This window comes from Heloderma suspectum, chromosome Z (assembly GCF_057233095.1).
Source record: "Heloderma suspectum isolate Gila_16-S chromosome Z, 16-S_ref, whole genome shotgun sequence".
Taxonomy (NCBI): domain Eukaryota; kingdom Metazoa; phylum Chordata; class Lepidosauria; order Squamata; family Helodermatidae; genus Heloderma; species Heloderma suspectum.
In genome coordinates, this window is record NC_139476.1 from 13,646,415 (window position 1) to 13,789,199 (window position 142,785).

General features: G+C 47.1%; 4 protein-coding genes across 14 annotated transcripts in view; 2 read left to right on the plus strand and 2 right to left on the minus strand.

Moving 5' to 3' along the window:
- Window positions 1-16,683: 16,683 nt before the first annotated feature.
- On the plus strand, window positions 16,684-42,261 carry TMEM161A (transmembrane protein 161A). The gene is made up of 12 exons (XM_084825967.1): window positions 16,684-16,771; window positions 23,416-23,519; window positions 24,678-24,758; window positions 26,791-26,888; window positions 27,868-28,024; window positions 30,189-30,340; window positions 30,443-30,503; window positions 31,002-31,145; window positions 33,643-33,756; window positions 34,799-34,973; window positions 38,134-38,230; window positions 40,383-42,261. Exons 1-12 carry the CDS (start codon window positions 16,769-16,771, stop codon window positions 40,658-40,660), a joined length of 1,464 nt encoding a protein of 487 aa, XP_084682093.1. The 5' UTR covers window positions 16,684-16,768; the 3' UTR covers window positions 40,661-42,261.
- Window positions 42,262-48,208: 5,947 nt separating this feature from the next.
- Window positions 48,209-90,734, minus strand: SLC25A42 (solute carrier family 25 member 42). The gene is made up of 8 exons (XM_084825968.1): window positions 90,670-90,734; window positions 70,688-70,813; window positions 68,320-68,431; window positions 62,222-62,247; window positions 60,866-61,032; window positions 59,247-59,363; window positions 54,370-54,521; window positions 48,209-49,547 (listed from the first exon to the last, which is right to left on the minus strand). Exons 2-8 carry the CDS (start codon window positions 70,772-70,774, stop codon window positions 49,222-49,224), a joined length of 987 nt encoding a protein of 328 aa, XP_084682094.1. The 5' UTR covers window positions 70,775-70,813; window positions 90,670-90,734; the 3' UTR covers window positions 48,209-49,221.
- A 10,538-nt stretch (window positions 90,735-101,272) lies between these two features.
- On the minus strand, window positions 101,273-133,616 carry ARMC6 (armadillo repeat containing 6). Of its 4 annotated transcripts, XR_014786489.1 has the most exons (9): window positions 133,482-133,616; window positions 126,680-126,830; window positions 124,437-124,519; window positions 120,750-121,320; window positions 116,783-116,928; window positions 115,016-115,147; window positions 113,397-113,534; window positions 105,072-111,334; window positions 101,273-105,006 (listed from the first exon to the last, which is right to left on the minus strand). XR_014786489.1 is itself a non-coding variant. In XM_084825915.1 (8 exons), exons 2-8 carry the CDS (start codon window positions 126,798-126,800, stop codon window positions 111,122-111,124), a joined length of 1,404 nt encoding a protein of 467 aa, XP_084682041.1. In that variant the 5' UTR covers window positions 126,801-126,830; window positions 133,482-133,616; the 3' UTR covers window positions 101,273-111,121. The 4 variants fall into 4 exon arrangements, 3 of the variants coding, with proteins under 3 accessions (XP_084682041.1, XP_084682042.1, XP_084682043.1); XM_084825915.1 differs by having other exon boundaries at window positions 101,273-111,334; XM_084825916.1 differs by having other exon boundaries at window positions 101,273-111,334; window positions 133,359-133,616.
- Window positions 133,617-134,390: 774 nt separating this feature from the next.
- The window catches only part of SUGP2 (SURP and G-patch domain containing 2), a 34,906-nt gene continuing 26,511 nt past the window's right edge, over window positions 134,391-142,785 (plus strand). For 4 of the 8 annotated variants that reach the window (XM_084825908.1, XM_084825907.1, XM_084825906.1 and 1 more), the window contains exons 1-2: window positions 134,391-134,466; window positions 141,526-141,647. In XM_084825908.1, coding sequence (XP_084682034.1) covers window positions 141,533-141,647 — 115 coding nt within the window. In that variant the 5' untranslated portion in view covers window positions 134,391-134,466; window positions 141,526-141,532. Of the gene's footprint in view, window positions 134,467-134,676; window positions 134,758-135,391; window positions 136,998-141,525; window positions 141,648-142,785 lie in introns of all 8 variants that reach the window. The other 4 variants (XM_084825913.1, XM_084825914.1, XM_084825912.1 and 1 more) reach the window with 4 other exon arrangements.

Sequence of the window (142,785 nt, forward strand, 5' to 3'; positions counted from 1 at the left end):
TTACAGCGGGTCGGAAGTGCTGTCAAATCACCTCCACTACTCTTGAAATGTGGATCAGGGAAATCTTACCAGTTTCTTCAGCAAATCTCCAGGAGGTATTGGAGCAGGGTCTCCTCTGAAATGGCTCCAATCTTAAGGAATTCTCGCCCAAAGGAGGCCCACCAGTAAGGGTGGATGAATCTGCCTATATCCAGTCGGAGTCAAATTCACATAGGTTTGTTCATAACATATGAACAAACCATTCCATTCCATTTCCTCAGCAATCTGTGAACCTTTTTTAAACGTTAAAGGTTCAGTTCTGCATCAATTCTTTCCCCCATTTATTATGCATTTTTGTACGTATTTTATCCTAAAATATGCAGTTTTTCCATGCGTTTTATCCTAAAAAATGTGCATTTTAATATGCGGTTGGGACTTCCTTTTTTGAGGAAAGAACTGAATCACAAAATTCATTACACCTCTATGGATGTTCAGTTGGAAGGTTGCATACAGATTTTTATTTTAAACAATGAAACTTTCCAAATAGTGTTGGTTTGTTGTTTTTTCTTAATTATTCCAGTATAAGTATTTATAAACCGCTTACATCTAAAGATTTCAAAGTGGTGTGCACAAATCATAAAAACATAAAAATAGATATGTGTGTGTGTGTGGGGGGGGTTAAATGCTTTGGCTGTATTAAAGAAGTGCCATTTAAATAGAATATATAAGTTGGCTTTAATAAATAAATACAAATAAACAAACAAATGAGGTTTGGGATGCTTTTGAGTCTACCTCTCTGAGTACCAGATACTGAGATGAAACAACAGAAGACATCTGTCCCCTGCTGGAAACAGGAGGCTGGGTTAGATGGACTTCTGGGTTGATCCTGCCAGGTAATCTTTATGTTTGGCCCCAAATTTTGCAGTCTTCCTCTGAAACGTGTGAGATCACCTTTGCAATAGTGCACGTTCTCTCACTGCGGGGGGGTCCCTTAAGAAGAAACAAGGTAGTGGGAGGGTTGCAGCACATGGAGGGGTGGACTTCAATTATTTCCCAGAGAAAAGTTGTAAGGGTGAGAGGGAGGGAGCAAGGAGACGTTACAGCTTCTTCTCTTTTGGCTGGTTGGTTAACTACAAAGCCCAGCCATTCCTGGAGTTAATCCATCTTTAACTTTATCCGCAGACCACCCAGAGAAGGAGCAGCCATCCATGCGATATCCCTAATATCCTATAAAATGCAAGGAGATCTTACAAGAGGCTTAAAGATTTAGCCGGACTTCGGTGGAGTGGCGCAAAACGTCTTCCCTGACTCGCTCAGCCCTGTATGCCGCCACTGTTGAGATTAGCACTTGATTCTAGTTTGCTCAAGTTGGGCCCACTGATCGACTTTCTGCAGAGTTTGCGCCTGATTGTGTTTAAACACACTCACATACACGGGGCTGAATGGTTCAGGTACACCAGGATTGGCACACCTGGAAATTTGGTAGTCCAAGACAGCCTGAAGTATCTAACAAGGTCTGAAAACGTAATCCCTTTATACCTAGGGATGCATGGATTTCCTCTCCCCCACCACACACCAAATTTCCATCACTTTATTGTTCTACAAGTTTGGTCTACGTTGTGTTCTCCTCCTCCGAATATCCACTTTAACTAGAATTCCTAAAACAAATTCCACTGTTGGAGCATCTTCGGTTCACTATAGCTTTTTGTTCATCACCAGCACCTTTCTCCCCCTGCACTCTGTTTGTGCTATTGATGTGCATTTGCACAATGATTTTTTAAAAAAGAATCAAGGCAAAAAAAGTAATCTTGATGGGCACAAGAGGTTTTTTTGCACAGTGTTTTATTGGTTCGCATCTGCACTCCTGCGCTTTAGTAATGCACCACCCAAAACCAACCACAAAACCACCATCGTGCGGAATCACAGTGAGATGGCTTTCTTCTTCTCTTTTTGCAGTGTTGTATTTGTGCACAGCTGTGCATGGGTAATGGAGAGGAGGGAGAAAAACTGCAAAGGAACTGGAAGATGTGTCAAAACTGTGTGTTCCTGTAATGTTCTGTACAAAATTTGGCCTTTTTTTAAAATGGAGGATTGCAAATGCACTGGTTCCACCCCGGAAACAAAACCAAGGAATTTGGCACACCAAAGATCCAAGGTGGAATGGGATTCTGGGAGCATTCCTGTTTGCATCTTATGGTCAAAGTTTGTGATAGAGTATGCCATGCCACGATACCTTGGATGGGATGGTGGGGCTGTAAAAAATTCCCATTTTCCCATCCCACAACTGCATCAGCATCAGTCTGGGAGCATGGAGTTTCAGTATGGAGAGGATGAGGGCATGGCCCAGATTCAGAGGGAGAGGCACCAAAAAGTCATGCATTATAAAAGGTCCTGAGCTCTCATATTATATTACTAAAGAGCCAGTGTGGCATAGCAGTTAGAGTGTTGAATTGGGACTTGGGAGACCTGGGTTCAAGTCCCCGTCATTCTTGAAGCTTACTGACTGACTGTGGGCCAGTCTCTGACTTTCAGCCTAACCTAACTCACAGGGTTGTTGTGAGGATAAAAGGGAACGCAGGAGGACCACATAAGACACCCTAGGATCTTTGCAAAAGAAAAAAAGGCAGGATATAAATGTAATAATGAATGAATGAAAGAAATCTATGTCTATGTCTACTACAGAGACTAGCCTGCCCTTAGTTGGTATCCTCCAGATGAGTTGGAATGCAACTCCTATCATTCTCAGCCAGCATGATAGGTTTTGTAGTTGAACACATCCGGAGGGCCCCAGGTTGAGACAGCCTGCCCTTGGACATGTGTTTTAGGGTTCCAGTCAAAATAACACAAGCTCGTTGATGCCAATGTGTGGAAGGCCTCGCTTTTAATATCCCATTGCGACCTCTTTCTCATGCGTCATCCCCACCCAGATGTGGGTTGGAGGGAGGGAACAGAAAGTCTTTGAACTTGGAATTTGTAGTGGAGTCTGGCACTTTTAAACCAAGTGTCAGTCCAATAGATGGGATCTGAAGTCAAGGACAGAAGTGGAACCCTGCTAGAACAGGCTAGAAAGGTTTGTTTAGGCCAGTGTCTTGTCTCCAACAGGGGCTGGCCAGATGACTCTGGGAAGTCCGCAAGCAGGACATGTCTGCAACAAGTCTGCTCTGTGGTTTGTCCCCACAAACCGGTAGACTGCCTTGAACTGTGGAGGCTTTGTTGAGCACTAACAGCTAACAACTGCTGATAAACCCATCCTGGCATGTGAGAGGCCTTTGAGGTTTGGAGGGGCAGGAATGTGCTGCCTTGATAAAAGGAATCAATAAATGGAATAGATTAAAAGAAAGATTATGAAAGAGAGAGAGAGAGCAAGAGAGAGCATGTACCTGGAGGGAAAGGAAGGAAAGACACCAGGAGCAGGAGGTAAACTCAGACAGACAGACAGAAAGCAAGCAAGTACCAGGAGGTAAACTGAGGCAGAAGGAAGGAAAGAAAGTGTGTGGGGGGAGAAGGCATGTACCTGGAGGGAAAGGAAGGAAAGACACCTGGAGCAGGAGGTAAACTGAGGCAGGCAGGCAGAAAGCAAGCAAGTACCAGGAGGTAAACTGAGGCAGAAAGAAGGAAAGAAAGGAGGGGAGGGGGAGAAAGAGAGAAGGCATGTACCTGGAGGGAAAGGAAGGAAAGACACCAGGAGGTAAACTGAGACAGACAGACAGACAGACAGAAAGCAAGCAAGCAAGCAAGCAAGCAAGTACCAGGAGGTAAACTGAGGCAGAAAGAAGGAAAGAAAGGAGAGGGGGGAGGGAAGGGGAGAGAGAGGGGGGGGCATGTACCAGCATGTACCAGCATGTACCCAGAGGGAAAGGAAGGAAGGGCACCAGGAAGGGGAAAGAATGAAAGATGGGGCTTCCGTTTGTTTTGTTTTCTAATTTGTCTTTCTTTCGCTAATGTTTTTCAAACAATCCTCTTGATCACTCCCCCATCCCTCCCACACACACACACGTGCTGTGTCCCATCTCTCAGAGGGCCTTGTCTGGGAGCTTTCCAAAAATAAATTTTAAAAAGAAAGAAAAGACACACCCACCCAGCCTCACAATTGACAGGCCTGACCAACCGACTGATCCAGAATTATATGTGGAATGAAACCTCGCAAGGGTTGGGAGGAGGAGACCGAGGTGGGAGTGCGGGGAGACATGTTTCAGTTTGTTATGCTAAACCCAAAGAAGTTTCCATTCACGGGGCTCCGGCTCCGCAGAGAGGTCTGGAGAGCAAGGAGTTCACAGGCCCTCTGCCTTTGTCATGCTAAGCACCTCCCGTGTGGTGCACACAGCCACACATCATGCACACCCCAGCAGTGCAGCCCTGGGTATGGCTATGTGGCCAGCTGTTCATCCGAGCGTGAAACGCTCTCCACTTCTCCAGGCTGGGCCGATCTCCCTTCCCCAGCTTCCCCTGAAAGAATGCCAGAAGGCCACAGACAATGACGGGGCATGGCTCTCGGAGGCCTGAGCAGAGGCAAGCTCCATTCGGGGTGAATGGGTCTCGTGCACTGGCCGCCAGGTGCAGCGGGAAATATATCGCCATCGGACAGAGAAGGCCACGGTGGGGTGAGGGCATGTTGGAGGCCTGAGACCAGCCCAGGCGTCGAAACACAGAGGGAAAGGGTCAACGGCGGGTTTATTAGAGGGTGGTGTGTGTGTGTGTTTTTGGACACCCAATTCCAAGGATGATGACAGGCCCAAGACTGGCCGAGCTCTTGCTGAGAGATGACTGTACCACGACATACTGCTCCCAGGACTGAATGTTCCTCTGTACCAGCCCTCCATCATCCTGGTGCCTTCCGGATGTGTCAGACTACAACTCCCATCCTTCTCAACCAGCCAAATAGAGATTGTAGAGCTTCTACACAAAAATCCACTCCTGTTTCAAACACACAAATCCAGCTTTCTTCACCATTATAATTTAAGCTGGGGGAGAGACGTTTTGTTCCTACTGCTGTAGAACAATCAGGAGTCAGAAATCCTTGGGGATCATAGAATCATAGAAGAGTAGGGTTGGAAGGGGTCTACAAGGCCATCGAGTCCAACCCCCTGCTCAGTGCAGGAATCCATGTCAGAGCATCCCCGACAGATGGCTGTCCAGCCTCGTCTTGAACGCCTCCAGTGTGGGAGAGCCCACTGCCTCCCTAGGGAATTGGTTCCATTGTCGTATTGCTCCAACAGTCAGGACGTTTCTCCTGATGTTCAGCCGGAATCTGGCTTCCTGTAACTTGAGCCCATTATTCTGTGTCCTGCACTCTGGGATGATCAAGAAGAGATCCTGACCCTCCTCTCTGTGACAACCTTTCAAGTCTTTGAAGAGCGCTATCATCTCTCCCCTCAGTCTTCCCTTCTCAAGGCTAAACATGCCAATTCTTCCAGTCTCTCTTCATAGGGCTTTGTTTCCAGCTCCCTGATCATCTTTGTTGCCCTCCTCTGAACCCTCTCCAGCTTGTCTGCATCCTTCTTAAAGTGTGGCGCCCAGAACAGGACACAGTACTCCAGATGAGGCCTAACCAGTGCTGAGTGGAGGGGAACTAGTACTTCCTGGGATTTGGAATGCTTCTATTTATGCAGCCCAAAAGAGCATTTGCCTTTTTTGCAGCCGCATCACATTGTTGGCTCATATTCAGCTTGAGATCGACAACAATTCCAAGATCCTTCTCGCTTGTAGTATGGTTGAGCCACGCACCATCTTGTAACTGTGCATTTGGTTTCTTTTTCCTAGGTGCAGAACTTGGCATTTATCCCTATTAAATGTCATTCTGTTGTTTTCTGCCCAGCGCTCCAGTCTATCCAGATCACTTTGAATTTTGTTTCTGTCTTTCAAAGTATTAGCTATCCCGCCCAATTTTGTGTCATCTGCAAATTTTATCAGCATTCCCTGCACCTCCTCCTCCAAGTCATTCATAAAAATGTTGAAGAGCACTGGGCCCAGGACTGAGCCCTGCGGTACCCCGCTCATTCCCTCTCCCCAGTTTGAGAAGATCCCATTGATAAGCACTCTTTGATCTACTGCAAATCACCCAGAGATCTACCCAATAGATCCCAGTCTTCCTTCTGTGCTCTTCACTGTCCAAACAGCACCACCAGATTAATTCCAGGACCTCCTTTCACTTGGGAACAGGTGAGAATGTGTTCTTCTAAATCAGATTTCAGAGGGAATGGAGGCTCAAGTGAGCCCAACCACACCCTAACAGGGAAGCCCCTGCTCTAAACCTTTCCAGTCTCTAGTCCTGAGGAAGATATGTGAAGGATTTTTCAGCATTGCAGCAGACACAACACATACTGCAAGTCCATTCATCCAAGGTTGTTGTTGTTGCTATTATTATTATTATTATTATTATTATTATTATTATTATTATTATTATTAATTACCTTTCTATACTGCCCAATAGCCAAAGCTATTAATTGTTGTTATTTATTCGGTCTGTCGCTTCCGACTCTTTGTGATTTCATGGACCAGCCCACGCCAGAGCTTCCTGTCGGCCGTCACCACCCCCAGCTCCCCTAAGGTCGGGTCCATCACCTCCAGAATATCATCCATCCATCTTACCCTTGGTCGGCCCCTCTTCCTTTGGCCTTCCACTTTCCCTAGCATCAGCATCTTCTCCAGGGTGTCCTGTCTTCTCATTATGTGGCCAAAGTACTTCAGTTTGGCCGTTAATATCATTCCCTCAAGCCAGCAGTCTGGCTTTATTTCCTGGACTATGGACTGGTTTGATCTTCTTGCAGTCCAAGGCACTCTCAGAATTTTCCTCCAGCACCACAGTTCAAAAGCATCCATCTTCCTTCGCTCAGCCTTCCTTATGGTCCAGCTCTCACAGCCATAGGTTACTGCGGGGAATACCATTGCTTTAACCATGCGGACCTTTGTTGTCAGTGTGATGTCTCTGCTCTTCACTATTTTATCAAGATTTGTCATTGCTCTCCTCCCAAGAAGTAAACGTCTTCTGATTTCCTGGCTGCAGTCAGTGTCTGCAGTAATCTTTGCACCTCAAAATACAAAGTCTGTCACTGCCTCCACGTTTTCTCCCTCTATTTGCCAGTTCAATCAAGCTGGTTGCCATAATCTTGGTTTTTTTGAGGTTTAACTGCAACCCAGCTTTTGCACTTTCTTTTTTCACCTTCATAATGAGGTTCCTCAGCTCCTCCTCGCTTTCAGCCATCAAAGTGGTATCATCTGCATATCGGAGATTGTTAATGTTTCTTCCAGCGATTTTAACTCCAGTCTTGGCTTCATCAAGCCCAGCACGTCGCATGATGTGTTCTGCATACAGGTTGAATAGGTAGGGTGAGAGTATACAACCCTGCCGTACTCCTTTCTCACCCTTAAACCAGTCTGTTGATCCATGGTCTGTTCTTACCGTTGCTACTTGGTCGTTATACAGATTCCTCAGGAGGCAGACAAGATGACTTGGTATCCCCATACCACCAAGAACTTGCCACAATTTGTGATGATCCACACAGTCAAAGGCTTTAGAATAGTCAATAAAACAGAAATAGATGTTTTTCTGAAACTCCCTGGCTTTCTCCATTATCCAGCGGATATTGGCAATTTGGTCTCCAGTTCCTCTGCCTTTTCTAAACCCAGCTTGTACATCTGGCAATTCTCATTCCATGAATTGCTGGAGTCTACCTTGCAAGATCTTGAGCATTACCTTACTGGCATGTGGAATAAGTGCCACTGTTCAATAGTTTGAACATTCTTTGGTGCTTCCCTTTTTTGGTATGGGGATAGAAGTTGATTTTTTTCCAATCTGTTGGCCATTCTTGTGTTTTCCAAATTTGCTGGCATATGGCATGCATCACCTTGACAGCATCATCTTGCAAGATTTTAAACAGTTCAGCTGGGATACCATCATCTCCTGCTGCCTTGTTATTAGCAATGCTTTTTAAGGCCCATTCAACCTCACTCTTCAGGATGTCTGGCTCTAGCTCACTGACCACACCGTCAAATCTATCCCCGATATTATTATCCTTCCTATACAGATCTTCCATATATTCTTGCCAAGCTATTAATTAATTATTATTAATTACCTTTCTATAATGCCCAATAGCCAAAGCTTTCTGGGCAGTTTACAAAGTTTTAAAAACATTAAAAATACAGTATACAGAGATTAAAAACCATTGACGTAAAAACACATGAACAGACAATATACACAAAAGAAACATATATCTAAAACAACTTCAAACAAACGATCTCAAAAGCAAACAACCATAACCATAAATATGCCAAGGGCTCATAAGGACAGCATCCCATAATGTTACTTAGCATCAAGATGTAACCCAGGGATGTGTAAAGTGAGAGAGAAATCAGCGTGCTCAGAGTAGCAAATTCCTCAAGGAAGCGTAGTTTGTAGATAGGGGCAGGGTTTATTAGATTACAGCTGGGTAAAGGACCATTGCAAAACACACATTTTCCATACAGAACATTGCATTTTGCTAACCAGAGCAAAAAATCCAAGACTAGATTAACTTGATCTAAGACAGCTTTATATTGGCCTGTCTCTGAGTGAGTTCCTGAACTGGGCTTGGCCTGTTCCGAGCAGGAGGAACAGCCACTTCCATCCTTTCCGTGTCACAAGAGAATGGCTGGATAATTAACAGCTCTTATAAGTTCCAAAGCTTCAGACCTCAGAGGAGGGTGCCCATTGCATCCCTCTGTGAGTCACGACTTGCCACCTGCCAATCAGCCCTGTGCAAGGAGCAGGTGATTCAATGGGCTGTCTGCATCAGTGGCTGGACTGGCATCAAGGGTAGGCATTGTTGGGCACGTGGTGAGGGCCCACACCTCACCCGGGGCCCACTGGCAACAGCCCCCTGGAATCGCTCCTCCTCTTCACCCGTGCAACCTGCTTGTTCCCCTGCCTCTTGCTCTGGCCCAGACAATGGTGGTGGTGAGAAGGAGGAGAAGGAGAGGCCAATGTTTACTTGCTCCCGGCTCTCTGCCTGCCAAGCAAGGAAGTGGTAGCAAGGAGGAGAAAGAGGAGGAGGAAATGACAATAAGAAGGTACACTCAATGAGGGAGGGGGCCCACTGTGGGTGGCTTCCCCAAGGGCCCTCCAGATCCTCGAGCCAGCACTGGCTGTTACTACCAGTTTAGTTTAAAGAAAGAAAGAAAGACACTGGGATCCTGCCACAGGTAACGGGCACCCCTGACCCTGATAAATTGTTGGAGAATTTGTCCTCCCGCTGGAGAAATCCCGCAAAATGGTGCCCCCACCTGAATTTCTCTGCCCATAAACACAGTGGGGAATTCTGAGAGGCCATTTGCGTGCAGTTCTAATTTCTTTGGATGTAAGAGTGTAATCTGCATTGTAATGTTTTATTCGGTGGGAAGCTGGGGCCAGGGGATTTGCCAAGTAACAGATGTTTGGGACGTGCCAGGATAGAGCAATGCGATGGGAGCAGAGAGACCTGGGTTTGAATCCTCGCTCCTCCACAAACATCTTCCCCCAGTTCACTGTCTCTCTCAGCCTTAGTCTGGTTTCCTCCACAAGATGAGGTTCTTTTGCTGGCAACTGGAGCTGGGACCAAAACATGATTTCCACAAAGGAAGAAATCTGTGTGTGGGGGGGGGGTGATTAAGCCCACCCCCATCTCACTCTGCTGAAGGAGAAGCCCTGAGCCCAGCCTGAGAAGGGGACAGTGGAGGGGCGGAGGTTGCATGAGCAAATTTGAAAAAGGGGAACTTTTCTTGCTGTGTCCAGAGGAGGCAGAGTGGAGGGAGACATGAATGACAGAGGAAAGGGGAGGGGCGACCCATCCATCTTCTGCTTTTTGTCCAGTATGAAATGAAAATTTGACACCGTCTAGGAGCAAGTGAGTTTCTCAAACCTCCCTGATTTGTTCCAGGGACACTGATTTTCATTTGAACAGCCCACGGGGACTCAAATGGGTTGTTTGCATTACTAGGGCAGGATGGGAGAAGGCAGCTCTGTCTGTGAAGAAAATGTCTCTCTCTCACACACATATGCACACACCATTTCGCCAATGGAAACAGGGTCTTTGTGATGGCCTCTCCTTCCTTGTGTCCAATGTCTGGTCCTCAGATAGACTGCCTCTGAATGTAAAGGTTCAGTTTAGCAATCAGGGCTAATAGCCCCTGATAGACCATGATTTTGCTTGATCCATTTTTTTTAAAGGAGACATCTAAGCTAATGGCCATCAACACATCTTCTGCAAGCCTGTTCCTTCAACGAGGGGTGAGGAGCACATGGCCCACCGACCACATGCAAACTCCATGGGCATTTTTACAGAGAAGATTATAGATCTAGATGTATAGCTGTATCCCGCCGCAACTTCTCCCCACACAGAATTGTAACCTACATTTCTTGCAGATTTTTGGAACCAGCACAAGCTCTTTTACAAATCTTGGTATCTGTCCTTGCAGTGTTAAGCGGTTAAGTATTTTTAAGAAAACAATTATATTAAAATTGTTAACCATTTTATTTTCAAATGCATTTTTAATAAAGCAGTTCCTTTTGCACATCTGAGAGCTTCCTGTTGAATTCTCACCATGTAGCGGTGATCGCGTGGGATATTTAGTCACCATGTTTCTCTCTTACACACACACACACACTTTTTGTAAAAAGTTATTCATAGAGCTCTAAACTTCACAGCAAAAGGATTAAAGCTCCTCCTGGTGGAGAAGCACAGCAAGGACCTCTCATCACCCTGAGGCGTACCCATGGCAACCCTGCATCTCTACCACCCAGTCAGAACCAAGGGTACCCAAACAGGATGTTGAGGCTGGCAGGCACACAACCGTGATTGTGATCTGTGTGATCACTGGAGCTGAGTCACTTTAAAGCTGAGAAATCTTACAAAACTTGATTTCTAAAGCAACTCCTTGTTTATAGACTTTATTTGCTTATAGTCATTGGTCATTGCAATTCACGCAATGTCACGTTAATAAGAATAAAACAAAATACCCATAAAAACAAAAGCCAAGAGAGAGCAGTGCCTCTTCTGATCAGAACCTAACCAGACACTACGATAAACATCTGAAGCCTTCCTTTGAGTGTCACCTCCAATGGAGGTTCAGAAGTGCCAACAAGGGAGAGGGCCTTCTCAGTGGTGGCCCTGCCGATTACGGAATGACTGAGGCCCACCTGGCACCAATACTATCATCTTTTCGCTGCCAGGTGTCCTCCACTCCCAGACATTTAAGGGTATATGATGGGGCATCTATGCCAGCTACCTTAATGGATCTAGTATTTTAGTGAAATTGTTCTTTGTTGTTGTTCAGTCGTTCAGTCGTGTCCAACTCTTCGTGACCCCATGAACCACAGCACACCAGGCCCTCCTGTCCTCCGCTCTCTCCCGGAGCATGCTGAAGTCCATATTCATTGCATCAGTGATGCTATCTAGCCATCTCGTCCTCTGCCGTCCCCTTCTCCTTTTGCCTTCAATCTTTCCCAGCATCAGGGTCTTTTCCAGGGAGTTTTCTCTTCGCATTAGGTGGCCAAAATATTTGAGCTTCAGCTTCAGTATCTGTCCTTCCAATGAGCGCTCAGGGTTGATTTGCTTTAAGATTGACTGATTTGACCTCCTTCCAGTCCAGGGGACTCATAAGAGTCTTCTCCAGCACCACAGTTCGAAAGCATCAATTCTTCGGCGCTCGGCCTTCTATATAGTCCAGCTCTCACAGCCATACGTTGCTACGTATGGAAAACCATAGCTTTGATTATACGAATCTTTGTCAGCAAGGTGATGTCTCTGCTTCTTACTATGCTGTCTAGGTTTGCCATAGCTTTCCTCCCAAGGAGCAAGCGTCTTTTAATTTCATGGCTACAGTCACCGTCTGCGGTGATCTTGGAGCCCAAGAAAGTAAAATCTGTCACTGCTTCCATTTCTTCCCCTTCTATATACCAGGAAGTGATGGGGCCACACGCCATGATCTTCGTTTTTTTAATGTTGAGTTTCAAACCAGCTTTTGCACTCTTCACTTTCACCCTCAACAAGAGGCTCTTTAGATCCTCTTCGCTTTATCTGAGGTTGTTGATAATTCTCCCGGCAATCTTAATTCCGACTTGTGATTCATCCAACCTGGTGTTTCTCATGATGTACTAAGTTAAATAAGCAGGGTGACAATATGCAGCCTTGTCGTACTCCTTTCCCAATTTTGAACCAATTGGTTGTTCCATGTCTGGTTCTTACTGTTGCTTCTTGGCCCTCGTACAGGTTTCTCAGGAGACAGGTAAGGTGGTCTGGTACTCCCATCTCTTCAAGAATTTGCCACGGTTTGTTGTGATCCACACAATCAAAGGCTTTAGCGTAGTCAATGAAGCAGAAATAGACGTTTTCCTGGAATTCTCTTGCTTTCTCCATGATCCAGCGAATGTTGGTGATTTGATCTCTAGTTCCTCTGCCTCTTCGAAACCCAGCTTGTACTTCCGGTAGTTCTCGGTTCGCATACTGCTGAAGCCTAGCTTGTAGGATTTGGAGCATCACCTTGCTGGCATGTGAAATGAGCGCAATTGTGCGGTAGTTTGAACACTCTTTGGCGTTGCCCTTCTTTGGAATTGGAATGTAAACTGACCTTTTCCAGTCTTGTGGCCACTGTTGAGTGTTCCAAATTTGTTGGCATATTGAGTGCAGCACTTTAACAGCATCTTCTGCATATTGAAATTTTATGCTGTATTTTATTATCTTGTGAATTATTGTGAACCACCCTTCAGCTATTCTGCAGTATAGAAATGAAATTAAGAGGAAGAGGAGGAGTCTTTTGCTCAGATTTAAAAACAACCAAGCTGAATTCACCAAATCTGAACATCTTTCCTGATTTTTTTTTTTAATCCTAAACAAAACAGGCAAGTAATCCTTACTTACTGCAAGGAAGTGGAATTATTTCTTAGGAATCTCCCTGAATTCCAATGGAACTTCCAAATAAACACGATTAGCACTAGAGACTGTAAACTTGGTCTGCTCATGTACCCAGCAGTGACCTCTACTCAGCACTGGTTAGGCCTCATCTGGAGTCCTGTGTCCAGTTCTGGGCAGCACACTTTAAGAAGGATGCTGACAAACTGGAGAGGGTTCAGAGGAGGGCAACAAAGATGATCAGGGGACTGGAAACAAAGCCCTACAGGGAGAGACTGAGAGATCTGGGCATGTTTAGCCTTGAGAAGAGGAGACTGAGGGGAGATAGGATAGCGCTCTTGAAGTCCTTGAAAGGTTGTCACAGAGAAGAAGGCCAGGATCTCTTCTCCATCATCCCAGAGTGCAGGACACGGAATAATGGGCTCCAGTAACAGGAACCCAGATTCCTGCTGAACATCAAGAAAAACTTCCTGACTGTTAGAGCAATACAACAATGGAACCGATTCACTAGGGAGGCGGTGGGCTCTCCCACACTGGAGGCGTTCAAGACGAGGCTGGACAGCCACCTGTCAGGGATGCTCTGACTTGGATCCCTGCATTGAGCAGGCGGTTGGACTCGATAGTCTTGTAGGCCCCTTCCAACCCTACTATTCTATGATTCAATGATTCTATGACCTGGTTTGCACAATCTTTTTCAGTCACAGTGAATTAAATAAGCCACCGTGGTTTGCAGCATGTGCTGGACATCCGTGGGTGCCTGTTCTCTAATGCAACCCCAGCTAGTAGGTTGTTGTGTCGGCCGTTAACAAACCCTCCACAACTCTAAAACAGCCCATGGTTTCTGGGTCGGTTGTTAACCACAGCAACAACCCACCCTCACTGGGCTCGGACAAGACAACGACCTATGAGCAGAGGTTGGGTGACAGAACTGGCACCCACGAGCACCCAGCATATGCCACAAACCACGATGGCTTATTTAAGCCACCATTACTGAAAATGATCATGCAAACCCACCCAGTGTGTTTTACTCACCAGCTTGTATTCTGCCTGGAAGGATTGTTCTCAATTATTCTTCATTCATAGACTGAAAGGTGCTTTATGGCAAAAGTAACTACAACAAACATAGTTCTCTATCAACATGGAGGGGTTGGATCCTAGTCATACTTAGAATACACACCTTGAAATCATTGGGACTTAAGTGCATCATGACTAAACTCCCATTGATTTCAGCAGGTCTAGCCTAAGTATGACTAAGTCTGGATTGAACCCAATGTAGAGTTGGATCTGGATTAATTGCACTTAGAGTAAACCCATTAAAATCAGTGGGGTTTCTGTTTCTGACTAACATTTCCCACTGATTTCAAGCAGTCTACTCTAAGTATGACTAAATCTGGTTCTAACTGATGAAATTGGATCATATTAAAGGAACAAGGGATGTGAAGGGGCAAGAAGAAACATGGGATACAATGCTGGCTGCAGGTGTTTTAGGGCCCTAGGGCAAGAACCCTCTGTGAGCCCCCTCCCTCAGTGAATCTACCTTCCCACCACCATTGCCAATAGCTGATCTTGCTCTTCATCCTGTTTCTCATCATTGCTACATCATTTCCTTGCTTGACAAGCAGACAGCCAGTGAGCAAGTAGGCCATGGCATCTCCTGCTCCTCCTTCTCACCACATCTGGGCCAGAGCAGGTTGCAATGGGGAAAGGAGGAGCAAGTCCAGGGGGCTCTTGCCAGTGGAGCCCTGCTGGGATGTGGGCCCTTGCCAGGTGCCTGACCAGGCCTACTCCAGATGTCAGCTCTGAAGGGATAGATGTGAGCATAGAAATTGACATGGTGTTATTATTCAATCAGCAGTGGTGCCATCGGGGCAGGACTTTGGAGCAGACATCTAAGGCCTCATCCAGGAGAATAAGCAGGAAGGCTTCCAAATGCAGCAGAGCTGGCTTATCTCTTTTTGATGTAAGTGAAGTAATATTCAATGATCCCAAAAACATGTCAGTTTAAGACCAGAGTTAAGGCTGTCTCAAGCTCCAGATAGCGAGGAAATTGGAAGCGTAGGCAGATGCATTAACACGCGAGCCCTGCAATCAGTAATGATATTGTGCAGTGTCACAAGCTGCACTTGCTGGGAATTGTAGGGCTTTCTCTGTCTAAACATGCATAGAGTTGCACCCTAAACGTGTCAGTTTTCAGCACTTTTTAACTCGCTGTACTTCTTGCAATGTTAAGCAGATTGGCTTGAAATTTGGCACATTCGTAGAATGTGTTTTCAAAGGGCTGGATGCGCCCGATCCCGTCTGATCTTGGCAGCTAAGCAGCGTCAGCCCTGGTTAGAACTTGGATGGGAGACCGCCTGGGAATGGGGCTTCCTGCATAGAACAGGGGGTTGGACTCGATGGTCTTGTAGGTCCCTTCCAACCCTATGATTCTGTGATTCACTCATTTCATTTATTACATTTCTATACCACCTAATAACCAAAGCTCTCTGGGCAGTTTACAAAGATTAAAAACCATTAATAATACATTATACATAGTATTTAAAAAGACATTTACATACAAACCTATAAACAGACAGCAAATAGACAGACACAATGTAATAAAACAATTTTAAACAATCAACAATAAGAAAAATCCGGGACCTGATTAAAATGTCAACATATGTTGCCAAATGCCTGAGAGAAGAGGAAGGTCTTAATCTGGCACTGAAAAGATAACAAGATGTTGGTGCCAGGCGGGCCACTCCAATTCCATAATTGGGGGGCCACCACCGAGAAGGCCCTCTCCTTCATTGCTGCCTTCTAAGCTTCCCTCCAAGGAGGCACCCAGAGGAGGCCCTTAGATGCTGAATGTAGTATACAGGTAGGCTCATGCCATAGTGGCGCTCTGTCAGGAATTGTGGTCCCAAGCCGTGTAAGGCTTTATAGGTCAAAACCAGCACCTTGAATCAGGCCCGGAAACAGGCAGGCAGCCAGTGCAAGTGAGCTAGAATCGGTGTTATATGCTCAGACCTTCTTGTCCCTGATATGAATCTGGCCACATTTTGCATGAGCGGCAGCAACCGAACTGTCTTCAAGGGCAGCCCCACGTAGAACACATTATGGTAATCTAACTTGGAGGTTACTGGAGCATAGACGACCGAAGCCAGGTTATCCCTGTCCAGATAGGGACATAGCTGAGCCACCAACCGAAGTTGATAGAAGGCACCTGAGCCTCGAGGCTCAGGGAGGACTCCCAAGCTACAAACCTGCTCCTTCAGGGGGAGTGAAGCCCCACCCAGAACAGATCCCCCTCCATCCGGTCAGAAAAACCACCTACTAACAGCAGGGTGGATGCCAATAAATTATAAAATCATTATTAAGAAACGCATGTTGTTGTTCAGTGGTTCAGTCGTGTCCGACTCTTCGTGACCCCGTGGACCATAGCACTCCAGGCCTTCCTGTCCTCCGCTCTCTCCCGGATCGTGCTCAAGTTCATATTCATTGCATCGGTGATGCATACGTTATACTTATTTTCCTCTGTACCAGTGTGTGTCTGCTTTGCAACGATGGAGAGAGGGAGACAGAGAAATAATTGCTTTGTGAACATTATCCCCTTTTTCTGCAGCTTGTCTGGTTCTCATCTTAAATGAGCCATTAGGGGGAGGCAAACTACAAGCCCCAAGATGCAACGCGCCCGGCAGGCGGCTGAAAAGCGGAAACAGGTGGACCTTGCATGTCAAAGAAAAAATGAAAAATGGGAGGAGGGTAGGCGCTTCGCCATTGGCTGCCCGGGCCATTGAGTCGCGAGGCCTGCTTGTGATTGGCTGGGAGGTTTCACACACCCCTTTTTTGCTACAAGATCAGTAGTGCAGGAAAAGCTCTTTTCCTCTTTCTCCCTTGCCCTGGTTTTGCAGCACTTTCCTTTTTTCTGCTAGGGATCCTCCAAGAAGATGGTGAGTTTTTGTTTGCTTTTAAGTTGCATGTGCGAAAGGCCTTCCCCTTCCTCAACCACAAGTTGGAGAGTGCCTTTTTAATTACTTTTTAAAATGCTTTTTAAAAAGAACTCTTGTTTAGACAGGCTGCGTTTGGACGTGCAGCTAGGACGGATTTATCTCCCTTAAGAAACTGACCAGCTTCTCTCTTGTCAGTTTCTTAAGGGGGATAAATCTGTCCTAGAGGCACGTCTAAACTAGCCTTCTTCAAACTGGGGCCCTCCAGATGTCTTGGAATGGGGTTTGTAAAACGTCTGAAGGTGCCCTGCTTTGAGAATGGCCATGCTTGCTGGGAATGATGGGGTTTGTAGTCTGACACGTCTGGGGGGGTGGGGGACAGCTTGGAAAAGACTGGTCAAGAGTTCTGTGGCAATTAAACCATGGCATGCTAGACAGAGCTTCCCTGTTCAGAAGCAGTTTACCTCTGATTGCCGGGGTGAGTGATAAACAGCAAAGAAGGAAGGTGTATAATCCTGGGACAGACTGTTTCCTCATCTTGCTCGGGATTGTCTCCTATCACCAGCAAACACTCTTCAGGATCTTGGGCAGAGAAGGGTCTTCTTTCCATCCCCTGCTACCTGATTCTTTTTCTTTCTTTTTTTAATGGGAGATGCTGGGAATTGAACTGGAACCTCCTGCATGTATGAAAGGTGCCCTGCTGCTGAATTAAGACCCTTCCCCAGATGGTGGCCTAGCTTGGCTAGCTCAGTATTTATACCAAGGGTGGGCGATATTTTTGACCCCAGGACCTATACTGTGGTGCTGGTGGAAGGGGCCCTCCCCCCTTCTCCCTCCCCCCTTCTCCCTCCCCCCTTCGTCACCTCCCTTCCCTCCTCTCTCTTTTCTTTCCCACTCAGTCACACACAGACACACAAACTGGCAAAACACAGGCTTTCTCCCCCCTGAGTCTCTTTCTCTCACACACTCTCACACGGGACCTTTGAATAGTGTCTCCCTCTGCTTCACGCCCAGTTCGTGGGCTCCCTGGAGACATCTCTGGAAGTTTAAGGCGCTAGGATATTTGAGGTGCTGGGATTCACTTTTAAAGCCCTAAAAGATTTGGGCCAGGTTACCTGAAGGACTGCCTTGACTTGTGTCCATCAGTCCACCGGTGTGAGATACTAGGTTGGTGAGTACCAGAGACAGAGCCTTCTCTGTGGTGGCCCCCCATTTTTGGAATACTCTCCCCAGGCAAATGCATATCACTCTCTCTCTTTTTTTAACCTTCAGGAGAGCCCTAAAGACTTTTTTTTAATCCAGTCAGCATTTGGAAGATTTTGTGGTGCTGTCTTTAGTAACGCTCTTTTATCTGCTGCTGCTGTTTTAACGTTGTGATCTTCCTGGCTATCGTATGATTTTTAATCATGGTTGTACTCTTATTATGTTGTTGTTCATACTGCTTACATCTCAAACTACCTTGGGAGAGTAGATACTCTGAATGGCCCGTTAACCATCCATTAAATAAAATAAGAATTGGTTGTGGAGAGGAGGCTGATAGATCGTGAGTGTCATAGATGGCACTACATGCTATCGACTACGATAGCTAACAATGGAACTTCAGTGTTCAGCCTCTCCATAACAGACTGGTATGATCTCCCAGTACGAATCTACCCATACCCTACAATCAACATCTGAGACTGTCCTCGGAGTGCCTCCTCCGAGGAAGGTTTGGAGAACAGTGAAAAGAGAGAGATCCTTCTTGGTGTTGGCCTCTCCATTGTGGTACACTCTCCCAGTGTTGTCCACCTGGTGCTAACCTTGTCATCTTTTCAGCGCCAGGTTCAGACTTTCCTCTGCTCCCAGGCATTTGGCAGCATATGGGGGAGGCTTTTAACGTTACTGTTGTCGGGTCCTGGTGGTTTTGTTGTGAATTGTTCTCTCCCAAAAATCAAACCGCCAGCAATAGCACATCCAGTTTATTAAAAAATATATAAACAGATCTTAAAATGTGAAATGTTTCGGCATAAAACGCCAGCTTCAGTCGCAAATAAGAGTATGCTACAATACTGCTAATAAGCTGAGCCAGAATCAATCAGGAACGGGCCAAACTGCAGTGAGGAAAATGAAGATTAACAATCAGCAGCTGTATTCAACAGCCAATCAAGCTGCAATCAGGTGTCAGCTGATCAATAAACATGGCCTCTTTCATCTTTCTCCTCTGGAGGCTCCGTTCAAATGCTAGCACAGACCTTCACTGAAGTTGCTGTGCTAGCATGTTGCTCCCTCACAGGAAGGGACCAAGATCTAGTGCTGTTATGCACATCGCATCGCCTGCGTATCAGTTTGTGAACTGCCTCTAGCTGTTGCAAACTGTTTTAAAATTTTTGTATGGTTAGGATTTTATATTTTTATCCCACTGTGAGCTGCCCAGAGAACTTTGGCTATTGGGTGGTTTAGAAATTGAATGAATTATAATGAAACTGAGCTTCCATGTTCAGAGGCAGTGTACCACTGAATATCTGATGCCCTGCTTTCTGGAGGCGTGAGCTGGTTGGCCACAGTGGGAAACAGAATGGGCTAGACTAGATGGGCCTTCTGCCTGATCCAGCACAGCCGTTCTTGCATTCTTAGATGCAAGCAAAGAATAGAGCTTCCATGTTTAGAGGCAGTCTATCTCTGATTGCTAAGTGCTGCGGAAAAGCCATGGGGGAATGCTGTTGGCCTCAGCTCCTGTCTATGTGCTTCCTGGAGGCCTTTGGTTGTCCACTGGAGAAGAATAAACTGGGCAAGCTAAATTAAAAGGTTAAATCCTTATTCTGCTGGGGAAAGTAGAAGCAAGCTTTTGAGTTACACAGAACTCTTCATCCAGCAGGACGGAATATAGGCAGCACCCTTACACCAGCTCAGACTATTTGTCCTTGCCTTCTCTGACTGAGAGCAGATCGCTTCCCCAACCTGGTGTCCTCCAGATGTTTTTGACTCTGACTCCCATAAGCCCCAGCCAGCATAGTCTGTGGTCAGGAATGCTGGGAGTTGTAGTCCAAAACATTTGGAGGGTACCAGGTTGGGAAAGATTGCTGTAGAGTGCAAGGCAGAGAGAGACTTTCCCCATCACCGGCTACCTGATAATTTTAAAATTGGAGATACCAGGGATCGAACCTGACACCTGCATGCAAAGCAGGCATTCTGCTATCATCTCTCTTGGGACAAGTTGCTATGTCTTGGGTAGGAGAGGAAGCCAAGTTGTCCAGAAATGGGGGCAGTGGTGGTGAAGGATGTCAGATAGTGCTGTGCTTGGCATGTGTTCGAATAATGGAGAACAGCCTCTTCCCTCCATATCCCTGTTTCCTTTTGTGATATACCTTTTTGATGGTAAGCCTGCAGGCAGGGACTGGTGTGTTAGGTACTGATCTTACGTAAGCCACTTGGCTCAGGAGCATGGTATAAATGCTTTAAATTAATTAATGGTGATGATGATAATAATAATAATAATACAGTCTAAGTTTAGATGTCATAACCCAAGTAGAGATGGGGAATTCGAAAGGTGGTTAGATCAGAGGAGAATGTAGATGAAATCGAGGAACAGGGTTTAAATTAAGAGCGATAGTTAAGCCATCATAATATTTATTATACTACCATATTTATTATACTATACTTGAGCACACTCCGGGAGAGAGCGGAGGACAGGAAGGCCTGGCGTGCTATGGTCAATGGGGTCACGAAGAGTTGGACACGACTGAACAACAATACGTAGTACTTTACAGCGTAGCCAAAAAACAGTTCCCTGCCCCACGAAGTTCACAACCAAAATTTTGATAGTTGGGCAAGGAGTCAGTGGGAAATGCAGAGAGTGAAGAAATCTCTTTCTACTCCAGCGACAGAGAATCGTGTTAGGTTGTGAGAGAAGATAAGGAGAGCTTGATGCATGCTAGGTTTTCCGACCTCAAATAAAGTGTTTTTTGCTCCCCTGTTTGTGCAAAGTAACATACGTGGATGCACGCACAAACGTACATGTGCGTACACAGTCTTGATCTGACCAAAAAGAGCTCCCCCAAATATCCACTCTGTATTTGAATAAGCAAAATGTTGTGCTTTCTCACGAGTCACAAGGATATAACTTCTCCAAGGACCTAGTTAGCAAACCTGCAAGTGTGTGTGTGTGTGTGTGTGTGTCTGTCTCTCTCTCTCTCTCTCTCTCTCTCTCTCTCTCACACACACACACACACACACACACACACACAAGAAATCATGTTAAGAATGCCACTTTCCACAGACTTTGCTGGCAGACCGTTAAAAATTAAAAACCCTTTCTCCCTGCTCTACTTGCCAATGAGAGTTAGGACCTTGCTGCTCATTTCTTGAAAAGGGACGTTTTCCATCCTGAATTTCTTCCATTTCCTTTTTCCATCAACTACATGTGGCTTTGCCTGCTTTTCAAGCAATCCTGCAACATGGAGGGCGGTGTGGTGGGGTTTGGGGGCCTTTTGCTGTCCATTATGAGAGGAGAGAGGTTTATTCTAGAATCTACTACCTCTGCAAAAAAATAAATAAAACCCTATTGCTCTGTGAATGGCTGAGGCAGCTGTCTGCAATTTGTTCCTCTTTCCCTCTCATCTAATACATAGTACTGTTAGCTCCCAGCCCACCCCCCCTTTTTTTTTTCAGACGTGCTAACCCTTCTGTAGCAACTTCGGAGTACATCAGATCACCTTTCTGTTCTTAAAAATAGAACAGAACTAAGTGCCACAATGTTCTGTGTCCCTATATGGTGTCTGCATTTTAGCTACAGCTCTAGAGAAGTGTAACTTTCCTTCTCAGCTGCTGCAGTTTGTGGGAGTGAGGGGGAAGAAAGCAGTTTCAGGAAATGTGGGGAAAGGAAGCAGAGAGTATTGCCGGGAAATGTATTACTTGGAGCAAGAATAATAAATTATTTTATTTTATTATTTTATTATTATTATTATTAATAATAAATGTGAACGTTGGTTTTAAAAGATCTAGCCGTAGATGACAGGCACTGGAAAATGTGGCATATATAAAGATGATCTGTAAATGGACTGCCCTTTTTATTAAAAACAGGGTGGTTGTGATAAAACCATTTGTCCTTTTCGGGGGGAAGGTTGGAGGTGATGGAAAACATTATATGTTGGACTGATTCACAGTTGTCACACTCACCTAGCTGGAGCAGGAAGCATTTTTAATTGTCCACAACACCCACAAAGTGCCATTGCCTGAGGGCATGGTGGGAAACGAACGTGCCTCCCTGTTGCCCCCACCACAAAGTAAGCCCACCATGAGCGGTGATTTGCACTTTGTCATTTAGCTGTGGTTTGAGTGATGTATCTTTAGCTTCTTGTTTATTCATTGTTTGTTTTTTAAGTTGGTGGTCTAAAATCTAAAAGATAAAAGTTGTGTGTCTGCATATATGTCAATATAGATTTGGATTATATATAAACAGTCTCCAGAGGAACTGCCATGCTGCCCATCCTCCTTCCATTTATAGAATACAGCTGGGAGCTGCAACAAAAGTGTTGCAGCGTGGAGTGTTCCATTCCAGGGTTCCAGCTAACCATCCAGCAGTGCCCTCCTACCCGATACTCCATTCCCTCTTCCCCTCCTACACCAAACAGTCTGTAGCCGCTGAGCACGCTGAGTGCTCATTGGAATACTTGGAGGATTCCTTCTCTCTCTCTCTCTATCTCTCGCTCTCATTCTCACACACTCACACGTGTGCACACACACCCCCCCTTAGGATTTTTTCTAAATACATATATTCTTGTACTTTTGCAAACCTTAGAGTTTTATTTATTTAGGAGATTTATAAGCCGCCTCTGAGAGTCAGTCCTCCCAGGGTGGTGTGCAAAGGAAAGCCACAAAATAATAGAACAACAATAAAAATGAAGATCCAATCGGAACGGACAGTTAAAAGCAGACAGTGCCATGTGCACAACGGCCCCAGTAGAATCCTAACTCCATTACAGGCCAAGATAAAGAGGGGAGTGTTTAGGGCCCACTTGCAGGCCTGTAAGGACAGGGGCTGGCATCACGAGTTGGCATGGATGGGCACCTGCCAGGGCCCACACACCAGCAGGGGCCCACTGACAAGAGCCCCCCGGACTTGCTCCTCCTGCTCTTCGCCATTGCAACTGGTTTGTTCCCCTGCCTCTCGCTCCGGCCCAGACAGCGGTGGTGGTGAGAAGGAGGAGCAGAGGATGCCACGGCCGCTTGCTCCCTGGCTCGATGCCTGTCAAGCAAGCAAGTGGGAGCCATGATGAGGAAGTGGATCAAGGGCAGCTGGTGACCATGGCAGTGAGAAGGGAGGCTCACTGAGGGAGGGGGGCCGTTCAGGGTGTTTTGCCCAAGGGCCCCCCAAAACCTGGAACCCGAACGGCCTGGCAGAGCTGTGCCTGACCCTCCTGGTCCCTCCCTTCTTGTGTGTGGGTGGCGCTGTTTTAGCTACATAATCAAACGTCACTCACAGCCTGAACGCTGGAGATAAAGGGAACGCTGGTCGTGCACCAAATTTGATTTTGGGAGGATAAGGAGGAGCGGATCCTGGCTTTTGCTTGTTTGGGATGGATGATGAGACACGATTGTTCTGGGCATGGGTGCTGGATGGACGATGTGGTTCCTGGTGCTGAGCAGGTTTGTCTCTTTCCTATTGAAAGGCGGTGATGGGAGTGCAGCTTGTGGTCTCCTTGCTGGTGGCCAGCATCATGCAGAAGATGGCGCCCCACTGGTCCTTTGCCAGGTGGCTCCTGTGCAACGGAAGGTACAGCTAACCACGGGGCAGCTCTGTGGACAGCAAGGTGCCATGAAAGTCTAGCAACAGCAGATGATCTCCAGCCGTTTCTGCCGCCACGGTTCCAGCGCGGTCTCTTCGCTACACCAGCTGTGATCTTCTGCACACTTCCTTGATAGTTCCTTTTAAAAGAATATTTAACTGCTGCTTGTTTTGTTTTTTTTATGACCTGTTTAATTCTGCATTTTAACATCGTCTCTTTTCCCATGTTTCAGCTGCTTGGATATTTATCTCTTTGGTTAAAAAATTTTAAGTGGTGGTTGTTGCTTTTAATATTTTAAGGTGTTTTATCACTGATTTTCTTGTATGTGCTTTTATTATGTATGTTGCCCTCAGAGCTTCAGCTTTAGGGAAACTCATAACTGGAAGGAATTATTGTTATTTTTGTTGTTGTTGTTGTTGTTGTTATATTTCTAATCTGCCCAATAACTAGTGTTCTCTGGGCAAGATTACAAACAGTTAAAAAAAACTAAATTGCCATATAGCAGTTAATATAAAATACAATACAAATATTTAAAAGAATAAAATACAGTATAATGCAAAACAATAAACAGCACAGGAATCAATAAAACTGCCATGATTACCTAGAACTAGGTCTCTAAAATCCATCCGGAGAACATTAATTTTGGGGCAGATTAGAAATGTACTAAATAAATAAATAATGTAAAACGCTAGGTCTCAAATTCAAGGGGATCAATTAATGATGCTGCTGCTGATGATAACATCAATTAGTAGCAGCAGTAGTAGTAATAGTAATAATTTAATTTATTTCTGGGTAAGGGTTCGATGTTGAGTTGATTATCCCTTTGAAAATCCGGTCAAAATTTGATTAATATTTTAATTAAAAATTAATCAAACAGCAGATTTTCTTTCTTTAAAAGCAAGAACATCATTCATAGTTTTGAATGTATGCACTCATACATTCATGAAGAGAAGTATTCCCTCTCTTTTCATGCAGAATGCCTCTCCCCTCCCTTGTTTTTTGTTTTAATTTTCAAAATGGAAAAATAAACCAGGATGCCAGGTCATGAGCAATTCCGAGTAAAAAAAAAAAAACGGAGCACCCAAGATGCCTCCACTTCTTCTCCGGTGGGCGCCTAACCTCTTTCTTTCTCTTCATCCTGCCAGCCTGCGGCGCTACAAGCATCCATCAGAAGAGGAGCTCCTTGCCCTCGCAGGCAAGCAGAAGCCAAAGGGCAAGCGGGACCGGTGAGTCAAGTTGGCGAGAGCACGGACATCTTGGCTGTTAAATTGACCAGAGGTGCTGGGGGCAAAACTAACTGCGAATCTTTTCTCAGAGGTCTGGGTGATTTCCAACCAGACAACTGGAGCAGCCTGTTCTGAGAGAGGGCAGAGACTACTCCAATATGCCTGCCTGTCCACACGGAAACACCCCTCACATAAATAAAGGGTTCTTTGGGATCAAACTGGGTGTCCATCTAGTCCACCATCTTGTAGCCCACAGTGCCGTTGCAGATGCGTCCAGAAACCATGACAAGCTAGGCATAAAACAAGTGGGCCATTTGTGGTCCTCCAGATGTTTTGGCCTACAACTCCCATCAGGCCTAGCCAACAAATAGTGAGGGAGATTGGAGTTGCAGGCCAAAATGGCTGACAAGCCACACGTTGCCCACCCCTGGCATCAAGGCTTGTCGCCAGCATCTGGTATTTACCTCAACATCTGGTATTTACTGCTTTGGCCGTGGGGGTTCCATGTAGCAAGCGTGCCTAATAGCTGTGAACTTACTTATTTGCTACGTTTATATCCCATCTTCCTTCCACGGAGCTCAAGGCAGTATTCGTTGTTCCCTTCCCCCATTCCGTAGTTTATCCTCATAACAACCCTGTGAGGTAGGCTAAGCTGAGAGACAGTGATCAAGTCACCAAGTGGCTGAGTGGGGTTTTGAACTTGGGTCTCCGCAGTCCCTAGTCCGACACTAATCACCAGTCTGGCTTTCTTGAAAGCCCCCTTAGTATTATTAAATCTTAAACGAGGGTCCAGGAACCTCCACCCTTTGGGGAGGACCTTCCCTCCCCTTTCCATGCACTGGGGTGGGAGGGTCAAAAATTCCCCCCTGCATAGCAATTTTTAAAAGCCTACATTTTTTTTAATGCCTTAATTGCAGCGTGGGGGTGGGGTATTTTCCATGTGTAGGCGAGTGTGGCATGGCTGAAAAAGGTTCCCTCTCCAAGATTTAAACCATTATTACTTGGCACAATATTGGAGGAAGAGAAAATCCAGTATCCAACAAGTGCGTCTGAAACCTTCCATGGCAAGGGTCTCCAAAGCAGTGCTTGCAAAGCAGTTCACTCCCTGCCCCCTTCTAATTTTGTATTTAATAAAACATTGGGAAATGATAGGCATCAGGTTCTCCTGTCTTTTCCTGAAGCTGCCACTAACCAGTTGTTCAGCAGGCAGGAAGGTAAAGGGGTGAGTGGTAGAGAAAGAGCAAGGCAACGGGCTGGGAGGAGGAAGAAATGGCAAGAGGGGTGAGGGGGAGAGAGAGCAAGGCTAGCGACTGAGAGGGAGGGGGTAGTAGTGAGAGAAAGAGCAAAGCTAGGGGCTAGGAGGGGGAGAAACAGTGAGACAAAGAGGTGGAGGGAGAAATAGCAAGACTAGAGACTGGGAGTGGAGAGAAACAGCACGATAAAAGGATGAGTGGGAGAGAAAGAGCAAGGCCAGGGGCTAGGAAGGCAGAGAAAGACAAAGGCTAGGGATGGGGAAAAAAGAGAAAGAATGAGGAAAGGTGTTGTGGGAGAGAAATAGTGAAGCCAGAGGCTGGGAGTAGGGGCAGAAAGAGGGAACAAAGGGGAAGGGTCGGTGTGGGTGGAAGATGTACGAACCAGGAAGCAACTCTTTCCATTTCCCTCTCAGCCTCTACCCTTGCTATTTCTCCCCCAGCACTTGACTAGCCAGAACCCTGTAGCAGCCATCGTGTGACTAGCCACATCCTCCATGGCAGCCATTTTTTGCTGGTGCCCACAGGAGTATCTCAAATTCCCAAACATGCCCACAGGTCCAAAAAGGTTGGGAACTCCTGTTCTATGGCAGTCACCACATCCTGTGGCAGTGCGTTCCGCAGGTGAACCATGCATTCTGTTGCTTCCTTTTGTTGGTTCTGCCTGTTTTTCTTTGCGGGTTGCAGGGAGGACACTGATGCGTGCTCTCGGGAGGAACGTGTCTCTCCATCTTTCCATTGTCACTCGGGTTATCGGATGTTGGTCTGTCTGTTTCTGGCAGGAGAATCAACGGCATTACGGACGACAAGCCTTCGTCTGTTCCCAGAGATATTGACTTGCGACTGGAGAGCAGCCCCATCACGGCCGTGGATGCTCTTGGTAAATGTGTGGAGGTTGGATTTTCCCTAAGCCAGCATGGTATAGTGGCAAGAGTGTTGGGCTAGGATCTGGGAGATCCGGGTTCTAGTCCCCACTCGGCCATGGAAGCTCACTGGGTGACTTTGGGCCAGTCACAGACTCTCAGCCCAATCCACCTCACAGGGTTGTTGTTGTGAGGATAAAATGGAGAGGAGGAGGATAATGTAAGCCGCCTTGAGTTCCTTGCAAGAGGAAAAAAGGCGGGGTATAAATGCAATAAATAAATAAATAAATAGATAGATAAATAAATAAATAAATCTTTGTCATAGAGGGTTGGCTTTGAAGAGTAACCAAAGAGGGGCAGGGGTTGTCTCTATAACTTTGGGGACAAGGGAGAGCCTTTGGGGGGATGTCTCCCCACCACCCTTAGGGCTACTCCAAGCCTTTCTGTGAAATGTTAGCTTTCATTTTAAAAACTAATCCTCTAGTCCTTTCACTTGCAGAGATAAGGAAAAGATGTGCATGTGGGATTCTCCACAGTTGCTCGCTAAGAAGCGAACGAGCGCTGGTGAATGAATGTGGAGCAGGGGTGTTGAACATCAGTCTCGGGGGTCAAACCCGGCTCACCTTCAGGGTTCCCCAAATGGCCGCACCCCCCTTCCCTTGGCTCCAACCCCTCCCCCCTACCACCACTAATTGGTGGTTTCACAGTTTTGGGTCAGTTTTTTCCCCTATCCTAAAAGTCTGAAATGCCTCTCCGAAGGTGTAATGACTGGAAGTAGGAGCCTTAAGCTAAAACCCCCGTGGCCTTTTCTCCTCCACCCCTTTTCCCTTTGGCCCCACCCACCCCTGGAACACAGCTCCCGAGGGCTTCTTCAAAATGCAACGTGGCCCTCAGCCTGAAAGGTTCAACGCCCCTGTGCTAAAATGACCACTATACCCTTAGAGAGCTGTGCCTCCCACAGCAAAAAATAAGAGCGTGTTTCCCCTTCCTGCTTAGTCCTGTGCTATTTCCTGGAATATCAGTGGTACGTGGACTTCGCGGCATACTCCACTCTGGTCTACCTCTTCACGGAAGGCTACTACTGCTTGGTGGACCCCCGGAAAGAAGCAAACATTGGAATCCTCTGGTGCTTGCTGACCGTTATCTTCTCCGTGTATCCTCCTCTACTGGTGGCCTCTTCAGGCTCATGGCTGTGTTGTAATTCCTAACCACTACCCTGTAATTCCTAACCACTGCCCTGGGCCAAGGTTGTCCTCCCTCTATTACAGATGAGGAAGACTGAGGATGACCGAGACGGTACCTTGTTCTCCTGGCACACCTCTGCATCCTGCAAGTTCATAACAGGAGGTGGCGGTAGGGGTGATGGGTCTTCCTTTGTTTCCCCATTGCAGAGATCAATACATAACATGGTTGTTGTTGTTTAAAAAAAAAAAAAATTCTGCAAACAGGCAGCCTAGATTCCGCAATTAAGACTTTCAGCATTGTGTTTGCATGCATCTCCTTAGCCTTTTCCAGGTATATTTCCAGCAAGGTGACTAAAGGAGAAGAGATAAGGGGAGCTAGAGGGGGAAGATAAAAGGGAGTATCTTTTCTATACATCAATGAGAAAAAAAAATTGATTTTTGTTTTTGTTTTAAAGGAAGTTAAAGGCTGTTGGTGTGTCAGATATTCTACCGAAGAGGAAATCCTGGCCTTGTGTAGGAAGCAAAGCACACACTGCCCTGATTTGCTCCTTTCTGTTTTTACAATCCAAGGAGGGCCTCTCAATAGGGGTTCAAATCCCAACAATTTGTGTGATCCTCGGAGCTTCGGCTTTTGGGTGGTACAGGAATTAAATAAATAAATAAATAAAACAAGAATGCAGTCACACACCCCATGTTTGTTCCCCTGATACACACATTGACACCTTCTCAATCAACAAGTAAAGCCCTATAAATTCCTTTCCCCTCCTCAAATAGCAACCATTTGCTGGTTAATTAACAAGTGACATATGTATAGCACACTGCATATAATTAACATTCACTTTCCGATTGAGAGGATTCACACGTGTTATTGAGCCGTAATGCTGGCCACTATCATGTAAGGTAGGTCAACATTGTTATTCCCATACTGTAGGTGGGGAAAACTGAGGCTGAAAGAGGGCAGATTAGCCCTAAGGACACCTAGGGTGTCTGAGATTTGGGCTTCCTGACGTGTAGCTCCGTCTCTTTGCTGCTTTATTACCCTTTGAGCTACTCCTAATAATCCTCAGAACTCCTTCACATTTCTTAAACTCATGCACACACATCAGTACAAATTAAGCAAGAGGTAGCAAAAACATGATTTGGTATGGTAGCAGAATTGAGACTTACACAGTAGAGTCCTAATGTGGCAAGAACAGACTCTACCACTTCAGATTGAAGATGGGGTTGAAGGCATACATTTTCTTATCTAAAAACACTGGGTTGAGCTATACTTAAAGTAGACCCATTGAAATCAATGGAAATTAAGTTGGTGATGACACAAGTCCCACTGAAATCAGTAGGTCTACTCCCTATGATGTCTGGATCCAGCCCGCTGTAATTAGAAAACCCACACAAAAACCAAGAACGTACCGTAACTTAGTGGTGGAGCCCTGCTTTGCATGTAGAAGGTCCCAGGTTCAATTCCTGGCATCTCCAGGTAGGGCTGGAAAAATATCCTGCTGGAAGCCCTCTCGGGTAGAGTATCTGACACACCAAGAGCCTCAACTTCCTTTTTTTATTATATAAAAAAGTCAAGTTTCTAGCCCTCATTGCTGCCAGTGTTGACAATACCGAGCTAAATGGATCATGGGCCTGACCTAATGTAATGGTGATTCATAATGGGAGTTAGGATCTTTATTCCTTATGTATTATTATTCTACTTGGAACTTTGTATTTTTACTGAGGGGAGGACTCAAAATATGGCATCCTCCTACCTGTAGCCTGAAGAAGTGGTACAGTCCTCTCTACCTTTACTGGCCTCTACCACCTCATTCTACCGCAGGTGTGTAGATGAGGCCTTTTAAACAGGACAATGATTTTTCAGTTTTGTGAGCAAAGTTTAAGAACCTAAGGAGAGCCCTGCTGGATCAGACCCAGGGTCCATCTAGTCCAGCAGTCTCTTCACACAGTGGCCAACCAGCTGTTTAAAGGGGGCAATGATTTTTCAGTTTTGTGAGCAGAGTTTGAATATGTGTGTGTCTGGGGCTGTACTTTGTTTTCAAAATAATCCCCAACGTTAAACTAAAAAACCTTCCATCTCCTTGACAAAGGAGAGCGAAATCACTAAGCTTATGCCCTTAGCATAATTTTCAGCAAAATCTTTTTCATGGTGATGCGACATTACTTCCGCTCCAAGGAGGGGGGCGAGCGATCTGTGTGCCTGGCGTTCGCCTTCTGCTTCCTCCTGATCGCCATGGTGGTCCTGGTCGTCCGCGAAGACTATCTCGAATTTGGCCTTGACGCAGGTGAGTGAGCTGCTCCCTTAGGATAGGAACAGTAGCTGGCAGCCCCTGCACCAAATATGGCCCTAGAAGCAATTTTTCAGTCTGGCTTTCTCCTCTGCACAGGGCTGACCAACGTCTATGATAACCTGGAAGTCTTCTTAAAGGAACAAGGATGGGAGTGGACGTAAGTGAGACCTCTGCAAGTTTAAATCTCGCTCCCAATCAGAATTTCAGTCATTTGGTGATTCCCCCCATTTCCCCCCATTCTAAAAGGCTGAAATGCCTCTTCTAAGACCTACTTGACTGGCAGTAAGATCTTGGAGCAAACATAGGCTATTTTTGGTCCTGCCCCTTTTGCCTCTGGCCTCAGCCACCGATGGAATGCAGCCCCCGAGACCTCTCCCAAAGTAGAATTTGGCTCTTGGGCTGAAAGAAGTTCCCCCTGTCCACAATATACAGCCTTTAATTATTTGCACATCTGCAGATGCAGCATTTAATTTTGAAAATGCTCCGGCCCACTGGAGAGTTGCCCGAAAGGCATTTTACAGCAAGGTCTTTTAGAGCACAAATGCACAATCCAGATTTTTTGAAAGAAAACTCATGCCAAATTTTTGTTCAGCTCCACTCAGCAGCATCTCTCTTGGCTTAACCTGACGTTCATCTCCTCTGCCTTCTGCTCCAGGATTCCTGTGAGCAAGCTGACCGTCAAACTGGGGATCGTGGCCCTCTGCTCATTCATCGGGGCCTGCCTGACTTTCCCGGGGCTACGGCTGGCTCAGACCCACTTAGATGCCCTGAAGATGACAGCTGACCGGCCAATGGTCCAGTTGCGTAATGGCACCTTCCTTGGTTTCAAAAGCTGGTGACAGGGCAGGAGAAATGATTGAACATGGGCAGCTCCACCACCCTGTCCTAAAACATGGGGTGGATTAGCCCCCTGACTGAAATCTTTTTGGACAGGGGGCTTTCAGAGGAGTAAAAAGAAGTGTGGGGTTGGGTAGAGATGCGAAGCCCTGGAAAAACCCCGGAAACAGGATTTTTTCCAAGGACTGTTTTTGTTTTTTCCTGAAAAATTGAAGAGCTTTGGATTATGAAATATTTTCTCTAGAATTTAAGACAAAGTATTTATATATTGTTACCCAGCCTTTACTCCCCACAAAATGATTTCTAAAAACTATGTAATAAGAACACTTTTATAGAAAGACTAGAGAGGTAAAATGTCTGCAAATAATGAAGCCATGGAGGAAAACGTTTTTTAATCCTCTTTGTAAGATTCCCAGCATGGTAAATTCTTTCATCCCTTATTAAAATTATTGATCTAAAGTATTTTTTACTGATAGACATTTATGCTCAGTTCCCCAACATGTGAATAGAGTCACCATTGTGCATTCTTGACAGTAAATGTGCATTCTTGACAGCTTGGGTTGTGTTCTGTAGAGTCTTGTGTTTCTGATGCTGTAGCACTCATTCAATGTACTTCTAATGTATTTAGACAATAATTACAAATTTACTAACTGAGTTTACTTTTAACAGTTTTAAAACATAGTTATAATCTTTTGAAAACTAAGTCATACATAAAATAACTTTCGTAACAGAAAGGTTGCATTATGTTCCTAAAATAGCTCTCCCCAATCTGGTGCCCTCTGGATGTTTTGGACTACAGTGCCCAGCATTCCTGGCCTTTGGCCATGCTGCCTGAGGCTGATAGGAGCTGAAGTCCAAAATACCTGGAGAGCACCAGACTGGGGACAGCTGCCTTGAAGCAATGAAGTGACTTTAGATCTCTAAACAGTGCTAAAAAATAAGTATTGCTTATTTTTCCATTTTTCACAAAATTGCCAGTTTTTCTGAAAAAAGGGTTTTTCTCCATGGCCTCAAAATGTCTTGAAATTTTACGTCTCTAAAGGTGGAGTGAGCTGCTTGGAAAGAGGCAGTGGTGAAAATGAATGAGTGTTGAAACACCAGCATAAGGTTAACCCACCTATCCCCCAACCTGGGACCCTCCAGATGTGTGGGACTACAGCTCCCATCATGCTGTCTGGGGATGATAGGAGCCATCACCCCACACATCTGAAGGGCACCAAGTTGAGGGAAGGCTAGGTTAAGCAGTCATTGTGGGAGAGGTGTGTATGCTGCAGCGTGACCAAGAAACAACCCTGGGCGGGGCCACGCAGACAAGAAGAAGGAACAGACATCTAAATGATGTCCCAGAGGACGCCTCCATGGCTGCCGGTGATGGGGGGAAAGTAAAACATGGAACTTAAGGATACTGCTGTGTTGAAGCAGAATCACACACATACCCTGCTTGGATTTGGAAAGGTCAGGCAATTAAGCAGTTGCTCTTTGCCCTTTTCAGTTTTAGCATTTTAAGCTGTCTTCGCCACCCCGCTGCCCTTCAGATGTTTTGGACTTCAACTCCCAGCAGCCCCAGCCAGCATGGACAATGTTTGGGATTGCTGGGAGTTGTAGTCCAAAATATTTGGAGGGACATCAGGTTGGAGATAAGACCATAAGAAGAGCCCTGCTGGATCAGACCCAGGGTCCATGTAGTCCAGCATTCTGTTCACACAGCGGCCGACCAGCTGTTGACCAGGAACCCACAAGCAGGACATGAGTGCAACAGCACCCTCCCGCCCATGTTCCCCAGCAACTGGTGCACATAGGCTCACTGCCTCTGATGCCGGAGGTAGCACAGAGCCATCTTGCTCAGTTGCCATGGGTAGCCTTCTCCTCAAAGAATTTGTCCAATGCCCTTTCAAAGCATCCAAATTAGTGACCGCCGCTACATCGTGCGGCAACAAATTCCATCGTTTGACTCTGCGCGGTGTGAAGAAGTCCTTCCTTTGATCTGTCCTGAATCTCCCACCAGTCAGCTTCAAGGGATGACCCCGTTGGGTTCTAGCATTTTGAGAGAGGGAGAAAAATGCCTCCCTGTCCACATTCTCCACACCAGGCATAACTTTGTAGACCTCTCTCATGTCTTCTCTTCCCCTCCTTTTCTCCAGGCTAAACAACCCCAGCTGTTGTAACCTTCTCTCATAGGGGAGATGCTCCGGCCCCTGGATCATTTGAGTTGCCCTTCTCCGCACCTTTTCCAGCTCTACAATATCCTTTTTAGGTGCAGTGACCAGAACTGTGCACTGTATTCTAAGTGTGGTCACACCATAGATTTGTATAATGGCAGCATGACATTGGCCAATGTAGGGATCTAACCCACCTTGTTGGGTGCTTGCCCCATACGCAAGCCCAGGCTGTCAAGGCAAGAACACCTCTGTCACACTGAAGCAGTGACGTTCTTCCTCCCACTCACCTCTCCCCGACAGGCTCGCCCTCCATGCCAGCTTCCTCGCCCCCGTGATCGTAGTGTTGATGTGGATCAAGCCCATTTCACGGGATCTCCTGTTGCATGCCCCGATGGGCAAACAGACGGTCCAGATGTAAGTTGGAGTTGTGGGTTTGGGGTTGTTCTTGTTTTTTTTGCTGTGCACAATGACTAATCTGGTTTCTTTAGCTCAGCTGTTCTTGAGCCTATTTGTTTCGTTTTTAAATTTTATTTTATTATTATAACATCTACCCAGCCTTTGTGGGGTAGATAGCTCAAAGTAGTTCACAACAGATCTGAGGAAATACCAGGCCCCTGACGAGAGACGAATGTTGGGCCTGACATTGCAAATCAAGGCTCACGGTTTTGGTTTGAATCTTTTTATTGTAGGGGTGTAGGACCTCAGGCTAAAATATGCTGGTGTTTTAGCCCTGTCATTTTTGGCTTTGGTCCCACCCACCACTGAAATGCAGTCCCCTCTCAAGAGCTTCTCTGAATTAGGATTCGGCTCTCAGCCTGTAAAAGTTTTGATACACCCTAGTTTAGCTAAAGAGTTCCACAGCCCAGAGACAGCTACAGAAAAAGTCCTGCTCTGGAATCCAGAGCAAAAATGGGAAATGGCCCTCTGCCTGAAAGAAGTTTTGCACCCTGCCTTATTGTTACTGCTTAGTTGGGGGTGGTATCCCTGTACTGAGGAATCATTGGCTGCATGGAATGGATTACTGCTAAAATTGCACGGGCTAGGAAAAATGTCCATTCTCCATCTGTTTGGGAATGGCTGTTAAGACGTTTGGACCTTCCTGGAGATGTTAACACAACTTTCCCCAACCTGGCTATTTTGAATTACAACTCCCATCATCCTGAGCTATCACAGCCATTGGCACCAGGTTGAAGAAGGCTATCCTAGATCAAGAGAGAGACAAGGAAGCACACAGGGCACCCTTATTCACCCCACACTTTTTGGCATCAGCAGAAATTGCCCACACTCTCCTTCTCTATGCATGAGGACTAGTAACTTGATTCCCCCACCCCCTGCTCCTTTTAAATATAAGCCAAGATGCTTAGGCAGTGTTTGCGGAATTCTGGCCTGTGCTTGAAAGCTATTGCTCAGACTGCCCTTTATCCCCTGGAGCTAACCCTATTTCCCTCTGCCATAGCATGTCTGACATCACCTACAACTCCGTGCGCCTCTGGACGCTCATGGCATTGTGCGTCCTCCGGCTGGCTGTCACCCGGCACCATATCCAGGCTTACCTGAATCTCGCCGAGCGCTGGGTGGAGCAAATGAAGCGGGAGGCTGGTCGTATTTCGGTGCTGGAAATTCAGCGGAAGGTACGTGGGCAAGACTCACTCGACACTACAAGCGCCTTCGGGGGGGTGGCATTATTTCCCAATTTGAACCTCATGTCTGTGGGCCAAATTTGGCTCACCTGGGGTGCAAATCCAGCCAGCTGGGATTCCCCTTTGCCTGGCTTTTGTGCCGCTTTTTTCCCCATTCTGAAAGCATGAAGTGCCTCTCCTAAAGCTTAGTGACTGCAGTAAAAGCTTTAAGCTAAAATGTGCTGGAATTTTGGCCACGCTCCTTTTGCATGCATTTGGCCCTGCCCACCATTGGAGTACGGTTCCCGAGAGCTTCTCCGAAATGGAATCTGAAAGAGGCTCAATGCCCCTTTTCTAGGAAGATGCCTGCCAAAAGCATGGGATGGACTTTTTTTGAGCAAGTATCTTTTCTTTTTGGAATGGGCTACATCGGGGATCCCCAACCCCCAGGCCATGGACCGGTACCAGTCCGTGGCCTGTTAGGAGCTGGGCCGTACAGCAGGAGGTGAGCAGTGGGCGAGCGTCCCTGTTCTTCAAGTAATAGGCTACGTAAATCTTTACATAGCCTATTACTACAAAGAACAGGGACGCAAATGGCGTAGCGGGCGCCATTTGCGTCCCTGTTCTTTGCAGTAATAGGCTACTTAAGATTTACATGGCCTATTACTTGACGAACGGGGATGCAAATGGCGTCGGCTATGCTGGACGCCATTTGCATCCGCAGTCCGGGCGCAATGGGTGGACAGCAGCGGACGGACCTGGACCAGCCGCCGCCAGGTAGGTTCCGTCCCGGCGGGATATCGGGGGGTGGCGGGGGTGGTAGTAATAATAATAGAAATAAAGTACAGAATAAATGTAATGCGCTTAACTTTAACCATCCCCCCCCGGTCCATGGAAAAATTGTCTTCCACGAAACCGGTCCCTGGTGCCAAAAAGGTTGGGGACCGCTGGGCTACATGATTTCTAAGATTACCCTTATCATACAGCATGTATTCTGAAGGACCGGGTGCTGGCCACCGTCATTCCAATCTGTAAAAAAGGGAGCAGGTCTGACCCTGCCAATCACTGCCCTGTCAGTCTATTGGATATCATCAGTAAACTTTATACTAAGCGTTTGCATGAGAAATTAACAGACTGATTAGACCAGGAGAATATCTTAGAGGAAGAACAGGCTGCGTTCGGAATGGGGAAATAAATGGCAGACCAGGGCCTCATCTTACAACATCTGGTGGAAAAATATGCCTCTCCAGCCGGGGGTACTCTTTATGCAGCCTTTATTTACTTTTGATCTCATCCCTCAGGGCAGACTGTAGGAGAAATTCGAGGACACCAATAGTGACAGGTGACTGTTACCACTTATCCACAGCCTTTGCGAAAATACCCGGCTGAGGGTATTCTGTGACTGTGTAGGCCACCTCTCTGCCCTTATGCCAGCTTTCAATGGCATACAACAGGGATGCATTCTAGCTCCCACATTATTTAATTTTATGTTTACTCGGTGGTTAATCGCTTAGCCAGCTCTAGCTTCCATCCCCCTAAACTGGACAAAAACCTCTGTCAGTTCTGCTGTATGCTGTCAATACAGTGCTACTGTCTCAAATGAATATTGGCTAGGGATGACTATTAAGAGCCCTGGCTATTGTAACCATCAACTCCTAACTATTAATTATAAGAAGACTAAAATAAAGGTCTTTACCAGAAGGAGGTTGAAACATAGCTGTCAGATCAATGGAAATCCCGCAGAACAGGCTTGTGGGTTCCCGGTCAACTGCTGGTTGGCCCCTGTGTGAACAGAATGCTGGACTAGATGGACCCTTGGCCTGATCCAGCGGGGCTCTTCTTACATTCTTAACAAGCTACAGGTACTTGGGAGTAGTTTTTCAAACTGAGCAAATGCTCAGAGAAGTATCTCGGCTTTGCTAGAATTCTTCCGTACTAAAGGAGGACACTATATTCCCTCAGCTATTTTATTAATTTATTTCATTTCTATATCACCCAATAGCCGAAACTGTCTGGGCGGTTTACAAAAATTCAGGTATCTGTAGCCAAGATTGTACCGCAGATGCTGTATGGGTCCCAGTCGTGTATTTATGATTATTCTGGACCTTTTGAAGTCCTTCAAACCAAACTCCTAAGAGCAATCTTTGCAGTTCCAACCTGTGTTTCCAATGCGGCCCTGAAACTGGGGGCAGGCTTAATTTCTTTGTGCATGGATTTCTGTGCTACACTTTTTGCTCAAACTTGTTTTTCTGCCTATAGGGTTGGCTCCATTGTCCCAAACAGACACTTTCCAGTCAAAATGGAAAAGGGTGTTGACAGAGAAATTGTCAGAGAAATTGGAGAACCAGGATGGAGTAGTGGCGAGAGTGTTGGACTGGGAGCTGGGAGATCCGACTCTAGTCCCCACTTGGCCATGGAAGCTCACTGGGTGACTTTGGGCCTGTCACAGACTCTCAGCCCAATCCACCTCACAGGGTTGTTGTTGTGAGGATAAAATGGAGAGGAGGGGGATAATGTAAGCTGCCTTGGGTTCCTTGCAAGAGGAAAAAAGGTGGGATATAAATGCAATAAATAAATAAATAAATACTGTCTTACGGGTTTACACCCAGCAGTTTATTAACCCTTGGATACTCCAAAGCCAAAGTAATCAATAAGCAATGTATATGGGATACAGAAGTACAGACCTATCTAAACTCTGTTACTAAATATCCCTTCTCTGAGACTTAAGTTACTCACACTGACTAATTATCTGACTAATTTAATAATTCCCAAACATAGAAAAGCTTTCACATCAGCCAGATTCAATGTGTTACCTTCCATGATTTTAGAGGGAAGATATCCGAAGGTGCCGTATCACGAACGTACGTGTCCTTGTGATGGAGGGGAAGTGGAAACTGTTGGGCATGTGCTATTATACTGTTCTTTTTACCATGATATTATATTTTTGTTACACCTATTTTACAAAAAATGCCAGGCAGATCAAATGATTCTTTTTTCTTCTCTCTGATCAGGACCCCCAGATTACTGATAAGGTGGCCAGGTTTTGTGCAACGGCCAGGGCATGCCCTAAACTTTTGACAAGACAGTTATATCGTATTTGGCTAATACTCTGGGGTCAAGGCAGTCCTTCTGAGCCTTGTTGAAGATTACCCTGTAGTTTCTTTTCTTCCAGGTCACCAGAATCTACTGTTATGTGACTGTGGTCAGTTTGCAGTACCTGGCCCCGATCCTTCTTACCCTGCACTGTACCTTCCTCCTCAAAACTCTCGGTAAAGGGACAGGCTGTCTCTCCACCTAACCAAATGTTTATTTTTAAAATATTCCTAGGCTGCTATTCATTGGGGGCAGGGGGGGGCCTTACTTATTCATTTAAAGCATTTCACTCCACTCTTCAGCCAAAACCGCTCCCACAACAGCTTATGTAAGTTCAGTAATCATCACAACTGTCCCCTGCCTTCGGCCGTACAGTCTAGAAGATGTGACACAGAAGGAAAGAGGGAGGGAGAGGGAGGAAGAAAATGAGCAATCTCGGGCACCAGTTCTTAAAGATACAAAGTTCTAATAGCAGCCAGCTGGGATGGAAACAGTTGAGGAAACAGTAGTTGAGCTCTGCTGCAGCCTGATGGAATTACGGTTTATGGGGTTAAAATACAGCAAAAACTGCTTTAAAAACCAATACAGTAAAAGAAGCTAAGAAGTAAAACCGGGGGAGCAGGAAAATGGTAACCGCGAGAAACAATATACAGTGGGGCAAAGGAGCAACAGCACCCATCAACAGAAGTCAAGTTTCAAAGGCTGAGACTGTGAAGGAAAGGATCCCGCCGGAGCTGGCCCCAGCCTCCCTGCATTTCTCTGAAATGGAATTTGGCCCTCAGGCTGAAAGAGGTTTGGCAGCCCTGGTCTAGTGAAAGAGAGTTCCACAGGCATGGGGCTCCTACAAAAAAGGCCTTGCCCCTGGTAAGATGGAGTCCAGGGTTTCATCAGGAGATCTTTAGTGCCAGGGAGATTTGTGATCCCTTCCACTAGAGTTCCCAAGCTCGCAGTAACATAGTTTTACATTCAACTGAGAGAGAAAAAGAGCTGTACCCTGCACTATAAAAGAAACACATGCAGAGTTTTTCTGCGAGAGGTGATCATGATAGGAAGGTGGCAAACCTTGGAGCAGCAGTGAACTGCGTCCATCTGAGGGCAGCTGGAAGGAAATGAGATCAAACCAGTAGGACCCATACGATGGGGAACCCCACCTGGGAAGTGGGCTGCTTTGGGCTCATTCATGTATTTCTCACGGCGGGCCTACCGTTCTCTCATGGGACTGAGTTGGGGAATGATTGGCCTAGGGAGATTTCAGAAATTTCAATGCCCCCTTCATTCGGAATGCGCAGACATGATGCTTGTGGGATCCACTTTTTTAAAAAATTAAAATCTCCAGGATCCGTCAACTGGAGCCAAGTTTTTCAGTGTGGCAGGCATATGTTTAGAATTAACCCTCCAACCTGCCTCCCACCCCCAAGGCAGTTATTTTGGCCATAAGAAAACCAAAACAAAGCCCTGGCCGTGTTTAGCCTTGAGAAGAGAAGACTGAGGGGAGATAGGATAGCGCTCTTCAAGTCCTTGAAAGGTTGTCACAGAGAGGAAGGCCAGGATCGCGATCATCCCAGAGTGCAGGACACGGAAGAATGGGCTCAAGTGACAGGAAGCCAGATTCTGGCTGAACATCAGAGAAAACTTCCTGACTGTTAGAGCAAGACGACAGTGGAGCCGATTCCCTAGGGAGGCAGTGGGCTCTCCCACTGGAGGTGTTCAAGACAAGGCTGGACAGCCACCTGTCAGGGATGCTCTGACCTGGATTCTTGCACTGAGCAGGGGGTTGGATTCAATGGTCTTGTAGGCCCCTTCCGGCCCCACTACTCTATGGTTCTATGGTTTGTTAACCATGAACAAACCAAAAAGAGAACTCACCATTTGTTGTTTGGGTTGTTTAAACCATGATTTGTCGCTATATGCTAACTCACAACCATGGGGTTTCATGGGTTGTTTCACCAGGCTACAGAGGTGACAGTCAAAAAAAATCTAGGCGCTCTACATGCCTGCACTGCAGCACCGCAAAGGCATTTGTGATACAGGGGGGAGCCGGCAAAGAAGGAGGGAAAGAAACAACCCTAGGATGGAGAAAACTGTGGTTTGTTTGATCATCTGCCAGACAAACCCTGGGTAGGGCAACAAGCTATGGTTTGGGCAACAAACCATGGTTTAAACATACATTAAATAACCCATGGGATGTGTGAACCAGGTCTTTGCGTTAGGGTGGTAATTAGGATTTCTGTAAATGCATCCTCTAGTCTATGGTGTTTGAGTGCCATTTTTTGGTAGAAAGGCGGGGTACAAATCAAATAAATAAATAAACAAATGTTTGTTTTTAAGGGGAATACTCCTGGGGGTTCTACCCAGAGCCTGCCCTGATGTCTCCAGCGGTCGATGTGGAACCTGTTCCCCAGGCCGCCTCCTCCGATGAGACCAGAAAGGACGATATCCAGGCTACTGTGGAGCAGATCACGGGAGCCCTTGGCATTTTTGGAACAGTCTTCACTCCTCTCTTCTACCGTGGGCTCCTCTCGTTCTTCACCTGGTGGGTGGCCGCCTGCCAGGTCATCTCCACCCTCTTTGGCCTCTATTTCCGTCAGCACCTGGCCACATCCTAACCACGAGGATTTCCAGCTGCTCTCGGAAGGGCACTGATCCCCTTACCTGCACAACCTACATTTGCACCGGGACCTCAGACTCCCGTTGCAGTACAACACGCTGCAACACTTGATCCGTTGCTGCGCTGCAACCAGGGTTTAGTCAGCTACTGTGCAGTGCCTCCTGCAATAGGAGGGACAGAGCTTTTCTTACCCTGGCCCTTGTATTGCTCTGGTGTGGAAGCGAAGTGGGTAAATAACAGTGCCTCTGAGAAAACCTACATTTGACTGGATTCACATCTGCTGTCGATTTTGATGTCCTCAGAGACTGGTGGGAAATTACAGGAGGAACCTAGTTGCAATTATCCCATGGTTGGATCCTATTCTTTCAGAGCTGTGTGTGTGTGTGTATGTGTGTGTGGCAATGGCATGGAAAAACTATATGGTATTAGTCGGAAGACAGTTGCCTGACAATCTCAGCTTTCATTAAAAATATATCAAGTTTCTATGCCTTATGGGTTGGATCCAGATTTACTCTGGGTCAATGGTGCTGATGGAAGTGGACTTCCCTACCCCTCCATTCTCACAAAAGCCCTTCCAGCACCCTATAAATGCTTCGCAGAGTGAGGAATGGGGTAGAGGGATCCACAAAAATTGGGTGGTGGGAAAGCGGATATAGGATCCATCCCAAAGGTTGCAAAAAAAAAGCTTGAAAGCAGGGTACATAACACCTATTTGAACAGGGGAGCCAACCAGTTAAAGAGTTGCAGCCGTCTGGGCTGGTGGGGGTTTCTACGCCTTGTATATGTCCTTGCCTTGGAGTAGCAAACGGTGCAGTGCCTTGGATCTCTCCTTGCCCCCTGGCTGGCAAAAGTGGCATATGTTCTGCAAGGGTTACAGCAGCAGGGCAAACAGTGCAAAGTAAAAAGTAAATATTGCCAGTTTGCAGACAACTATTGCTTTTCCAGGATGGGAGTTGAGTTTTTGTTTTGTTCTTAACAGCGCAAATCTGGATGCTTTGGAGGAACTGCAAAATGTTCAGCATTTCCCAGTGTGAAATTAGGATTAGTTGGGGAGGATGAGAAACATCGGAAGCTGCCTTATACAGACTCAGACCACTGGTCTATCAAGGCTAGTATTATTGTCAACATTGACTGGCGAGCGCCTCTCCAGAGATTCAGGGGGGATTCTGTCCTAGCCCTATGTGGAGGTATTGAAAGCCAGGTATTGAACCTGTGGTTTTCTACATGCAATGCAGAGGCTCTACCGCTCAGCTATGGTCCCTCCCATAGGGAAGGAGCCATCCTTTCCCATGTAGTTCATAATCCCAGTTTTACTGTCGTTTACTCAAGACGCCGATGTCCTGCTTTTCCAGAGCTTATGTACCCTTGCAACGCAGCTTGCAAAACAATAAAGGCGTTGGAAACATAAATATACAAAGACAGCATTGAGGAAACGAAGCCAAGCTTGAGGTGGCTGAGAGGAGAACGCAAGTATTAACTACCTACTCAGGAAAGCCCTGTTTGAACAGCAACAGAAGTTTTAAAAGTTTTCTTAAAAGGTCTGTGCCAAAGGTGCAAAAGCAGGGATGTATGGGTTTTGTTAAAAGCATCCTGCCTGTGTTTCATGGATTGTTGAGCGTCTTATGTTCCATTCGGATTTTTAAAACCAGAGTGCCATCCTACTTCTGCTAATGCGCATTAGTTAATGCAAATTATCAGAAGTGCACATTAGCGCCAATACAAATTAGTGCAAATCCCCCCACCCCCTAAAAGTGAAAAACTCATCCGGACATCCAGGGAGTCTACCTGACTCGGAAAAAGCCAGTCTCTTGTAGAATCCACAGGCGGGATTTATAGAAATCCGAGCTCATTTGAATCAGTTGTGGATTTCTCCAACATCCCTGGTACCAAGCACAAAGTGGCAGGGAGTTCCAGCTTGTTGCTTGGCTTTGTAATGTTATCACAGCTTAAGGCAGCTTTTCCCAGCGTGGGAGCCTCCAAATGTGTTGGGACTACAGCTCCCATCACCTCCCAGTCAGCATGGCCAATAGCTGACCTAAGGATTTTCTTTTTCTCCCCATTCGTCTAAGCTCAAAAGCTCCACCTTCTCCCAGTAGGTTTAACTTATTTGAGGGAGCCAGCGGGGTTGAACGAGGGGAACCCAAGACATGCCCTGGCATGATCATTCAGTGCTCTGGGTAAGAGCGACCCAGACAGAGCAATTAGTAGAGTGCACAAACCTGACCTGTTCAGTCTTAATTGTAATTAGGAGCTTATTCTGTCTTTGTCCTTAAGAGGGAAAAGCGAGATGAGATTACACATTCTGAGGTGCTCCCCTGGATGACACCTTAGCAGTAGGGCATTTCCCTCACATGCAGAAGGCCCCGACTTAAATTCCTGGCACTGGTTAAAAAAAGGATCGAGGAGCAGATGATAGGGAAGGCTCCTCTGTGCCCAAGATCCCAAAGAGCATAACTCTGGGAATCTGCTTTCTACCAGCTCAGACTACATTCCTATTCCAGCATCAAGACGGCCAACTGTCATATGCTGGCAGGAAGTGCACAAAACATCAGGGCAACGGTTTTCCTCTACTATACACCCACGCCCCTCTAGCTCTTCAGTGGTAGAAGGGCTCTGAACATGGAGGTGTCCTATATTTACTGCATTTTTATACCCTTTTCAAAGGATTGTCTCCCAAAGCGGCTCCTATCAGTCAAACGAGAGACAGGTCCTGCTCTCAGGCTTACAAACTAAAACAACGACACCCAAAGGACAAGGAGCGGGGCAGAGGAAGGCGAGGGGCAGTCTTTTTTCAAGGCCAGAACAAGGTTGTACGCTAGAACCGGGCACTGAAATGCATTTTGGGCCACGCTGGTGATCCCCTGCCAATGTTCTTGCACTGAATAGCAATTGGTGCCTCTTGTTCCTTTGGCTGATGGGTGGTGCCACAGTGTTCTTTCTCCTTCCTTCTGCACTACCAGGGCTACAAGCCACTGAGTGTTCTTTCTGGCAGGGAAAAGGGCACAAGTTCCCTGCAGTTGCTCCTTCTCTGGCCAAGTTGGTCTCCTCCTTGATGTTATTCTTGGGAGTGCAGCCTCCAGTCTCCCTACTCCCTGTCTCCCAAGAATAACATCCAACTAAGGATGTTAACCCCTCAGTCTCTCCTGATGGCGGGAGACAGAGGCACCTCCCTTTTGCTCTCCAATCCCCATCCTATAGCCACGGATGCTTCTCTTCACCACCACAATTCTAAAGCCAGCTCACCCAGTGGCCACCATGACATCCGTAACTTTCGGGTGAGCATGTTTATGGCTCTGGCTTCCTTTTAAATTCTGTTGTATGATTCAGTTATACATTTGTATGTGAAAAGTGCTTTTCCTTCATGTAGGGACATCAGAGAAATCCACAACATTATCAAATGAGTCAAACGATTTTGCAGCGGATGGGCTTTTCCCGAGTTGCTTGGATTTTTACTTTCTGGAATTTCATGCAAATTTAACCGTAGAAAAATACGTAAGATTAAATAACACTGGCTGAAGTATGAAAATGCACATTTGGGGGAGGATTTGTGTATTTGGGTGGGGATTTGAACAGAGAATCATAGAATAGTAGGGTTGGAAGGGGCCTACAAGGCCATCGAGTCCAACCCCCCGCTCAATGCAGGAATCCAAGTCAGAGCATCCCTGACAGGTGGCTGTCCAGCCTCGTCTTGAAGGCCTCCAGTGTGGGAGAGCCCCCCACCTCCCTAGGGAATCGGTTCCATTGTTGTATTGCTCCAACAGTCCGGAAGTTTCTCCTGATGTTCAGCTGGAATCCAGCTTCCTGTCACTTGAGCCCATTCTTCCGTGTCCTGCACTCTGGGATGATTGAGAAGAGTTCCTGGCCTTCCTCTCTGGGACAACCTCTCAAGTCCTTGAAGAGCGCTATCCTATCTCCCCTCAGTCTTCTCTTCTCAAGGATAAACATGCCCAGTTCTTTGTCTTTCCTAATAGGGCTTTGTTTCCAGTCCCCTGATCATCTTGGTTGCCCTCCTCTGAACCCTCTCTGGTTTGTCTGCATCCTTCTTAAAGTGTGGTGCCCAGAACTGGACACAGTACTCCAGAGGAGGCCTAACCAGTGCTGAGTAGAGGGGAACTGGTACTTCCCGGGATTTGGAAGCTATGCTTCTGTTTTTTGCAATTTGTGCAAATTCAGGAAATTGGAAGAAAATGTGATTCAGCCAATGAGCAGATGATGGAATGAAAGGCACCTGACAATCCTCAAGAAGCAGTCAGAATGGAATTTACAAAATGCGTACATCACTTGTAACCACAGGGGATCTGCAATGGGAGAGCTATGTGTCTTGGGGAGGGGCTTAGTTCTCCTCATGCTTCCCCACCCCAGCACCGCCTCTGCTTACAACAGCTTCAGGCCCCATCTTTAGCAGCCCTTCAGATGTAGCAGGTATGGGGCGGTGGGGAGGAAGAGAAGCCACTGCCAGGGTCCTCAGAAAAGAGGGACTCTCAGCGTACACCAGAAACTGGATAAATCATTTTTATTATTAAATATACCTCCTCTCTTGACACGGATCTTTACAATGATGTCAGTATAAACATTTATATAAAACAAAAAGGTTGTTCACCATATTAAAAATCGCCCCCAAACATACAGAACCTTTTAACTCGCGGAGAGTCGTCGCAGCTGGCATTCTGCACACACGTGTTTGTTTCACAAAAAAGGCAGCATTTTACAATGGCGCATCCCGTGCATAGAGTTATCGGGCTCCCAAAAGTCACCCTTGCGACACTTGGCCTCAGGCTGACACGATGGCCATCTAATTTGGTTTCCTTCATTCGCAGACTATTCTCCAGGGACCGCCGAGTTTTCCTGGAAGCTTAGCAGATGTCAGTAACAGCTTCCCTGGAGAGCACTCACTACTGATCTTTCCCCGGTGCGCAGATGCAGAAGATTGGCTGGGGGTATCTTAGGGTCACACGCCCCATTTTCACAGAGCCATGGGAGGGGCCCAACTGGCCTGGATGTTGCCCAGAGTGAACTGGGCACCTTGGGACATACCACCAGACTTCTCTGTAACATATAAGACAGTCTCCCCACAACATGGAGACCTCTGGATATGTTGGACTACAACTCCCATCCCCAGCCAGCATAGCCCTGCTGGCTGGGGATAATGGGAGTTGTAGTCCAGCACATCTCAAGGGTGCCAAGTTAAGGGAAGGCTTAAATAGGTGGTTTCTCCGACTAATAAGTCAACAGGGAATATTCCTACAATAGTAGAAAGTTAGGGTGGCCCTGCTCTAAGGCCGAAATATTTCAAGGCCTCCCCACTCCAGTCATGGCAGGAACCCTTTCTGCATCCACTCGTCTGTTGAGGAGCAACTCCTCTGCCATGATCTACGGAGAGCAGCCTTCAAGGGTGTCCAGGAGGCAGATCTCCAGACTTCCGCCTTCCAGCATTTCTTGCCACTGGCCATGCTGGCAAGGGCTGCTGAGAGTTGAAGTCCAAAACACCTGGAGATCTCCTTTCTGCCCACCCCTGATGTAGAGAATCCTGCAGCGCCCCCTCAAGGTGCATTCAGTTAATGCAGGCCCCCATCCAATCCGATGGGTCCTGTTACCATGCGAGAGCAGCCTGGGCAAGGTCCGTAGCAGCAGACAAACTCGTCAATACATCCTTTCATTACTGGCTTTTCTTTTTGCTAAGAAACCCCTGGCTGGATTTCATGAATGAAAGCTACTGTCCCAGAACCATCACTCCAGAAAGTTCCTGCTGCTCCACACTGAGAATTGGGGACACGCAGAGAAAACATCCCCCAGATGTCCCGGGAAAGGTTCTCTTGCCCAGGCATGAGCAGAAAGAAGGCTTACCTACAGATAATTTGGACTTCCAATCCTAGAAGACCCTGCCAGCATGGCCAGTGGTCAATAATGCTGTGAGTTGAAGTCCAAAACATCTCGAGATTTACCTTCCGCCCACCCCTGCTTTAGTCAACTCAAGGCAGGGGGGAACGAACACACGCACACACATACCAAGTGTCATGAGACTTCCCAAAATAAACTATTTCTTTCCACTGACCCATACCAATTAAAGAATGCGGTGTTTTAAACAGCTCCTGGAACTGTTGAGGGTCTGCAGGTTTCTGGGAAGATGACAATGGCGAAGTAGTTGAGGGGTTAGGAAGAGACAGAAGTGGCTCAGATGATTTTAGCAAGTCGAATTGGCAGTGGAGACACCGGGAGGAAAAAGAAAAGGATCCAAGAATGGCAGAGCACCTCTCTCAAAGCAGCTCTTTCCGAGCCGACACCCTCAATATATATTGTACTATGACTCTCATCAGCCCCAAGGATTGAGGTAATGAGAGTTGTAATCCCACACATCTAAAGACTGGCCTACAGCTTCTCCCTGCTAAATAGAAAAGAGCTATTTTGACAAATTAGTTCTGTCTTGTTCACTGCATCATTCCCAAACATTCCCAGTTTGTGATTTGAGTGTGCGAGTGGATATGTAAGGCAGGCTTCTCTGACCTGATGCTCTCTGGAGGTGGTGACTTCTGTTCCCATAATTCCAGTGGCTATGCTGGCTGGGGGTTATGGGAACTGAAATCAACTCCCAGAGGGCACCAGGGTGGGGAAGCCTGGTGTCACGGAAGTCTTTAAAAAATGAAAAGGGGGGTTGGGGCTTATTGTGCAAATGCTGTACATTCCTTGCACAGGCAACGTCTCCTGTAGACACCCCCTGGATCTGGGTTGTCTTCAGCAAGACTACATGGTTTGTGGGTATTGAGGTGTGCTAAAAACACACACTATAAAGTGCGGAAGCATCTTTTTAAGACTGCAGAACTAAGAGGGGTTCTAGGGTTCCCATCACCACCACCCTTCAGAGAAAACCCAAACCAACCTAAAATAACTCCAGTAACTCTACTGCAAACAATCCATGACGATTGCTAACGGCACAGAGAATTCCTAGGGCTTTAAAGAGGAACAACAGAAGAAGGGCACAGGTGTAACTGGCCGCGAGTGGCATGCCAGGAGGTGCAAAGGGGTCTAGGCCACACAAGGCTCCCCACTTAAAGCACACTTTTCTTTGTATCTTTGCTCCAGTGGGGGAGGCAACCAGGCCTTGTGATTCACATCTGGGCAAAGGGTTGCGATTTCTACAAGGCAGAAGCTACATTTGGGTCATGGCGCAGCAAAGGAAAAATTAAAAACCGACGAGAGGTTAAGCACACCCTTCCCCAACTGGGTGCCCTCCAAATGCGTGGAACTACAATGCCCAGTAATCCCACAAACCTAGAGAAGACTGGCCTTGCTGTGATAGTTGTAGTCCAGCATATCTGAAGGGCAACTGGTTGAGAAAGACTGAGATAGTTCAATCTAATTTGAGAATAGAGAGAGACAGGCAGGCAGGGAGGCAGGCAGGGAGGCAGGCAGGGAGGCAGGCAGGCAGGCAGGCAGGCCTGACGTAAACGCTATGAGATGACTCCCAATTGCTTACCACCCCCTGCGATTCTCCATAGGAACTCAAGCACATTCATCCAGGCACTTAAGAGAATCTCCAGATACCTCCCACTTCCCTTTGAGAGTTTTTTTTTTTTTATTCCACAGCAATCGGTAATACTGAAAAAACAAACTGGTCTGTGTTTCAAGCTCGCAAGAGCATCTCCCTTAGCACCACACGTAGCTAAAACTCACCCTCGAGGGCACCCATTCCAGGGCAGGCTTGAACCCTGAATAATGCCATTTAAAAATAATATTTAAATGCTGCTCTGAAGAGCATCCAAGCTAATACTGTTGATTTCGATCCAGTTCCAAAGCCAGGAGTTTCCCTGGATTGTGGCAACAGGAATTTGAAGTGAGATGCCTCCTGTTCTACAGAAAAAGATCCAGTCTTTGGTTTTCCTCTGTGAGCTGGCATATTCTTCCAGGAGATTATCTTGTGCAACAGGAGTTGAGGGGCAGAATTTTGAAAAGAAGGGGAGAAAGAGAGAGTTTCCATCCAGTAGATCCCAGGCTTTGGAAAACAAGCCAATTGTGTCAAAAATATTGCGGGGGCAGGAGCACAAAACATCCCACCTCTCAAATCCTGGTTAAGTCCCATTTCAAAAACACAGACTAAGATGTAGATGAAACTGAATCGAGGGCAAGTCACTGGCTGTGGTGAGGTGCAGCTGTGAACGACGCAGCTTTACCAAGAACTGGCGAGGAGGTACAGCTGCGTTTGTTGAGACTGGGTGGGGGGAAGAGGCCCCCTTTCTCCCCTGCTTAGGGAATTCAGAGATATCTAGACCATCTCATGAAAACAATGGAAAGCCCAGGCCATGAAGGTTTCTCTTAGCAATATCCATTCTCAGGAAAACAAAGTAGGCTTCCACCATCAGGGTGTGTGTGTGTGTGTGTGTGTGTGTGTGTGTGTACACATGTGACTAACAGAGACTGTTCTCCTAGGTCACTCAGGTCTACCACGAGGACCCTGTCTGAGTTTGGGCTTTAAAAGGAGGATGTCTGTCCACATTAGCCGGCATTTGCACCCCGTTATCGCTTGCCTGTCCGCCAAGTAACCTGGGAGAGAGGGGACGTTGGCCACTACCTTGCCATGTTTGGGCCGTGCCCCCATTTACGGAGCAGGATCTGCGTGAGGTCGAAGGTCGTGAAGCTGATGCCCACGGCGATGGGACCCTTGACCCAGTTCATGCTGAGCCCTTTGTAAAGGCCCCGGACGAGTCCTTCTTCCCGGATGATGTCCCCCATGGTGCCAATGACAGACCCGTACGACAAACCTAGCGCCCCCGCCGTCTGCATCCGTCGACGGACCACGTCCAGAGGGTAGGAAGCAGACTGTCCGATCAGGCCTGCGCAGGCCCCAAAGATAAGCCGCTCCACGGGATAGGGCTGCGCCCGCCCGCTATGATCTGGAGGGGAGATGGGAAAGGAAGCAAAGACGCTATATACGTGCACGGAGGAGAACACAACACACATATTTCCCCTGGGGAGGGAAATCCCCAGAAATCCTCGTGGCCAATGCTGAATTGCAGAGCTCAAATGGCTTAAAGGGAAGACAAGATCTGATTGCAGACGTGATAAAGAAAGGGAATTGTTTTCAGACTCTCCCCGCTTCATGACTCTCCAGGTCAACCAAGGAAAATCCAATGTAGTGTTGCGGAACCTTTCTGGGGTCACTGGGCACATTTAGAATTTTGGGAGTGTGTTGTGGGTGCTCTCACAAAATGGCTGCCTTGGGGGTGCCTTGACCATTCATAAAACGGCTGCCATGGGGGGGGGGGTGATCAGTCACAAAACACACATTTCCCAGAAAGCAAACTGGTGAGACTAAAAGAAATGTGCCCAAGGATCTAAGTCCAAGGCAGAGCTGGAGTCTGAGTTCCTGTGAGCCCAAATAGAGTTGATGCTGGAGGGCAGAACTTTGCTTTGCAGCACTGCAACCTCCCCATTTAAAAAACAACAACGCCTTCACATTAAAATCAGGAGGGAGCCTGGCAGAGGCTGAGAGAAGTGTCTGTGGGCATTCTGGTGGGCACCCCAGCATTAGAGGTCAGACTAGGACTTGGAGAGACCCAGGTTCAAATCCCCTTCCAGCCATGAAGCTCTTAGTCACACACACCCAGCATAATCTACCTCACAAGGTTGTTGTGAAGATAAAATGGCAGGGGGAGGAGTGATTATCATAGATGTTACCGTGAGCTCCTTGAAGGGCAGGATATAAATGTACGATATGATAAAAGAGGAGGACTCCAAGGTGTGCATATGAAGTACTGGGCCAGGCTACAAGGGCTAAGAGCCAGCAATAGAACTCTCCCCACTCTCTCTGGATTTTGTCTGATCCCCTTTGAAAGCCACCTGAAGCCAGCAGCCACCACTTGCAAGAGACCATCATTACGCATTGTGCAAAGCAGGACATTTGTCCGCCCCAAATCTCTTGCCCATCAATTTCACTGGGGGATCCCAAGTTTGACTATTATGAGAGATGGAAAATGAACATCTCCCCACCACCCCACTCACACACTTTCTCCACATCACGTGTAATTTTTCACTTCTTGTATATCGCCACCACTTCTGCAGACTTTTTTTCCCCAAATCTATACAGCCCCAACATGTTCCACCTATAAAGCCCCAAATATGCAAAGAGCTGGAGGAATTCCCCTATGAGAAAAGGTGACAACTTTGGGGCCATTTCACTTTAAGAGGCAAGTAAGGGGAGGCATGATGTTGTTGTTGTTGTTCAGTCGTTAAGTCATGTCTGACTCTTCGTGACCCCATAGACCATAGCACGCCAGGCCTTCCTGTCCTGCGCTCTCCCCCGGAGTATGCTCAAGTCCATATTCATTGCATCGGTGATGCTATCTAGCCATCTCATCCTCTACCATCCCCTTCTCCTTTTGCCCTCAGTCTTTCCCAGCATCAGGGTCTTTTCCAGAGAGATTTCTCTTCGCATTAGGTAGCCAAAATATTTGAGCTTCAGCTTCAGTATCTATCCTTCCAATGAGCAGTCAGGGTGGATTTCCTTTAGGATGGACTGATTTGACCTCCTTGCAGTCCAGGGGACTCGTAAGAGTCTTCTCCAGCACCACAGTTCGAAAGCATCAATTCTTCGATGCTCAGCCTTCCTTATAGTCCAGCTCTCACAGCCATACGTTACTACTGGGAAAACCATAGCTTTGATTGTACGAACCTTTGTCGGCAAGGTGATGTCTCTGCTTCTTACTATGCTGTCTAGGTTTGCCATAGCTTTCCTCCCAAGGAGCAAGCGTCTTTTAATTTCATGGCTACAGTCAACATCTGCGGTAATCTTGGAGCCTAAGAAAACAAAATCTGTCACTGCTTCCATTTCTTCTCCTTCCATATGCCAGGAAGTGATGGGGCCAGATGCCATGATCTTCGTTTTTTTAATGTTGAGTTTCAAACCAGCTTTTGCACTCTCCACTTTCACCCTCAACAAGAGGCTCTTTAGATCCTCTTCGCTTTCTGCCACTAGGGTGGTATTGCCTGCGTATCTGAGGTTGTTGATAATTCTCCCGGCAATCTTAATTCCGACCTGTGATTCATCCAACCCGGCGTTTCTCATGATGTACTCTGCATATAAGTTAAATAAGCAGGGTGACAATAAGCAGCCTTGTCGTACTCCTTTCCCAATTTTGAACCAATCAGTTGTTCCATGTCTGGTTCTTACTGTTGCTTCTTGACCCTCGTACAGGTTTCTCAGGAGACAGGTAAGGTGGTCTGGTACTCCCATCTCTTTAAGAATTTGCCACAGTTTGTTGTGATCCACACAATCCAAGGCTTTAGTGTAGTCAATGAAGCAGAAACAGACATTTTTTTGGAATTCTCTTGCTTTCTCCATGATCCAGCGAAAGTTGGCGATTTGATCTCTAGTTCCTCTGCTTCTTCGAAACCCAGCTTGTACTTCCGGTAGCTCTCGGTTCGCATACTGCTGAAGCCTAGCTTGTAGGATTTTGAGCATAACCTTGCTGGCATGTGAAATGAGCGCAATTGCACGGTAGTTTGAACAATCTTTGGCGTTGCCCTTCTTTGGAATTGGAATGTAAACTGACCTTTTCCAGTCTTGTGGCCACTGCTGAGTGTTCTAAATTTGTTGGCATATTGAGTGCAGCACTTTAACAGCATCGTCTTTTAGGATTTTAAATAGCTCAGCTGGAATACTGTCATCTCTGCTAGCTTTGTTGTTACTAATGCTTCCTAAGGCCCGCTTGACTTCACTCTCTAGGATGTCCGGCTCAAGTTCAGTGACCGCACTATCATGGCTATCAGGGACATTCAGATCTTTCCTGTATAGTTCGTCTGTGTATTCTTTCCACCTCTTCTTAATCTCATCTGCTTCTGTTAGGTCCCTGCCTTCTTTGTCTTTTATCATCCCCGTCTTTGCACAAAACGTTCCCTTGAGATCTCCAATTTTCTTGAAGAGATCTCTAGTCTTTCCCATTCTGTTGTTTTCCTCGATTTCTTTGCATTGTTCATTTAAGAAGGCCTTCTTGTCTCTCCTTGCTATTCTCTGGAACTCTGCATTCAGTTGGGTATGTCTTCCCCTTTCTCCCTTGCTTTTCGCTTCCCTTCTTTCCTCAGCTACTTGTAAAGCCTCATCAGACAGCCACTTTGCTTTTGTTGCATTTCTTTTTCTTTGGGATGGATTTCGTTGCTGCCTCCTGAACAATGTTACGGACCTCTGTCCATAGTTCCTCAGGCACTCTGTCTATCAGGTCTAATCCCTTAAATGTATTCCTCACCTCCACTGTATATTCATAAGGGATATGATTTAGGTCATACCTGAATGGTTTAGTGGTTTTCCCTACTTTCTTCCATTTAAGCCGAAATTTTGCAACAAGAAGCTCATGATCTGAGCCACAGTCAGCTCCAGGTCTTGTTTTGACTGACTGTATAGAGCTTCTCCATCTTTGGCTGCAAAGGACATAATCAATCTGATTTCGATATTGACCATCTGGGGATATCCATGTGTAGAGTCGTCTCTTGTGCTGTTGGAAAAGAGTGTTTGCTATGATCAGCGTGTTCTCTTGGCAAAACTCTATTAGCCTTTGTCTTGCTTCATTTTGTACACCAAGGCCATGCTTGCCTGTTATCCCGGTGATTTCTTGACTTCCTACTTTAGCATTCCAATCCCTATGATGAAGAGGACATCTTTTTTTGGTGTTAGTTCTAGAAGGTGCTGTAGGTCTTCATAGAACCGATCAACCTCAGCTTCTTCAGCATCAGTGGTTGGGGCACAGACTTGAATTACCGTGACGTTGAATGGTTTGCCTTGGATTCGTACTGAGATCATTCTATCGTTTTTAAGATTGTACCCCAGTACTGCTTTTCCCACCCTTTTGTTGACTATGAGTGCTACTCCATTTCTTCTAAGGGATTCTTGCCCACAGTGGAGGCATGATAGAGGTGTACAAATTATCCCCAACATGGCTGGGGGATTGTGGAACATGTATTCCAACACATCTGGAAGGTTGAGTGTGGAGAAAGCTGATAAGGAGACATTTTTTTCCCTCTCTCATAATACTTGAACCCAATGGGGTCACCCCATGAAGCTGAATGGTGGGAGATTCAAGACAGATAAAAGTCTTTCTTCTATGTACTTTCAAGCATAGCATGGCAGCTTAAGGACTAGAAACATGCTTTTTTAACAACTCTGGCAGGAACCAGCTGATAGAGAGAGAGAAAAGGTGAGTGAGGGGAGATGGAAGTATGCATAACTGTATAAAAGTATGCATGGTGTGGAGAAAGTGGAGAGGGAGACATTCTTCTCCCTCTGTCATAATATTACAACCCAATGGGGTCATCCCATGAAGCTGACTGGTGAGAGATACAGGAGAGATAAAAAGGACTTCTTCACACAGCGCAGAGTTAAACTATGGAACTCGCTACCACAAAATGGCCACAAACTGGGATGGGCTTAAAAGGGGACTAAACAAATTCCTGGAGGAGAATGGCTACTAGCCACAATGGCTCTATATTACCTTCAGTTTCAGAGGCAGTATGCCTATGTGCACCAGTTGCTGGGGAACATGGGCGGGAGGGTGCTGTTGCACTCCTGCCCTACTTGTGGGTTTCCCGTGGGCAGCTGGTTGGCCACTGAGGGAACAGAATGCTGGACTAGAGAGGCCTTCAGTCTGATCCAGCAGGGCTCTTCCGATGTTCTTAAAATGCAGATCACCGTCGCCCGGGACTGGCGCACATCCCCGTGGCCCTCACCTGCGTGCAGCTTCTTCAGGGTCTCGTAGGTAAAGAAGCTCAACCCAGCATAAGGGATCACGCCCAGGATGGTGGGGACGAAGCCCCGGTACAGCGTCTTCAGCCCTTCCTCCCGGGAGATCCGGATGAAGACGTGAACAATGTTACCGTACCTGCCAGGGAAACAAAGAAGGGATTGGGTCACATCTCTGTGCAAGGAGCCTGAGGTTGGAGACCGGAGTTTACATGGGGGGGAAGAGAGAAATCTAGGGGCAGGTCTAACTCCAGGGTTGACAGGGCCCTCAAAAGGTGGCCACATGGGGCAAAGTCCAACCTAAGGCCTACTGAGAGTAAACCTATTGAAATAAATGGAACTTAAGTTAATTGTGACTAACTTAAGTCCCATTCATTTACTCTAAGCAGCAGGGAAACAGACAAATGGGCCAGGTAGGTGCTCACCAGATGAAGCAGGTGGTTGCCAGAGCCCCTCTCTTCTAAGTAGGACTTACACTGGATTTTGCCCATGGTCTCCCTCTGGCAGGTGGGGTTTCACCTGGGTGGCAGGCACCGTGGGGCTGCGTTCCTCATTTCCAACAATGCCCCCAACATTTACTTACTAGTTATTTATTAACAATATTTATACACTGCTTTTCATCTGAACAAATCCCAAAGCAGTTTGCAAAAGAACACACACACAATATAGTATGATGAGGTTGTTTCAAAGGTAACTCATGGCTGAGGGAAAGCCAAAATATTTGGCATTTATACCTTGCCTTTTTCCTCTTTCAAGGAGCCCAAGGCGGCATACATGATCCTGCTCCTTCTCTCCACTTTATCCTCACCACAACCCTGCGAGCTGGGTGAGGCTGAGAGTCAGCCTCACCCGCCCAAAGTCACCCAAGTGGGCTTTATGGCCTTGAACCCAGTTCTTCTTAGCCCTAGTCCCAGCACTTGAACCACTACAGTACACTGTAATCAGAAACAGTTCTGATTCCAAGGAATGCCTAAAAGACACCAGCGCTGAGCCCTGGCGTACCTCAGAGGGGGAGAGGAACTTGAGTCATTCCAGGGTGGGAAGGGATGGCCACTGCCGCAAGAACATGGTGGCCACCAATGGAGGCAACGACTCAGGACAGATGGGTGCTGCTAACACCAGGCTTGGTCTAAGGAACTCAAAACTTCGCACTGTGGAACCATCCCCTTCGTTCTATAATTCCAGCCAAGCCACAACCCCAAGAAACACTACACGCCATTATCATGTCATGTTCTTCCTGCTGGCTTCTCCCGTCTTGCTCTGTCACAGTTGTGGCTCTGAGCTTTTGCTGCTAACCGCCTTCCTCAACCTGGTGCAGTCCAACACATCTGGAGGGCACCAAGTTGGGAAACAGCTGACTTGTATTACTGCTCAGTGTTTTCTTTCTCTGTTTCTTTCTCTGTGCCACCCCTTCTCTGCTGGCTGTAAGAAGTTAGGCAGGTTCTGCACCCGTATCCAATTCCACACACATTTATCTCCATTTCTGAGCAGCCACGCAACCGTTGTCGATGACTGGATGTGACAAATCCTTTCAGAATCAGCGAGAGGCTGTTATAGCAAAACAAAAACAAAAACCCAGAGCTAGCTAACTCCTGGGTTCAAAGGGGAAAAAATGACAGAAAAAGAGGTCTGTTAGGTGGACCTTTTTGGACTGATCCCAAGTCCACAATCTGGTTTCCAAGCAGTGGTCAGCTAAACGCCCCTGGGAAACTCACAGGGTGTGCAGGTAATAGCCTTCACACCCTGTTTGCCCCCAGCAATGGGTATTTAGAGGTCGAGTGCCTGTTTGCATGAAGGATCCACTTAACCATCCTGGCTAACGGGTGCCAACAGACCTCTCCTCTCTTATTCCACCCCATTCATGTGTTCATCTGGGAACACGGCAGCATTAATAGCAGAGCTGAGTACATATTGGCAAACACTCTCATGTGGGAGGGTTTTTTTTCAGCTCTGCAAATATGTAACTGCTGTTTTACTGGGATTTCCAAGCAATGACCTTCATGGTATTGCAAGGACATGGCTTGGAACCTCAGCATAAAGTAAGGTTCTTCTTTTTTTTAAAGAAGTTGGCAAGTCATAAAAATAGCTTTTTAACACGCAGCTGGATGTGAAGGAACGTATAACTAACAAGAACGTTGACTAAGCCCATATCCAAACTGGAAAAACACTAAGACAGTGTTTCATATTGTCTTAGAAATTAATTGGCTGTAGATTCAGGGCACATAAATAGCTTCTTCACATAAGACACATTTTAGGGACCTGCCGCCAATAGATGTGGGAATCACCACCAGATTTGGATGCCATTAAAAGGGAGTTAGGCAAATCCATGGAGGAGAGGAGAGACAAGTCTTTCCCAAAGGTGCCCTCCAGATGTTTTGGACTTCACCTCCCATCACCCCTGGTCAATGGTCAGGAATTCTGGGAGTTGTAGTCCAAAACATCCAGAGGGCATCAGGTTGGGGAACACTGAGACAGGCCCTCCAAGGGCAAACTTGGGTTCAAATCCATCCCCAGCCACAAAGATTACTGGATGACCATGGCCTATATAGTCTTTTTCTCTCTCTCTGCCGTATCTACTCCAGAGGGTTGTTGTGAGGATAAAGGGGAGAGAGGAGAACTATGCACCCTGAGCAATCTGGAAAAAAAGCAAGATAAAAATATAAACCAAATAAAAAGAGCTAATTAGAACTTCCAGGTTCAGAGGCCTGTGGATACCATGTGCTGGGGAAAAACTGCAGGAGAGGGCTCCTGCCTCCAGCATCTGGTGGGTGCCTGCGGGAATCAAGATGCTGAAACAGATGACCCCTTGGCCTGATCCAGTACATGGAATGCCTGCATTCAACTAATATACCTCCAGTACCTTAAACTCCTGGGATCAGCAGCGAACACCTGAAGTTCCTTTTCCATGCTGCAGAGCCCAATGCCCTCCGGCGTGTCAACAAACCATAATTAAAACTATTCATCATGCTTAGATCTGCAGGCTTTAAGGCGTAAAATCGTGCAGACCGGGGCTTACGACGAGGCAAATGCAGAAAAGGGCAGGAGATAATTCCACTGCCAATGAATAAAAAATAAACGATGCAGGAACGTAGTCTCATATGGCAGAGAGTACAACTGCTAGCCACCCATCAAGACACACCATCAATAGGCAGGAGGGCACACTATATTTCCCCCTCCAAAAGGACAATGAAGAATCTTGTCATGGCAGAAGCTTTTGGGGACTACAGCCCACTTTGTCAGATGCACGGGCTGTGCTTTGAAAGCAGGTACAGCGCCTGTGTGACGCACTCAAGGAGAGCTGCACAATCCATTCCGGAGCTCGAAGAAAAGATCCGGCTTGTCTCATATCCTGTGCACCCCTTCTTTCCAGATTCACAAGAGGAAAACACACACTCGCACAGATAGAGCACCAAAGGCCCGATGTCACAATTAACTATTTTTGGCATGGCTGCTCAGCCTGTGGCCAGGAGGAACCTGTGCTATTTTTAAGCACTGTGGATTCGGAGGAGGGGAAAATAAACGGAGAGACAGGCCCAGCCCAGCGAATGGCTTCATCAAGGAAGCACAAGCCAGCCCTACACGGCAGGACTGGCCAGTTGGAGTCATTGCAGGGGAGGCTGGGTACTTCTAAAACGGACTGGACTCTGCGAACCTGCGTGTCTTCCCTTCCTAAGTGGAGACTCGGAGCAGAGCCTTCTCAGTAGCTGCACCAGCTCCTCAGGACACTCCTCCCCTGGGAAGCCCACCTTACAACATCTTTAATCTCTTTTTGCCATTTCAATCAACGTGTTTTTGCATCTTGTACGACAGCCACTGCTCAGGTCAAGATGAAAGTCTCTCACTGGGTTTGGATTGTTGTTTTTAATGCGTTGTGCACGTGTGCTTGGCAATGGGCAGATGCATTTGGGAACGCCAACAGCCAGGCAAGCCGTATTTCAGGCATTCTCAGCTGTGCTGCAGATCTTCTTCTGGAGGAACACACTGGGGTTTTCCAGAATACACAGGGAGGCTTATGAGTCCTGCTTCCCTCTATAGCACTGTCCTGATACCTCCACACTGGTTTAGTAGAACCACATAAAGCTGCCTTATACTTCAACAGGGGTGAATGAAGAACCTCTTTCAGACTGAAAGCCGAATTCAATTTGGGAGAATACCTCCATTCCTCCAATCCCATGCTCAGAGCCTGATGGATTTTCTGGTATATATTAAAAAAGAGGCTACAGACTTGTAAGAGAAGGTTTAGCCTGAAAAAGTCTCTCTCTGAGCATAGGAGGTGTGTGCGTGTGGCTCTCGCTGCTGTTCAGATTTTCCAATTATTATTATCAACATCAGTAGTTAAATTCAGGTTCCTCTGGAGGGGAAAACTTCCTCCAGTTCCTCCACTTTCATAATGGAGTTTGGCAGTAACTTTCCTACACTTGAACCTGAGCAGTAGGAAACCAATTGAGGTGTTTGAATCTTCTCGATGTTCATTAATCGAATGTAGGGGCGTTGAACCTCTTTCAGCCCAAGGGCCGCATTCCAGTTCAGAGAAGCTCTCAGGGGCCGCATTCCAGTAGTGGGCAAGGCCAAAGGCAAAAGGAGTGGGGTCAAAAAATACCAGCCTGTTTTAGCTTGAAGCTCTTGCTGCCAGGAACTCAGCCTTAGGAGGGGCATTTCGACCTTTTAGAATGAAGAAAAAACTGCCCAAGAGCCGGGAAACCAGCAAAGAATCTATGGTTGAGGGAAAGGAGGTGGACCAGAGGAAGGGAGTGGAGCTATCTGAGGGATTCCAAGAGCCCTGGATATGGTTCTGCACCCTTGACATAAGACAGTAGTACACACACGCACCCAAATCACACCTGCATTCCCACTGACCACTCACATTTCCTTTGGTGTCACCGCCATCCGTGCACGGACCAGGTCTAGGGGGTACGTCAGCATGGCAGCTGTTGTGCCTGCAAGCGAACCTGCAATGAACCTGGGCAGGGGAGTGAGTGCCCTGAACCAGAAAAAAAATCATTTTTAGAAGGAAGAATTACCCCCAGCTCTCAAAGGCTTGTTAGAGGATTTCAAGGGAGCTTGCAAGGATTGCTACAACGGTGGATTTCCTGCATCAGCAGGGGGCATGGCTACATGCCCTTTGAGGTCCTTCCTAACACGATGATTCTGTGATTTTCCTGCCAGCAGAAGAAATTTCTTCACTGCAGAAGGTAACTTGGCTGGAGCCAGATCAAGAAGCTATCCTTTCCTAGTCCCAATTTTAACCCAGAGACACGTAAACAAAAGGGGGGGGGGATGCCCTTGAGAATGCACAAAGTGCTTTCCTTGACTCTTGCATAACCAAAGCCAGTCTTGAAAGATGAGGGCTGTTACAGTTTTGTCCGAACCCAGGAAGCTGGGTTTTTTTGTGAGTTAAACAACCCCAAGTTAACCCAAGAACAAGCCATGGGTTAAATAACCCACGGACTGTCAGTGAAAGCTGTGTTATGTCCAAACAGCCCAAGCAAAATACATAGATAGATGTGTTGGCCCATAAAGAAAATCCACAGTTAGGCAATGACTTTATTAGGGCCAAACAAAATTCCACAAAAGCGTGACCACCTTTGAGCTCTCCCGAACTCTTCAGCAGACTAGGTGGTATAAAAAGCGGGGGGGGGGGGGGGGACAGAAAAGTCCAAATATGCTGCTTGTTCTCCCCTGGCAGGTTCAGCCAGCGCTCCAATTCTGGCACCAGGCAAGGATCCTATTTCTTATTGTACTCCTTTTGGCACCAGGTAAAGACCTTTCTATTCTCCCAGTATTTTAGCATTTTGGCTTCCTAGTCCTAGTGTTTTAAATCTGTATTGTAAATCTCAGCATTGCTGCCAGGTTTTATTCTGGTTGCACTGTTCTATTGTGGTTTTAAGCTGCCCTATCTTATATTGTTTTATGCTATACTCTGCGGTTTAATTTTTGTGAACTGGCCGGACAGCTTTGGCTATTGGGCAGTATAGAAATGAAATGAATAAAATAAATGAATAAATATTTGCCAGGCGTTTGTGGCCACGAGTCCTGCAGTACAGATCGATCCAGTCTCAAAAGTGAGATTTGCAGCCTGCATGAATTACCCAGTGGTGGGTGTTTCACTTATCAGATCACACCTAGAAATACATTTGAGGGGACAGAAGCAGTAGCTGACGTTCATTTCTAAAAACACAAAGGCCTCCTGTAACTTTGATCCACCTCTTGCCTTGGGCGAACCACACAGGTTCCTGAGTCAACAAAGAGCAGAGGTGCAGAGAAACAAGACGCCCATGTAGCAGAAAAGCCAGAGGTTAATTTTAAGTGCCGCACTAGGTAAAAAAGTTGACTGAAGCCAAATTAAATTGGAGGCTATAACGAACCCCAAATAGTTAGCTGAATGGTCTGATTATTAAAAATAAATATGCAGCTTCAATTTGGCAATCCTCCCCCCACCCCACCTTTAAGACTCTTAAGAGGACCAGATCCGCAGCCTCTTACTTTCCCTGGAAGCCATAGTAGCTGCCCAGAAGCTGCTTGTACTCCTCATGTGCGCAGAACTGGATGGCAGCGTACGGGATCACCCGGACCATGGTGGCGGAGTTCCCGCGCCACAGGCTGAAGAACCCTTCATTGAGGTAGGTGCGGTAGATCAGGCGATAGGCCTCCTGGACAGAGCAGACACTAGCTGTCAAAGACGCAGGCTTGAAGGCTTGAGCATTAAAACCGTTTTTTAACAGGGAACCTGGCATTAACCACAGTTAAGGTTGGAGATGACAGGGGAAGCAACGCCATTCCACCAGCCCTACTGAAAACGGTAGTTTTCCCCCCTCTTCCCTCCCCATTCCTTTTTCCTTGTGTGTCGTGCCTTTTTAGACTGTAGGCCTGCCAGCAGGAGCTGCCTTCTTTGATTGAGCTTTTTCCAGGAACTACTCTGGCTGAGGAATGGGACAAAAACACTTTAATAAATAAAATAAAAATAAATGTCTAACTAGCAAAATACCTGGATTTGCACGGGCTGGAATAGCCCTTTGCTTGAGGGCTTCGCTGTATCAAAACAGGTTACGTGGCTGTCACAGTGGGACACGTTGTGTCTGACCCATCTGAGAGAAGTCACACCCACCGGCACCCCTAGGCACCGCCTCTGCCACCCTGAGCAAAGGGTCTGCCCATTCCATGGCGCCACATTGCTCTGTCCCTTCGACGACTCCCCCTGGCTTCAAACTGTACCGATTGCAAAGTTATGTGCTGGTTAAGGAAGTCTGTCACCTAGTGACCGAAGATGGCACTACAGGCTTCAAACATAGATGCATTTAAATTAACGAGTGGTAACAGCCAAATAACCCTAAGGTTCACTTCCCCAGGGTCCCCTTAGTATACATGTCTAGTTTCATGCGTCAAGGTTTGACAGTTTTGGAGCTATGGCATTGGCAGGCACAAACCTTTTTTATTATTATAGAATGAATATATATACACACACACAGTATTTTTACCCTGCTCTTCAGCCAAAAAAGGCTCCCAGAGCAACTTACAAAATTTTTATATGACAGTCCCTGCCCTCAGACTTACAATCTAAATGACATGACACAAGAGGAAAAGAGATTGGGAGGGAAAAAAGAGCAAAACTCATAGGTTATTAACTAATTTATCATCTGTGTCTTTGTTAGTTCTTGATGACCTATTGATCATTTGCTGCTGAAGAACCATATGGATGGAGAAGCAGGATAGAGAGATCTTTTTTAGGATGCAAACAACCAGCAAGCCAGCCGTCAGACTGTACCCTGGGACCAAATCAGTGGGTTGTAAGGACACATGTACACATCTTAAGGACACAAGGAGAGCAAAGTTTTGCCTTACCTTTGCAGAAAACCGATTCGACGACACTGAAAAAGAAAAAGCCAGAAACACACGCATAAGCATCGGGACTTGGAAACCTGCAGCCAAGCAATGACATAAGGGAGTTCTCAGAGGGATGCTTTGACGCCAACGATTCCTTCATTCATTTAGTATATTACATTTCTATACCGCCCAATAGCTGAAGCTCTCTGGGTGATTTACAAAGATTAAAAACCTTTAAAAGACATTATAAAACCATTTAAACACAAACATATAAACAAACAGCATGCACAGAGACACATAGATCTAAAACAATTTTAAACAACCAACAATAATCTAGGACCTGATTAAAACCTCATTATATGCTGCCAAATGCCTGAGAGATGAGGAAGGTCTTAACCTGGCATCAAAAGGATAACAAAGTTGGCGCCAGGCAGGCCTCGTAGGGGAGATCATTCCATAATTCCTCCGAGTGCCTCCTCCAAAGCTTGGAAGGCAGCAACAAGGGAGAGGGCCTTTTCAGTGGTGGCCCCCCCATCTGTGGAACGAGCTCCCTGATAAGGTCTGCCTAGCGCCAACATGATTATCTTTTCGGCGCCAGGTTAAGACTTATCTCCTTTCCCAGGCATTTGGTAGCACCTGATCAGTTTTAATCAGTCCTGCATGTGTCTTTAGTTATGACTGACAATTCAAAGTTGTTTTTAGTTATATGTTGTTTGTGTACCTTGTCTGTGTGCTTTTATTTAAATGTTTTTTAAACTTTTTATATTGTATTTAATGTTTTAACTTCTGCAAACTGCCCAGAGAGCTTCGGCTATGGGGCTGTATAGTTAATAATAACAACAACAACAACTTGGGGGCCGCAACCGAGAAGGCCGCCTCCCTTGTTGCCACCTCCTGAGCCTCCCTCAGAGGAGGCACCTGGAGGAGGACCTTAGATGAGGAATATAATGTATGGGTTGGTTCATGCTGGGAGAGGCACTCTGTCGGGTGCTACGGTCCCAAGCCATATAAGGTTTTATAGGTCAAAACCAGCATCTTTCCAGGATTGGCCGCCCATCCTATGGTTCATTTACAGTTCCTTCTGCAGGGAGGTACATGGGCATCCCCCAGTGCCTGGGGACAGCGGTCTCTGCACATTACCCGAAAGGATGCTTTCGCAAGTCATCAGCCAGCCCCATAGCTCCTTCTCCCTCTGGAGCAGGAGAGGGCAACTTGCGGCCCTCCAGATGTTTTGGCCTAAAACTCCCATGATCCCTCACCATTGGCCACAGGCTAGAGCAGATGGGAGTTGTAGGCCAAAACGTCTGAAGACACCTTCCCTTGCTCTGGAGGGACACGCCTGCAACCTGGATCAGAAGAGCCAGGGGCCAGATGAAGCTGCTACACCACCACATCACCCTAATACGTCCCACCCTTTGGGGTCCTGTAATTGTAATCCATTTTGGGATCCTGTAATTTATTTGTTTATACCTCCTTTAAAAAAATAAAAATAAAAGAGAAAAGAAAGAAAGGGTCTTCAGAGACAAAGGGCACCATATTCTGGCCTCATCCTTCGCCTAGGGGACCAAAGGCCTCCATGAGGCTGTACCCTCCCTCTCCAAGCATGAGGAAAACCAATCTTGTCTCATCTATCAGCCAGAGAAGGAGCTAATGTTCCAGTGTTTACTTCCTTCTTCCCACTCCACTCCTTTTTCCTTTTGTATCAAGCCTATTAGAGTCTTTGATGAGCTTCTGCCGGGCTTTAAAAACCTGGCTGTTCAGGCAGGCAGTTAGGGTGGGTTAGGGGTTTTTTTTAGAGCAGTGTTGTTTTGTTTTGTTGTTCTGTTCAGTTGATTATGTAAATTTGTTAATAAATATTGTGAGCCTGCAGGCAGGGGCTATCTTTCAATATCTGCATAGCAGTTAGAAAATTTTGGGTGCTTTCTATAGTAGCGATGATGGTGATGATGATGATAGAAAATTTGAGAAGTGTTGGTTTCTGGTTATTAGAGAGTGGAATAAGAATGTATGGCTGCCAGTCAGTACCGGGTAGACAGTACTGAGCCAGATGGACTAAGAGCAAAAAGCAGCATCTCCTGTCCCTAGTCCAGCACCCTGACACTGCAGAATTCTGCAGCTACTGCATTCCCGATACGTTACGTCTTTCAAATCCATTTTTGTTAAGTGTTAGGCCTCCAACGCTTAATCAACTGTTTAGACTTTATTTATTTATTTATTTATTTATTTATTTATAACCTCCGTTTGACTAAGATGCCTCAACCAGGCAGTAGATATTTATATATCTAAATATTATATTGTAAGAAAGACAGAAAGACCAAAAACAGAGTATTCAAAATATATTTTAAGCAAAACATTTTGGCTTCCGCCCTCCTTTAGCTTAAAATATATATTTTAATACTTTGTAGTTGGTCTTTCTATCTTCCTTATACATTTGACCTTAAGACTGACTCCATCCACAGGGGATCCAGAGGCTCCTTGTTGCTTTGCTGTTGTGTCGCTTTACACCAACCTCTAAATATTATATTATATAAATTATATAATATAAATTATATTAAATATTATCAATTATATTTTATATTATTTATATAATTAATTATATTTAAAGTTATATACATATATAATATAATTTATCCTATATATAATTAATTATATTATAGATATAATTAATTATACAGTATTTACAATACTATACTGTAGTATAAATTAATGATACAAGTACCACTATATGAGAACATGTAAATATAATCAATAGACTGGAACCCATCAACTAAGATCCCTTTAAATGTACAACAGCCCTTACTGTTCATTTTATGTGCTTTATGAGTACTAAAGCAGAAAAGGATTTGGACGCTTATCGATCAGCAACAAGTTCCTTTGATGTAATGTAGACTTTAAAAGGAGAAACCCAGTTCCCTGCCCCGCCTCGCCTTGCCCCCACCAATCTCTTTGTGAAATTCCATGTTCAGCACTGTCCCCTCCAATCTCAATTCGATTCTGCACTGCTTCCAATCATCCCAGAGATAAGCAGATAAAAAAATATCAAGCCAAATCTCTTTCCAGCAAAATCTCATTCGAAGATTAAACCTCAAATGAAAGAGAGAGGGAGAGAGAGAGAGAGAGAGAGAGACAGATCCTCTAATCTGGGCCACAAATCAGGTTTGAAATTTGGAACTTTTCCACCCTCCTAACTAAGCTGAAAGTCCACAGCATTAATCCACCACTCCACCTAATCTTTTCCTCTCCCCCCACCAACCCCTCTGCCAATCTAATTTTGGGCCATTCCATTTTTGGATGCAGGTCTGTTGTTTAAGACAGCTCTTTAGCCCTTTGGGTGGTCCATCCTGAGAAATGACCCCACCGGGTAATTCCTGCTTTGCAATTCCTCCCAAATACAAGGGTTATCCAGAATCTGAAATGTTAAACCTGTGTGGAAGAACCTTTCACATCATAGATCTCAGGAAAAGTCCATACTGTGGAGGAGGAGGAGGAGAGGGAGGAAGAGGAGGAGAGGGAGGAAGAGGAGGAGAGGGAGGAAGAGGAGGAGGAAGAGGAGGAGCCAGATACCCATGATGACACAATGGGGAATTGTGTCTTGACTGCAGGGTTTCAACTTCCTGAAAGACCCCTGGGGATGATGGCAACATTCTCACAAATACAAAGCCAGAATTCTTCAGCATCCTGGCTTATCCTTCACAAGCAAACATGCTCCTGCATGCTGCCCAGTCACCCCTGCTTGACTCTGCCTGAAAGTGGGGGAGGCTAAGCTAAACAGGAACTTCCCAGGGAGGAAACATTTATCGTTATGTTTTCAGCCAGGACCCCTGCTTTTTGCACTCCTCTAACAAGCCAGAGTTTGACTCCAGGGTCTGAAGTTGGCTTCCGGTTCCAGGCTTGTTGGAGGAGCGACAAGCCATGGTCTAGGTTCAGACAAGCTTTTCCACCATGATAAATTCCTGGTTAGGTTAGCCGCTCCCGCTTGCAGGAGGAGCCAAGCGGGAGCGGTCGGGCAGTGAGCACAGCACACTTGCTTGCCGACGATGAACCAGGATTCTGAAGGATTTTGGCTCTGCCGTTTGTGCAAATGTCTCTCTCCTATTACAAGCCCACATGGGATCCCAGTCAGAGGACCGGGATATCCCAACTTAGCTCTCGAGGAGGTAGTTCACCGTGTGTCTTGCGTGGACCACTTCAGGCGACAGCACTGCCATGAAGGCTCCTTCTCCCTCAGCTTTTTCCTCTTCCCTCCCCGTTCCTTTTCCTTGCGTGTCATGCCTTTTTAAACTGAAAACCACAGGGCAAGGACTGTCTTGTTTTACTGATTATATATAAACTGCTCTGGGAGCCTTTTTGGCTTAGGATCAAGATAAAAACACTTTAAATAAAAGAAATAAATAATGGACTGCTCTTTTATTTACTGGGGGAAAAAATCCTGGACATGGAAAGTTGGCTTGTCAAAGAAAAGAAGGCCAAGATAGAAGCCTTTTCTCCGCACACGGAAGACTAGCATGTCAGGAAACTTTTTGTATGGAGAAGCATTCCAGTCATGTGAGCTGCAGCAGTACAGTCCAAGGCACAGGTTGACTATTTCCTTGAGGACTAGGGCCCCAGTGTCAGCTGTGGAAGACAGGAGCCCCATGGCAACTGGGCCCAAATACTGTGCTTTTAAGTTTCCCCACACAACAAACAGCAACCCACTCACTCAAATAGGAAAGTAAAAAGACAGTTCTTATAGCCTTGCAAATAAACCCACAGAAGTTACTAGCCTGCAGAGTATTTTACTGGCCTGACAGGGGCTGGCAGAGGAAAAATGGGGCACTCCACCCATCATCCAGCAGGCCACTGCGTTTCTATGCCAGGCATAAAAGAGGGACTAAGCACCTTGCCTTTCCTTTTCCACTAGCCCATTCACTCACCTGCATGCCATTCCTTGTTGCCTGCGGTGACCAGGCAAATGCTTAAGTACAAGGCTGATGTCCTCAGCAAAACTATTAGGTGGGGGCTAAATCTGTTCCCCACTTTTGGCACCTCCAGCCACTGAGAATCAAGCCAGTTTCTATCTGCATGGCCCCACTCTGGGTCATGCTAGATACAAGGGTGAGCAACTTGCGGCCCTCCAGATGTTGGACTACAGCTCCCATTAGCCCTGGCCAGCATAGGCAATGGTGAGGGATGATGGGAGTTGCAATCAAACAGCATGCAGAGGCACCCCAGTGACCAACACTGGTGCTAGAGAGCGGGAGACTGTTGGCTTTTTATAAAATATCTACTTTTCTTAGAGTGTTTAGAATAATGCTATGTGCTGTAAGAATGGACAAGCCATGGTTCACCATCAGCCAGCAAACAAGAATCAGAAACCATGGTTTGCAAATTTTAATTTTTAAAAATTTATATGCCACTTCCCCACTGCACCCCGCACCCCCAATACTGGACTGTGCACAAAGCAACTCCGAACTAACACCAAATATCCCGATTTGGTGGTCAATTGCCAACCCTGGTTTGTTGATCCAGACAGACATCGTGGCAAACCACAGAAGAAGCCATGGCTTACAAACCCACCTCCCACCATGGCTTGTGCCAACCATGGTTTGGCGCCATGTTCACATTTACAAACAATAGTGAAGGCCATCATTCTGTCTCTAGAGGCTGCCACAGTGAGAAACAGGAGTGCTGAGAAGATGGAAAAGGAATGCAGACAAGCCGCTCCAAGATATGGTTCGCTTGTACATTTCAACTCTCTAAACCATAGTTAGCACAAATCATCACTTGGCACAACGCTTGAATTGCAGCCTGGGTGCACTCTGCATTTGTGTCAGGTGAGCATATTTCCCCACACCCCAGGGCAGAATTCAGCTTTCTGAGGACTTCTGCTTTCATTAACAAAACCTAAAGTTTCTAGCTCTGGTAGCAGAAGTTCCAGTGGTCAAGGCTACATGGCTCTTTAGTCATCTATACAAATTGCAGAGTGTAGTTTATAATGTATGTAGGTCTCAGAAATTTCCTTTTCTTCATGTAGATCCTCTCTCTCTCTCTCTCTCTCAAATGCAGAGGGTATACAGATGTTTCTCAGGAACAGAGAAAAGACTCCCCTGCTTCTCCTCATCCCGCCCCCCAAATACCTTGGAATATGATTTTCGTCCTGTCCAACGGTGCCACAGCTGTTTTGGCCACAGCCCCAGCCAATGCCCCAGATATCAAGGAATGGATCACACTCCTCCTCTCTTGGACACCCTGGAACAAGAGACCAACACAGACTGGAGAATGGAACCTGTGACAACAGTCAGCTAACCTGCAGGCTCCCTAGCCACAAGTTACTTGTCTGATCATCTACGATGAGTAAGAATTGGCTCCAGGTGATCAAGCAAGGAAAAGTTTTAAACAGATAAATGAAGAGATGGATCTTTCCTTCTAAGCCTTGATATATAATCACAAGGTAGCCACACACAGAGTTATTCGCAAGGTTGTTCAAGGGTAACATCTCTACAGGTCTGGAATAGCAGGGAGAAATATTGCTAAAAAGAACCAGAAGGCTCTTGTACAAGTCCTGGAGGATTGGGGAGGCATTTTATCCCTATCTATGGCTGATATCTCCAACGTGCAGCCTGTGGGCACCTCTCTTGGCACTCGCCAGGCTCCCTGCCCCCTCCTGATTGTATTTTATTCTTTTCAAACTGGAAGGTTGCAATGCTGCAAAGTGAAGTACTGCACTCCAGGGCCATCTTTATTTAAATTCAAAAAAGTGGTTTTGAGTTTTGGTGCTCAGACCTACCATCTCTGCCTTGTACTTGGGTTCTTGGCCAAGTTACTTCTCTTTTAGTCTCACCAGTTTGCCTTCTGGGAAATGAGTGTTTTTGAGTAACCATGCACACCATCACAGCCGTTTTATGACTAGCTAAGCCGTCCCCCATGGCAGCCATTTTATGAATGAGCAAACTGCTCTCCCTGTGGCAGCCATTTTGTGAGAGTCCCCACAACAACCCACAACGAAGTTCCAAATGGGCCCCTCAAGCTAAGGAAACCCACATAAGTAGTAATGCAGAACCAGGGATTAAGTTTGGAGGAAGAGATCCAATGAATATAGGAACCAGGAATCTGGGCCTTCAACAGGACTGGGGTGCACCAACAACAGGACAGAGATCCATGGATATCGGCAGATTCCAGACACAACCTAACTTGCCCCCATAGGATTCAAACCATATGAGCTGGAATGAGAAACAAGGCCACTGATCTGCTGGCGGCTACTTCCATGGCATGCTAAGAAGTTCAAAGGCCATTTTCCACGTGTGCTGCCCTCTCTGTGGTGGCACCTAAACTCTCTCCCATAGCATGCATTATCTGGCTCCTTCATTGCTATCTTTTGGGCTCTAGGAAAGGGGGTGAATAACCTCAGGCCCGAGGGCCAAATCTGCATGTGGCCCCAGAAAGCCACACCCACTTTTGAACCCCCCGTCACATTCCTCTGTCCTCTTCCTTCGCAATCAACACACTCCAGGAAACAAAGCTCCGGGCTAACACTACGTTATTGGTTAACGACTAGCTTCTTTCCAAATGCAGATTCTAGGACGCTCTCAGACTGCAAGGCAACAGCTTATCCACACATTTACAGATATCAATAGAAGTTAGAGAAGTTGCCAGCAGTCGGGGCGAGAACTTCTCGGCCAGACTAGCTTCGCAGGGATGCCCCTCCCTTAGGGTGGCTTCCTCCTACGCTGGCTTCCCCGAGTGGCCAACCTGGCGAAGCGTCTGAGCCCCGCCCCTAACTTTTCCTGCTTTGCTCTGCGACGGACCCTAGCACCCCTCAAGTCACACCCCTCGCCTGCCTCCCCCTCCTCCTCCTCCTCCACTTGACAGCTCATGGTGGAGGAATAGGGGAGCCATTCAGCCTGGGCCATCTGCGTGTCAAGGTCCTGGGAAGAAAGTCTCGCCATATCGGGCTTACTCGGGAGGGTGCCTCCCTCTGTTCTGGCTGTTCCCCTTCTGATTCCGAATCTTAGCTGCCAGACATCTTCACATCATTCATTCCTGACACCCCCCTTCCCTGCCTCCACCCCCCCCCCATTTGGTGGTTTCTTGGCTTTTGTGCAGTTTCTTCCCCATTCTAAAAGTCTGGAATGCCTCTCTGGAGGCTTAGTGACTGGCAGGAAGAGCTTGAAGCTAGAATACGCTGGTATTTTTTTATATTTTCGGCAGGCTCCTTTTGCCTTTGGTCCCACACACCACTGGAATACAGCCCCTGAGAGCTTCTCGGAAAAGGAATTTGGCCCTTGAGTTGAAAGAAGTTCTGCACCCTTGCACTTGGAGAAGCTCATCCTCTTCTCACATACAGGGGGGGGGGAATTTGGAATCTTTGTACTGTTTCTCCACCGATTTTAAATTTGCTGCTCATTTGCTGTTTCATCTTCTGCGGTTTTGCAGCCATCACAAAGAGGGAAGGAGTGCTCGCGGCCCATCCAAGCAAGACACACGCCACCCACTGTGGCCGCTCACCTCTGGCAAAATACGTCCATGGAGTACAGCCTCTGCATCTTTCTGTTTTAAGCTCACTTGGCCATCCGTCACTCGACCATTACCCATACCAGGTTCAAGGGCTGGCTAGGAAAAGAATCAGGCCTCCTGAAGGAGCGGAGAAAAGAACAAAACAAAAAAGTTAAGTCGGTCCATCAAAACCTTAAAACTCGATTTAATCCATCAATTTACAGAAGAGATCTATACATTTAGCATGGCCACATAGCAAAGAGTCCTTCCTGGGTTCTACCAGTTTAGAACAGAGAGAAGACAAAAATTTTGATGCTTTTAACTTAGAACCACTACCCCTGAGAAACACAGAAAAAGATACAGACCCTGCTGGAAGAAAGCTAGTACATAAGAAAGACAACCCTTCCTTGAACTCGTAATTTTCCACCTTACTTTGCAACAAGAAGGCACTGGAATAGGCATTTATTTTTCCTCCTCCCTCCCCTCCCCGCCTTTATCCCTTTTCCATCCTAGTTTATTTCTGGCCACGAGGAGTGTGGAATGAGAAACTGCCAGGTTGCAAACGCTGCCTTACGTCCCCTTGTCCGGAATGCACAAGCACAGGGGCAGAACCGTGGTGAGGCGGCTGGCATTGAACTCAAGGGCAGGAATAACAATCAGGCACAAAATCAGGTTTCCCAGCATGATGAGAAGAGCAATGGGGAACCCTCCTTCCTCCTGGACTAATCCAACTTCTTTGTCTAAAAGCCACATACCCTTTGCAACTCTAGGTGCAGGGGATGCATAGCAATGGCGTCTCCCCCTCGTCCAAAAAGTTGATCATGACTGAAGGACAAACCGCCCATCCCTCCCTCATCCATTAAATGTGATGGGTCTGCAGTGGTGAGGGAGGTTTCCCCAACCTGGGCTACAACTTCCATCACCCCCAGCCATGCTGGCTGTGGATGATAGGGGCTGTAGTCCCAACACAACTGGAGGGCGCAAAGTTGGGAGAGGCCAAAATGCAGCCGTTGGGGAGTGTCGTTTCTGTGACACTCCAGTTACCGCTCTTGGATTGATGACAGGGCAATGGTGTGACTGCCCGCCAGGCCGGGACAGTGTCCCGCACAAATTGCATGTGCACCCCATACAATATTTACTAAAGGCATGTATAGCCCACTCTTCAGCCAGAAAGGGCAGCTTATGGGTCAACAAGAAGAAAACAAAAAACAGTCCCTGCCCTCAGGCTTACAGTCCAAAAAAGACACGACACAAGAGGAAAAAGGGATGGGGAGAGAAGAGGAAAACAGCGGAATTCAGCCACCAGTTCTTAATGGCATACGGTTCTTTTAAAGGCCAGCAGGGAAGTAGCTTTGATGCTGTATGGCAGCCAGATGCTATGGCTGTCTTGTCACAACCAGAAGAAGCCGTTCAAAAACAGGAGGAGCGGAGAATGATTGGTCCCCCAGCTGAGCCGATGGAGCAGCCCAGCTTCCTCTCCCTCCCTCTGCGGCAGCATGATGGAATGGCTGCTGAAAGACAGTCAGGGGAGAGGCAAAGCCAGGTGGAGCTGGCTTCTTGGCAGAGATGGGGGTGGGCCCTGCCTCCCTTGTCTCATGACCCTCCATCTCCTGCATCATACAGGGGCTCCACTGCAGACCCTCAGGGGTCTTCTCTATGCTCCCCAGAAGTCTGAGAAGCGCTGTTCTGAAAGACACATTTCCAGGCAACAGTCCTTAAAAACTCCACCTTGGGGACTATCCTTTCTGTGTGACAGTAACCAGCAGCAAAATCTTGCACACATTTACTTCCAAGTCAGTCCCACTGGATTCAATGGGTCTTTCCTCCCTCGTTGGTGTGTTTAGGAATGTGGCCCAAGAGATACTTGAAAAAGAAAAGACATTTCAAATGAGCCCTTGCCAAGGAGAGAAAATGAGAGATGTGGGTGAGAGTTGAACACACATACACACACACACCAGCAAAGAAGCAACAGCCTACAGGCAGCTAACCTAACCTTTTCCCATTCATTTAATTCTCTGGTGCAGTGGGCTGCAAGCTGAGATTTAATCTCAAACACAGGACTTCTGTGGGTTTTGGTTTTAAGATGCTTATAAAAACTTGGCAGCTTGCCCCGTCCTTTCGCTTTCTGCCCCGAAAGGCACAGTGGCCTCCACAAAACTCCCCAAATGCAAAACAAGAGGGAAAGAGGGTTTAAAAAAAAGTTCTTGCCTGGGTTCACATCAGGATTTGTGGCGATAGCTTGAGAAGCTTGATAGCTTGAGAAGCTTGAGAGGCCATTGAGTAAGCTGGCAGAATCCGGACCCACCCTTAAGTCCCTGGATATCTTGACAAACCGACCCTCGTTCTTCCAGTCTGTACAGAGATCATGGAGATTGCCTGGGTGTGTTTGCATCCAGATGGGATTAAGCAAGCATGCGCAGCCATTAAAGAAGGAAAAAAAGAAAGCCACAGATGTGCTGCTCCGTTTAAACTTTTGGGGCGGATAATGTCAAAAATGTTGGCGTGTTGAGTGTTAAGCACCTGACTGCATGCATGTCAAACATAGGAACTTTAAACTCTCTGAAAAACTGAGTTTACTTGACTCAGGCTGGAATGCAGTATGATGGGCCCCCTTCATACACTCTCAGGTTTCACATATGAACACTGGGTCCCCCTCCCTCCCCACCCATTATACATTCCTTGAGGCTCTTTGTGGCCAACTCATTCATGGACTGCACTACAATAGTTTTGTCCTACGGGGATTTAAATGCAGAAAAAAAGCTGGGCGGCAGGGGGGAGGATTTGCTATTTTGGTTAAAGATATGGGGGGGGGGAGATGGACACATAAGAACCACCACGCTGGATTAGGCCAAAGGACTTTTTAGTCCCGCATTTGGATTCCCAATGACCAACCAGATGCCCCAGTGGGAAGTTCACAAGTGAGACATGAGCACAGCAACACCCCCCACCCGGGTTCCCCAGCAACACGTACTGAGAGCCACCTTACCTCTGATCCTGGAGGTAATCTATGGCCACCATGACTACTTTGTTTGTTTGTTTGTTTGTTTATTTATTGCATTTATACCCCGCCTTTTTTCCTCTTGCAAGGCACCCACGGCGGCTTACATGATCCTCCTCCTCTCCATTTTATCCTCACAACAACAACCCTGTGAGGTGGGTTGGGCTGAGAGTGTGTGACTGGCCCAAAGTCACCCAGTGAGCTTCCATGGCCGAGCGGGGACTAGAACCTGGATCTCCCGAGTGCCAGTCCAACACTCTTGCCACTACACCACACTAGTTGCCACTGATAGCCTTATCCTCCTCCAAGAATTTATCTAATCTCTTTCTAAAGCTGACCAAATCGGTGGCCATCACAACACCCTTCTTATCTGCTTGTCTTGTCAGCTTCATGGGATGAGCCCATTTGGGTTCTAGTATTACAAGAGAGGGAGAAAAACACGCCAGGCCTGATTCTGCACATCTCTGTCATCTCTCCCCTTGCTCGCCTTTTTTCTAAGCTGAACCGTCCCAGATGTTGTAACTTTTCCTCATAGCTCCAGCCCCTTGATCATTTGGGTTGCCCATTTCAGCACCTTTCCCAACTCTACAATATCCTTTTTGAGGTGCAGTGACTTCATAATACTGTACACGGTACTCCAAGTGTGGTCGCACCACCAATGTATATAAAGGCATTATGAGAGCAGCACTTTTATTTTCAAAAGAGGATAATACATTATAGGGTGGCCAGGTACATACCACCCAAATGAGGAAATGCACCACCAAAAATAGAAGGCTCAGATTTGCATTACATTTGAATATGCTATGTAAATTTAGACACAATTACTATAACTTAAATAGGAATGCAATGCATCTCACCCTAGTAGGGAAGACTGTGACCAAGTGATCTGTCTGCAGGGATGTATGGGAATTCCATTTAAATTCACAAATCATGTGAACATGTCTAGTCTGCAACTCCAAACGTAAGCAGGGGAGCATGTTCTCTGAAAATGCTGGCGTTCAAAACATGCACATTTTTCTAAACCTTAAAAAGTGCTTTACTCTATGAGTGGAGAAGGGTGTGTTTTTAGCACACTTTTTTTAAAAAGTTCAAAATACGCACCTGCCCCAATTCAAAATGCGCACCTGCCCCAATTCAAAATGCGCACCTGCCCCAATTCAAAATGCGCACCTGCCCCAATTCAAAATGCGCACCTGCCCCAATTGAATGAAGCGGGGGTGGGGGGAAGAGCGCAATTGAACTTGGGAAACGGAAGCAAGCGTCCAGGTATTGTTCAGGTAATCTCAGCTATCGCAAAAACAGCATGCTTGCCCATCCCTCTCTCTGTGCCTATTCAGTCTGCTGTCCAGGTGCTGCGAACTGTTGATTGGCAAGCAAAGCCCTTGCTCTCTCCCTGCCCCTTCTTATGGCCTTTTTATGCCATAAAAAGTCCTGCCTTATGGCACAGGCCGTAGGAACTCCTGGGAGGTCTTGCCAGCTCTTCCATTTTGCTCCTGGAGATTAGGGAGCCAGCTGTGAAACAACTAGCATGGTAAAAAGAGCCCCCCCGCCACCCTCTTCTGAACTGTATTTCCACTCACCTGGCTGCTGTGGACCCTTGCAACTCCTACAACACAGCCAGCACTAAAAAAAAGTGGATGATCTTTATTGTAACATGTTTGAGGGGGTGTAGAAGGGGCTCCCATCTTGCAAAGGTCCTCCCCAAACCTGGAGCTGGTCCCAAGTATGCGACCAATTTAGGATCAGCTCCGATCTCACTAGAGGAGAAGGTGGGCAAATGGCAGGCTTGCAGGATCTATGTCACTTATCGCATCTACCAACCAGACTCAGATTCAAAATGGTGGAGCCCAGATGCGGAAGCAGTTACCTCCTGCAACCCATGAGCCACACACTGGATGGTCCATGTATAGAAGTACAAATCTGAAACCGAGTTAATTACACATCAGAGGTGTCTACAGGCACCACTCTGGAGACCCAGGATTAGCACAAGGCTGGCTATTGCAGAAATGAGTCCACACTGGGCCACAAGAGGATTTATCAACCCTCTTGCCTGTGTCAGCCAGTCACGACACACAGGGGCTGTTCACACAACACAACAGGTGTGGCCACCATTTCAAAAATGCAACCACTGCTCGGGGGTTGTCATGTCATGCGAACCCAGCAAGTATGGGTTATGCGAGGGTTAAACAACCCTCGCATGACCCATGGTCTGTTTTAGGGTTAAGAACATAAGGGGAGTGCAGCTGGATCAGGCCAAGAGTCCATCTAGTCCAGCATTCTGTTCACACGGTGGCCAACCAGCTGTTGACCAGGAACCCACAAGCAGGGCATGAGCGCAACAGCACCCTCCCACCCATGTTCCCCAGCAACTGGTGGGCTTAGGAATACAGCCTCTGATACAGCCATCAGGACTAGTAGCCACTGCTAGCCTTCTCCTCCAGGAATTTGCCTAACCCCCTTTTAAAGCCATCCAAGTTGGTGGCCATCACTACATCCTGTGGTAGGGAGTTCCATAGTTTAACTCTGCGCTGGGTGCAGAAGTCCTCCCTTTGATCTGTCCTGAATCTCCCACCCATCAGCTTCATGGGAGGATTCCCTTGGGTTCTAGTCTTTTGAGAGAGGGAGAAAAAGGTCTCCCTCTCCACTTTCTCCACACCAGGCATAATTTTGTACACCTCTATAAGGTCTCCCCTTACTCACCTTCTTCCAAGCTAAACAACCCCAGAGGGCTATGTTTAACCCTTGTATAATGCATGCTTGCCAGGTTCACACAACATGAGAATCCCCAAGCAGGGATTGCATATGCAACCTGGCATCTACCACTTGTGGTGGGTTAAGTAACCTGGTCACTGACGGCTTAAGCAGCAGAAGTTTCCCCGGGTGGTAATTGGGTGTATTTCACTCCCCTACAGGCAGTTCATAAAACATTATTTTAACATCAATAGGAATAACACACACATGCACATACAGTGACTTGTTCTTAAAAATAGACTGAAAATACCCAAAGGGCAACCAAGGCAAACCTCCAACAGGCAGAGGCGTGGATTGTTTGGAAGCCAGAGAATCCCAAGGAGTTCACAATCAGCTCAGGAAAGACAGGGCGGCCCCTGGCAAGGGTAAATAGAAGGTGGTATGGAAGGAACTAAAAAAAGCCACATGCATGGAAGGGGACCATACAAAGGAGAGGGGGGAGAGAGAGAGAGACTCACTTTGTTTCACACCAAATCAGATCATCGGATCTCAAACCTCAAGGAGCCTGCCAGCAAAAGGAGTTGGGGGCCATTCCAGAAGAAGCTTTTAATGCTTTGTTCATGGAATTTTAGGGGCTTCCCTCTCCAGGCCATCCCTGTCCTCCACTGGCAATCTTCCTGTGCTTCCCCACTGCTTCCTTTGTCTTTTTTTCTTATCCCTGAAAAGCCGTTAAAGGAAGGAAAGAAGGAACAGCTGCATAATGGCTTCTTGTCTGTACCTCTAGAAGTTCTGTGCCTGGAAGCACCCTTGGAAAGAGATGGGGAGATTTGCAGGGAAGGGGGAGAGAAAACAACAACAGAAATGATGAATATGTGTAAGGCAGCAAAAGGGGAGCCTGTCCCTGGAGGAGAGCCAGGTTCAAACCCTCACTCAGCTATGATGAACAGAGGGCAACTTTGGGCGAGTCACCATCTCTCAGCCTAATCCTCACAGTGTTGTGAAGACAAGAAGGGCTGGGAAGATGGGAGAACCATTTATGTCATCCTAAACTCCAGGGAGAAAGGACAGGACAAGAGGAGTGAGGAGAAATTGCCACTGGGCGCAGAATTTGGTTTCCACAGTTTTCACTGAACAAAAAATCAAGCTTCGAGCCCTTATCGCTGCAAAGCAAGTGGGCAATAATGCTTGCCAAGTTTTCTGAAGCCAGAGAGGTGTCTGAATAAGATTTCCAGTGGCTAGGACAGAATTGCCCCATCTGGTACCCTGTGTTGAACTACAATTCCTGTATTGGAATTCCTGTAGAATTGTAATTCTATTATATTGCATTTTATTCTTTTAAATACTTGCATTGTATTTTATGTTTTTAACTGGTTAAAATGGCATTTTGATTTTTTAACTGGGTGTAATCTGCCCAGAGAACATTAGTTATTAGGAGAACTAGAAATCTACTAAATAAAGAAATAAATTCCCAACCAGCATTATGGGTCTTATAGACCAACACATATAGCGGGCACCACTTTGGAGAAGGCTGGGTTAGACAGAAGGGTCTCAGTGCCCTGCAAATCGCTATGTTTTGGACTACAACTCCCCTAATCCCTGGCTAGGGTTTATGGGATGTGTAGTCCAAAACATCCAGAGGGCACCAGGCGGCCAAACCCTGACCTATGCTGTCAAAACCAAGTTGTGCAAAATGAGGAAATTATCTGCAGAGGTTCTTCAGGCAGAAGAACACAGCTTTTTCTTTGAAGCAGGTTCATTTGTAGAGCCCCTGCTTTGCATGCAGAAGGTTCCAGGTTCAAAACCTGCCAACACCAGTTTGAAAAATGGTCAGGGAGCACAGGAGTGGAAAGAGCCGTCACTGCCTGAGAGCCTGGAGAGCTGCTGAAACTCAGGTGCCTTCCAAATGTTTTAGATTTCAAGTCCTAGCAGCCCCAGCCAGCTTACTGCTGGTGGAGACTAGATGGACAAACAGTCTGATATGGCATAAGGCAGCCCGCAATATCTCTTATTTGTGGCACAAGCTAACTGTCTGAAAGAGATAAAGAACCAACCATCTTCCAATTTAAAAAACAAAAAAGAAGACTGGTCGCCCAGATAAGATCTTTAACTCCCCCTAGGCGACCACTCAGCTTGTGGGTCAAGTTAACCTATAAAAAAGGATTAAGGGAGGGTTTCAATTATTTGAAGAAGGCAACGCTTGTTTGCTGTGCTCACAGAAGACTAGGAATTAGCAAAGAATAGGAATTTGGTTCAAGTGAAGAAACAAAACTTCTTTTCATCTGGGAAGTTACAACAAAGCAAGGAATGGGCTTTTGTAAGGGGTGGGGAGAATGGTATATCAGAGCCAACATGCCTGCCAATATCAGACAAGGTGCGGGGGTTGAGGGGAGAGACACACAACAAACACTTCATTTGCTTTGAGATTTGAGAAGGATCAACCCCCTCCCTTTTTTGCCTCCAAACTTGTTCAGCAGGCAACCCTGAAATGCAGTTCACCCATGCCAGAGGATTCACATGAGATTTGCTTTTCAATGCCACAGGCGCGTACCAGGAGCAAAGGTCAACATAACAAGTGTGGTGCAAAACGCTGGGAAAGGTAGAAGTATGGGGCGGGAGGAGGGATTGGTGAGCATACTGTGAGAAAGGCATTGCGGGGTCTATTACCTGCAGAAAACCATGGTTTCCGTGTTCTTCCCTGTAGGAAATTCATAGGGCTTCTTCCAACCATATGTTGCCGCCTACAGAAAAGCTGGGCAGAATTCAGGCTTGCAGGATCTACATTGCTTTTGGTTTGGTTTGGTAGGGGGGTGGCTAGAACTCTCAGAACCACCAACTGGAGCCTGGCGCAAAAATCACTGAATCATAGAACTGGAAAGGATCTCGGAGATCATTTAGTCCACCCCCTGCTCAATGCAGGCTCTGTAATGCAGATACCTGAACAGATGGCCACTTGGCCTCTGCTTAAATACCTCCAGCAAAAGAGAACCCACCACCTCCCAAGTCCCTTTTCCACAGCTGAACAGCTCTCACTGTTAGGAAGTTTCTCCTAATGTTTAGCCGAAATTGGCTTCTGTGCAATTTCCAAGTCTAGTGCATCGGGTGGGAGACAGAGGCCAATTAACTCCTGCATGCCATGCACACTGGAATAAGAACATCAGAAGAGCCCTGCTGGATCAGACCCAGGGTCCATCTAGTCCAGCATTCTGTTCACATACTGGTCAACCAGTTGCCCACAGAAAACTCACAAGCAGGACAGGAGCGCAATGGCACCCTCTTGCCCATGTTCCCCAGCAACTAGGGTACATAGGCATGCTGCCTCTGATACCAGAGGTAGCACAGAGCCATCGGGACTAGTAGCCATTGATAGCCTTCTCCTCCAGGAATTTCTCCAACCCCCTTTTAAAGCCCTCCAAATGGGTGGCCATCACTACATCTTGTGGAAGTGAATTCCACAGTTTGACTCTGCACTCTGTGAAGACGTCCTTCCTTTTACCTGTCCTGAATCTCCCACCCATCAGCGTCATGGGAGGACCCCACTGGGCTTGAGTATTATCAGAGAGGGAGAAAAATGTCTCCCTATCTGCATTGTCCACACTTTGAATAACCTGCATCTATATGTACAATGCTATATCCAACTAGCTACAGGTCGGGGATTGCATGCACACACCCCTCCAAAACTGGCCAACAGAGTTGCCCAAAGGCCTGATCAAAGGCAACTAACTGACACAGCCTTCCATTTAAGCACCAGTCTGGTAGCCATGGATGACAAGGAATTACATGCACAGGCTGGAGGAGGAGGGACAGATCACTAAATGCCTCCTCTGTGCCTACCATAGAACCCCAGGACAGAGGAGTGAAGGCCCTTTCCTCCACACCCAGCACAGAAATGTGGCAGGGTTGTGGCAAGAGTGATAAGACTCCCCCATTCCTCCTTGCCTGGCCTCCAGCAGGATGGTTAACCCCCCCCTTTTTTTTTTTTTGCAGGCTAGTAACTTTTGTGGGCTTACTTACAAGGCTGAATTAAATAAATACTCTCATTTGACAGGTAAGGGGACAGAAGAGGCTGAGAGAGATACTATGAGCCATCGCGGAGAGTTCTCTTCCAGCCTTTGCAATTTTACTTTAATTTGCCAATGCTTAGACTATTGGGAACACGAAGCAAGCCGCTTAGGGATCTCTCAGGGGATCCCAGTCAACTTGATGCCTGCCCTTGACTTACAACAGTCTTTCCCAACCAACAGATCTGGATAGTGCTACGCTGGCTCACAGGGACATGTGGCAGGTTTTCCAGCATTAAGTAAATCCTGTTTAATATGCTACACAAAGGGAGACAAACTAGTTTGCAAGGTACATCCAGCATGGTCCTGAATACTGCTCTACACCTCACAAGTAAAATGATAACTCCAGCATCACCACCAACAAGAGTGGGGGCTTTTTAATTTTTTTAGTAAAGCCATTGTATTTCTTGTATTTCTTCGCCATGAAAATGTATTTATTCGCCACCTGTTCAAGAAAGTGGACTATCCAAGGCAGCTTACAATATAAAAACAGTAAAAACCTTTCTCAAATTGTAACAGCACCTTTAAAGGGTAAAACAATATTAAAATAAGCCAACCAACAATAAAATACACTTCCAAATACCTAATGGCAGCAAATGCAGTAAGGCGAGAGTGGGGAGCCTCTTTCAGCCCCGGGGCTGAATTCAATTTCGGAAAAGCTTTCAGGGACTGCATTCCAGTGGTCAGCGGCAGCCAGAGGCAAAAGGGGATGGAACCTAAATTCCAAAAATTCCAGCATATTGTAGAATAAACCTTTCACTGCCAATAACTAAGCCTGTCCAACTTTTAGAATAGGGAAAACAAAGCACAAAAGCTGGAAAACAACCAAACAATTGGCAGCTGGGGGGAAGGGGACGTGGCCCTCTGAGGCCCCCATTTGGCCCCTGAACCTGAAGTTCCCCACTCCTGCTACCCACTACCAACTTTTAGCTTTTCACAGACAGTTTTATCAAGTGACAAACAAAAATCAAAGCATGTGGTCTGCTTTAGAAATTGCAATAGTGAGCCAGTTATAAAAACACACACAGTAGTGCTAGTATTCAAGCAATTCTTGAGAAACATGAGACATTTTGCCTGCTGACAAACTGGATGGGGCTTTTAAGCACATCTTGAAGCCAGACATCTGAGACCAGCCACACAGAGATTCAAATGCAGAGTTAAAGCCACATCTAGGTTGACCCAGAAAAAGAGCAAGAAAGACACCTAGCCAGGGGGAGTTTTCCTCAGCAGGGACTTCCACAGAGCACTTGCCAGTCTCCCAAAAGCCTAACTTCTGCAAATGGAAAGGGATCCAAGAAACTGCAGGCCACGCAGGAGGTGTTTGGCTGGTAGTGGGAGAAAGAAAATGGGATCGGACAAAGCTATCGCCAAGGATTTTTGTTTCCATAAATGACTAAGAAAGCTTGCTAAAGGCACCGGAACAGAATGAAAACATGTTTCCAGTTCTTCGTACTTATTCAGTTATAGCTGCATGAAGAGAAGTTGCACGTTTTTCTGTCTTTTTCTTTTAAGGTGGTCAGGCCCCTTGGGACTTTTCCCAGCTTTGTGTCAGGAGATCAGACCTCACTCCCCCTACAAAAAACATGTCCTGCCTCCCGCCTCCATCACCAAGCAACCAAAAGCTGGCCAGATTCAAATGCCTAGCTCAAGTCCCCTTGATTTCAATAGGTCTACTGTAAGGATGACCAAGTTTGGACCCAACCCCATGTTTTCTCTATCCACTACCCGCTACAGAAGTTGGCAATCGTAAGATAAACCCCAAACAATCCCAAAAGACTGTTTCAAAAGGCCTTGCCTTATTCTGCTCTTGGGAATAACTCAGAGCTTGCAACTTATATTAATAAGTTTCCTCAAACCTCTGACAGCCAAAGGACTCACCTTTTCTCAGTTACAAGAGGTACACTTTCACTCTTACAGCCCAAAAAAAAGACTTTACAACAGCAACCTGCCTTTAGAGGACTCAACACTATCTCTCTGTGCAAGTCTCTGATCTATTATTATAGTTATAGTTAGTTATATCCCCACTTTTCAAAGTAAAATCTTTCCAAGGTGGCCATCCTTCCCCCACCAAAAAAAAAAGCTGTCATCCAAAACATCCAGAGGGCACCAGGTTGGGAAAGACAGGCATGGAAACTTCACAATCATTCCAATTGCACAGGGAACAGAGTGTTCAACATTTTCAGCCCAGCTTCTGTGAGGGAAGGCAAAGTTGTAAGCCTGGCTGGGAATTTTAGAACCTCTAAAGAAGGCCCAAAGGACAGAAGTAGTTTTGTGGGGTTCGATGAGGAGTCAGGAGAGGTCCCAAGAGTTAGGGAAGCCAAGGGCTTGACCTGCGAAAGGGTGAATGGAGAACAGGAAATTCGAGAGAAAACAGAGCAGCAATAGAAAAGGCTCAATGTCTTGGGGAATTCTCCCAGTTGTGACTTCTCCCGACACTGTAGCATTGGGACCTGGGGCAGTAGCCAAAAGTAAAAGGTAAAGGTGTCCCCAGCCAGTCGTGTCCGACTCCAGGGTGTGGTGCTCATCCCCGTTTCTAAGCCGAAGAGCCAGCGCTGTCCGAAGACGCTTCCGTGGTCATGTGGCCAGCATGACTGAACACCGAGGTGCACGGAACGCTGTTACCTTTCCCGCCGAGGCGGTACCTATTTATCTACTTGCAATTTCTTGCTTTTGAACTGCTAGGTTGGCAGGAGCTGGGACTGAAGACGGGAGCTTACTCCGTCACGCGGCACTCGGGTCTCGAACTGCTGTCCTGCCGACCTTCCGGTCTGCAGTTCAACGTCTTAAACACTGAGCCACCGCGGCCCCTACCCAAACTAGGCCCATTCACTTCAATGGGTCTACTCTGTGTAGAAGTGCCATTGGATACTGCCCCTGGCAACCCAGGGGGCAGGGAGAAATAAGGGTTATGAAATGGAGATCTGAATTTCATGTAGTGACCTGAATTATGATCCGGCTGCAAGGTTTTAGTAATTTTCCTATAGCATTCATTTGGGGGGCTTCCCTGCTGATGATCCTAAACTGGGTGGAGTTGGGGGAAATATTCATTCCGAATTGGAGGTTGGCTTAGAATGAAAATGTGCAAAGTCCACCCACTGAGGTTCCCTAAGCAATGTTTAAATTGCTCTTAGAACCCAAGGCCACCTCTCCCAGCCCAATTGCAACCAGCATATCAAAGGTTTTTTAAAAAATAGTTTGAAAGCATTGAGGATTCAGTGCAAAAAAGACACAGCACTGAGTAATAGATCCAAACAGTGCCCCCATCCCTGGCCCAAAGTCTTGGGGGCAGCATAACTGTGGTGGGAGGGGCCAAAGGCAAAAGAGATGGGGCCAAAAATACCAGCATATTTTAGCTGAAAGTTCTTGTTGCCAGTAACTAAATCTTAGGAGAGGCATTTCAACCTTTTAGAATGGGGCGGGGAGAGAACTAGGCAAAAGCCAGGAAGGCACCGAACAATCGGTGGCTGGAAGGCTGAATTCAGACCACCAGAGGGCCAGCAGTTCTACACCTCTGACTTAAGCAGTTGCCTGGTCACCATAGATGGCAAGGAATTCCGTATAGGTGAGTACATGGAGTTTCGTGCAAGTGAGTGAGGGGGCTGGCAGAGCAGGAGGGAGCACCCCTCCACCGCCCTGTGTCTGGGATAGGAAAACCAAACAGGCTCCCACAGAAGGGAAACCCTGTCCTTGCACACACCCAGCCTAGAAATGTAGCAGGCTACTGCTGGATTAACAGAGCCCCAAGCAACCCAGGAAATCAACCTGACTGCTCATTGGAAGGACAGATGCTGAAGCTGAAGCTGAAATATTTTGGCCACCTACTGTGAAGAGAAAACTCCCTGGAAAAGACCCTGATGCTGGGAAAGACTGAAGGCCAAAGGAGAAGAGGACGGCAGAGGATGAGATGGCTGGATAGCATCACCGATGCAATGAATATGGACTTGAGCACGCTCCGGGAGAGAGCGCAGGACAGGAAGGCCTGGTGTGCTATGGTCCATGGGGTCGTGAAGAGTCAGACACAACTGAACGACTGAACAACAACAAAGCAACCCAGTAAACATTCTTCCATGCTTATTTACAAAGCTGGATAAAGCTATCTGGTAAATATGAAGTATGTCCTTTTTTGGTTTTCCTTGTGTGGAACTGAGAGTAGTCAACATTCCTATTTGCCCAGCATGTGTTTGTGCTGTTCCTCTGTTTCGTCTTATGTGACATCAGCTTTCCATTTCACCTCTCAACGTGGAAGCGGCCTTTGGCTCCACCACAGTGCCTAAAAAGCAAACTGTCCAAGACAAAACGCAATCTATTTGACTTTGGAAAGTCTCAGGACCACTAACCGCACATGAGATGGAGCACCTAAACAGTAAACAGCAGCTAAGAAGTATTTTTTAAAACACATACACCCCTCACCTAGGGAAGAGTGTTGATTGACAAGCACTCTGGCCATAAACTCAGGGTAATTAGAGACACATAAAGAAGCTAGCGCCCAAGCTTGATTGGGACGGTGATCTGGGAGGTTGCAAATCAGGCAGAGGAAATCTGATAAGGTTGCTTAATCAGAATAGCAAAAGAGGCCTTCTTGTCAATGGGGAGTGCAGCCTGGCAGGGGGAGAGAGAAAAGAGGGAAGGAATTTGAGAAAAAGGAAATGGGTATTTTCCACTGTTGAAACATCCTCAAAGAATGAATCTGTTCAGTCATGGAGAACACACCTGCCAACAATTGCACTCGGGTCAGAAACTTATCACAAAGTCAACACGCTGCATTTGGAAATGAGCTTCCGATATTCAAGTGTATGATTCTGAACATGGCTCCCTCTTACACATACCCCCAAAAGTTAACTTCTCAAGTATGTAAGAGGGTTCAGGATAATGACTTTTCGGAATCCATTACCACAACGTGTAGGCAGTGAGGCAGGGTGGAAAATTTTGAACAGAAAATTCTGTAATATGGACATTTTTCCAATGCTTTAGTTTTTAGCCAAACTTTTTCCATTTCATAAGTTCATTAGTAACAATAAATGATTGCAAATTTGCAAATACAATATTAGGGAAGCTTGGGAATTTTAAAGTTGCAATTAATGTTACAATTAATCCAAGGGAAGCGAGGTGGGCGGCTATTAAGAAGAGGGCCTTCTCTGCTGGGGCACCCTGGTTATGGAATGAGCTTCCCAGAGAGGCCCGTCTGGTGCGTATAGTGTGCTCTTACCAGGTGAAGACCTGCTTATTTTCCCAGGCATTTTACTTTTTCAGTTTCTGTTCTTTTAAATCTTATTTTAAATCTTTGCACTGCTGCTGGATCCTATTTGGTTATTATTTTTATTTTATACTGCAGTTTTAAACATTTAAACTCTCATATTGTATTTTATCATGTTGTATTTCATGATTTTAATTCTTGTGAACTGCCCAGACAGCTTCAGCTATTAGGCAGTATAAAAATGTAATAAATAAATAATGCTTTTTTCCGGAATAATTATTCCTAGCAAGTATGTGAGCGAGTACGCATATGTAACTGAAATACATATATGTCTCCGTGTGAAGTGGAGTTTATAAGTAGTGACAACAAAAACAGGTTGCCCTAATAACCTTAGCGAAAGAGAGTTGAACTCTGTTGAAACAGATGAGTGGTTGTCAGCATGTCATACGGTTCTTTGGGTTGCGAAACTTTATTAGTGTGTCAGTAGTTTTCAGGCCTTTTTTCCCCCTGAAACAATGTCAAGTGAAGTACATACTATTGCCTTTAAATTTGTACATGTCTCCCAGTAAAAATGTCTATGTAACAGAACGTTTAAATTGCGTTAAGTGTGCCTTAGGTTTTCCCCTCTAAGATTTCAGGTCAAACACCTATGGTGCATCAGAATAAAAAATTAACATAGGCTAATTTTTAGCTTTATTTACTAAATACAGGTAAAGTAAACATGCTAAATAAGATCACTGTAGAGCAGGCCCTGGACTCCCCAAGCTATCCACGGGCCATCCCCCAGATCCCCCTGGGAGCTGCACCAGAAGCCAGCCCGGGGGGGGGGCATGTGGGCTGCGTTGCCCACCTCTGTTCCAAGGACTTCACCAGACAGGGTTTAATCTCCAGCATCACCAATTAAGTCATCCACGCAAATTAATTCCTCTCAAGTCGCTAGCCCATCCGCACCACTTATGTGTGTGTGCATGTGTATATGTTACATATTGTATATTTATTTGTACGTGACATATTGACGGCCTAAAAGGAAAGGGGGAAAAAACCCTAACCATCCTGCTTTTCTTGCCTGATCACCTAGAAGCAATCCAGACCCAGCACAGACGATCCTTCAAGCAGGCACTTGCAGGCCTGAACTGAGGGATCAGGAAGGATGCTCTATACCTTAACAGCTCGCGAGCTCGGTTCAGTATGTGCCGCCCAGGTTGGATTTATTTATTCTGACTCAACAGAAGGCAACCTTATAGGATGCCAGCGTATTACATTTGCAAACCACGCACCCCTTGAGAGGCCGGCTCATCCCAGAGGAAATTAGTCTAGGGTTACTTTCATCCTACCAAGACAAATGCAACCCAACCGCCTTCTACAAGGGCTTAATAACTTTTCTTTTCTTTTTTTGGCAGTCTTAGTGAGGCATAAAAACAAGGCAAGCTGCCATACTCTGTGCAGGCTGGTTAGAGCACAGCTATAACGGAGTGGTAGATCCCCTGCTTTGCACGCAAAAGGTCCCAGTTTCAATCCTTTACATCTCCAAGTACAGTGGGGACAGACCCATGTTTGAAACTCTGGAAAGCAACTGCTGCTAGTCTGTGTAGACCAGGGGTGGGGAAGCGAAGGACGGGGAACAAATCCAGCCCTCCTGGGGTCCCAACTTCACTCTCCAGCATTCCCCAGATGGCTATACCCCTTGTCCTGGCTGAGCCCTGCCCCCTTTCCTTCCAACCAGCCATCTTTTGTGCAATATTTTCCCCATTCTAAAAGACTGAAATGCCTCTCCTAAGGCCTAGTTACTGGCCTTAGTTTTATGCTAAAACATGCTGGGGAGGCGGGTTCTATTTTTGGCCCCACCCTCTTTTGCCTTGCACAATGCCCACCACTGGAATGCAGCCCTCGAGAGCTTCTGCAAAATGGCATTTGGCCTGTGAGCTGAGTTTCCCCAACCTGGTGCAGGCCACGGATGAGGGACCTTTGGTCCTCCAGGTGTTTTTGGACCAACTCCCATCAGCCTCAGCCATCAGGGGTGATGGGAGTTGCAGTCCAAAACTTCTGGAGGGCCCCAGGTCGTGAAAGGCTGAGCAAGATGAACCAGTCGCCAGACTTGGTATGAAGAAGCAGCTTCCTACATATGCCTTTGGTACCACAACCACTACACGGCTTGGAGTAAATGGCTGACAGATTGAGGTTCAAACAGGAGGTAGATGGGGGTGGGGAGCTTTTGTCCACCACACATACCCCTCAAGCCCAACAAGGCAGTTTCACCCCTCAGTAAGGCAGACTCCAAGACTGGTAAAGCCTGACAAAAGGAAAGTCTTAAGGCCAAACCATCAATAGCTAAATCGACATTAAACAGATTTGTTCCATCTCAAGCCCAAGCAGTCACAATGCAATACAGCGCAGCAGAAAGGGCAGTTGGCATGCTTAGATGGGGCGGTGGGTGTTGAAAAGGATTAGCCCAGCCCTCCAGATGTGTTGGACCACAACTCCTATCATTGCCAGCCAGCTTGTTGGGAGCTGTAGTCCAACACATCTGGAGGATGCCAAGTTGAGGAAGCTGGTGATAGGCCTACCATATGGATGTTAACTGAAGTTGGACGATCAAACGCACCAGGGACATAAAAGCTATTATGAGACAGAGACTCGACCTCCAACAATAAGAAAGGAAAGTAGCTTCTCTTATCTTCCTCCCCTCTAAGAAAACTGGTGCACACGTGCCCTAATCAGACCACAACAAACACGAGGAAGGCAGCCAGGCCTTTTGCCCACATTCTGAGAAACCCTGGAAAGGAGAAAAGGGTAAACCATCCCCTTATATTTCACCTGCAACCCAAGGGGGAGAGTGAGCCCCATTTTGGCCTGATCCCTCCTATCCAATGTATTTATTTTTTACATTCATAACCCACCTTTTTTCCTCTTGCAAGAAACCCAAGGCGGCTTACATAGTCCTCCTCTCCATTTTATCCTCACAACAACCCTGCGCCTTACACCAAACCATCGGTCAGCCAAGCCCAGCGTGATCTACTCTGATTGGCAACAGCTTGCCAAAACCTCGGCAAAGGCTACAGGCCTGTAGCCAACTAACAGCTCAGGGCTTGGGGACCCATAATCCTGCAGATGTGGCTGGCCTCCAACTCCCAGCAGCCTCAGACAGCCTGGGCATTGGTGAGGGAGGATGGGAGTTGTAGTTAAACAATATCTGGAGGGCAGCAGCCTGCCCAGCTCTATTTTAGCTGGAGACACCACAGATTCAACCGTGGCATGCAAAGCAGGGGCTTTGCCAATGAGTTGCCGGCCCCTCTGCTGGCCTTAGGGTGGGGGTTAAAGACCAACACCCAGTAACAAAACAAAAGACCAACACCCAGTAAGTTCAAACTATGGGAGGGTAAACCAATCCCAGTTCAAGTGCTGCAATAATTAAGGAAAGTTTGAGGTGGTGGCATGAGGTAGAGAGAGTAGGAGAAAGGAAGCTAATACACTGGTTTTTAACTCTCCCCCCACCTATTAAAAAAAACACCTTTTGTCCAAAGTCCCTCTCCTGCAAGCCATGGGGCAGGGTGGGGGGCGGGGTGGGGACTAAATTACCCGCTGCCACCCTACAGGCTCTATGGAAACAGTTATTTTCCCTTCCCCTTGAAAGGTACGCCGGACCAGAGGAATGTGTCCTCTTTACATACCTTTGCAAAGGAGAGGGCAATAAATATTTATCTCCCCCACCCCTGCAATTTCTAGAAAGGCAGCAATTACGTTTTAAGCTCCCCCACCCCTTTCAAGCCAAAGTGACAGTTAAGGTGCAATCCTATGCAAATTTAGACAGAAAAAAGGCCTAAACTTGTAGGTCTTTTTTCTGTCTAAACTTACATAGGACTGTGCCCATAAGCTTTTAGCTCTCCCACCCACCCACTCTCCGCCCTCTGGAGAGAGGTGGGGAATTCATCTTTGGTATTTGCCCACCGCAAATGGGTGGGGGAAGCAACATAATTAATCCTTATTCTCCCCCCCCCCCCCCCGCACGTACACAAAAATTTTTGAGAAGGGCAGGACCTCCCGCCTTCAAGCCAGGATAGCCTTCATGATTTGGGAGTGAGTGACAGCAAAACATAACTTTCCCCCTTCATACCAAGTAAGCTTTAATTAATTTGGGGGGGGGGAGACACAATTAATCCTTAGCTTCTCACCCCCACAGGCAGAGATGGGTTTTTAGTCTGCCTATGGGTTTCACTGTGTCCCCCCCCCATTTTATTATAGCTTTCTTATATTGTCATTTAATCCTGGATATGTGGGGGGGGAGTCAGAAGAGGGGGCTCACGTCCGTTCAGGCAGGAGAGCGAGAGGATAAGCAATCTTTCCCCCACCCCTAGGTATGGAGGATAAACAAATAATTCTTCCCTGTCAGTTGGGGGGGGGGGTAACCTTTAAACCACCCTGATTTCAGAGACACATTGGCCACCTATCAAGAGCCCCCCAATTCCACTCCAACGAGGGGGGAAGAAAGAAGTTAGTCCCCCCGTCAAGGGGGGGGAGCTGGGTAAAAAAAGAGGAGCAATGCACTTACAAGCCCCCCTTCCCCTTTCTCAGGGACCAGGGAGCAATTAACCTTTAAGCCCCCCACACAGAGACACCCCCACCTAACTTAATAACTTAACCCTTCCCCATTTCTAAAACAGGGGGGCATTAGCCTTTGTGACCCCCCCATTTCAGAGAGGGGAGCATAAGCCCCCCACCCCACTTCAAAACTAAGGGTAGGGAGGCAAAAATTAACCCTTAGCCTTCCCTCAAGTCTGGGGAGTGGGAGAAATAGGCCTTTAGCCCCCCCCCAATACAACTAAGGCAGAGGAGGGGAATTTGTCTGAACCAAGTGTGGGGTCTTAAAGGCAATGGGGGGGCATTGATCTTTCAACCCCCCCTTGTTATCTTAACAGTTTAACCCCCTCCCCCAGCACACACTTTGGGGTTGTTGCTTTTTTCAGAAAGCAAACTGAGATCCCCCCCCTTTAAGGTGAGGGGCGCAGGTAAGCAGTGCGCATGCGCGCACCCCACCGACCAGCCACCCCGGACTCACCCCCGCCCCTCGGGTCGCTCGCGCTCGCTCCTCCAGCTGCAGCTACCGTCGCCGCTGTCTCGTCTAGCTAAGTCCCCTCAGGCCACGCCCCTTACGCCCCCTCCTGGGCCAATCAGCGCGGCCGGATGCGAAAGGGGGCGGAGGAAACGAGGAGGGAGGGAACGCCGGCCCAGCGCGGGCGGGCTCTGCGTTTGTGTGACTGGCAGGGGCCGGATCCAGTCAAGAGCGAGGATTAGAAAGCAGGTTGGGGGGGGAAGGAAAGAGAGGCGGGAAGGCGCAGAAGAGCCTTGAAGGAGGAGGTGGAAGCCGAGGCGAGGTGGGCGGGGTTTGGCGGAGAGACGGCCACGCCCACAGAGCTGGGCGGGGCAAAGAGAGGTGGAGCATCTGCCCGGGAGGGGCGTGGTTACGCGCGCCTGTCGCTTCATCATCCTCATCCTCATCACTATTACTGCATTAACGTTATTGCCTTATTATTGTTATTATTATTATATAATAATATTGTTATTATTGCCTTATTATTATTATATAAGATTATTATTAGTGCCTTATTATTGTTATTATATAATATTATTGTTATTATTGCCTTATTGTTATTATTATATAATATTATTGCCTTATTATTGTTATTCTTATATAATGCTGGCGTTGCATTATTACTATTATTGCATTACTGGTATTATTGCCTTATTGTTATTATTTTTATATAATGCTGGCGTTGCATTATTATTACTGTTGTTGCATTATTATTATTGTGCTATTATTATGAATATTATAGCATTTTTGCATTAATCATTTATTAAGAAATTAGTGATGAATTGATAAGTGAGGTGTATTTCTTTTAGAAAAAATATCAGCACCAATTTATACAACGATGTTATATGTCTTGCATTGTTTATTCATGTATTTATTATTAATAATTTTAATAAGGCACTGAGGTGCTTGCTGTACAATAAATAAGTGGATGAATAATCTCTCTAGGCATTGTACAAAATAACAAACATTCATTGTCATATATAACTAGGTGTTGTACAAAAAAATTAAAATGCATACCAATAATACAAGAAAAAGTCCTGTGGCACTTTAAAGCAGCTTTCCCCAACCTGATGCCCTCCAGATTTTTTAGACTACAGCTCCCATCAGTCCCAGCCAGCATGGCCAATGGCTAGGAATGCTAGGCATTGTAGTGCAAAACATCTGGCGTATGTCGGGTTGGGGAAGACCACCGCAAAGCATACACTTTTCTCCCACAATATATGTGTTAGTCTTTAAGGTGCCCGCTGGACTCTTTGTTATCTTTCCTGTAACTAACTTGGCTACCCCTCTCTGGAAATTGTACCAGTATAATAATAGGAGTTACTAGGCTCTGTACAAAAATTTAAAAGAAAATATGCCATATGCTCCAAAAGTACTTAAATGTGGCCCAGATGTGGTGAGGTGGTTTACACCTCATCGAACTCAAAGGCAGGGACTTACTTCTCCAGACACATCTCTTGTATTGTTATTCATTTATTTCATTTATATCCCTCTTTTTTAATTTCAAGGAGACCAAGGCGGCATTAGCTGATCCTCCTCTTCATTTTATCCTCACAACAACCCTGTGAGGTAGGTTAGGCTGAGAGTCAGTGGTGGGTCCAAAGTCACCAAGTGGGGACTAGAACCCAGATCTCCCGAGCTGCAGCCCAGCACTCTAACCACTACACCACACTGGCTCTCTCATGATCAATTCCACCACCACCTCAGTAGTCACGATCAACACAGTCCTGTGTGCCTTTTGTGAAGGAAAAACTACTGTGTTGTATGGGGTTTATTCCCTAGTACGTGTGTTTGGAATTGCAGCCTTGAGTGATCTGATTGGGGAATACATTATTGCAGTCCTTACCAGGGGGCCTCTTCCGAGACCACCACCATCATCCAGGGTTAGGCACTGGTGGTGACTGGGGAGAAGACCTTTCACCAGAGAAACTCTCCAGGCACCAGCCTTGCTATAATTTTGGTGCCAAGTGAAGGCTTTTTTATCCACCCCCGGACAAGGATGAAATTCAGTATGGGACCAGGCAAGTTCGGCCTACCTAGTTATTTAAAAGCAAGGGTGAGGAACCTCAGGCCTGGGGCCAAATCCAGCCTTCAGGGATTCCTCTGAGGGCCATGCCGCCTCCCCCTGTCCCCCCCCCCATTCCCCCAGCTGCTGATCACTTGGTGGTTGCCCGGGTTTTATGCAGTTTTTCCCCCCTTTCTAAAAGGTTGAAGTGCCTCTCATACAGCTTAGTGACTGGCGGTAAGAGCTTTAGGGTGCAATCCTATGCATGTTTAGACAGAAAAAGTCCTACAGCTCAATGCATGCACCAGCCAGCATGGCTGGCTGGGGAATACTGGGATTTGTAGGATTTTTTTCTGTCTAAACACGAATGAAATTGCACCCTTAAGCTACCGTTGCATTTTTGGTCCCACCCCTTTCGCCTTTGGCTCTGCCCACCCTGTCTCCAGCCCCGCCCATCCCCGGAATGTGGCCCCCAAGAGCTTTTCCAAAATTGGATTCAACCCTTGGGCTGGAAGAGGCTCATTTAGAGGGTAGGCCCAGCCAAGTTATTATCCTGGGCATCTTAGTATTTCACCTCTCCCTTGTGTTAGGTCTGGAGCTTAATTGGAGGGCAGCTGGTCATGGACCTCCAAGTCCAGTCTGAACTTTTACCACAGGTCAAGGGTGGGCAGCATTGCCCTCCAGATGTTTAGGCCTACAACTCACAGGAACATCGGGAGCTGCCTTAATCAGACCGTTGGTCCATCTATCCTAGTGTTGTTAACACGGACTGGCAACAGCCAGTTTCAGGCCCAATTCTTACCCAGCCCTACCTGGAGATGCTGGGGATCAATCCTGCCTTCTCTGTTGCTGAGCTACAGATGCTTCCATCATCCCTCCTCATTCAACCCGTGTTAGGTTAAGCCAGCCTAAATAGAAATATTTAGGCTGCAATCCTATAAACACTTATGTAGGAATAAGTCCCATTGAAATCAAGTGGCTTCCAAGTAGACACATAAAGCTTGGACTGCTATATATGGTGCCACTGATGTGCAGAGTATGGTGCAAAGTACATGAGAATAGCCAGTCCCTGCCCCAAGGGCCTTACAAATCTAAACATCTAACACGGAAAGGAAATGAATCTACACATAGCAGTTATACCGTTATCATACCGTTATCATAACTGTTGGTGCCCATTGGTGTCATGTGTACCAATAGTTATGATGACGGTATGATAATGGTATAAATGCAATGTGTAGATTCGTCAGGAGTAAAATGGTGAAGAATATGTCGTTTATTTCAGTGAGATGTACTTTGATTTTATCTTGTATTTGGGCAGCCTTCCCCAACCTGGTGCTTTCCTGATGTGTTGAACTACAACCCCCATCAGCCCCCAGGCACACAGCCTAAGCAGTTTTAAAGACAGCCCAAAAATATTTTAATAAATAAAAAAATAAGGCTGGAGAAGGCTGCTCTCTGAGTAACTGAATAAGATCAAGAAGGATCGATTGCAGCCCAAATAGCTCTCTTCCATCACCTATAAACCCTGCCATAATGGAACTTCAATGTGGGATTTGGGGCAATAGTGTTCCAAGGCCCCCTTCCTTTGAAGAAATGTAGCCCATAAAGGCTCCCCCCCGCCCACAGCTTTGTAGGGTTCCACAGCAGCTCTGGAAGGGACAGATCCTCCACCAGAGGACTGATCCAGAATCCGTTTGTGATGTCAACGCGGAACCTTGCCTCACTTTTCAGTTGGGAGCCCAGCCCGCGCATCAGCCACGAAGCGGATGGCTTGGCTTTGGTGGGGCAGAATCTAACAGTGGGGGCCCCAAGGAAAAGGGGTACATTAAAAAAAAAACAAAAAAAAATCCCACCTCAAAATATAAAGAAGAAGGAAATAACAATAGTATCGTTTCCCCGCAAAAGAGAGGAAAATCCAGAGTTACCCTAGGGAAGAGTAATGGCTGGGAAATTGGTAAGGATGTTTCTCTCTTTATAACTGGAAATTGGCTTAGGGAGGGGGGTTCTTTGCCACTTCCAATCCCTCCTCAAATTCCACCTCTTCCATGTGGCTTTAGGATTATCCCCTCCATCCGTTCTTAAAAATGTAACAAAGTTTTAGGTACATGTAACAGCGTTTGCCCAATTTCTTCCCTTCATATCCTCTTCCTCTCTCTGTTGCCTTCTCTGTGGACTCAGGTGAGGGGTGGACAGATCACGTTAGATCACCAGATGTTTTGGGCTTCGACTCCCAGCTTTCCTGAACCTTGCCCATGCAGGCAGGGGCTTATGGGAGTTGAAGTCCAAAACATCTGGCGATCTACCTTCTTCCCACCCTAGTCTTAGACTGTAAGCTCCTTGAAGGCAGAGACCTGTGGGTGCTGCTTATGTAGCTCTCTAATAGTGCAATCTTATACATCAGGGGTGTTGAACCTCGAACCTAGCATGAATACAGTTCTGGGAATGCCCACTCCCAACTCTCACCCCAGGCATCTGAATGCTGCTGACGTCGGCTTTTCCTCTTCCCTTGTCCCCTGCGCAGTTCCCCGAAACCTATATCGGCGACTCCGAAGATGTGTGCAAAAAGACCCCAACTGGAAAGAAACACCTTGTTCCCCAAAGAGAAGGCAAGCCGGCAAGCCCGCCGAGCATGGATATCGGATCCCACAACAGCGACAACTTGGCGGATTCTGCAGAACTCAAGGAGGTACAGGGGTGGAGCAAAAGGAGAGGTGGAAAGCATAGGCAGTAAGCATAGGCTACCTGGGGAGGCGGTGGGCTCTCCCACACTGGAGGCATCAAGACGAGGCTGGACAGCCACCTGTCAGGGATGATCTGACTTGGATTCCTGCATTGAGCAGGGGGTTGGACTCGATGGCCTTGTAGGCCCCTTCCAACCCTACTATTCTCTGATTCTCTGATTTGGAGTTAGAGCAGGGGGGGAACCTCAGGCAGTGGGCCAGATTCAGCCCACTGCAGTTCCCCAGGAGGCCACGCCCCTTTCCCTGGCCACACCCCTTTCCTCTTTATGTTCTTATGATCCCCACTTCATACGAGGATGTACCTGCTCAACAGCAGGAAAAAAAACCCCTCCTATCCTCAGGTGAAAGATTGTATTCTCAAAAATGTGCTGTCAATGGGGCATCAACAGTCTTTCTCCTACTCTTACTTTTGTGTTCACTGACACGCCAACGGGTAGGAACGCTATCCTTTGTTATACAAGTTATCAGCCTTTTGGTGAACCAAACCAGTATGGTCTGCTCTGCATTCAGAGCACTTTGCGTGCAGTGAGTGTGTCCTTCAGAACGTCCTTTGCAACATGCTGAGAGGCATTGTCTGACGTTTTAGGGGTTCCCCGCCAGCAAGCTGGGCGGGACAGTTAGGAAATATTTGGCTCCAGCCTGAATGCTCCTATGGGCCTCACTTCTTTAGGTGGGAATGCAGACTCCTTCACATACGTCAAAATGCAGTACGCTGGCCCTGCTGCGTTTGGGGCCCTGAATGTCCTGCTCTTATGACGCCACCGATGCGGAAGGGCTACTGGGGGACGATGGGGTACAGCATTCCAGGCAGTTTAACGTCCGTTTTCCTTCCATTCCCTTTTTTGTTTTGGATTTCCCTTGTCCCCCTGCCCCGCTGCCTCCTGTCTATACCAGCTATTGGCTTCTGAAAGTGAAGGTCACCCCGAAGGAGAGGTTTACGGTGGCAAGGAGAAAGAGATGGAGCTTGTGCCTGGTAGCCATTCAAAGGAGGAAGGCGAAAGCAGTCATCCGCACCCAAAACCACAATTTATGAGTTTGCTCGATTTTAGATGGGTAAGTGGCTGCACACTGCCTAACAACCATTGGGAGGTGGTGGGCATTGCTAGGTGAGTAAAAAATTTAGGGCTGGGTCCCACAGGACACACATCTGCATACAATGTGCGTATGCTGATTCATATGTCTAGATCGGCACATTTTAGAAGAACTATTAGGATGGCTTCAGATTTCACAGAAGCCAAAGCCGGCCGATTCGTTTCTCATCCAAACCACCTGACATTAAGCACATCCTTGCCTTCCTTTGCACCCTGGCCCACCCAGATCATCCCAAGTCTCTTCCTCTTCAATTACAATTAATTTGCAATCTCCCCCCACCCAATTTCTTCCTCTTTCCCTTTTGGAGGAAAATTGCCCCACCCCATACAATTAAGACAAGCAGAAAAGCTTCCATGGGCACCAATGGAGGAGTTTTTTTCTCCATTTAATTGCCATGTTGGGAGGGTGGGAGAGGAAGGGTACTTGTGAGATGGGGAAGGTTAACCAGTGGAGGCTGGTGTCTCCGATGTCAGTGGGGTGGTGAATCCGCTCCTGGTTTCAGTCAGAACTCTGACTGAAACCCGGAGTGGATGCACCGCCCCACTGACACTGGAGACACCAGCCTCCACTTGGATTAACTCTTCCCTCCCCAGCTGCAATCACTCTTGAAAATTGCTCCCTGCATGGAAATTAAGGCATGAAAAAAAATATTTTATTGGCATCAATGGACACTCAGGGCTCTGGAGGATAGATTGGGGGCTAGGACCCCCAGGGGCACCCAGGCCTAGCAACAGCCCTATTTTTGGAACATCATAAGAAGAACCAAGCGGAGGGTCAGGACTCATTTCATTAATTAATTAATTAATTCATTCATTCATTCATTCATTTCATTTATTATATTTCTATACCACCCCAAAGCCAAAACTCCCTGGGTGGTTCACAAAAGTTAGAAACCATTAAAATACATTATGTAAAATATAAAACCATTCAGGTAATGACATGGAACAAATAACACACACAGCAACAACATATATGTAAAACAATTTAAAAGAATCAGCCAGAGACAATCAAGAGACTCATTACATGCTGCCAAATGACTGAGAGAAAAGGGCAATTTTAACCTGGTGTTGAAAAGATGACAACGTTGGCACCAGGCAAGGCCTTGCCAGGGAGATTATTCCATAAATGGGGGGCCACCACTGAGAAGGCCCTCTCCCTTGTTGCCACCCTCTGAGCCTCCCTCAGTGGAGGCTCCCGGAGGAGGACCTTAGATGCAGAGCGTAGTATATGGGTCAGTTCATGCCAGGAGTGGTGTTCCGTCAGGTACTGTGGTCCTGAGCCATGTATGGCTTTATAGGTCAAAACCAGCCCTTTGAATTGGGCTTGGAAGCATATGGGCAGCCAGTGCAAGCGGGTCAGAATCAGTCTTATATAACTCCTGGGTTCTATGTAAGCCTCTCAGGAAGGGATGGGAAATATAGGGCAAGCAAAGGAGGCCTAAGCACGGCCTGACCAAAGTTGCAAAAATGGCCACCAAAAAGGATGGAATGGGTCGTATTTATAATGGCCAAGGTTCCTTCTAGATGGAAGAATTAAGCTCAGCCTCATGCAATGCAATTCCTCTGTTGTTCATCCCAGATTTGAACCCATTTGTACCCATGCCCCTGATTGGGAGGGTGTGGTGCCCATTGTAGCCAGTGGTGTAGTGGTCAATTCTGACATGCAGGCACTTGTGTGATGGTCCGTAAAGCCACACCCTCAAGGACAGTTCAAAAATCCAGGCCACTGTGTCAATCCATATCAACAAACAAGTTCTAGGAGTTTACATCTCCATCAGGAACTGGTCTTTTGAAAAGCCAGTGGGTCTTAATTGCCCATTTAAGGCCAGGCAACCTCAACATATTTTACATTTCATTAGGGAAGGATATGCTGGCTTCACAGAACATGCTAACCCACACTCAGTGACTCAGTGTGGGTTGTTGCTGAACTATAGGTTAGTGTGTTGTCTGAATGCAGTGTGTTTTCCGCAGGGTGGCTTGTTAACCATCCTGAACAGCCCAATAACAAACCTTGGGTTCTCAAGGGGGCTTGTTTGAGAAAAATAAGCCACACTGCATGATTGAGTCACCCTGCGGAAATTGCCCTGGGTTTGGACAACACACCAACCCACGGTTCAGCAAACAACCCACATTCAACGACTGAGTGTGGATTAGTGTGTTGTGTGATCTCAGTCATTGTTGCTGGGAAAATTTATTTTCCCCCAGCTGCTCTGAAAATTGCAGCTAAGCTCAGAGGAAACAGAAAAGTCGGGGGGGTGGGGGGTGGCAGGTGATATCAGTGTCCCTGCCAATTAAAAAAAAAATCCCAGAGGTTTGACCCTGTGAGCCCCATCTCCATGATACCACTGACCATAGTGCATAGTCTGCTGAGCCCCATGTCCAGGGTTATCCTCACTATTTTTCAGCGTGTGCTAGAGACCCCAACCAGGGCTGTCATACTTTTAACCAGAGCTCTTCTTTGAGCTGTGTTAGCTTCTTCGCTGCCTGGGAGCATCTGGTTAGCCATGGTGGGTTAGTGTGGCACTCATGTGCCCCCAGACACTTTCCTTGATGTCCACCAAGACACCCACCTCCTCCCAATTTTTATTTGAAAAACAGTGTTTACTTTTTCTTAACTGTAGCTGGGATTGCTTCGAAGTGCAGGGAGAGCCTTTAGCTGCCGCCATCTGAATTTCCCATGAATGCCTCTCCAAATGGCAGGGGGCTACAAGCTAACACTTTCTTCTGCCCAGCCAAAAATAGACGGGAAAGGGTCACTGCTCTCTGATAAACTGGGGTGTGTGGGCAGGTGGTAAAGAGAGTGATCAGGCATGAGAAAGCGGGGAATGAGCTGGCTGGCAGAGAGAAGTGGCGAGAGGAAAAAAGAGTTTGCCTTCTGTAAAATGTGTTTCTGTTGGTGCAGTAAATTGTGGTTCCAAAAGAGTTAAGAACATCAGAAGAGCCCTGCTGGATCAGACCAAGGGTCCATCTAGTCTAGCATTCTGTTCACACAATGGTCAACCAGCTGTTGACCAGGAACCCACAAGCAGGGCATGAGCGCAACAGCACCCTCCCGCCCATGTCCCCCAGCAACTGGTGTACATAGGCAGACTGCCTCTGGTACTGGAGGTAGCACAGAGCCATCGGGACTAGTAGCCATTGCTAGCCTTCTCCTCCGTGAATTTGTCCAACCCCCTTTTCAAGCCATCCAAATGGGTGGCCATCACTACTTCCTGTGGTAGCGAGTTCCATAGTTTATCTCTGAGCTGTGTGTTTTGTATGTTGGAGCTCTGATCCCACCTCTGCCTTGTACTCAGTTTTTGAGCCGCTTACTCAACCTTTGTGACGAGCCCCATCCCCACTGCTGCCATTTTATGATGCTGCCCAGACTTGGTCCAATTTCCAAATGTGCCCACGGGCCCAAAAAGGTTGGCCCCCCCAGCTTAGATCAGCTGTGGGGAAGCTCTTCCAGCCCAACAGCCCAATCCGATTCTGCAGAAACTCTCGGGGGCCACGTTCCAGTGGCGGATGGAGCCAAAGGTGAGCGGGAGGGGCCAAAGGCGAAAGGGGGGGCAAAAATACCAGCATCTTGTAGCTTAAAGCACTTCCAGCCAGTATCTAAGCCGTCAGAGCGGCATTTCAGTCTTTTGGAATGGGGAAAAAACTGCACAAAGGCCAGAAAACCACCACACTATCAGCAAATGGGGGAGAAAGGGGGTGAAGCCATGGCAAGGGGCGTGGCCATCTAGGGAAGCCAGTTTGGGACCGCAGGAGAGCCAAATTTAGTCGCCAGGAAGATTTCCCACCCCTCGCTTAGATGGATCGTTTGGTGTGATCCAGCAAGACTTTACTTCTTAGGAGAGCAAAATGGAACCTCCATGCGTAGGGGTAGTGTACTCCATGCTGGGGACAATGAACAGGGGAGGGCTTGAGGGCTTCCCAGGGGCATCTGAATGGCCACTCTTGGAATCAAGATGCTGGATGAAGCGGACCATTCGTCTGATCCAGGCACTGAGTTTTTCTTAAGTAGCTGGAGACCATTTGAGGATATCTTAACACAGCCTTCGCAAAGGTCATGACCTCCAGATGTTTGGGACTACAACTCCCAACTTTCCTGACTATTGGCCATGCTGGCTGGGGCTGATGGGAGTTGAAGTCCAAAACATCTGGAGGGCGCCAAGTTGGGGGATCCAGCTGTCATAACAACTTCTATTTTTGAATCTTCTCCACATTCCTTTTTTCTTTTTCTTTCCTTTTTGTCCCATAGCTGCAGGAGAAAGAGGAGGAGGAGGCGGCTCACCAAAATGACTCTGGCAGCACGCTCGAAGACATGAGCAGCCAAGGGACGTGCACAAAGGATTCCGTGTGCGACGCTCAGGAGGGGCTGTGGCCCCCACCCGGGGACAACACAGAAGAACACCTGGAGCACAGAGTGAACGAGGTAAGGAACACACCATTCATTTACAGAACTCAGTCATTGACTAGGACCCTGAACCCGTGCCCTGAGAAGACCCCGATCTGTTGTGCTCATGAGAAGAGGCTCCAGCGTTCATGGATCAGGGAAATGATGCAGCCACAGAAAAGTGTGATGCGGCTTCCTCCTTCCCAGGATCCAGTTCCAGAAAGGCCACAGGAGTCAGCTTCCCTGCATCTAGGGGAGGTCACATTACTGTCCTTAGATTCTGAGAACTCAGGCCATGAGGACATTAGCATTCCCAGCCACTCCCATGTTGTTGTCTCCAAAAATTGTGAAAAACAGGATCGGCCCCTTTAAGAGACAAAGCCTCCGTTAGTGCAGATGCAAAGCCAACCAGCCTAAAAACAGGCAACTTGCTACTTAAGGCTCTGTCTTGAGCTGCTCCATGTTGGAGCTTCATACAGACAACAGATTAATTTTTTCAGAGCCCAGGAATTCATTTTCAGTACCAAAAGCAATGAATGCTGCTCACAGGACTTCTGCGCACAAATCCACTCTTGGTTCCCCCAACCTTTCTTCATGTCATCAGTGTAATTTAGGGCAGCGTTGGTTGAGGAGGAAGAGTCATATTGCTGCTGCTATTGTCAAATGACTAGGAGGCAGAAATCCTTGCTGATCTATTGCAAACTACCCAGAGATCTACAGGTAGATTCAGAACTACCTTTTAGTCACTCCTGCTCTAAATCAACTAGAGGAAGAATTATATTCACTACCCCACTCTGATCCCTTTGGAGAAACAGTGAGATGTCAGTGAAATAAATAAGTAAACTTTCCTCCCTCTTTTTTAGGATGGAAGGATTAGGGCACAATCTTATGCATGCTTGGACAGAAAAAAGGGCCTACGACTCCCAGGAAGTTGGATTACGCCTTTAATCTATTAACCAGTCAAACTATTATATTGTTTTCAGTGCCAGTGATTGGGAGAACTGCAGTTGGCAAGTGCAGGAGGAGGAATGCTGCTTCTGAGAGAGAGAAAAGGCATCTGCGTGCAATCTAAAAAGCAGAGAAATTATGCTTTTTGTTCCAGAATTTTTTTATCCATATGCATATGCCATTGGTAGATAAATCAATGAAAAGTGACCAAACCGCAATTGGCATTTCTTTAATGACATTTTCAGAGAGCCCGGTGTGGAGTAGCTGTTAGTGCTGGACTGGGGAGACCCGGGTTCTAGTCTCTGCCCAGCCACAAAGCTCACTGGTTGACTTTGGGCTGGTCACTAACTCTCCGACTAACCTACTGCCCAGGAATGTTGTGAGGATAAAAGGGAGAGGAGGAGGTCCATGTAAGCTACTTTGGGTTCCTTGCAAGAGGGAAAAGGTGGGATATAAATTTTATTTATTTATTACAATTGGATTGCAGCCTTCTTTTATGTTTGTTCTTCTCCTTCTCTCCCTCTTCTTCCTTCCTTCCTTTCTTCTCTTCTTCTCCTTCTCCTTCCTTCCAGGTATCTTTGATAGACAGCTTTGAGTCTGATGGAAAACTCACACCAGCCACCAGCATCTCCAGGCCAGACTGTCCTGAAAGCAGCCCTGTGGACCACGAGGGTTACTATCTGTGCGACGAGGAAGCCGTCTTGCAAGAATCCAGTGCCTCCACAGGCTATTTCCCCTGCTATCGAACATACGTAGAGTTCCCCCGCTACCAGCCCACCAGTGCAGATGGCCAACCCCGGGACAAAGGAAGCTGCTGTGATGCCAGCGTCCAGTGTGATGGGTGCCTGCAGGAGGAGGCCCCCAGCGGGGAAAAGACAGGAGCAGAAGCCAACAATAACTCGAAAGAGGTTAAGATAGCGGTAGCCCTCCGCGAGCCCTCCCGAGGGCCACCCCACGGGGGTGCCAGGCCCGGCTCTGGCGGGAGGAAATGGGAAGGATCGGGAAGTAGACGTGTGAGGCCGCATGGAGATGGCATTCCAGAGGCTGGCAGCAATCGGAGGGAGCAAGAGGGAATGCTGAAGCCCTGCACGCCCGGGAGCTCCCCCTCCAGGTCGGGCGCAAAAATAGGCCCCAGCAAAGAGGGCCCAGGGCCACGGAACAGCTCACTGCCGCCCACGGCCGGTGTGGCCAGGAAGTCCCCCCAGAAGAGGAAGCACAGAGGTTGCCAGGTGGACGAGAAGGACCAAGCCACGCTGCCTGAGCTGAAGCCCCTCCTGCACGACCAGCGTTCGCTGCCCCCGAGCCCCGAGGAGAAGACGGGGCCGCTAAGCGTGTGCTGCTACGGCACCGAGGCAGCAGGAGAGAGCAGTCAGGTATGTGCAACGCCCGCTGAGCCAAGAAGGCAGATGTTAAAGGTGTCCAGTAGGTACCGTGGCTCAGTGGTAAAGTGGCTCAGTGGTAAAGCATGTGCTTTGCATGCAGAAGGTCCTAGCTTCAATCCTGGGCATCTCCAGTTAGAAGGATCAGGTAGCAACTGATGGAAAAAGCTCTGATAGGAAAAGAGCTCTGATAAGAAAGAGCTCTGTCCGGGGATGTAGTTGTTGAGGGCTAAACCGCCCAGCGTGTTTGCAGTCAAATAAAGAAGTCAATCTCTTAGTAAATAGTCCTTATTATGTGAAGTGGCCAGATCATTCAGATTACAGACTTCTTCAGCCTCCAGCAGCCTAGAGATAAGATCTCTAATTAGCTTTGCACAATACTACATAAACTACCTGAAGATCTGTTTGATGGATGCACTATTGCTATGAAAGTTGAAACGAAACCGGCGCCAGCCCACAGTACGAAACCTGAGCGGCTTCTCTAGTCTCGCCTTTGGGGAGGGTCTCCTCTTAGGGACCTCTTTTGATGGGCCAACTTTGTAGAATGCCTTACTTCCTGAAGTCGCTCTTCTCCCTTGACTTGACATCTGATTTTGGCATCTGCCACTCCCAACTCTTCCCTCCCCATAAGATCTGGTTTTCCCACAGATGGAGACATTTGTGTTTGGCTTTGAACCAACTGATCTGGACAGATTCCTCTCTTCCCCGTCTCTCCGCTCTGTCTCCTGAATCCTTGCTAACCTGCCCACTGCTTCACCCTCTTCCTCATCGGACTCTTGAGTCCATTCCCACGCCCTCTCGAGATGCTTCTGCAAGAGGTGCTGGGCCCAATCCTTAAGGTAGTGTCAGATTGTGGAAATGCAGGCACTCATCCTGAAGGTCTCCAAAGCCATGCCCCCAAGGACAGTCCAAAAAATGCAGGCCCTTTCATTGATCCATGTCAACAAACCCATTCTAGCAGTTTTCACCCCCACCAGGAGCAAGCCTTTTGTCAAGCAAATGGGGCTGAATTGCCCATTCAAGACCAAGCCACCCCCAAATACTTTGCATTACAACAGGGATAGCTCATAGTGAAATATTGTTGCTGAGGAAATCTATCCCCCCATCCCCAGCTCCTGTGAGGACTGCAGCTAAGCTCAGAGGGAACAGGGAAGTCTGAGAGGGGTGGCAGGTGATGTCAGCTGTGGCAGGTGACATCAGCAAATAAAAAAGTCCTAGGGGGTTTACCTTGCGAGCCCTGGCTCCTGCCATTATCTGAAACTCAGAAGCTTCAAGAAACAATTGTTTTATTTCAGCCTTCCCCAACCTGGTGCCCTCCAGACGTGTTGGACTACAACTCCCAGCCAACGTTGGCAGCAGCTCTCCAGGGTTTCAGGCAGGAATTTTCCCAGCGCTACCTGGAGATGCCGGGGATCGAACCTGGGACCTTCTGCTTGCAAAGCAGGAGTTCTACCACTGCGCTATAGTTCCTCTTGGCATCTAGTGCTCAGAGATAGACTGCCTTTGAACGTGGAGGTTCCACTGAGCACTCATGAGCATTGAGAGAGGGATCTCACATGTCGTCTAGAGGATTAGAGGAATCCATGCAGGATAGACCTTTCTCCGAGTTGCTCCTTGGAGCGGATATGGCACCTGTCTTGCTAAATTCCAGTATGGTGGTGGTGTTTTTCTTTTCGCTAAAACAACTGAATCCAGTGGGACCTTAAAGCCTACCCAATTTATTGAGGAAGGATCTAGGCTGGGAGTGGGGAGTGTGGGACTACAACTCCCATCATCCCTCACCAGTGGTCATTCTGGCTGGGGCTGATGGGAGTTGAAGTCAACCTACAACCAGGGGGCGCACACATTCCCTGCCCCCAGTCTAGGTAATAGGAGTTTATGGGACAGTAATAAATGTTGTGCGGCGCAATGGTTTACTCAGAGGTAAGTTCCATTGTTTCCAATAGGATCTGCTCCCTAGTAATTGTGTTTAGTATTGCAGCTTTAGCCTTGAAGGTGCTACAGGACTGTTTGTTTTGAACCTAAAGCCAAATTATTATTGTATTAAATAATTATAATAAAATTAATATTAATTAAATATTATTAATACTAAAATATTAAATTAATAACAATAATAATTAATAATACAACTACTATATATGCTGCATCTGAAGCAGGGGTGAACCACTTTCAGCCTGTGGGCCAAATTCCATTTCCGAGGTCTCTGGGGCTGCATTCTGGCGTGGGCGGGGCCAAAGGCAAGGGGCCCTATGCCTGAGGTTCTGCATCCCTGACCTAAACTCTGCTGAGTACTATATGCAGATTAAAAACACAGGCTTACAATCTAAAAGACAGGACACAAGAGGAAAAATGGATGAGGAGAGAAGAGAAAAATATGCAAATCCATTCCTAAAGTTACATAGTAGTTCTTATACTGACTAACGAGAAGGAAAACAGTTCAGAGCGGGGAGAAGTCTGTTGAAATGGTCCTTGCTACCCCAGCTGTCACCCTGCTGCATAGGGTGTGCAAGAGATTCCAGCATCCATTAAGAAAAGTGTTCTAGTCCTCATTGTGAAGATGCATATAACATAATTAAAAACATTCAAATAAGCAAAAAGCCACCAAATTATAAAAGCAGCATAAAACAGTGGGATTAAAATTGCATCTGAAATCCACAAGAAATTTTGTAAAATGCCTTTTCTTTGCTTGATGCCAAAAGGACGAGAGTAATAGGCGCTCTGGGGAGAGCTTCCACAACTGTGGCACCACCACTTAGAAGGCCCTGTCTCTGGCTGCCGCTCACCTCAGCTCAAATGGCAAAGAGCCTCCCACAGAAATTCTTAATGTGTGAGTAGGTACATACAGAAACAGACAATTCTTCAGATACCTGGTCCTAAGCCATAAAGGGCTTGAAAATGTCAAACCCAGGACTTTAAATTGGACCCGGAAAATGACTGGCACACTCCAGCTAGGACAGCACAGGCGTAATAATACTGCAACGCCCAGTCTCAGCAGTTTAGCTACACCATCCGCGTTCTCCAAACAGTTTTCAATGTTAGCTTCACAGATGGCCTATTCCAGTAGTCTAACCTGGAAGAGCCCACAGCATGGATAACAGAGGCCAGACTTATTATGAGATCGTATATTTTGATTCTGGATTAACAGACCTTGTATAACAGGGTTTTATTTATTTGAAATATGTCTTGGCTGCCTTTCAGGGCAGAAGTCCTCTTAGCAGGGTTATGCAACCTGCTGGCTCCCGAGGCCTTAACTACACCCCCACCCCCTAGGACAACCCACCACTGCCGATTTCTTGCCATTTGTCCCAGTGCTGCCACCAACACCAGTGAGGAAAGCGCTATCAGTATCACAGAGACGTATATGCACGTGCAGCTCCTGAGCCCCGCAAGCCAGCATCCGATGTGGCCCTTGGAACCAAAAAAGTTGTGCACCCCTGTTGTATAACCTGCCACCCCATGTTGTCCCCACAGAAATGAATGGCAGCCACTCCATGTGTGAAAATTGAGCATAGCTCCACTGTGGGCCCTGTAATTTGGTCACACCAGGTTGAAAATTTTTGGAACTGGATACAGCACCAGCATTCAACCATCCTATGGAGAGCTTGCTAATGTCCCAGAATTGGTCCCCCAGTGCCCAAAAGTAAGAGGGACTAGCAGCTTGGGGCACAAAAGCAGTTTTGTTCACGATTCCATAGTTCCTTCACAGAATTACAGTGACAGTTTCCCCAGAATTGGTCAAAGCAGGGGTGGAAGGTGACTTCTTGTTTTCTTGCAGGTCAGGCCGGCGAAGGAGCGAGGGAAGCTATCATCTGCTCAGAGCTGCGCCTTAGCCCCAGAGACCCCCAGCCCCCCTTCTGAACCCCGCACCACCCCTTCCCGTCTCAGCTTCCACTCCATCGTGTCCTGGGTTTGGAGGATCTTCCGGAAGCCAGCGCAACCCCAGCCCAGCACCAGCAGCGGGACAGAAACAGGCAGGAGGCCGCTGGCCAGCCGGCTACGGCTGTGGCTCACACAGCACAGCAATCGGGTTCACCCAGAGCCACCATGAGGCCAGCCACCCGCCTCAGGGAGATGCGGAGTATTTTTCAGAAACTGATTATTTCCATTAAAACTTCCGCTTTCCTCTTTTGTGCAAAAAGACAAAGGACCAGGGTGTATTCTACATTGCTACCAGAGGGCAGCAAGCTGGGCAGCGGCTGGGGTGGCCACGGAACCCCCATTGCACACTGCCCGTGGGTCCAAGCAAGGGGCATTTCCTGCCCTGCATGCCCCACCTCTTCCTGGCTTTTGGGACCCAAGAGTGTGGTTACACGAGGAGCTCCCAAATCCAAGAGCCACCCAGTGTGGTTTTGACAGCACTGGGGACTGAGGGCAGGCGCGGAGGCGGTCTACAGTCCGCATGCCCCTGGTCACACCAGGTTCCCAAAGGAACCATATAGCCAGCCTCCTGACTCCTGCCCCCAAAAGCCCCCATTGCTAGCTGGGTAATAATTGCAGGCAGACTCAACCCCCCAAAGTTCAGGGGGCCGGTTGATCAAGCGACCTACTGCCTTTATATTTTACTCTTTTTGCTGCTGGTTATTAGGGCAGCAACATTTAAACCAGTAGCAGGGGAACATGCAGCTGTCTAGATATAGTACTGCAACCTCCATCAGCCCCAGCCTGCATGGCCAACGGTGAGGGATGATGGGGGCTGCAGTCCAACAACAGCTGTAGGACCAACTCTAGCTTAGAAGGATCAATTAAAAAAAAAACCCAAAACTTTTAATCAGCCAGAAAGGGGCCATGTTTGATTGGTTAGAGGTTTTGTTCTTAATATAAAGACATGGGGTGTGCATTTTTAAATATGCCTGCTTATAAAAACTGCTAACGGCAAGCACCATCTTAAAAGAAGAATGCTCCCCTTGTCTCTCCTGCTGCCCCGCAGGAGGGAATGCCTCTTCTAAGATGGCACAACACACACACCCACAGTGCCAATAGGTTCATGGTTAAGGTAGATTGTTTTTGCTCATTTAGAATCGATTGAATTCCTGCATCAAGTTAGAATGGCTTGCAAGACCCCTTCCAACGCATATGATTTATCCCCTAATATTCACAGGCATAGGGTCCTATGCACATTTAGACAGGAAAGTCCTACAATTCCCAGCACCCGCAGCCAGCCATGCTGGCTGGGGAACGCTGGAAGTTGTAGGACTTTCTGTCTAAACACGCATATAATCGTCTCCTTCAGCTTTCTTTAATCGAGTCGCAGGCCTACTATTCATTCATACCCTGCTTTCCCACCACGATGGCACCCACACCATGTTATTAGGGCTGCAACATTTAAGGCACCCTTTCTTCCCCAACTTGACACCCTCCAGATGTCTGCTACTCGCAGAATTCCCAGGCGATCTCCCCCCAAGGCTGGACCTAGTTAGCATGGACAAGTGCAGCAAAATCGCTTTTGTCACTTCACCGCTGGTTTCACACAGCCCAGGAACGGCCACACAGCCTCTTGTGAATCTTCCCCTGTGGAGGGTTTTTGTTTTCTCTTTGTGGGCAGGCTTCCCTAACCTGGTGCCCCCTAGATGTTGATGGACTATACCTCCCATCATCCCTAACCACTGACCATGCTGGCTGGGACTGATGGGAGTTAGAGTACAATAACAAGGGGAGGGCCACGGGTTGCTCAGCTCTGGGCTAAGCCCTCTGGAAATAAGTCAGTATACCAACATGGGGAAGGAACGAAATCTAGGACCCAGGGGTCTCATGTAGGGGAATCTAGGACCCAGGGGCCTGGAACCATTCTCTCACCATGTGGTGAAGGGTAGGTGTATAGCAGCACATATATAAAAAGGCCAAAAGAGGTTGCAGACAGAGATGGCAGGAGGAAATATGGCTGGAGGCAGCCTGCAATAATATGAACACTGGCTACCCTACGGTCAATGCTCATCTACCTGGCTTTAGGGAAGAGTCATAACTCAGTAGCAGAGTACCTTGCAGGCAGAAAGTCCCAGGTTCAATCCCCAGCATCCTCACTTCACAGGAGCAAGTAGTAGGTGATAAGAAAAGGCCCCGTCTGAAAACCTGGGGAGCCATTGCCAATCAAAGTAAATAATACGAGTCTAGATGGGTGAATTGTCTCACCTTGGACCAGGCAGCTTCCTGTTTAAACTCAGCCCTTTATTTAGAACCATGGGGACGAGAATCTTAACTTGATCCTTAGGGGAAGGATCATAACTTGGTGGCAGAGCACAGCGGGTGTTATATGCAGAAGGTTCTATCCCCGGCAGCTTCACTTAATGAGGGCCGGGTAGCGGGAGATGGGAAAGAGACCTCTCTACCCAAGACAGTGGAGAGGTACGGCCAGAGTAGATCATCCTCTGCTAGATGGATGAAGAAGTCATGACTGGCTACAAGACAGCTGTGTATGTCCAGGATGGGGCAAAAGAAGTTTGTAGCCCGCAAGGGCATGTGTCCCAAAGTTCATAGCAATGAGCGAGTTACCTGGGAGCTTTTGCAGCTGCCAGGGACGACAGCGGACTGCCTGGCTATGAGTGCAGCCAGCCATACTCCCTTATAAAACGTAAATGACCTTTGCTGCGGCAGTCCAAATTCTGCATCAGGGGAACCATGCAACTTCACAGATTACCATGGTTCATTCACACAATATTTTGCATAATTTCTGCCAGTTTCAATCAATATGGGAGAAGCAAGGAAAGACACCCAGAAATCTCCTCTTGCTTCTGAGATTTTAGCAAAACATTGCCCGCACCTGCCCAAACATCTCTTCACATCCATGAGGGCTAGAAACTTGATTTAAAACCAAAAGAGAGAAAGCGAAGATTTGTGAGGGCTCAACCCTCTGGGTTTTCTGGACTGCGCCCTAGTTTTTCAGCCTATCAAACCAAGAGGCTTCCTTGTCTCGTTTCCTCACCAATATCTCTTTTGGCCAAATATGACCCCCCACACACACACAACTTTCCAAACAGTCTTCAAAGGCAGTTCCAGGTACAGCACATTGCAATAGTCTAACCTGGAAGTTACGAGTGCGTGGATAACTGAGGCTAGACTTTTTACAAGATCACATGTTTTGATTCCAGATTAACAGATCTTGCATGACAAGGCTGCACAACCGGTGGGTCCCCAAGGACTTAACTGCGGACAGGACACCCATCACAAGAACAAAGAGGAAAAAGAACAACAGAGAAGGGTTAGCGGGGGCGCAGAAAGAGACACAGACAGGTTTGTTTTAAATGACAGCGTGATGACACGAGGAAACAGCTCGGGATGGCCCAAAGGCAAGAGATTGCAGACGTGCAAGAAAAGAGAGAGAAAACACCATTACAGTGGCGAACCGGTTGCCATGGTAACAGAGGCCTAGTGGCACAGCCTTCCACCACACGCCCTGCCAAGCTCGGGCCAAAATGCAGATATAAGCGAGACAGGTGGTCTGCCAACCTCCCCCCCACCCCCGCGCGCTTATTCTGATGGGGGCTATGGCAACGGGGACACGTTTTAGTGCGGCTTTTGCGGCACACTTCGCCCCCCTTTCGGGCCGGAAAGCCTGCCCCAGCGATGGTGCCATAGTGTTTGCGAAGAGAAAAGCTGCTTCTCAAAGGGCCTGCGAGGAATCACAGCCCAAAGGGAAGACTTGGCCCAGAAGCGGAGTGTGGGAGAGAAGACAGTCCCGGTGTCAGAGAGGGTTTGGGCCTAAACAGCCAAAGCCAACTCAGTCATGTGCCCGTTTACACAGGCTGGGAGAACACCCATCAACACACTCTTGCCTGCCTCCTCTTTTTCAAATACTTGCAATGGATTTATTCCAACCAGCGTTCCCCCCCCACCCCACCCCAATTCTGCCAGGCACTGCCCACATGATGGCTCTGAGGTTTTCAACGCGCCAGGTCTCCCTTCTGGCCCGTCCAGAGTTCCCGCAGCTCCACCTTGCAGCCGAGGTCCCTCAAGGCGGCTTTGGCCACGTCGTCGCAGTCCCGGTGGGCTGCCCGCGCCTCCGTGATCAAGTCCTCGGCTCCCATCTCCAGGATGGGCTGCGAGAAGTCCTGGGTGTGGGCCACAAGATTGCGGATCAGCATGCAAGCTTGCTTCTGGTGGGAGAGAGCCCGAGAGAGAAACATAATTTATTTATTCACTCATACATACATACTCCCAGAGCGGCTGGCATGCAGTCATTAAAACAACACTGCTCCCTGCCTGCAGACCTACAACCTAAAAAGACCCAACACACAAAGAAAAAAGGGATGCAGAGGGGGGAAATGGCCTTTCGGCACGGTTGGAGGAATGGCCCCACTTCCCGCTCTTGTCTCCCTCACTTCAGCCTGCTGGAATGGCAGGTTAACAGCTGAGAGAGGAGGACCAATAATCCAGTCATGGCAGAGCATCCCCTTCAAAACTGTTTCACCAAAACAAGATGCTTCAGCTGTCCGTTATTTATTAATATTCATTTATTCAGGGCGCAATCCAATCGGCCTGCTGGCTGCTAGACAGAAGCCCCTGATCTCAGAAGCTTCCGAGATTCCTAAGCCCTGCTGGGCTGCTGTTGGCAGGGCGGGAGGAGCGATGGAGGCGATTTTCACCTCTCCATCTGCCTTTGCAATTTTTTCCACTAGAAGGGCCTCGGAGCCCGTATAGGGGAGTCACGCTAGCGGGTCCAGGGCTGGAGAGGTCACAAGAAAAGGTGGATTCTGGCCTCTCCGCTCCCCTCCCGAAGGTCACACATGTGGCTTCAGGGAGAGGAAAAGGGGGATGCTCCGGTGGGTAGGGAGGGAAGCAACCAACACGGTTCTTTCCGCGGCTGCTGTGACGGGCAGGGATCAGAACACAGAGACCCCCTCCCAGGGTCATAACTGTGCCTACAGCCTCGGGAGGGAGACTCCGAAAAACCCTATGGTCCCTGGGATGCTCTCGCAGGACCACAGGATTGTGCTCTTAAAGTATTCACATAATGCTTTTCTGCCCACCAGGGCCCTCAAGGCGATGGAGGCACAATAAAGCCACAACGCTGAAACAAAAACATGAACAGAACATTCTTTAAAAACAGACCAAACACAGTTTTAAAAGCCAAAGACCTAGTGAAACAATACAGTTTTTATTGCCCATCTAAAACTTAATAGGGGTGGAGTCAGCCTGATCGGCCTTCAAGAGCCGAGGTGCAGCCACAGAGAAGGCCCTGTCTCAGGTACCTTCTAGCCTCACCTTCTGTTGGTGATGGGCTGTGCAACAGGTCCTCGGATGAAGATCTCACATTTTATAAAGTAGATCCAGGACCATCTCATGGACCAATCTAGTCGAGTGGGGGTGGGGGGAGGGGGGCTTGGAGATGAATGTATTGAGCCCTTCCCAAGCTGGTACCCTGTGCTGGACTTCAACTCCCATCATCCCCAGCCAGCATGGGAGCTGCAGTCCAGTCCAACACATCTGGCAGGCATTTGGTTGGGGGAAGCTGGGGCAGGGATTGTATTGTATGTTTCTGACCTCACGCATGGCGCTGTGGGCAGTTTTTCAGCTGAAGAGCGGGGAGAAATGCATTATAGGGATAAGGAGATAAATAAATATCTGGGGAAGAGCCATGAGCCAAGCTGGAAGTCAGAGAATATTGCAAACTGCCTTCATTCCGTATCAGCCCCGTTATATTTTCTTACCTACTTCTTTTAAGGGTTCCCTTTGGCTGCTTTAAAGTGGAGTTTTATCCACCCTAAACTACTTTTGCGCTTGTGGGAAAGCAGTCTATAAACATTTACAGCAAGGGTGGGCAATGTGTGGGCCCCACTGCCCTCCAAAATTGAAAAAAATTAAATTAAATTAAAAAACAAAATGGCATTCAGAGTGGCCATTTTGAAACTTGCTTCTCCTTTTTTACCCTTTTAGTACTCTATAGCTACTACAGTGCACCCAAAACAAGCTAATCTTGACCCTTTGGGCCCTCTGTAGCTGCACCGGATGCTGTTTTTTCCTCAGCAATGCAGGGGAGAGGTGCAGCCCGGGGGGGGGGGGGGGGGCAGGCTTGGTTCTAGGGGCAAAAACGGTCCCCGGATCTCCTGAAGTTGCCCACCTCTGATTTAGAGGTAGCTGTGATTATACCGATGGAGGCGGTGGGGGGAGGCGGTGGGGAGAGATCTCCATTTCTTCCCAATGAAAAGTCCACAGTACCTGCACGGCGACTTCCTTGGGGTGCGCCTTCATCGCCTGCAGGGCCGCCAAAGCCCCGCCGCCTTCCATGATGACTCGGCAGTTCTCCGGCTTGCGCAGCGCCAGCATACACAAAGCTGCGCAGCTCTGCTCACACACCTGGGGGGCAGGAGGAAGGGGTGCCCATGGGGAAGCAGTTCGCGAAAGCCGGCCCCAGTGGCAAAACACGACACTCTAGGAGAGCACCAGGCTTTATCAGCAGTTATTCCGAGCCCATCGCGACCTGTGCCTTCTCTGACTCTGCATGAATCCCGATCAGGGATGAGCGGGAGTTCTCCCCATGCACACGAAGCCTTCATTTCGCAACACTGTTCGATTTCAGTGCTAAAGCCTGCATTCGTTTAGTTTCTCCAGGGGTGCAGAACCTAAAGCCTGGAGGCCACATCTGGGCCCCCGGCTTCTAGACAGCTACCCCCTCTTTCCCGGACCACCAACGGTTTCGGGGTTTCCTGGCTTTCATGAAGATTTCCCCCCCAGTTCCAATAGTTTGAAATGTCTCTCCCAAGGCTTTGTTACTACTCAGCTAAGAGATAAGTTTAACTCTTACACTTAAGAGTTTAAGCCAAAATATGCTGGTATTTTTTGGCCCCGTCCCTGCCCCCCTGGAATGCGGCCCCCGAGAGCTTCTCCAAAATGCAATCCATCCCTCAAGCTAAAAGTAGCTCAGCATGCCTGCATTACTCATTCACTGAATTCTCATTCCTTTTGTTACATCTGTCATCTCCTGGCACTGCCGTTCCCCCTCAACTTCTGTTTTTTGCTGGTTGCAGCGACAGCCAAAGTCCTCTCAGCAAGTGGCAGCTGCCATTTGTTTTCCTCACAGGGCCCTGGATGCTGCATCGTTCAAGGGCATTCTGGGAAAATAAAGTGGCGGTCACCAAGAGACCAGAGAGGACCAAGACTGCTGCCAGGGACAGGTCAGCCCCCCTCCCCAGTCCCTGGATGGGTACAAATAGGGCTACGAGAACCAACACAGTTTATATCCATCCATTATTCTTGCCATTTATTTCATTACAAACAAAAATTAAAGCAAATGGGCCTCATTAGGTTCTGTTGGTTGTTACGAGAAAAACACACATCCCGTTCCAGAATCTGGATTAAATTTCCCGAGGGCTCCCTGGGAAGGTCTCCACCACCACCACCACCACAAGCAGCAAGATAGAAATCTTCAAACTAAATAAGCGGCAAAATTGGATTATGAGCCGTTCACCCACTGTGACAGAAAAATGGGGAAGTTGATTCTGGTTCAGCCTAACGGTTCTGGATGTCACAAAATGGTCTTGCTATGCTGTGACAAGCCCTTGCACCAGACGGAGATGGCAAAAAGCAAAGTCTCCAAGAAGAGGTGGGCGGAAGGATGATCATCGGATTTTTGGACTTCAGTTCCCAGAAGCCCTTGCCGGCATGGCCAATGGTCAGGAATGCTGGGAGCTGAAGTCCCAAACCACCTGGAAATCTACTTCCTGCCTATCCCTGTCCAAGAACAGCAATGCACACAGGCACACGAAAGGCAGCACTTCAAACTGGAGCTGCCTTTACTGGGCATAAAGACCAACCTCCTCAGTCGACTCTCAACTGACCTGAGCGCTGCCAAGATGGCGGCTCATGGCCAACACAATGAGGTCAGTCCCTCCAGCGTTCACGATGGCATCTTTCACGTCGTCGTTGCCTGCGATGGCCCGGATGGCGCTTAGCACCTGTTTCACCAGCTCCTACAATCCACAAGTGAAGGGTTTAAAAGAAAGAAAGAAAGAAAGAAAGAAAGAAAGAAAGAAAGAGAAACCCTCAGCCAGACACAGGACATGAAAACATGCAATAAGGGTGCTCCCTCCAGATGTTTTGGACTACAACTCCTATCAGCCCCAGCTAGAAGGGGCCAATGGTCAGAACAGTGGGAGTTGCGGTGCAAAACATCCAGAGGGCACCAGGGTTGCTTTTCCTTGCACTACAATTAAAAAAGAAGTCAGCTAAAACTAAAAGACATAAAAGCTATGGTGAGGTCTTTTTCCCCTTCCCTCTCCTGTAAAGTCAAATATTTAGACTAGATGAACAAATAGTCTGACTTAGCGCAAGACAGCTTCCTATGTTACTTCCTAACAAAAGTTCTTCATTAATTTACCATCTAAACGTACTTCTGCATATCTAAGGAGTTTGTCAAGTATGGAGAAACCGTTTCCAAACTGATCAGCACTTGACCACCCAAGTTCAGTATTAGAGGGAATGCTCCTAACAGGGTAGAGAAGTAACCAATAAACTGACACTTGATTTGGCTATCCAAAGGGATAGAATGGCCTCAGCTTTCCGTGCAGCATGGTAATACAGCCTTCTCCTCAGGTGAGTGACTATAGCTCAGCGGCAGAGCATGTGCGTTGTATGCAGATGGTCATAGATGCATAGAGTTGGAAGGGGCTATCAAGTCCAACCCCCTGCTCAGTGCAGGAATCCCGTTTAAAGCATCCCTGACAGGTGGCTGTCCACTCTCTGCTTGAATACCACCAGTAACGGAGAGCCCACCACCTCCCTAGGCAGTCGGTTCCATCATCCGACTGCTCTGACCATTAGGACATTTTTCCTGCTGTTCAACCTTCCTGTAACTTCAGCCTGTAATTTCGCATCCACCAGTCTTGGATAAGAGAGAACAGGTTGCAGCCCTCTTCTGTGTGATGGCCATTCAGGGACTTGGAAAGTGCTATCCTACCCCCACCACCCCAGCCTTCTCTTCTCAAGCCTAAACAGACCCAGTTCCTTCCATCTTTCCTCATAAGACTTAGTTTCTAGTCCCCTGATCATCTTTGTTACCCTTCTCTGAACTTGTTCCTATTTATCTGAATCCTACTTAAAGTCTTGTGTCTAGAACTGGACAGAGTATTCAAGGTGAGGTCGGACCAGTGCAAAGTAGAGTGGAACTATCACTTCCTGTGATTCAGAAACTGTACTTCTATTGATACAAACTACAATTGCATTCGCCTTTTTTGCAGCCACATCACACTGTTGGCTCATATTCAGCTTGTGATCGACTACAATTCCAAGTTCCTGTTCACATGTACTCTTGTCAAACCAGGTATCCCCCCTCTTATACCTGTGCATTTGATTCCTTTTTCCTAAATGAAGAACTCTGCACTTGTCAGTATTAAACTTCATTCTGTTGTTCTCTGCCCAGTTTTTTAACCTATCAGAATTAATTTTGAGTGCTGGTTCTGTCATCTAAGGTATTAGCTATCCCACCCAATTCTGTGTCCCAGGTCCAATCCTTGGCATTTCCAGACAGAAGGATCAGGAAGCAATGCTGGGCTAGATGTACAAAATAATAAGACCTGATACAGGACTGCTACCTAGGCTCCTAATACCTGGTGATCAATGCAGTCAGCCAAGAGTGCCACGATGAAGTTTAAGCCTCCGAGGTCCACTATTTCCTGGCAAAACTCATTCCGGACAGACAGGCGTGCCAGAGTGGCGCAAATTTCGCTCAGAACGCTGCTGTCATCAGTGAAAGCTGAGAAGGGGAAGAGAAAGAGAGAGACAGAAAAGAAATAGATGGTTTGATGGATAATAACAGGGCTGTGTGTACAGTGCAATTCCAGGAGAGTGTCAAAAAAGCACAGAACCATATGTTTTAGAAATGCCTAATAGTCATTGCCTTTTGAGAGGAAGTTATTATACAGTGAAACTTTGTATTAGAACACTTTGTAATATTTACTGATATACACGTTCTTTTAAATTATTTACCTGCTTCTTGGAAGTTAACGGATGGACAGTGTTAACAGATTCTCCAAGCCCTTTTGACAGCCAAAAGACTGATACTACAACACTGGAAGGATAAATGTTCCCCTCCTATAATGCAATGGATTGAGAACCTCACAACGCTATCAACATTTGAAAGGGTGGGATTTAGGTGCCACTCAGGAATGGACACATATATGGATATCTGGTCAGCTTTTGTTGAACTTTATGTATGATCCACTTCTTCCAGAATGTTGTAGACAACTGAAATTGATACTTCTAACCCAGGTAGATATACTATAATGCAATTTTCTTTCTTTTTTTCTTCTTTCTTTAATGATGTTTTGTTGAAATTTACAATAAAAATTGATTTTTTAAAAAGCACAGAACGTGCTACTGGCCTCATAATTCAGCTCCCCGAAGCCGTCAGTTAAAAACAAAAAACTAAATCAACAGCTGATACCAAGTTTCCAGTCGTCCTGGCTTTTATTGCTCTGCCCCAGCCAGCGATGCTGGCTAGGGCATGCTGGGAGTTGTAGGCCTTTTCTCTATCTAAACATGCATAGGATTGCGTCCTAAATGCATTAAGTAAAATGGCTGCCTAGATGCCAGCACCTGGTGAAACTGCAGAAGCTTGTCGTGGAGGCAGAAGACGATTTCCTGCGGCTGGAGGATGCCTTGTCCTCCCTTCAATTAGCAAAGGCAGATGGGAATTATGCATCATGGAAAAGAAACCACAGAATAATACAGTTGGCCCAAGCAGTGTGATTTCCGTCTGTTCCAGAATCCAGCTTTGGCACAGAATTTGGACGGTTGGGGCACAGAATCCTTACCATGAAGTATTTTGGTGTGAAGGAGAGGAAATTGCCTGCTGGGGTAACATGAAGTTATGTCTGAATTTGGAACACCTGAATGAAGCAACCAGACCTTAGACCAGCTCAGACCCGGTAATGTCTGTTCTGACTGAGGGGTTCCACCCCTCCCTGTTTTGTTGACTTGATGAGAGGTTATTTTATAATACGTTGCAAGCCAGGCTTCAGGCTTGAGGGACCAACTTTGGTTTTCACTAGAATTCAGAGGGCTCCGGCTGGACCCAGGTGCAAAATAGCAACCCAGGACATAGGAAGAAAATTAAGGAACAGGGTGCCTCTGAGCACATGCTCAGCCTGGGAATTTGGTGACTGGTACCAGAACCCGGCTCACAGGTCCTTGCACTCAAAATCCGCACCTGGCTTTCTCCTAAGCCAAGGAGGAGGAATCTCAGGTCCAGGGGCCAAATCTGACCTGCCTGGAATCGAGATCTGGCCCTCCGCAGTTGTCAGGGTTCCCCTTAGGACCTGGACCCTCTGAGCACCTGCTTACGGATCTCTTGCCTCCTTAAGACACCCACCTTCTTTTTTTACCTTCCCCTTTCCAATAACGTGTGGTTTAGGCTGTAGACATGGGGTGGCTGACACTCTAGACATGGGGTTTAACCACAACAGTTCACTGGTAAATTAAAGCAAGCCAATCACAACTAAAGGTATTTGCACAATAGAGCGGAGTGAAACAAAAGGCATTAAGAGAAAATAAAAGTTTCTTAGACTTTTCCAGGCTGGTTTTTCTCTGCTCCCTCTTCATGCTCTCGTCTCCCTGATTCTGCTCTTACTGGCTCTCTCGCTGTCTTTATATATACCCTCCTCCCTCAAAACCAGACGTACTGCTTCAAACCTGAAGAAATGAAACTTAACCAGGGAAATGAAACTACTCCTCTCAGGGATACCCCCGGATAACAAAAAACCCCTCCAGGCCTCTGACCATTTTTCCTTTTGCCTCTGTAGGCCTCACGGCTTGACAGCGGTTCAATAGATGGCCACACCCCCTTTCCCCCCGACCACCGATTGTTTGGTGGCTTACTGGCTTCTGTGCGCTCCCCCCCCCCCCATTCTAAAAGGTTGATGTGCTTCTCCTAAGGCTTAGTTCCTGGCAGGAATAGCTTTAAGTAAAAATAGGCTGGTATTCTGGCTCCGCCCCATTGCCTTCAGCCCCGCCTACCACCAGAATGTGGCCCCCGAGCTTTTCCGAAATGCAACGCAGCCCTTCGGCTGCAAGAGATTCAATGTATAATTTAAGGGGAAAGTAGTGAGTCTGACATTAAGATTGCCGGGAGAATTATCAACAACCTCAGATACGCAGATGATACCACCCTAATAGCAGAAAGCAAAGAGGATCTAAAGAGCCTCCTGTTGAGGGTGAAAGAGGAGAGTGCAAAAGCTGGTTTGAAACTCAACATTAAAAAAACGAAGATCATGGCAACTGGCCCCATCACTTCCTGGCATATGGAAGGGGAAGAAATGGAAGCAGTAACAGATGTTATTTTCTTGGGCTCCAAGATCACTGCAGACGGTGACTGTAGCCATGAAATTAAAAGAGGCTTGCTCCTTGGGGGGAAAGCTATGGCACACCTAGACAGCATAGTAAGAAGCAGAGACATCACCTTGCCAACAATGGTCTGTATAATCAAAGCTATGGTTTTCCGAGTAGTAACGTATGGCTGTGAGAGCTGGACTATAAGGAAGGCTGAGCGCCGAAGAATTGATGCTTTCGAACTGTGGTGCTGGAGAAGACTCTTACGAGTCCCCTGGACTGCAAGGAGGTCCAATCAGTCCATCCTAAAGGAAATCAACCCTGAGTGCTCATTGGAAGGACAGATACTGAAGCTGAAGCTCAAATATTTTGGCCACCCAATGTGAAGAGAAAACTCTCTGGAAAAGACCCTGATGCTGGGAAAGACTGAAGGCAAAAGGAGAAGGGGACGGCAGAGGATGAGATGGCTAGATAGCATCACCGATGCAAGGAATATGGACTTGAGCACGCTCCGGGAGAGAGCGCAGGACAGGAAGGCCTGGCGTGCTATGGTCCGTGGGTCACGAAGAGTCGGACACGACTGAACGACTGAACAACAACAACAAAGTGAGTTTGACACGGGGAGAATGGTGAAGAGTCAGGTATGAACTTACATGGTGTCCTATTTGCTGTCTGAGGGCACAGAGACATGTGTAGCCTAGTATAACGGGCAATCCAGTAGTACATCAAGTAGGCCTCTCACACAAGGTACTTTATAGCTTCACAGGTTAACAATCCTGCAGCTGCCTGGCTTTTGCCTCATTATCTCACCCTTCTAAGATAAGGGTGTTGTGCCTTGTCTCGCTGAAGAGCTGAAGAACTTTCTGTCTCATGCTGGAATTTGGGGTCCCTTTCTCCTAGGAAGGGGAGACTGATCTTCCAGCCTGGATGCTTCAAGCACCCTCTGGAAGGTGGGAGGGAGCTATATAAGCTCATAGCAAGAGCAAATCAATTTGGACTCGCTCAACGGGCTTCGTTTCATTTTGGCAACCCTTCGAATCTGGTCTGACCGAGACCCAAGTAAGTCAGGACCCCAGAATTGATACAGGGGAAGGCTTTTTGTATTCTTGCTGTTGTTAAGACAATTGGGAATCCAAAATCTACTGCAAATCAATCTGCCTTCTGTTTGAAGCCACCTTTTGCTTTTAAAAATGGAAATGCCCTTGAGCATAAATATATGTTTTTAAATTAAGGGTGTGGGGCAAATACCTTTGGCAGCTTCTAGAAGGATACTCAGGCCATTGTGTTCCACCACAATCATCTTGGCATGGTCGTGGGCGTGGCCGAAGGGCACCCGGATATCATCGTCGAAGGCCATGGTCCGCAGCCCTGAACAGGCCTCCCGGACCACGTCGGCACGGTCCCCGTGCCGGCTGACCGCCCCGGCCAGCAGCGGGAGGACGCCACCTCTCACCAGATCTTGCCGATTCTGCTCATGTTTCAGGCAGGCACAGCGGATACAACGGACCCCAGCCAGAGTCAGGTCACCGTCGTCTCGACTCTCCTGCAGCGCCCGCAGCAGCAGCTCCTGCCCGGAGGCGTCGAGGAGGTCGGGCTGACCATCCAGGAGCGCAGAGAGGGCATGGAGGGCTTTCAAAAGAGAGCACCTGTCCTCGGACGCCAGCTGACAAGCGGCCATGACGGCAGGGTAAGCGCCCTTCTGCCCTGCGAGGTAACGGATGGCCAGCTCCTGCCGGCACTGCTTGGCAAAGCTGACCAGGAGTTCATCCACCTTGGCTGATTCACCATCCATGACGGCTTTCTGGAGACAGTCCAATATCTACAGAAGGAAGAGGAGGAGGAACGGATATAGTGAGTTGGTTAATGAATGAAACTGTGGCCTTCACAGAGTCCTTGGATGCTAGTAACAGACCTGTGTAATTTAGCTTAACCAGCAGTTTTATGGTCAACTAAGCAGGCCTTAACTGGTATTACATATGCCTGGGTACCTCACCCTTTTCTCACAGAGTGGTGTCTTATCGTTCCTGTTTGCTGGGAGGCTTCCACTGCCCCTCTCTCTCTCTGTGGAAAGGCAATTAGTTTCCCAGGCTGGGATGCTTCCAGCATGTAAGGGGGAAGGACCCCCACCCCCGGCCTGCCAGCTATTGAACTAAGACAGAGAAACCTATGTAAGCTTGCGCTAAGAGAAGACCAATTTGGTTTTGCTTGAAGGGGAAATACACGGTCCCAGCTTGGAGAACCTTTGGTCCAGGAACAGCTTCCCCTGTCTGTCTTGGGGACTCAGGTAGACATATCTGTTTGTGACAAGGGTGCCTGAGAGCAGGCAAGTGAGAGCAGGTGTGAACTTTCTTCATGTATTCTGCATCCATTTTCTATCAATAAACTGTCATCTTTTTGCACAAGTGGCGTGTTTCATCTTGGTAATCAAAAACCTCTGACTGATTACTGAGATCTGACAGAGTCAGGACCCAAAATCAACACAATGGATTTCTCCTGTTCAGTTCCTTTATTGGAACCAACGAGGCCCTTCCACCAGCCCTATTGAAAAGACACCCCCATGAAGAGTCCTCCTCTCTCAACTGTCACTCCAGCATGCTGTCTAGAGGGCGATGAGAGGGGAAGCAAAGCCATTCCACCAGCCCTGCTGAAAAGACTACTTGATTTTTTTCTCCCCCCCCCCCCCGGTTTTCCTTGTGTGTCATGTCTTTCTTCATTGTAAGTCTGCAGGCATGAAACGGTCTTGTTTGACTGATTGTACATAAGCCACTCCATGACCCTTTTGGGCTGAGGAGTGGAATAAAAATATTTTAAATAAAACAAAAGCAAACAAAGATTATCCGGTAAGTTTGCTCTGTACTGCGTTCTCCTCCCCAAACTTAATTCTGCTGCAAATAGAAGAATTTACAAAATTATTTCCTGAATTGGAGAACGCAAAGATGGTTGTAGCTTTGGTTCCTTCTAAACACTGGCATCTTTCCCCTCCTCTGCGTTTCTGATGTGCATGGCTGCATGGATAAAACACTACAAAAATCCGACAGCTTGATGTGATTGTACTGGGGCAGGCGATCGAATCCCCTACAGGTGTTTTGGACTACAACTCCCATAATCCCAGAACACTGGCCCAGCTGATGGGGGTTTTGTCCAAAACATCTGGAGGGTGCTGGGCTGCCTACGTTATTCTTCTTGTGCAGCATTCCGCCAAAGTGGGCACATGCTCCTACACACGGCGGGACATCCACGTGAAAGGAACCTTGATAAAAACACTGTAAAGGAAACATACGTTTATACGCATGGTTGTTTTATACAGAGCTGCCTTCCCCTTCCTTGGCCCCCCAGATGATGTAGGACTACACCTCCCATCATCCCTCCCTGGGAGTGATGGGAGCTAGAGTCCAACATCTAAGGGACCAGGCATGGGAGAGGTTGATGTAGGAGGATAAATTAGCCTTCCCTGTGGCAGACCAAACATTCTCTAACTCTCTCCAAGAGAGGTGGATTGATTTAAACAAAAGATTTATACCCCAACCAGGGCAGCTTAGGAAAGCCAATTATAAAAATATAACAGCATCCCGTAAAACAGGCGAGCTGAAGCTCTTTCAGTTTGAGGGCCAAAAGTAATTCTGGAGATCCTCTTGGGGGACAAAGGCAAAAAGGATGGGGCCAAAACACCAGCTTAGCTTAGCTGAAACCTCTTACTGCCAGTAACTGAGCTGTAGGGGAGGCATTTCAACCTTTTAGAACAGGAGAAAAACTGCACAAAAGCTGGGAAACCACCAAACAATCAGTGGTTGGGGGAAAGGGGGCATGGCTCTCTGGGGAACCTGAAAACTGGATTTCCCTGTCAAGATTCTTCTTATGATCTGGACCCCCTGAGCAACCCCTTAAGGATCACTGGCCTCCTTAAGATCCACTTTCCTTCTTTTACATTCCCCTTCCCAGTAATGTGAGGTTTAGGCTGTAGACATGGGGTGATTAGCACTTCAGACAATTGAGTTTTAACCACAACAGTTTACTGGTAAATTAAAACAAACAAATCACAACTAAAGATATTTACATAATAGAGCTGAGAGATACAAAAGGCATTAAGAGAAAATAAAAGTTGCAAAATGCAAGTTCCTTTACTGCACTTAAGACTTCTCCAGGCTGCTTCTTCCTACTCCCTCTTCAGGTCCTGGTCTCCACGACTCTGCTCTGACTGGCTCTCTTAATATACCCTCCTCCCTCAAAACCGAAAGTCCTGCTTCAAACCAGAAGAAATTAAACTGAACTGGGGAAATGAAACTACTCCTCTCAGGGATGCTCCCTCCCGACAAAAAACTCCAGACCTCAAAGCCTGACCTTTTCCTTTTCTCTGTAGGCCTCAAGCCTTCACACACCCCTGTTCTAAAACATTCAAATTCCTCTCCTAAGGCTTAGTTACTGGCAGTGAGAACTTTAAACTAAAATAGGCTGTTGTTTTTCGCCCCGCTCCTTTGCCTTTGGCCCCACCTACCACTGGAATGTGGCCACTGAGAGCTTCTCCAAAATCGAGTTCAGACCGTGGGCCGACAGAGATACAACCCCCTTGTGTTAGAGGATAAGGTTACCAATGGCCACTAGTCATGATGGCTAGGTATTACCTTCAGTATCGGAGGCAGTATGCCTCTTAGTACCAGTTGCTGGGGAACATGAGCGGGAGGGTGTTTTGCACTCATGCCCAGCTGGTGGGCCTCCCATTGGGATGTCTCATTGACCACCGTGTAAACAGAATTCTGGACTAGATAGGCCTTTGGTCCGATCCAGCACAGCTCTTACAACAGGGGGTTTGTGAGTGTCCCAGAGCCATCTGGGCGGGCCACTGCTGGAAGCAGGACGCTGGGCTAGATGGGACTGCGGGCCTGATCCAGCAAGGTGGTCCTTGGTCCTTTCTTGGACAGCCCCAGGCACCTCCCTCACCTGTAAAACTGCATGCTTCGGATCTTGACCATTCTCAGGGGCAAGACTGGGTGCCGCCTTCACTACGTTGCTCAAATCCACACCTGGAGGAGAAAGAGAGGAAGAAGCTAAACAGCCTCCGATTCAGCCCTCCTCCCTCCATCGCCACCCTCTCCCCACAAACAGAAGTGGAGAAATTACACCAAAGACTGAACTATACAGCAGTATGGCCCGAGGGAGCCACCTGAGGTTATTTGCTCCACCATCTCCTCCCAGCAGTATGATCTGACGAACATTGGGCGGGGGCAGACAGCATGGAAGGAACATCCAGGAGCTGCTTACTCCGACTAGGGCAGTAGTCCAGATTTACTTTGCAGCAGATCATCAAGGACTTCTGGCTCCCAGGTGTTTAACAAGGGCAGCAACAGAATGGCTCCCCCCGACTCTAAATTATACTGCAGGAATGAAGAATGCTTGAGCGGATATTGTGAAAAGACAAAGAGCTCCTCGGTGAGCTCTGGGGCTGAAAACAAATCCCTGAGTTCAGAATTCTTTAATTCTTAGTGGATGTCTTTTGCAACAAGCTCCGGGCAGTAGATTTCAAGATTCTCGTGAAGAAAGATGCAGACAAACTGGAGAGGGTTCAGAGGAGGGAAACGAAGATGATCAGGGGACTGGAAACAAAGCCCTATGAGGAGAGACTGAAGGAACTGGGCCTGTTTAGCCTGGAGAGGAGAAGACTGAGGGGAGATAGGATAGCGCTCTTCAAGGACTTGAAAAGTTGTCACAGAGAGGAAGGCCAGGATCTCTTCTCCATCATCCCAGAGTGCAGGACACGGAATAATGGGCTCAAGTTACAGGGAGCCGGATTCCGGCTGAACATCAGGAAAAACATCCCGACTGTCAGAGCAACACAATAATGGAACCCATTACCCAGGGAGGCGGTGGGCTCTCCCACACTGGAGGCATTCAAGACAAGGCTAGACAGCCACCTGACAGGGATGCTCTGACTTGGATTCCTGCATTGAGCAGGGGGTTGGACTCGATATTCTTGTAGGCCCCTTCCGACCCCACTATTCTATGATCCCACAAGTTTGATGTCTGCCAACAGCATCCTCAAACACAGATGACACTGCCCCCTTGTTGACACGCTACAGCTGGGGGCCCTAATCCTTTTTGGGTTGATGGGCACATTGGAATTTTGAAAGCATGTCATCAGTACTCGGAAGAAAATGGCTGCTCATTCACAAAATAGTTGCCAGGGTGGGTGTGGACAGTTACAAATCACTCATTTCCCAGAAGGCAAACTGGTGAGACTAAAGGGAAAGTAGCTTGGCCAAGAACCTAAGAACAAGGCAGAGATGGTGGGTCTGAGCTCCAAAACACAAAAACACTCTTTTGAATTCAAATAAAGATGGCCCTGGAGTGGAGTACTTCACTTTGCAGCATTGCAACCTTCGAGATTGAAAAAAAGAAATAATTAAAATCAGGAGGGGGCAAGGAGCCTGGTGAGTGCCAAGAGAAGTGCCCACGGGCTGCACGTTGGAGATGCCAGCCATATATAGGGATGAAATGCCTCCCTAATCCTCCAGGACTTGTGCAAGAGCCTTCTGGTTCTTTTTAACAATATTTCTCCCCACTGTTCCAGACCTGCAGAGGTGTTACCCTTGAACAACCTTGTGAATAACTCTGTGCATGATGCGCCTCCCATTTGCCCATTTTAACGGTATTTCAGATCCTTTCATTGCGTTCTTCTCTGACTAGCTCCTGCACTTGTCCTTTGGTGGCTCTGACCAACACTTCATCCCACTGACAATTCATCAGAAGCAGTCTCAAAAGACATGTAGTCCAGTGGTTAGAATGCTGGGCTGAGACCAGGAAGATCCAGATTTAAATCCCCACTCAGCCTTTAAGCTTACTGGGTGACCTTGTATGGGGACAGCCTCTCTCATGGCCTAACCTACCTCACAGGGTTGTTTGAGGAAAATCACAGGTGGAGGGAGAAACTCGTGAAGAAGCTGGAGCAATTTGGAGAAAGGGTGGAGTAAAAAAATTTAAAAAGTAACGAAACAAACAGGCATGCTTTCCTGAGATGAATAGCCTTCCACATGGGTTAATACACCCTTCCCCAACCTGGTGCCCTCCAGATGTTTTGGACTACAATTCCCAGGATCCCCAATCACTGGCCATGCTGGCTGGACTGATGGGAATTGAAGATCTGGAGGGTAAGGCTGGATTTAAAAACTCAAACCAAAAAGACATACCTTGGGACTCAAACTGCTGGATGGCTTCATTCACTGCCTCTTCCGGATCCATGCCAAACTCGAGGATGTTTTCCTGCACCACATCGTCAAAAGTGTCCTGGGTAATCCACTTGGCTGCCATGCTGACTGGGCCCGCGAGCAACTTCTCAGCCTACAGGCAGGAAAATGGTTTAGGTACGCTTGCATGGGGGATTTTTAATGGAGGCCAGCACAATACAGGAGGTGAAATTAGAGAATGGCAGGGAGTGGAAAGTGGATCCAGATAAGTTTTCCTCCTTCTCTCGTAATGCCAGAGTCAGGGTTATCCAGCAGCTCAGGAAGGTCAAAAGGAACGACTCTTTCACACAAAGGCATCGTTAACTTGTGGGATTCCCCACCACAAGATGTGGCAGTGGCTACTGTCAGGATTGATCCTGAGCACAGGGAGAAAGTTAACAGCTCAGATTCAGAAGAGGAGCAGCTAGAACTGGGGGAGGCATTTTCACAAGCCAGTTCAGATATGGGTAGGCGTGCTTCTCAGGCTCCCAGCTCCCAGATGGCCAGGCACGAAGCTTCCTCCTTGGCCCCCTCTGTGAGAAGCAGCAAGCAGGAGGAGGAGGGGATTGGGGACTGCAACCCAAGAGATGCAAGGTGGCGGTGGCGCAGAGCTAAGAGGGCAATGTCAGGGTCGGAGCTCAGACGGTCGACCTGGTTAGCGCTGCATGAGAGGCTACGCACGAGGGGCAGGACCTCCCTTCCTAAGTTGGCCTAGCCAGACAGCCGCCCTTCCAAACTGCGGGCAACTTTCGGGGATCCCATTTGAATCCCCTGGAGGCATTCCTTTGCAGCCAGAGAGTCTTGCATCTGTAATGAACCTGCAAAGAATAAATTGAAGAATGAACTGAAGGCTCTCCTTTTGTGTGTGTGTGTGAGTGCTTAAGGAAAGAGGGACCCAAGGGGTTTTGTGACAGCTACTGTCTTAAAAGGCTTTAAAAGGGGATTAGACAAATAAATGGAGGAGACCTATTAACAGCTATTACCCATGATAGCTAAATAGGGACTCCATATAAAGCCTTACACGGCTCACCTGACGGAGCGCCTCTCCCGACCTGAACCTACCCAGGCACCACGATCAACAACTGAGGGCTTCTCCCGAGTGCCATCTCCGAGGCAGGCTCGGAAGAAAGAAAGCCTTCTCAGTGGTGGCCCCTGATACTGGACTGTGGGGCCAACACTGTCATCTTTCTGGTGCCAGATTAAGACTGTCCTCTACTCCCAGGCATTTAATGGCGTATGATGGGGCATCAATGACAGCTGTCTCAATAGATCTAGTGTTTTACTGAAATTGCTTGTAGCTGCTTAAATTGTTTTAAATGCTGTATATTTTAAATTTCTATGCTGCGTTTTACCTGTGCATTGTTGTGAACCACCCAGAGAGCTTTGGATATTGGGCGGCATAGAAATGAATAATAATAAGTAGAGACAGTCTAGCTATGTAGACCAGCCGTTAGGGCTTAGGCCTTCGTGCCTTGCTTGAGGGCTTCCCGGAGGCATTCGGCTGGCCGCTGTGGGAGACACGCTGGACTACATGGGCCTCTGGTCTGATCACATCCAGCAGGGCTCTTCAGAGGTCTATTATGACAGGAAAATTCAACCTCCGTGCACACGGACAGTCTACCTCCGATCACCATAGGCTGGGGAAAAGGAACACAGGTAGGCTGTTGCCTTCGTGTCCTCCTTGTGGGCTTCCCACAGGTGCCAGAATGGGGAACAGGAGGCTCTGGTCTGCACCAGCAGGCCGCTTCTTATGCAAGGTATTTTTGCAGCATGAACAGATCATGTTCTCATTCAGGCCTGCCAACAGAGCTTTGACCCTGAGCAAGACCCTCACGACAGGGCCTCTGGGGCTCCCAGCCTAGTATTGGCAAAGTAGACAGGCAGATGAGCCACTGATCTGCTTTGGATTACATATAGAAAGGGGGTCCCTTAGCTCAGCGGTAGAGTATCTGCTTTGTATGCAGAAGCCCCCAGGTTCAATCCCTGCTGTCTCTAGTTAAAAGGGTCCACTCACAATTGATGGAAAAGACCAGTGCTAGCTCCAGATTCTGGAGGGCCGTTGGGAAAGACACCCTCCCCGGGCCCCCTCCCTCAGTGAGTCTCCCTTCTCACTGCCATTTTCACCAGCTGCTCTTCCTCCTCCTCCCTTCTCATCATGGCTCCCACTTGCTTGCTTGACGGGCAGAGAGCCAGGGAGCAAGCTGGCCATGGCGTCTCCTGCTCCTCCTTCCCACCACCACCGTTGTCTAGGCCAGAGCGAGAGGCAGGTGAGCAAGCCGGTTGCAATGGGGAAGAGGAGGAGGCACTCCAGGGGGCTCATGCCAGTGGGCCCCTGCTGCGGGGTGGGCCTTTGGCAGCTGCCCAACCAGGCCTACCCTTGGCGCTGGCCCTGGCAAAGACCCTTCTCTAGCTGGGATCCTGGAGAGCTTTTTCCAGTTGCAGGATTACTACTGTTATTACATTATTATTTAAAGCATTTTTACCCTGCTCCTCAACTGAAAAACCTCCCAGGACAGTTTACATAAGATCAATAGCAAACAAGTCAGTCCCTGCCTGCAGGCTTACAATTGGAAACGACGTGACACAAAAGGAAAAGCGGAGGGGGAGGGAAGAGGAAAGAAAGAAGCAAACTCAGGCACCAATTCGGAAAGTTAAATAGTAGTGCTGATAAATGACCATCTGGAATGGAAATAGTTCATGGAGAAGAGGAAGAGCCGGCTGGCCAATGGAACAGCCTTGATTCCCATCCCTCTCACTGCTGCAGCCTGATGAAATGGCCACTGTCTTTGGGAGAGGGAGCTCAAAGGAGCTGGTCTTTCAGCACAGCTGATTGAAGGCTTGATGTTAGGAGAAGGCAGCATCGTATATCATTCGTCAGTTTCAATGACAGTGTGCAAAACATTCCGGGTGTGGCTTTTCCTCTGCAAAAGCTCAGAGATGCTTTTTCCAGAACAAGCTCCAAGATAAGTGTGCGGAGCGGGGAAGAGATGTGCTGAGCTACACCAAAAGGTGGTTTTGGCGGTTTTGGCAGAACGCCCCTAGCTGGAGGTCATCACTGAAGAAGGAAACGTCCCAGAAATGTCTTCCCTGAAAGCAGTGAAGCATCGATTGCGCTGACTTAAATGCAGATCTGCACTCCAATGCAATCTCATTTTACGTCACAGTTGAACATCACCAAGGAAAAAGGCCGATGTGCAACACCGATTGAAATGAAGGTTCCTTTTTTTCCAATCCATACGCTGCCTAAATGAGCACATGCATACTAACTGGCAGTCATCATAATTAAAACATATCAGGTTTTGCAACCAAATGAACCCTTTATTTTATGCAGAAATGCAATCTAATTCCAGAGGGAGTCGCCGTGTTGGTCTGTTGCAGCAATAACAACAGAGTCTTGTGGCCTCTTAAAGATTAACAAATTTATTCTGTTTTCCGCTTTCATAGACACAGAAATATTATCAAAACTATCTAGTCATGTAGGGCACATACGCCTGTTGGATTACAGAATTTACCTCCACTTATGCACGGAACAACTGGGAATTAAGGATTTGTCTCTAGATATCTCTGCAGGCAAGAAGTAATATATTTTATTTAAGAGCTAAGTATTTTTAACCATGACAAGAATTCTCTGTGCCAACAGAGAAATAATCAAAGAACAGCTTGCCAGTGCCAGGCTATCTGTTATCAGTAACAACTGTTTTCATGAGTTGTTGTTGTTGTTCAGTCGTTATGTCGTGACCGACTCTTTGTGACTTTCATGAGTAGCAGCTGTCAATAAAACTATTTGTACTTTCTGCATTTCATTTTTTTTCTGAACTCACTGTTTACAGTCCCTCCCACCCCATCCACAATAAGTGTGTTAGGGTGCAATCCTATGCATGTTTAGGCAGAAATAAGTCCTACAACTCCCAGCATGCTGTTGTAGGACTTATTTCTGTCTAAACATGCATAGGATTGTGCCCTTAGTCTTTTTACAGTGCCCAAAAACTCCCTGATGTTTTTCCTGCAACAGACTTAACACAGCCACCCCTCTGGAAATTGATATCAAGATCCAAGTAAACCAAACTGCTTATTAAGATTTAGAACCAGCTGTCATTGGTGAAATCCACAAAAATTACTGTGTAAATTTAATGCAGTTACGAAGGCATGGTCTTCTGTAATACAGCACCTAAGAAATAAACTGTCAAAATCTTACTCAGAATTATGAGTCTCCTATTGTTGTGCTGTTCAGATTCCTGTCTCCTGTGTTTATTGATGCTTGTTTTATTCTTAAGAAAATAGATATGCGGGTTTTTTAAAAAATAAAAGAGCATTTTTGTGTAAAACTGAGGATTGTATCTGATGATGGTCTGATTTTCACTGAGCCTCCCTACCTCCTGCAGTCCCCTGAAAAGCTGCACCTGGGGGGATCCTCCAGAACAACAGGAGATATAGCACAACCCCATAGACAAGAGTTACTAAGAAGGGCCAAATGTGTATACACGTTTTCCTTCACTCCTCAGTCCCAGCTGCAAATCTTAAAGGAAATGGCTGCAGCTTTACCCAACCTGGTGCCATCGGGATGTGTTGGACTACAACTCCCATCACCCCAGCTAGCAGGGCCTGATGGGATCTGTAGTCCTAAACCTACAGAGGGCGCCAACTTGGGGGAGGCTACTCAAGTGCAAAACCACTGAATGCAAACCTAACCATGCACACTTCTCTGGGAGGAACCTTGGTTTCAATGTACTGTGTAATCCAAATTATGGTTATATAGGAAGGTGCTTTATCCTGAGTCAGACTTGGTCCATCTAGCCCAGTATTGTTGACCCGGCAGTGGCTCTCCCGGGTTTCAAGTGGGATTCTTTCCCAGCCCTACCTGGAAATGATGGGGATCAAACCTGGGGCCATCCAAAGCAGGTGCTTTACCCCTGAGCCACAGCCCCTGCCTGAGAAGTAAGACTCTGTAGGCTCTAATTCAAGGCTGGGGGATCTGTGCCTGCCAAAATGTTGCTGGACTCCAACTGCCATAAACCCAGATAAGCAGAGCCAAAGGGCAGGAATGATGGAAGCTGTAGTCCAACTTCAAGAGGGCCACAGGTTCCCCTGCTCTAAAATGGTTGTTTGAACTAAATTCAGATTTTAACACGATTTCCCCCTTACAAGGGTTTTGTCTGTAATCCACAAAATTCAGTGTTTGGCTGGTTAAAAAAAAATACTGATTTTTTAAACAATCCACCCTGATACAGTGCCATCGATGAACATATTACAGAGTCTCACAAAGAAGGAAGACAAGTCATTGCCTCCAAGGACATCACAAAAACAAATGATGTAATCTAAATATATTGCTCTCTACACCTTATGTCAAAAACAAACGCACTTGTCTGGGAATAAGGTGTGGAACGAAAGAAGACTTTGAGGGTGAGAGGACGAGACTTCCAGAGGAGAGAGAAAGAGAGAGAAGACAGAGCCCTCACACTTCTTTGAAAGAAATTAAGTGCAGCTTCTCTTCCCAAAATCTTCTGAATACCAATCCCAACAGTGGATTTCGCCCAAGAGAGGTTAGACTAGGGGGGCTGGGGAAAAGGGAAGACTAGGTTCTCCAAGAGGCATGCATGGGTTGTAGGACCAGGGTTGCTTTTAGACCAAGAGTGGGCAACTTGTGACCCTCCAGATGCTTTGGCCTACAAGTCCCATCTGCCAGCACAGCCAATGGTGAGGGATGATGGGAGCTGTAGCACAAAGTCCCCGTTCTGAATGGAAGTCCCCAAGCACCATCAATCAGAAGGAATTGTGTGGCTATTCCATCTTTTTCTCCTTGATGGATTTTCTGCACTGGGGAAACACATGAGTGTTACAGGTGGAAGACAATGTCGTCTGGACCCTCCCCACCCCAACCCTGGTAAAATTCTGTCTAGGAGGTAGGGCAATGGTGCCATAAAAGCCTTGGCTGGAAGCATCCGAGGGAACCCCAGTTCAAGTCTCCAATTGGCCATGAAGTTCACAGGGTGCCCTCACTGGATGACTTATTTATTTATTTATTACGTTTATATCCCGCCTTTTTCCCTCTTTAAAAAACTCAAGGCAGTGTACATAATCCTCCTCTCCATTTTAGCCTCACCACAACAACCCTGTGAGGTAGGTTGGGCTGAGAGTCTGCGACTGGCCCAAAGCCACCCAGTGAGCTTCCATGGCTGAGTGGGGACTAGAACCCGGATCTCCCGGCTCCCAGTCCAACACTCCTGCCACTACACCACACTGACTTACCCATACTCTCTCTCGGCCTAAGCTACCTCACCAGGTTGTTGTGAAGATAAATATAGGAAGAGGGTAAAGTGGCTCCTTAAAGGAAAAGGACGACAGAGATGTAACTAAACACGGCAAATCTCAAAGTCAGGGCTCAGCGCTGGCAGTGGGGAGAGGGAGAACACGCACAATCGGCTGGGGGAATGTGCCTCTGAGCATGTACAAATGGCACCCCCCCTCCTTTCCTCTCCTATATAAAACCCACTGCCTGGCTTCCACCTCTACTGGGTTTGGGGTGGCGGCAAAACGTACAACGCAACACCAGAGCAAACTGTGCCTCTGCGCATGTACGGAGTACAACATCTTCCTCCTCCCCCCCCCCGTCTCCTCCCCATCACTTCCATCCCTAACTGCTTACGGGGACAAACAGACAACGCGACAGCAGGGAAGACAGCACCTCTGGGCATGTGCGGAGCGCGCGCGCACCGGTGGGGCGTATATGAGACGCTACTAAGGACTCCCTTCCGTTGGCACCGCTTACCTGGTGTGTCCCCAGGCGCTTGCCGTAGCCGCCCCTTCTCTAATACGCCTGGCCGCTGCCCGGAAATCAAGAGCGAGCCGGGCTCGGGAGGATGCGCATTTGCAGCTGCCGCTGCGGCGGGATACTTCTGGCTGCAAGCGGCCACCGTACGTTCCGTGCCGTGTGACGCTGGGAACGCGAGTCCGCCAATGGTAGCGCCGGGTGGGCGCCACAAAGGAGTTTAAGCTGCGCATGCGTCGAGAAGGGGCACGGCCAGGCTTTCCATGGCCGTACCGCGGTATTTGATGTGGGCAACTGCGCGTGCGCGCTTGATATCGGTTTTTTTTTTAAATGAAGGGTGGGGAGAATAAAACAAAGGATAAAGAGGTGCTGTGCTATTCGGGGCCTCCGTGTTCCTTCTCCTGTGAGGAAAGGGAGAGAAAAATAAAAGATTTATATCTATTCGGCGGTTGGGGGAGGGATTGTTTGAAGACGCTGGGAAGTGTTGCGCATGCGCGCTCAGGAGGCCCTCTAATCGAAGAGCGTACTTTCCTGCGCATGCGCTTGGGGAAAGTAATATGATATTTTGAAATAACATATTCTTTCAAAATGTTGCTTTTGCTGCAGCAGGCTAAAACAGTTACCCCTATAGAAAAAAAAGGGAGAGAGAGAGAGCAAACAAACAAAAAAAACCTATTGATGTTTACTGCGCATGCGCCGGAGGGGGGGAAGGCGAGTACCAAGTCGCGCGAGGAAGCCGTGTCGCTTACTGCGCGTGCGCTGAGGATGGGGGTAGGAAGATGGGTGTGGGGCGAAAAAACCTCGAGAGAGATGAGCCGAGCGTGCCGTTTCCCGCGCATGCGCAGAAGGAAGCACGCGCCCTTCGTCATAAAAAGGAGTTGGGTAGCTGGTCCGGCTGCTCCCAGGCGCATGCGCGAGGGGGGCTTTCGCAGTGTAATGGAGGCCGCTTTTCTGGGAGGCTGCTGAGTGTGGTTACCGTTGTTGGGTAAGGCTCCGGGTTTAACAGAAAAACAGGGCGCGGGCGGGGGGCTTTTTAATTCTTATTCAGCCTGGCGTGAGTCAGCTCTCATATCTGAGGTGTGTGTGGGGCGGGGGAACGTCTTGCCTGGGGCGGGGTCGCCAACTGACCAGCAAACTCCTGCTTGGCCTGCTCTTCTGCCTGTTCAGAGCAGCTTCCCTTCTCTCCTCCTCCAAGGTGGTCAGCCAGCGGGTGGCTTGCTTGTTTAAAGGCACGGCGGCCAAGCATTAGCAGCTGAAGGGCGCAAGGAAGAGCCTGGTAAGTTGGCAACCTGGCCTGCCTGTGGAGGTCGTCTCCTCCTCCAAGGGCCATCACCCTCACGTGTTGTAAAACTCCAGCTCCCATCAGTCCTAGTCACTGGTGAGTGAGGTCTGGTAACATCGGGAGGGCCACACGTTTCTCAACCCTGCTGGCACCTGGAGGAGAAGATGACCTGAGGTGGGTGGTGGCTGAAGAGAAGAGGCCTTTTGGTGGTGGCACCTTGCTTATAGAGCCTCCTCCCTGGAGAAGTTTGTTCGCCTGGCGCAGGCATTGCTTTCTTTTTGGATGCTAAGCAAACACTGTTTTATATTTTTTTCCTTTTGTTGTATTGTTCTAGCATGTGACTCGTTATATCTTGCCTTGAATGTTGTGTTTTTGTTAATGGCCCTGGTAGCTTTGCCGAAGGCCGGTATATAATTTTTTCAAGGCACAATCCTACGCATGCTTAGACAGAAATAAAGCCCTATAACTCTCAGCATTCCCCAGCCAGCATGGCTGACTGGGGCATGCTGGGAGTTGTAGGACTTTTTTCTGTCTAAACATGCGTAGGATTGTGCCTTTAAATAAATACAACCCTGTTGAGTAAGCGGTGGTGTACCTTCCTTTTTCCTCCTTGCCTTTCTTTGAACAGGAGAGGCTGACAGCCCTAGAAATCCTGGCTGGAAGTTTGGGAGTGATAACTTGGAGCTGGAAAAAGATGCAGAAGAGGAGCGGCCAGACCTAATAATAACTCCTTTGGCTAATTTATGGATGGATTCAACTTAAATAAGCTGCATGTTATTCACAGTGGTGCAGCTAGATAATTTTAGACCCTGGACTTAGGGGAGCAATCCTATGGTCCCTGGACAAGTGTCTCAGGGACTGTAGGATGGTTCAGATTCCCCCCCTCCAATGGTCGAAGAAAGTGCTCAGGAAGGGAGGTGTTCCAGTTGTTGGGGAGGGGAGGAGATCGGAGAGGTCAGGATATGTTTTATCCTGAGCCGCCTCCTCCGAAGTGCCCTTGCTGGATGGGCTGAAAAGCCTGTCTAGCAAATAAAGAATGGAGGACAGGGAGGCAAAGATCACCTCTACCACTCCTCCCACACGGTTGGCTTCCCTCTCAGCAGGCCATAGGAATCTCGGAAGGTCTCTTCATGATCTTATGGAGGGGCCTCTTACTCCATTTGTTAAGCACACAGCTAACATGTCTGTTCTCCGCCTGTCGCCATTCCATACTTTAAAACTGCTTACAATGTTCCTGAAGTGTTAGAGCAACGGCAAAACTGCTTGTCCACTCTGGTGCTTAAAAAAACGCTCTGAGCATGAGCAGTTTTGCAGTTAAAATTCCCTTAAATCAGAGCACCATCATGACCACAGGAATAAAATGGACCTTGCTTCTGTTGCCTTCATCACCTACTGCTCCCTGGGTGGCCATTTGGGGAGGGCCCTGGGCTGTGAGACCTTGGACTTTGACCCCAAAGTCCAGGCCTAGCTACAGCACTGATTACTCAAACCTGAATAGAGGCACCTTTCTGAGATGCTGCAGCTGGGGAAACTATCAGTGGGAAAATGCCATGACATTCTACAATAAGGATTATTAGGAAAGGGACTGAAAACAAAACTACAAGCATTGTAATTAGAGATGTAAAATTTCCAGAAAGTTTTGAAGCTCTGGGGGAGAATTATGTTTTTAGACAAAAATGAAAATTGGGGGGTGGGGAGAATGAAGAATAACCAAGACTATTTTAGCACTTTTCACAGATCTAAAGTCACTTTGTTGCTTTAAGACAGTCTTCCCCAGCCTGGTGCCCTCCAGATATTTTGGACTTGAGCTCCCATCTGCCTCAGGCAGCCTGGTGAATGGTCAGGAATGCTGGGCATTGTAATCCAAAACATCTGAAAGGCACCAGTTGGGGAGGGCCGCTTTAGGAACATAAAACTGCCTTTATATTCCTAAAGTTATATTATGTTTAACTTGGTTTGCTCATAAAATTACCATTATATTTAAAACCCTTTAAAAGTAAACTCAGTAAATGTGTAATTGTCTGAATAAATTATACTTTTAAATTTAATATACCAAACATGACAATTTTATGACCAAACTAAGTTATACATAACATATTTTAGGTTTCTACTTTGCCTGACAAGGGGGAACTTCAGCCAGTAGTCCCTGAAACATCTGAATTATCCTAGAAGCCAGAAGAAGCAGGAAGAACAGGAGCCAGAGGAAGACTGGTGCACAGCATCTGTTTCTGTTTGTAAGGAGGTTTTTTATATAATTTTATTTTTTTTTAAAAACAAACACAACAACATAAACACACAATACACATACACTAAAATATCTCTTAAGATTGTAAGATATCTATCTACCTTTGGCTCCCCTTACACAACAAATGCTCGTTATTATTCTCTAGTTCTTATCTTAGTTATATATCATACATTGAGTTCACAGACATTATCTCATTTCTCTTCTAATTTTAACAACAACAAGAGAATTAACCATCTCAAAGTTCAAAATCCACATACATACCATTTTTCTCTATTTCTTGTACAAATTCTATAAAAGGTTTCCAATCTAACATAAATTTAGTTGTTGATCCTTCTTTAATTATAATAGTAAGTTTTGCCATCTCCATCATTTTCATGATCCACTCGCTCACAGTTGGTATTGTTTCATTCTTCCACTTTTGTGCATACAATAATCTTGCAGCCATTGTCATGTAGAGAAAGAGGGTTCCCCCCTTCCCTTTTATGTGTTTATCTCTTACTCCCAATAAAAAAGTTTCTGGCTTTAATTCTGTAGTAGTCTTTAATATTCTTTGAGCTAAAGACTGTATTTGTTTCCAAAATGTTTTAGCTTTTTTCCAAGTCTACCATAAATGATAAAATCTTGATCTTCACATTTCCAACATTTTCCAGAAACACCTTTATACATTTTAGACAATTTAAACGGTGACATATACCATCTATACATCATCTTTCAAAAATTCTCTTTAAGACTTGCACATAAAGTAAATTTTAAATCTTTTGCCCACATACTTTTCCACTCTTCCATTGATATATTATGACCAATATCTTGTGCCCATTTTATCATACAATCTTTTACTTGTTCATCCTCTGTCTCATACCATAACAGTAATTTATACAGTTTAGCAATAACATGTTCATCATTTGTACACAGTGCTGTTTCAAACTCAGATTCTGTTTGTTCAAATCCACCATTTTTCTCATCTATTTTAAATCTTTTCTTTAATTTGCAAATATGAAAACCACTGACATACACGACCTTCTTCCAATAAGTTTTCCCTTGATTTTAACTAATATTCCCCTTGTGACAGTTCCAGTAAATCATTATTTCTTATCCATTTATGCGTGCTATCAAATTCTATGCATTGCTTCTTGTGAGGATGTCCAACGTGGTATGTTTTGATAGAGCCTTAATTTATATTTATTCCAAATTCTTAATACAGCCCTTATATAATGATGATTAAAATCCACATTTACTTTTGTTTTATCATACCACAAATAACCATGCCACCCATATCTCAATTCATGTCCTTCTAGTTCTAAAAGTCTTCTATTTTTCACCGTCACCCATTCCGTCATCCACATCAAGCAGCAGGCAGAAAAATAGGTTTTAAAATCTGGTAATCCCAAGCCACCTCTTTCCTTTGCATCTTGTATAATTTTTATTTTAACTCTTGGTTTTTTTTCTTGCCATAAAGATATAACTTCGTTATATCTCTTTGCCACTGCTTAAAAGGTAAATCCGATGTAATAATGGGTATCATTTGAAACAAAAATAACATTCTAGGTTTGTTTGTAAGGAGGTTTAAGGAAATCTCTAAACGTGTTCCTGTTTGTGGGGTGGAGTTTAGGGAAATCTGGTCTGAAAGAAAAGCTATTGAGATTTTATTTAGCCTGGAAATAGCTTAGGAATGGTAAGCAACCATATTTAATTTAAGAATATTTAAGCAATCTCAGCCTATTATTTGAAGAGTGACATTTTGTTCACCTTTGTAAATAATTTCTGTTAATTGGCATCTTATTTTTGCTCATCTTGAAAGGTTGTCTCTAGTGGTAGTATCAATCCCATGCATGTGTCAGAAAATAAACTGAATTTATTTTAGGTAGAGAGGGTTTATTCTAGTGGCAGCACTTAAAAGGTTTTATTGCTGAGGCAGGATTCCCTAGTGATGAGATCTTATCACCACCTTATTAAAAACCATGGTAGTGAGTTCTATTCCTGCCAACCTAGCAGTTCGAAAGCAAGAAATTGCAAGTAGATAAATAGGTACCGCCTCAGCAGGAAAGGTAACAGCGTTCCGTGCACCTCGGTGTTCAGTCATGCCAGCCACATGACCATGGAAGCGTCTTCGGACAGCGCTGGCTCTTCGGCTTAGAAACGGGGATGAGCACCACACCCTGGAGTCGGACACGACTGGTTGGGGACACCTTTACCTTTTTTAGTGAGTTCTATAGAGCCAAGCCTCAAAATTAATATTTTTAAAAAAATAGGTGGGAGCCGACACGGTGTTCCTTTGCATCTGCTGGTAGCGGCAGGATAACCTACAGTGTTTCTTTTCACATGTGGGTTTTAAATTAGAACTTCATTAATTGACTGCTACAGCATCTAACCAGAACAAGCCCAGAAACACAGGACTCTGTAGAACGAAATCCAAACTGTCAAGAATGTACATTTTCTTCCATATAATATGGTGACTTCTGACATGTTAGGAGCTGAAGCATCCCTAAAAGACTATCAATAAAAGATAGATCAACAATTTTGATAAGGAATGGAAGAAATAACTATGCTGGGAATCTTGCAGAGAGAATTTAAAAAATCCCCTTGGCTTCATTATTTCCAGATACTTTACATCTCTAGTCTTTCTATAAAAGTCTGATTAGATAGATTTTTTTAATCATTGGGGGGGAGTAAAGATTGCATCACAATATATAAATACCTTGTCTGAAATAAAGTGTTCAATTTTTTGAAAAACAAAAACACTGGGGGGGGGGGGGGATTTTTCCCAAGTTTTTTCATTTTTGTCCCAGACCTTCACATCTCTAATTGTGATCCCTCTTATATAGATCCCTGGTGTAATGACACTATTGTGTACAGTTCTTGTTGCTGCACCTCAAAAATTATACTGTAGAGTTAAAGGTGCAGTAAGGGCAACCAGAATGAATGGAGCAGCTTCCCTTGGAGCAAAGTTGTATTTATTTATTTATTTTAAAAGAATAGCTTTTAAAAATCTTATTTAAAAATAAGCTCACACACACAACTACAGATGAGTCTGGCCGATTACAGATGTCATCCCTAACTGCAGCACACCTTCCATCGATCTGGGTTGGATGGTGTTAAATCCAGCTCTTAGAAGGCGTAGATAGACTTCAGAGCAGGGCTGGCATCAAGGGCCCACACCACAGCAGGTCCCCACTGACAAGAGCCCCCTTGGAGTTTCTCCTCTTCTCATTTGTAGCCTGTGCGTTCCCCTGCCTCTCACTCTGGCCCAGACAACAGTGGTGGTGAGAAGGAGCAGGAGACGCCACGGCCTGCTTGCTTCCTGGCTCTCTGCCTGTTGAGCAAGCAAGTGGGAGCGAGGAGGAGGAGCTGGTGAGAAGGTGACTCGCTGAGGGAGGGGGCCCACAGAGGGTGTTTTGTCCAAGGGTCCTCCAAAACCTAGAGCCTGCACTGCTTGGGGGTTTGTCAGTGGATCAGGAGCAGCCTCTCCATTGACCTATGGGCGACATTTGCACAGAATGGTATGCCAGGGTTCTGGAGAATTCTGACTTAGCCATGAACTATCTGCATTCTGGCCCGTCCGCTTCCACTGACGTGACCAGCTAAATGACCCAGAAATGACTGGTATATCCAGGCTTTTTGTTTCCTATCAAGCCAGGATTCATGTGCCAAGAACAAACTTTGTTTTGCGGTCCTGACTCAAAGGGTGCAAGAAGTGAGAATCTCAGGTTCAGAACATTTTCTTGGGCCTGTAGGCACATTGGGCAATTTGAGGAACTGTTATGGGCCCCCCGACTAAATGGCTGCCATGGTCCGCAGGGCTAGTCACAAAGGATGTAACCAGCCCAAACAACCATGTACAGGGAAAGGTGAGCTCTGAGCCCCAACACACTAAATAACTCCTTTGAACCTACTTTTCAGTGCCAACAAAAACATACTTCATAGAATAGAATAGTAGCGGGGTTGGAAGGGGCCTATAAGACCACCAAGTCCAACCAATTGCAGAAGGCAAAGTCTTTTTTTCTCCTGCCATGCCCCTTCAGCCAGCCGTATAATTCCCCCCTCTCTTTTTCTCTCTCACTCTGGATCACCACCCATATATGCACGTACGCACTTTCTCTCACGTGCACATCCATCCATTTTCTCTCATTGCCTAAGGAAGTCACTGAGCCTCATCATGTAACCTGAAGGCATGCATGGGAAATGAAGATGGCCGCATCTGGAGACCCTCACTTTGCTTTGAAGCAATCTGTGAAGAAAATGTGTTAATTTTTTTTTTGTAGGTGGGAGGATTAGGGCATCTTGGTGGGCACTGAGAAAGATGGCCAACGAGACATTAGTACCCATGGGTACCACATTGCTTACCCCTGCACTAAATAAACCAGCTCATTCACAGTAAGCCAGGATTCCTCAGAATGGTTGACCAGGCAACTATCTGTAGGCCTTTCTCTGTCCTTTGAAAGAATGACCAGATGTAAGCAAGACGAAGAATACCTAGCAGATAGGAATGTTTTGTGAGTCATCTTCCTTTCTCGTTGCAGAGCCAAGATGGCTTCCCGAAGGTTGACACGGGACTCTTTTGATGCCATCATGCAGGTCAAGGCGAAACGGTACCATCTGGACCGAAGTGACCCCATCGACGAGGCTCTCCATCAACTGAGAGGTAGCATTGACAAAATAATGGTACTTTATGCCGGTTAAGACTGGCAAGAATGTCCCCCCGGTTTGTCAAATCTTTATTGGCAGAGTGGAAGATTTGCACATATCTGGTGGGAAGGTGCTCAGATTTAAAAAAATATTGGTTAGATATTATATAAGGCATTAAAGAGGTAGTAGGTTATACTATCCCACTGACCCCTCTGTTTGTTTTGTTGCAGCAGTAAGTAGAACATAGTACAGTGCTCACTTGCATACTAACTCATGCATGCATATTGGCAAAAGGGTGGAAATCTTCCCTACCCTCTCTCAATGGAAACAAAAAGTATGGAATAATAGGATAATAAGTAAAAACACAGCTTATAAACATTGGGAGTGAAGGAATAGCGTGACAGACATTTCAACAGAATGGGGTATGCTTTATTCAACTAGTGAATGGACCCAGCTTCACACAGGTTGGAATAACCCCTAGGTACAGCCTCTGCCATGGTGTACCCATATAGCTCTTAAGGGAGGAGGCTTCCGCTCCATTCCCCTGAGGGGGGCTGCCACACAGCAGTGGGGTGGGGGCAGGCCTATAACTGTCTCCCAGCCTACTCATCAACCCTGGCTTTAAACTGTATGTGCTGCAAAGCTCTATGCTGGTTAGGGGTGTCTGCCCCAGCAGCTGAAGACGTTACTACAGGCTTCAACCACATGGACACATTTAGATGAATTAAATTAATTGATGCATTTTAAAAGCAAAATAACTCTTGAGGCGCACACCTCTAGATCCCCTTAGTATGCATGCCAAGCTTCAGAGGTCTAGGTTTCACAGTCTTAGAGCTATGATGCTGACAGACAGTCACACATCCTCTTTTATTCTAGATTTCGCAACAAGTATAGGGCTTCTGGCTTGGCACCAATAGACCTTTTGACAAAGTGATCTTAAGGATAGCTGTTGCACTTTGGAGTTGTGATTTGTAATGTGGGATTATGTCATTGCTGTTTATGTTAATGATTATGTACAATGTGTCTGATAACAAACGGGCGTGGGTATAAAAAACGAGGCGTCGGGAAGGCCCTTGGCGGGTTGTCCAGTGCCAGGTGTCTAATGGTGCACTAGCCCAACCTCATCTGGAGCAATTCTGGGTGCCGTACCTTAT

Coding starts and splice junctions, on each gene's coding strand:
- TMEM161A (XM_084825967.1), top strand. Junction 24,759..26,790: donor CCAAAGGGCAAGCGGGACCG/GTGAGTCAAGTT, acceptor TGTTTCTGGCAG/GAGAATCAACGGCATTACGG. Junction 26,889..27,867: donor CACGGCCGTGGATGCTCTTG/GTAAATGTGTGG, acceptor CTTCCTGCTTAG/TCCTGTGCTATTTCCTGGAA.
- SLC25A42 (XM_084825968.1), bottom strand. CDS start 70,774: ATGGGTAATGGTCGAGTGACGGATGGCCAAGTGAGCTTAAAACAGAAA. Junction 68,432..70,687: donor ATGGACGTATTTTGCCAGAG/GTGAGCGGCCAC, acceptor CTCTTGTTCCAG/GGTGTCCAAGAGAGGAGGAG. Junction 54,522..59,246: donor GCGGTGACACCAAAGGAAAT/GTGAGTGGTCAG, acceptor TTTCCCTGGCAG/GTACGGTAACATTGTTCACG.
- ARMC6 (XM_084825915.1), bottom strand. CDS start 126,800: ATGGCAGCCAAGTGGATTACCCAGGACACTTTTGACGATGTGGTGCAG. Junction 124,520..126,679: donor CCAGCAGTTTGAGTCCCAAG/GTATGTCTTTTT, acceptor TTTCTCCTCCAG/GTGTGGATTTGAGCAACGTA. Junction 115,148..116,782: donor CTGACTGCATTGATCACCAG/GTATTAGGAGCC, acceptor TGTGGATTGTAG/GAGCTGGTGAAACAGGTGCT.